Genomic DNA, 121,896 nt, shown 5'->3' with positions numbered 1-121,896 from the left:
AGGATACCTGGGTTCAAATTTGGCCTCAGACACTTCCTATCTGTGTGACCCTGTATAAGTCACTTAACTCCAATTGCCTAACCCTTACCACTGTTCTGGCTGGGAACTAATACTTAGTATTGATTCTAAGACAGAAAGTAAGTGTTTAAAAAAATTTTTTTAAAGGGTAAGTGTTCTTGCTCCTTATTAGATATGGAATTTCCTATCAATCTAGTAGTTCTGCAGCAATGCACAATATCTGATAATAATGTCAGATGTAGAAAGAAGTACTTCACCCATATTAATGAAGAAGAAAGCCCCTCTGCCCACCTCACTGCCTTTTGGAATAGGTTCAGAGCTCATATTCCATAGACTTTTCAACCTGGACTAATAGCAAAGCACCATTGTCCTGACTGTGAATGTCTCACATGGCCCTCAAAATGGTAATAGGTTCCATCATGCTTCACTTCACTCCCCAGGCATCTTTTTACTTGTCACCTAGTGGAAACATCACGCCCTGGACAACTCAATCCTTTCTAAAGTTGTTTCTGTTTATACTATTCCTTTGCCTTGTAAGAATTTAAATTTTAGGTTTTATACTAAATATGAAAGTTCTAAATTTATGGTCTAAATTATGGTCTCTGATTTAAAAATATTAGAGCTTAAGTCAAAATGACTTTTAGCAGCTTTATTTACAAAGAGATGGAAAGAATGAAAGTGGAAAAATGTAGCTAAAGAGACAGATTTTACCAAGCCTGCCAGTCCTTCTCCAGTGAAGTGAGACTCAGCCCTGTAGGGGATTTCCTACATTCATTGTTCCCACATGAATTTCTCTCCTGATCCTTAGCCAAAGACCAGTGGTGTCTTCAGCATGGGTTCCACCAACTCAGCCTCCTCCAAAGCCAAGGCAGGAATCTCTGGAACCAACCTCTCCAAAAGCCAGGAAAGGAAGGCCAGCTACTCACCCAGCAAGCCTACACAGGATCCAGGGAAAGATTCTTCTCCTTCCGTCCAGTTCACTGTTGCAGAATCTCCAAAGACGAACTCCAAAGAAGTCCAAAGGAGAAGTTCAAAGAAGTCCCTTGGACAGGAAGTTCAGGACTTTTTATCATCATTTTCCCATTTCACTTCCTGTCCCTTCCCCACTTTATGGGAACCAACTGCCATCTTTCAATTTGCCTAGTACTGTCCAGGGGTGAGGCAGTGGCCTCTGGAGTTGTCACCCACTTTATTTTTTCTCATCTATTTATTTATTTATTTATTTGTTTGTTTATTTATTTATTTATTTATTCTTTTAAACCCTTACCTTCTGTCTTGGAATCAATATTTATTTATTCTTTTAAACCCTTACCTTCTGTCTTGGAATCAATATCCAAGGCAGAAGAGTGGTAAGGGCTAGGCAATGGGGGTTAATGATCTCTCTTACTTAGTGTCCAGTATGGGTACTTTGAGTTGATTGTTTAGCTAAAAATAGGCAAGGGGAGAATGAATCCTATCTTTACAGCCTTGAATTAAATATATGCTTTGGTTGACTAGAATGGTAAACACTTCAGTGGGGGTACAGGAAGTAGAGTTTAGGGGTATGAATCCACAAGGTATCTTAAACCTGGAATAATCATATACATAAGAAAGGTTCTTTCCCTACTTTTTTTTTAATCATCAGGTTTTTAGCACAAATCTTATTTGATCAGTAGTACCATTTAAAATCTATGGTGGCATTTGCCAATATTTTGTTGTTTTATGTGAATGTTCATTAGTAATCTTGGCTTGTAGGTCTCATTTTCTGTCTTTTCATTTCTTTTTTGTTTTTTTTTGATGTCTTTTCATTTCTAGGAATGGATCAAACCATATTTGCTTCATATAAAGAATTAGGTAAAATACATGTTTTTTTCTATTTTTGAGAGTAATTTATGGACTATTTGTTCTTTGAATATGTGATAGAATTCATTTACCAATCCATCTGGTCTCTGTGTCTTTTTCTGCAGCAGCCTCGAAATGGTCTGTTTAATTTCTCTTTCTGGGGATACTTTATTTAGATTAGCTATTTTGTGTTTTGTCCATTTGAACATTTTATATGCTGAAAAACTTTTCCTTTTTTATCATAAATTTAATAAACATCAACAAACAGGAACATATCAATATATAAATAAAAAGAATTCTATTTGAAACCTGTTACAAATAATTTTTTTACTATGCCCAGCCTTTTTCTAAATAATTCAAATTAACATAATAGTTCTGACCTTGCACTTTCTTCTGATCTCTTCTATGTACTTTTAAATAATTCATTGATGTTCTTTCCTTTTCTTCCTTAATTTTTGAATATCTCTTATTATCCAGATGATGAGCAACCTGCTTAACCATGCCCAATAGTAGGTGAGTTACAGATTCATCCATTGACTATGCTATGATTTGAAGTTAATTTGGTGGGACTGATGCTACATAGAAAATGATTTAAGTATAGATTCTAAATGATCACCCCAGTGAAAATATTAATGGCATAGAAATAGGTGTTGATCAATGACACACATAAAACCCAGAGGAATTGCCAGTGGGCTACAGGAGGGGGTTGGGAGAAGGCAGGGAAAGAATACGAATCTTGTAACCATGAAAAAATATTCTGAATTAATTAAATAACATTTTCAAAAAGAAGAAGAAGAAAATGATTTAAGTTTGAGTGAATTCTCCCTGAGATCTGAGGTGGCACAGGGAAGGGCATGTCTCCAGATGTTTGGAGGAGGGGAGCTATTTATTCCTATTTTTGCTATAGATCTTTCAGGAAAAATCTATTTGTAAAATAGTCACTTGACATTAATTGGTTAAGTGGATGTCAAATGCTAGTCACTGGTGGTTAAGAGTTGAGGTAACATATAAGAAAAGGGATTCAAACTGATTGCATATGAGAATGCTGAACGACAACAAATAAATATTTATTGAGTGACAATTTACCAAAATCAGAAAAAAGAGAGTGAACATCACAATGAATGTAAAAGATACCAAAAAAAAAAATGGTCACAGACTCTGCCATATAGCTATGTCCCAACCAAACGCAATAGAAATAGATGAATATTTAACAAAAAATATAAAATTCCCACCAGATTTCAAATTCTAGTTGTTGCTGTTCAGTGGTGTCTGACTCTGTGACTCCATTTGAGGTTTTCTTGGCAGAGATATTAGAGTCATTTACCATTTCTTTCTCCAGCTCATTTTACAGATGAAGAATTGAGGCAAATGGATTAAATGACTTGTCCAGGGTCACACAGCTAATAAATGTCTAAGGTTATATATGACTCCAGGTCTGGTACTCTACTACTACCTAGCTGCTATAAACATTTAAGTATCTACTCTGAGCCAGGCATAGTGTGAAGGAGTGAGGGCACAGAGAAAGGCAAAAGATGGTCTCTATCCTCAAGAAGTTTACTTTCAAATATGGAAAATTATATGCAAAATAAAGATGTAAAAACAATTGTGTGCAAGGTAAATTGGAGAAAATTAACATATGGAAAAGGCTAGCAATAGAAGCAATTGAGGAAGGCTTCTTGTAGAAAGTAAGGTTATGGGGGGCAGCTGGGTAGCTCAGTGGATTGAGAGCCAGGTCTAGAGGTCCTGTGTTCAAATCTGGCCTCAGACACTTCCCAGCTGTGTGACCCTGGGCAAGTCACTTAACCCCCACAGTCTAGCCCTTACCACTCTTCTGTCTTGGAACCAATACACAGTATTGATTCCAAGATGGAAGGTGAGGGTTTAAAAAAAAAAGTAAGGTTTTGGTTGGGACTTGAAGCCAGAAGCCAGGAGGTAGAAATGAGGAGGGAAAGCAGTATAGGCAGGCATGGGGGACAGAGAAAATGTCTGGGATTGGAAATGGTGTGTTTTTTATGAGGAACAGAAAAGAGGTTGGAGTCCTTGTTGGGTCAGGTACAGGGATCCAGCTGAGTCCTCATTTCTCCCAGGGAAAAAGAGGTTTTCTCCAAGTTTCACTCTGTCCCCCAGAGTGGATGGACATGTCCTCTCACCCTCCTTTGGCGGAATTCAAAGATCTACACCTTCCAGGCTTCGCCTTGAGCTTCAGTGTGTCAGTTGGCTAAACTGTTCCTTGGAAGTCTGATTCCACCAGCTCAGGCAAGATTCTGTCTCAAGACCTGTCAATCACTCTCTCCCTTGCTACACTGTCCAGGTGTGGGTCTTCTTGGGAAAGGGTCTCTGATACAATGGGCCCATTATTCAGTCTGAAACTGCTAGCCTGAGATTCCCTTCAGGGTGGATTAACAAGGAACAAGGACAAACTTTGGGGTCTCCAACCTACAAGTTAGTCCTAAAACTCGGGGTTCATCAGATCTTACTAGGCTACACGTTTGGGGTTTCCAGATTCCATGTTGACAGTAACAAAGGATGGTTTTCTGAGTAACAGAAAAGAGTATGAAATGAAGGTAAAATTTAATGTTATATCAACCAAACTATCAAAGGGATACTTAACAGAACATGTAAAAATAACAACAAAATTCATTTGGAATAATAAAACCTAAAATATCAACTAAATTATGAAAGAGGTAGAGATGAAAGGGAAATAGCACTTTCAGACCCGAAATTATTTTATAAAGTAGCCACCAAAACCATCTGTTATTCATTAAAAACATAGAAGTAACAATGGGACAAACAAGGGAGAACCAGAAACAATGGAATTCAATATTTGATAATAGGGAAAATAAAAGTTACTTAGGAAAGATTTTCCATGATAAAAAGCTATTGGGAAAACTGGGAAGCAGTTTGGCAGAAATTAAAAACAGACCAACATCTTTATGCCATATTCTGCAATAAATAAAAATGTATACATGACATTAATATTAAAAGAAATTAGAAAAGATGAAGATCACATATCTTTCTCATGAAAATGGCTCAAAGCATTTCTCCATCTTGTCTTCCACATAATAGACAAAATAATCTTCCTAAGGTGTAGGTCCCATGTTATAGTAGTAGTCTCTCGGTAACCGAGGATGATGATTGTCTTTGTGCGTTTTCATCTATGGTGTATCCTCTTGAAGAGGGTGGACGGGGTTAGGATAGATGAGTGTGCACAAAGACACTTGTGCGTGAAGGAGATTTAAGTGGAAAAGTTGATGCACAGAGACAGTCCCACTCTCTCTGGGTCCATTGGCATGAAAAATCGTTACACCTGGAGACTTCCTCATCTGCATTGGATGGCCGTGTTATATTTACCCTTCTGCTTAAAAGAACTCATGATTCCCGATTGCTTCTTTTTTTATTTTTACTTTTAGACCCTTACCTTTCTTCTTAGAATCAATATTGCTTATTGGTTCCAAGGAAAAAGATCAATAAGGGCTAGACAATGGGAGTTATGTGACTTGCCCAGGGTCACACAGATAATAAGTGTCTGAATTCAGATTTGAACCCAGGACCTCCTATCCCCAGACCTGGCTCTCTATTCACTGAGCCATTTAGTTTCCCCTACTTCTCCCACCTACCCACCCAATGCTTCGACAAAGTAATATAAATCCCTTCTGTCTGGCAACAATGCCCTCCCAAACAGGCTCTCTCTTTATTTCACATCATTTGTTTTAATACATTTTCTATTCTAGCCCTAATTGCTGTTTGTTTTCCATACTCAATATTCCTTCTCAATAAAAACATTAAAAAAATAAAACCCTTTCCCACTGGGCCCTAACAATGATAATAAAGAGGAGTTGATGAGTGTGGAGAGAGAGGTATGCCTGCAATACAGGCAATACACAATAGATGCTGGGACAAGATTGAGGGAGAGCTTGGGTAATTAGTAAATATAGAGATGCCCTTAACAGAAACAAGGAAACTTGGAGGAAGGAAAGGTTTAGAGAAAAAGGTTCTATTTCAGACACAATGAAATAGGAAAAGTGTCATGGGAAGGATCTCAATACCGAAAAGTAAAAGGATATGGATTGCTTATTCCATCCACTGCAATGAGTCAATTGCCCTGTTCTTCTGGGTTTCTTTGGTTCATATATATCATTCTACAAGTACTCCATCTAGCATCCATCAAATGGATTCTAGAGGCCTTCCTCTGGTTCTTTTAATGTGGTTAAATCAGTAATCCCTTGTAGCACTGACATTTAAGAAAGCACCTCTAGACGCACATTGGCCATAGAGACGAGTTGGGAAACCGACTGAAGTCTGGAGCCGGAGCAATGGCGGAAACAGACCCCAAAACTGTACAGGACCTGACCGCTGTGGTTCATACACTTCTCCAGCAGATGCAGGACAAATTTCAGACCATGTCAGACCAGATAATTGGCCGAATTGATGATATGAGCAGTCGCATTGATGATATGGAGAAAAACATCGCTGACCTTATGACCCAAGCAGGAGTGGAAGAAATAGAAGGGGAAAACAAAATACCAACTACACGTAATAGTTAAAGATTTTGTTAATCCTTTCGAGTGAACTCTTGAAAATGTTTTTCACAAGCCAAGAGGTGAAGGAACAGATTTTCTCAACTAACTACTGTGTGCAACATTTTTTTTTAATTATAGAGCTTGTATTCCTAGAATATGCAGTTTAGTTAGGTTTCAAGGTGATTTATTTTTTGATTTCTTGTATGTGATAGCTTCAACTATATGACATAAAATGTGTAAATATTAGTAAACTGAAATTCTGACTACTCTTGGCTAAAATTTTCAAAATTTTTAGTGCATTTTTTGTCAGGTCATTTGTCATTCCTTTTGTAGTCATTTCAGTTTAATAAGAAATTGGTGCAAGTTTTTTTTTAAAGAAATGTATTAATTTTTTCAACTGTTATCAGATTCTCTTTGTGAACTGAAGTACCTAGAGTAAACGGTTCGTAATTCTTAGCACAAAATTACTGTTGTACTATAACAAATAAATGGTATGTTGACCATATTTTTAAAGCAGACAAAAAAATTGAGCATTTTGTATTTGTGTCATTGCTATGTTTCCAAGATTGAGAACTATACTTAAGAATCTACTGTAAAAAGCCCTAGAAAGGAGCTGAAATTGAATGATTGTAACTACTGCCACTTTTTAATACACTAGAGGATTTGGATGGTGACAATAGTATCTCAGTTCCTCTCAAATAACAAGGACAGAAAATAACCTATAAAGATGCATTACATTCACTGATTGGAATTTCATGTGGTGTAACAATTCAGTCTTCAGTTATATCAAAGATGCTTATTGTAAGAACATGAGGGGGTTTCAAAACCCACTTGCTATTTACTTGTGCTACTGACTTTAAAAAGCATTTGTCAATTAGAAGAAAAAGCAAGTGGCCATTGTGAATCCTTGCATACTGACTGATAAATGCCCTTATTGTAAGCTTGGATTTTTTTAAGAAAAATTGTGTTTTATTGTTTACCTTTTTTCTTAACTAAATGCTTGCAGAATAACACTTTTATAATAGATTATAGGTGGAATGGAAAATACCAAACATTTTCATCATGACATCCCTTTCTTTTTATCAAGAGGTAAGGGACAGAGATTGGACACCCAGATGACTGATTCATCAGATTGATCTTGAGTTAAAAAAGCAAAACAAAAACAAAGTCAAGATAAGCTGAAGGATGATCTAGAAGTAGAGGGAATCATTTTTCCTGGAAATGAACTTTTAAGTGAATATTTTGTGATTGTAGGAGAAATTTTCTGTACCACCAGATAGTTTATTGTATTGTTATATATATATGGAATAAAGCTACGAAATAATTGTTGTAGTCAAAAAAAAAAAAAAAAAAAAAAAAAAAAAAAAAAAAGAAAGCACCTCTAATATTTCCTTTTATTAGTTCTTTTTCTGTTCCCTACCTTGGGCAAAGGAAGAAAAGATATCTAGCTATCTTGTGATTTAAAAAAAAAATAGAGGGGGTTCAGCTAGGTGGCTTAATGACTTAGGAACCAGTCTTAAGAGACAGGAGGTCCAGGGTTCAAATTTGACCTCAACCACTTCCTAGCTGTGTGATCCTGGGCAAGTCACTTACCCCTAGTTGTCTAGACTTTACCACTCTTTTGCCTTGGAAACGATCTTTAGTATTGATTCCAAGATGGAAAGCAAGGGTTTAAAAAAAAGAAGAAGAAATGAAGGCAGCTAGGTTGTATAATGGATAGAGCACCAGGCTTGGAGTTGGAAAGACCTGAGGTCAAATCTGGCCTCAGATACTTCCCAACTGTGGGACCCTGGGCAGGTTCACTTAACCCCAATTGCTTCGCCCTTGCTGCTCTTCTGTCTTAGAACTGATACTAAGATAGAAAGTGTTAACTTGGAAATAACACAGACTGACCAAAGTAGACAGAAAAACCACTCTTTAAGGAATTGGGATAGGTTCATACTCTGGCAGCCACACAGAGCCCAGAGCCAACTTCCACACAGGGCCCGCACCCTGGGGTCTCTGGGAACTGTATCCCTTTCGGGGGAAGGCACCCCACAAAATGCCAGCCTACTCTGCCCAGGGAGAAAACATCATGCTAAGTGCCAACTCCAAAGAGAAACAGAACTTGGGGGATTCTCTTATGCCCTCTGCAGAGACAAACCACAAACAGGTTGTAAACCTCTTTGCAGCCAGCCTCAGGGGTATCACCTAGGGGTCAGCTGTATCACAGTAAAGGCAAGGGTCAAACTCAGGAGCTGGGCTCCTGAAAGGAGACTTAACACAATAAGGGAAGCCTCTAAAACAAATAAAAGGCACTTAATATTAGCCATGTCCACAAATCCCACCTATGCTAGGGGTTCCCAAACAGCTCTAAAGTCCATAGTTCAACCCCAAAACAGGGGTGCTTGGCACTGAGGTTTCCTCAAAGGGCAGAGGGAAACTGAGTCATCCAAATTTCTAGTCAACAAAAGGTTAAAAAAAAAAAAAGAAGTGGAGCTGGGACTCACCAAAACACCAGCAAATATGATGTATCCATGTGATACATTGAGCTTTTTGCCTGCCTTAGTCTATCATCTTTCCTACTCTTTTAAGATTTTTCCCTTTTTTGAGACACCCTAAAAAAATCAGGCCCTGATGTCTTTATAATTGAGTCCCTTCCAGAGGAGCTTTCTCTTGATTGTGTTTAGTCAGGTCCAGCTGTTCTTCCTGGCTTCATCTTATAATTACCATTTCCCCTTCCTTCTGCAATATGCTAGATTTTGGGGGTGGCAGTGTTCAAATATGGTGGTTCTACTGCCATGGATGATGAAGAAGGATCACTTTGGAAATGCTGGCAAACCCATTATATTTTAAGCTTATTTGTTGTCCTTCTAGTTCTATCTATAAAAACTCTTGGATGATCTGAGTTAGGTGTATCTTCTGCCAAGCTTTCTGTAGATTCAGTTTATCCTCATCTGCTTTTTTTCCTACTTTGTGAAGCATCTCTGTTCTTAACTTTCTGACATCTTTCTCCATGAGGATGTTGCCCTTGGCTGCCATGTTTCTTGTCTTGGTAAGGAGATCCAGTGATTGTTGGCTGAAGAGATTTCTGGACTCTACTTTGCTGTGGTGGTTGATTAACATCAGCTGAACTTCTCTAATAAATGATAATCAAAGGATTGCCAGTTCTTTTTAAAAAATCAGTTTCTCACTTTTTCACAGTCAGCAGCTTTTTAAATGACGGAGGATGAAGTGGCTGTGATTGCATGTAGCATCTTCATCTCATCTATATCCTTTCTTCTGACTTGGAATGAGTAACCAAGCATTAAATGAAAGGAATTTTCTTATTGCCTTTGGACACAAGATAGAACCAATTCTGCGAACTCCTTTATTTACATTTATGGAGAGAAGATGTGATCAATTCTGCCATTTAAGCTATGATTTCTTTATAGGTCTTATAATTAACTTATAACAAGGAAGTTAATTTAGATGTGTTCCTATTTCCCCCTCTTTCTTTTCTCCTTTGTCTCTGAGAAAATCAAATACTGATTTTATATTTTATAGTCAATTCCATTCTGAAATTGATTCTATCCTGTAACAGCCTGAATGTTTTTTCTTTGTCTCTAAGTTCAGCAGTTCATGAGTCCAGAAGTTCAGTTTTCCTCTCTGAGCTAGGTTTTAAAGTTGTTTCCCTATAAATCACTTTAATTGAAAGAAAACTGTTATCTCTATGCTACCAGCTGCCCTTGTAAAATTAGAAAAAATCTGTTATCCTTGAAGAATGCAAGTGGATACCAGGAAATGTGGTCTATTATCTTTGTACCACTGCCTCCTTTAAGAAAATCTGGTCTGGGGGGCAGTTGGGTAGCTCCATGGATTGAGAGCCAGGCCCAAAGACAGGAGGTCCTGGGTTCAAATGTGACCTCAGACACTTCCCAGCTGTGTGATCCTGGGCAAGTCACTTAACCTGCATTGCCTAGACCTTACCACTCTTCTGTCCTGGGACCAATACATAGTATAGATTCTAAGATGGTAGGTAAGGGTTAAAAAAAAAAAGAAAGAAAGTCTGCTCTGTTATTGCTGTGACACTAACTAGCCATGCAGATGGCTACCACCAATGAGCTTTCCATATCAATAAGAAGCATGGAGACAGAGGCTGTTAGCCTTGCATTCCAGACTTCCAACCAATCATTGTTTTCCATCTGTGGTGTTTTCTGTTCTTTGTTCTCTTATACTTCCCAAAATTATGACTGCTTGTAAGCACTGCCTCATGGCCTTTTGACTTACTAAGGAGCTGAAAGACCCATTTTATTGACAATTGGTTAGTCTTACAATAAATTAAAAATACTCAAAATTTTGTGTCTCAGTTTACCTTAATTTCAATCTCAATCACATACACACTCTCGCCCATGAATATGTTCATTGGTCATTGGAGAAATACCACATATTGAGCGCCAAAAGTTAAATGAATGTAAATAGTCTAAAAGTTGTTGGAGCCCCTTTTACTTCCCTCCATGCCATTCTGCACCTTCTATTTGGAAGTGGGTCTAAAAGGGTAGAGAGTCATTTTGTACTTGTATCTGGTTCAAGAGTCACAATGACCATCTTCTTAGGAGATAACTTTGTGACAGTCAGCCTTTCCAGACTTAGGCTGATCCTCAAAGAGCCGATATTGTCTTTTGTTGGGTTCAAACTTGAAGGTGGTGGCCAGGTGGTTTCATAGTGCATAGAGCACTGAACTTTAGCAAGATCTGAATTCAAATCCTAGCTCAGACCCTTATCAGCTATTTGACACTGTGCTAGTTACTTAATCTCTGTCTGCTTTACTTTCCTTTTCTGAAAAATGAAAATAATAAGAGCTAGTATTTATATAATGCTTACTATTTGCCAGGAACTATTCTAAGCATTTTACAATTATTACCTCATTTCATCTTTTCAACAACTTTGAGGGCTGGATGCTATTAGTATTTCCATTTTACAGTTGAGGAAACTGAGGCAAATAAAGTTTAAAGAACTTGCCCAGAGTCTGAGAATAATAATAGCACTTTCCTTGGGAAAAAGCAAGAAGTATAGAGGTGGAGAGAAAGTATTCCATGCATAAGAAACAGGTAGTGGGAATGCGCAGAAGAAGAGCAAGGAGTCCAGTGTCACTAGATCATAAGGTATAAGAAGACTGGAAAGATAGGAGAGGGCGAGCAAAAGAAATTTAAAGTTTTCAAGCATGAATAACCACAAAAATAATAGTTCCTCAAGACAGAAATAGATGAATAGGAAGGGAAACTAGGGTATGGATGTGAAAGATGAAGTTCAGTAAGATGGTGGACTCCCCTAGGCTGTACATTTATAATGAGGGCCTGGGCAATGAATTCTGGGAGCAGGACCATGTGATGAACAGGTTTCAGGAAGTGTCTGATGACTTGGCATAAATGGGCCCAACTCTCCACTTTAGAGTGGGGGGAAAGACACTTGAGTGTCCTATTCTCAGGGTGAGCATTTAGTTTATAAAAGCTAGTTTGTTATCTGTCCACATGGAATCTAGAAACCCCAAACTGGTAGCCTAGTAAGATCTGATGAACCCCAAGTTTTAGGACTAGATTGTAAATTGGAGACCCCAAAGCTTGTCCTTGTTCCTTGTTAATCCACCCTGAAGGGAATCTCAGGCTAGCAGTTTCAGACTGAATAATGGACCCTGAGGTAAATGACAATCCCAGTTAGGTGGGGCCAAGCCCAAGTCAAGTGATTCTTTAAGGCAGTAGGCAGCTGGGCAGTCTTGTAAACTGGAGGTCTTGAGTTCTATCCTTGAAAGGAGGGTGTGATACCGTGGGAGAGGCTTCTGGAGACCAGAAGAGTGAAGTAGTGCACTCCCTAAAGGGAGTCTGGGACACCCAGAAGCTCAGTCAATGGAACCAATATTTGTTGGATTAATCAATAGATTAATCAATACTACCTAACTGGCCAGGGCAGCCTTCCTAGTGAAAGCAGAGCCAAGGCAGTTACAGAAGTTTTTAAAGCTTGTCAATATGGAAATCTAGAGATTCCCAGTTTATTTAGTTTGAGGGCATTAGAGGTTTTCCCCTGAGGGACCATGGACATCCAGGTAGTTTGGGTGGGAGCAGCTAATCCCTTTTGTCCCAATGGTTTCTCCCCCTAGGCTAAGGTCCATTACCAAGGAGGCCCAGCCCTGGGCTGAGTCTTTCCCCTTTGTATCCATTGTGGGCATCAGCCCCTCACTGTCATTCTTGTCTGAAACTCCTCATTTTCCTTTCTTACCATTGTAAAGTCAGTCAACTGTCCCTCTTACTCCAAGCCCCGGGGGCCTCTAGAGTGGTATATAGGTTCCCCAAATTCTTTTGTTCCTCAAAGTGGGTGGCACTCCCAGTGGTCCGTGACCAGGGCGTCTTGGGAAGCAGCTCTGTTTGGCACTTAGTAGTATTAACCCCTTTTCCTTAATTAAAGAATGATTTTGACTATTTAATAGTTTTTTTCTAGTTGACAAGGTTTACCTAGTGAGAGAGGAGAAAAGATAAAATGAGCTCATCGAACACTAATGAAGGATATTTGGCTTTAAGTTTAAAAAAGTGAAATGTGGCCTGGGGCAGACTGACCAGGGAAATCAAATCTTGGACTCAGGCCAGATGTAGCCTAATTGGGAGGAGGGACCTTCCTTTGTCCATCTTATCCTGTCCTGGAGGGGGCATCCCCTAGTTCCCCTGACCATGGGTGGTTATAGCCTGGGAAAGCACATGCCTTAAGTCTGCTTTCTATAAGGGGAAGTATACTTTATTGATGACTACCTTGACCAATTGATCAGGGATTTTGTTTTACTGATGGGGATTGTCTTTTACTTTAGGGTCTCTTATTCAGTTTGATCCTGCTAGCCTGAGATTCCCTTCAGAGTGGATTCTTAGGGGAACAGGGAACAGATAAAAACTTTGGGGTCTCCAACTTGCACGCTAGTCTTAAAACTCGGGGTTTATCAGATCTTACTAGGCTACAAGTTTGGGGTTTCTAGATTCCATGTTGATATATCTTTTTGTTGGCCGAGGACTCCAGGCTTGAGAGGGAGACTGATTTTTTTTTAACCCTTACCTTCCACCTTAGAATCAATACTGTGCATTGGTTCCAGGACAGAAGAGTGGTAAGGGCTAGACAATGCTGGTTAAGTGACTTGCCCAGGGTCACACTGCTGGGAGTGTCTGAGGTCAAATTTGAATCCAGGACCTCCTGTCTCTAGTCCTGACTCTCCATCCACTGAGCTACCCAGTTACCCCCTAGAGAGAGAGACTGATGAAGGACAGAAGGGGCAAAGAATTGCTCTGTTGTTTCCCTTGTCTCACCTGAGTTGGGTTGGGAGCATCGATGCTTTGATTTGTAGGTCAAAGCCTGGTGTGTGTGTGTGTGTGTGTGTGGACTTGCCAGGGGAAGGGGAAAGGTGTATATATTGACTGCTTGCTGCCTAGTCCATCAGCACTTCTTAGCCTGTCATTAATGTGCTCTTTTTTATGTAGGCTAATAAACAACTGCCTCTTTTTATTCCTACCTTCCACTCTGATATTATTTGAGTGGGTGGGGCATTGGTGCTCATTTCTGAGTAGGGTACTTGTAATCAATTTTTATCCCACACAAGAGCACATGCATGAGATTGTATGATGATTTTCAGTCCATTTACTAGGTCTTTAAATTAGCTACTGAGTCAGAACTGGGCATGCATACCAAAGATTTCCAACTCCTCTTCTTGGGCTTTGATTGAAGTAAGACATGCTTTAAGGCTCTGGGGAGGAGGTCTTGAGGTTTCTCTACAGCAGACAATATGTGGCCTCCAAATGCATAGCATTTCTGTGTTTTATTTCTTTGTGTTTTCTTCCACCTTTAAGTGGAGTATTGGAGATGTTTGAAAAGTAGAAAGAACAAAAATAGTTGCCTTAAGGAATGACTGGGACTTAGCTCAGTGGCAGTTTGAACTGTTATCTTGGAAATAACACAGAACTATTAAATAGTTAGAAAAACCAAGTCTTTAATCAGGACAGGGATAAGTCCAGTATTTAATTCTTTACTCAGAGTCAGAGGCCACAATTTTTTCAGGGTGTAAAGCCTGGACTCTGGGGATGTTATCCCTGGGAGTGGCACCATGATAGATGACTCCAAGGTATAAAGGAATTTGGGGAACCTCTATACCATTTAGGGAATCGGGGGCTGGGAAAGATGCTTGACATCAGGGTAGCTACAAAAAAAAAATGGGAGTGTTCAAACTACATGGATGGGATGCAATCCAGCTTGGGAAAGGACTCACAGCTGGAGGCTAGTGTGTAAGAGAAAGGGCTGCTTACAATGGATACTAAAGGATGGTTCCTGCCCAGGTGTGGATCTTCTTGGGAAAGGGTCTCTGATACCCTAGGGGAGACTACCCTAAGGCAGACAAAGAGGGTCCTTAGCATATGCTTAGTCCCCACTCAACTAGGATTGCCATTCCCCTGAGGGTCCCCCACTCAGTCTGAAGCTGCTAACCTGGGTATTCCCTTCAGGGTAGATTCCCATGGGAAAAGGGAACAAGTACAAGCTTTGGGGTCTCCAACCTATAATCTAGTCCTGAAACTTGGGGTTCATCATATCTCACTAGGCCACAAGTTTGGGATTCCTAGATTCCATGCTGACAGATCCCATAGCCATGATTCCAGATCCTGTGAGAAGGAATGACTCTCCCATTGGCTAGGCTACCACATTTATGTGTGGCGTGAGAAATTAGTGTAATTTTCAAGTTATTAATTGTTACTGATATCTCCAAAAAGTAGAGACTGGTTCCCCGCACAACCCCCATCCATTTCTCCTCAAGTTCCCAGGAAGATTAGATTACTCCACTACTCCACCCTTCCCTGGTCAGACCAGGTTTTTAATTGAGTCTTTTGAGTTTGTTTGGGAACTTGCCTGAGGCAGGAGTCCCAGGCTGGTAGTTTTAGACCCTGAAGTACCCATCACCAAGTCTTAAGTGCCAATCTAGAGTACCTTTTTGTCTTGGAAGTCTCTCCTATTATATCTCTTCTTTCAGGAGCTTAAGCTGGACTGTTACTCACACCAGTCTCTCTTAAATAATCCGGTCTGAACTACTCCCTTCTTAGTATCTCCAACTTCCAGATCATTTCTTTAAAATATTGATTCGCTTGGAAGTATCCACTGTGAAGCTATTCTCCAATTTCTTGAAGATGAGGGGAAAAACTTGTAAATGCTTTTGGTTTGAGTCCTCTGCCCTTGGAATTGAGGTGGTATGGGGTGAGAGAGTGCCCAGGTTTGGGAGAGTAGCTGGTACTTTTATTCTTGCTCTATTTTAACAATATATATCCCCTTATAAAAGTTAATTGATACAGATTGGCTAAATGAATAGTGGCAGTCTCTCCATGACGGAGAATGACAATTGTCTTTGTGCATTATCATCTATTGATGTACCCTTATGTGGCTTTGAAGTCCAAAGACTGAGGCTAAATGAATGCTAATTGGGTTACTAATCATTAGTGATTAATGGGCAGATAGATGTAGCAGGGGATAGAGTTCCAGGCCTAGAGTTAGGAAGACTCATTCCTGAGTTCAAATCCGCCCTCAGATACTTTCTTGGGCAAGTCTTTGAACCCTATTTACCCCAGTTCCTTATCTGTCAAATGAGCTGGAGAAGGGAACAGACCCCAAATGGGTCATAAAGTATTGGACATGACTGATAATAATATTCACATTATTTAATTAAAATTAATTTAATAATAATTTATATTATATAAATCATATTTATATACTAATACTTAATAAAAGTCACTAGTGAGTGATATGACTGATACTGGGCATAACATACTGAAATGAAGGCTTGGGTCAATAGCATTACAGAAGAATCCATAACTACCTCAGAGGTACCCCTGTAATCTTGAAGGGAAGATATAGCCTTGCTCCAGAAGAATCCTATTCTTTAGTGCAAATTGGAGTTGGAAATAAGAACTCCCAGAGTTTAAATGAATTACATGTATACTCTTCGGGGGCACAGGCTTGGGAATGGGAATGGAATTATTACCATACAAGTTAATTATAAAGGACTGGAAAGTGGTTCCGTTTCCTGGAGAAGTGAACATTGAGAAGGGGAAACCCACCCAGACCACAGAAGGAACAGAAAAGGGGAAGGGAGAGGGCAGTTGGGAGAATGAATCGGGACATAGAGAAAAGGTGTGCAGCAGCAGAGAAAACCAGGAAAAGGTTCTTCCTGCTCGGTGATTGGATGAGCAGAAGGACGAAGGGCGGGGTGCTTGACAACAGGCTCCTTAAGCCCGTGGTCAGGTGACAGACTCAAGATGGCTTTCCCCAAGCTGTCCCATCTGCTACTGAGCGCGGCGCTCTTGCTATGGCCTTCTGCTTCAGCATCTTCCGCAGACGAGCCGCCGCCAGAGCCGCTGCCACTGGTCATCTGGCACGGAATGGGTGAGCGGGGCCGGGCCAAGCGAGGGGCGGACAGCAGCGGCCGGGTTATGCCATGCGCCGGGAGGCTAAAAACATGCTGCCAGATCTCTCTCTCTGTGGAGGAAAGGGGAACCCCGACAAAGACCTCCAAACCATAGGTCAGGGAGGCCAGGCTCTTAGAACTGCCTCTGCTCTGATCAGAATATTCCATCTGCTCCTATATTTTCTTCATGAGTTGTTTTTTTATTGTATGTGTGTTATCACAATGTGTTTTCTGTCACAACTTTACCAATATGGAAATATGTATTGCATGAAAGTTTGGGTATAATTTACAACATATTATTTACTGCTGTGGGATGGGGGGGAGGGAAGGAGAAAAACCTGAATTCCAAAATGTTGGAAAGCAGTTGTCAAAAATTGTTTCTACATGTAACTGAAAAATATGTTTAGAATTAAAAATAAACAGATAAATGCTATTTGACTGAAAAAAAAATAACAACAACTGGGTGAGTCGCTGCCATGCTGGGGGACTGTACTTAATGAACGTCTCCCATTTCTGTAAGTGTGTAAGATTTTTCCAGGGGCTTTCCTTTGTGCAAACTTGTGAGGAATATACAAAGGAAATGACAGCTAGAGGCAGCAGGTGAAGCTGAGTCCTAGGTTCAAATCTTACCTCAGCCACTTATGGGCCCTGGGTGTTTGGTCACTTAATCCCTGTGCCCCAAGCATTGATTTCGGATTTATTTATAAATTGTGGAAGGGGTTCTGCTCTCCACTTTTTCCATAGACTGTAGCAGAACCAGGACTTAACATCTCAGAGGCTGAAAGGGATCTTAATAACTATCCAGGCCAACCCCTTTATTTTAAAAATGAGGAAAGTCAGAAAGGTTAAGAAACTGGTCCTTGGTCCCACAGAATTCAAGCTGTCTTCCTGATTGCAAATCTAGTACTCTCTCCTATCTAGCCTGCATGTAACTTTTAAGAGAATTCCCTCTAAAATTGATTCTAAAACAAGAATTTCTATCATAATTCCTTGTTACCCATGAGTCCTTTTTAAGCTGACATTCTAGGATCACAGAGTCAGATCAAGAACTAGAAGAGTCATCTACAACAGCCCCTTCATTTTATAGATGAAGAAACTGAGTCCCAGATAAGTTCAAGAGACTCAATTAATAGAATATTAGCTCTTCGAGATCAGGAGTCATTTCTTTTTCTTTTTTCCTCAATTTCATTACATAGCACAGTGCTTGGCACATAATTGGTACTTAACAAGTGTCTATTGATGGGTCAATTAATTTGCTACCCAGACAGTAAGTTATTGAGCTAAGATTTGAAACCCAGGTTTGGTGACTTCAAATCCAACATTTGGTCTCCATACTTCTCCTTTATGGTTTAACAGTCATTTTCTTGGGATGAAAAAAGGAAGTGAGAGCCACTAATAGACTTTGGAATCTATCAGAATTGTGGCTGTGAAAGAATGTTACAGTTTCTAAATTGCTATGCAAACATGAACTGATTCTTCATTGTGTCCAAGAGTTACCATTTTAACGCTATAAGACCTTTATAGTTTGGGGGCCACCTCTCTGGGGTTGTCTAGGACATAACTTCCACTTAAAGTCTTTGCAGTTTGCCAGTTAGCGGAGAAGTCAGGGCCATTTCTGTACCATAAGGAAAACATCAGTGGAGGGAGAGTTGATAATCATTATTACTGCTCCAAAGACAAGTACAGCTATAGTACACTTCTTCCATGAAGTCTTCCCTGATGTCTGTTCAAGTTGAATTTTCCCTTCCTCATCTCTCTTCCTTTTCTGACCTTTGCACTCATTACATTCTAACTTGGTAAATGCCATATTTCCTTGCTTGTTTTAAGTTCTAGAATTTAGAGCTGGAAGAAGCCTTAAAGCTTATATCATTTAACCCAACATTTGTTTTTTATAAAGGAGGAAACTGAGGCTCAGAGAGGTTGTAATGTAATAATAGCTAACATTCATGTATCATGTTAAGATTTGCAAAGTGCTTAGCATACATCATCTCATTTCCTCCCTATAATACAATAGCTAGCAGCTTATTAAGATCTTCATTTTGCAGGTCAGAGAACAGAGAGCTTCACTGATTTGCCTAAGTCAACCCAGGTGGTAGTAAGCAAAGGACATGAGCCAAGATACTCTACCCTGAAATGTTACTCTTATTCCTCCTTACCTCACTGAGGACAAAGACTAATGACATTTCCCCATTCCTACTGCCTTACACATAATGATAATGATAAAGTAATGTGTATATAGAGCTTTGAAACATAGAAAACTTTTCCCCAGTATACCTTGTAAAATAGGTAGTATAGTACCCACTGCGTAATGAGGAATAGTGACTAGAGTAGTTGGTATGGAGACAGGAAGACATGGGTTCAAATCCTGCTGTAAATACTTTCTAGCTGTGTGACCTTGGGTGTCAGGGGCTTTCTGGCAACAGTCTGGGGTCCCGAAGGGAGCAAGAGCAGATGATATAAGGTAAGAAGGGAGAGATATTCCCACAATGTGGGGTCAGGAGGACCAGAGGTGCTAATAGCAACCAAAGTTACTTTTTATTAAAAGTAGTCATGATTTTTATGGGAGCACCAAGATAGGCTGGTGTTTCTACCCAATGTTTACCCAATGACCTTAAGGATCACAATACAGGCTGCCATATATCAATGATTTATTGGATACATCTCATTCGGGGGTTGGAAGATTGGGAGGTGTCCATAGGTTACATGATACATACATAAGAGTTTGCTTGAGTTACCTATTCCTTTAAGGGATATAGGATACAAACATGCCCTGATGGAGAGGGAGAGAAGGGGGTGGGGGTGGGGGTGGGGATGTGGGTGGGGACTTTCTGCTTTATGGGTCTAAGCCTTGCTGAGGGTCTTTGGACCTGCTGCACTTGGGTAAGTCACTTAACTTCTCTGTGCCTCAGTTTGCTCATCTGTAAAATGAGAGAGTAGGATTTGATGGCTTCCAAGGTCTATTCTATGATCTTATGACAGTACTTGTGAAGCAAGTCATATTATACCAATTTTTCAGATGAGGCAACAGGCCCAGAAAAGAAAAAGTGACTTGCCCAAAGTTATAGCTAGAAAATGGCAGGGATAGGACCTGAACCCAACTCTCCCAATTCCAAGGCCATTTTTCTCCCTATTACACCAAGCTTAATACAGGATCATGTAAATCAAATTCTAGCTACGTAAATTGTGCCCATTAAATTGTTGGGGCTTCTGAAGCATATAAATGAGTATTATGTATTACATCTAAAACTCAATGTGTTTTCTTTCTTGTTCTGTGTAGGAGACAGCTGCTGTAACCCCTTGAGCATGGGAGCCATTAAAAAAATGGTTGAAAAGAAAATACCAGGAATTTATGTCTTATCACTGAAGATTGGGAAGACTCTGATTGAAGTAAGGCAGCTGCAAAGCTAAGTCACTGAGGGACTTTTGCTAGACTGAGGGAGTCCTTCATAAATGTTTGGATGAAAAGAGATTCGTGTGGTTTTACTTTCTCTTTTAGTGATCTTCTCCAGAAAGTCATTTTATTGGTGCTTCCAAAAAGACTTTTACTCTTTGAGGTCTTTGGAAGTATTTATGTTCCCTTTGTGTAGAAGGAAACTGGGATCCATCTAGAATAAGAGAATTTTGAGAATTCTAGTATAGGCTCTGCTGTCCCACCTAACTTTATTATTTTTGTTTTATTATTATTTTTCTAACCAATTACATAACAGCTTTCCATAGGTTTTCCAAAGTTATATGATCCAGATTGTCTCCCTTCCTTCTTCCCACCCCTTTCCTGGAGCTGGCAAGCAATTCATTCTGGGTTATACATGTATTATCCCACCTATCTTTAAAGATAAACTCATCTTAAAGGGACAAAGAAACTTGGCCAGAGTCATAGGACCTGTTAATAGCAATTTAGCAATTCAAAACTGTTCTGTTGGCCTGGGAGAGAGGAAGTGGGGACTTTAAGGAGGGGGGAGCCTTAGAAAAGGTTTGAACACTCCTAGGTCTGTGAAAACTTGGTTTTTATAAGCTCTGTGTTCTTCCTCTTCCCTTTTCTCTTTCCCTTCTCCTTCCTCTTTCCCCTTCTCTTTTTCCTCTTCTCCTTTCTTTGTCCTCCATTTCCTCCTTGCCATCTCCACTTCCTCCTGCCTCTACCTCTTATTCCTTCTTTCTCTCCCTTCCTTCTCCTCTCCCCTTCTCCTTCTCTTCCCTTCCTCTTCTCTCTTTTTTCTTCTCTCCTCTGCTTCTCCCTCTCCTCTCAATTTTTCCCTTTTCCCCCTTCCTTACTTTTTCCTTCTCCTCCTCCCTCCCTTCTCTCCCTTTTCTTTCTCTCCCCTTCTTCCCCCTCCTTGCTTCTTTCTCCCTTACTCTCTTCTCCTTCTCTGTCTAGTTCCTTCTCCTTGCCTTCCTTCCTTTCTCCCTTCTTCCCTCCCTCCTTTCTCTTCTCTTTCTCCCTCTGCGCTCTCTTCCTCTATTCCCCTCCTTCTTTTGACTCCATTATTCTTTCCCTTCACTTCTCACCTCCTCTCCCCTCTCCCCTTCAGGATGTGGAGAACAGCTTCTTCTTAAATGTGAATCACCAGGTGGCTCTCGTGTGCGAGATGCTGGCCAAGGACCCCAAGCTGCAGCAAGGCTACAATGCCATGGGATTCTCCCAAGGTGGCCAGTTCCTGTAAGTCACTCACTGGTTAAGGAGTTTGGTATTTTCCCAACAGCAATAGTTTGTGTTCAGTGCTACCAGGAATTACAGGGTTCCTTATCTATTTGTTTTCATTTGATCCTCACTGCTATCCAGTGGGCCAGACACTACAGGCATCATTAGGCCCATTTTACAGATGAGGAAACTGAGGCTTCATGAAGTCAAATGACTTGCCCAGGGTCTCAGAGCTGGTAAATGACTGAGGCAGAATTCAAACTCAGGTCTGATTTTGAGCCCAGAACTCTTTGCAGTGATACACTGCCTCTCAAGTCAGTCAGTCAAAAAGCACCTTTTTGTTAATCACTTCTTATAGGCCAAGTGCTTTGCTAATTGCAGGAGATACAGAGAAAAGCAAAAGACAGTCTCAACCCGAAAGAAGCTCCCTGGCTAGTGGGGATGACAGCATGCAAAGAAACAAATATATACAAATAAGATAAGTAGAAGATAAGTTAGAGATTGTCATCAGAGAGAAAGAAAAAGGTTTCAAATAAGTGAGATTTAGTTGGGAGACAGAAGGGTGGAGGGAGAGTGATAATGCCTGGGGGGAGGAGTAGAGTGACCTGTTTGAAGAACTCAAAGACTTTGGGCAAGTCACTAAACCTTGGAGAGCCTCAGTTTCCTCATCTATAAAATATGCATAGTAGCTTGGGTTGTAGAATATGTGAGGAAGAGGAAGATATAAGAAAAGGGAGTGGAGGGCTGTGAATGCCAGACCCAGGGATTTGTATCTGATCCTGAAGGTGATTAAATATAAAGTCCCCAGAGGTTTTGAATGGGAGTGGGGAGGGGGACAGGGTGCAGATGACATGACATTGGGAAAACCATTTCAGCTTCTGGATGGGGGGTGGACTGAAATGGTGAGACTGGAGGCAGGCATACCCTCCAGGTATGAGGTGATACAGGCCTGCACCCGCGGTGGCAGAGGAGAGAAGGGAGCACACACCAGGGATGTTATGAAAGGTAAAATCGAGTCTTGGCAGTTGGTTGGCTAAGGGAGATGAGCGAGGATGATGAATTGACACCTAGGCTTTAAGCCCAAGATCTGAGAGAATGGTGGTGCCCTTGACAGGCATTGGGGCAGGGATAATGAGTTCAGTTCTTTGTCTATACGCCATGTAGTTCATGTCTGAAAGGCAGTTGCAGATGTGAGTCTGGATGTCTGGAGAGAGTTTAGGGCTGGATAAGTAGATCTGAGAAGCTTAAACTTAAAGATAATTGATACTCTGGGAATGGATGAGATCACTGAGAACCGCAGTATCTGGAGAAAAGAGGGCCCAGAGCAAAGCCCTCTGGGGATGTGCATAGCTTGTGACCTGGAGGGAGATACAGCCAAGGAGACTGTGACAGGACAGACAGGACTGAGAGGTAGGAAGAGAACCGGGAGACATGGTATCCCAGAGACCTAGAAAGAAGAGGGTACTAAGGTGGCATCCGCCTTTCTGACTGCAGAGAGATCAAGGAGAATGAGGATTGAGAAAAGCACCCTGGATTTGGTGACTAAGAGAGTGTTGCCAGGCTGCAGACTTTGCAGCAGAAGGTGAGATCTGTTGGGGGAGATGGGGTGAAGTGGGGTCATTTGGGCCTGCAGAGGGGTTTGCATTAAAGAAGAAGGGCCATCTCTTCATGTGAGATGGGATGAAGGAGATCATGACAGAAGACATGAGCCTTCGGAGAAGGGGAGAAGGAACTCATGTGAACAGCCTTAATATTTTATCAGTAAAATATGAGGCAAAGTTCTTTTTTTTTTAACCCCCTCACCTTTCATCTTAGAATCAATACTAAGTATTGGTGCCAAGGTAAAAGAGTGGTAAGGGCTAAGTGACTTGCCCAGAGTCACACAGCTAGGAAGTGTCTGAGGCTAGATTTGAACCCAAGTCCTCCCCTGTCTGGGTCTGGCTCTCAATCCAGTGAGGTAAAGTTCTCAGCTAAGATAAGTTTTCTTTGTTGTGGCCTCAGTAGTTCCTGTTGGTTGCTCTGGGCCACTATCTTGGGGTGAAGTTTCTGTCCCTGGTCTTCAACCTGAAGCCTCCCCAGCTAAATGGAACCTGCCAGAGTCTGTGTCTAATCCTGGCTCTTATAGCCTCCCCCTGGACTTCACACAGTACTTGGGTTTGCTACTTTCTGCATTTATAAAATATTGTATGTTGTCGCTGTGGTCTGGTGGTTTCTTACCGTATCTTCTCACTCCCTTCCCACTTCCCTTAGGCAAGAATACAGTCCCCAGTTGTTGTTCATTTGTTTTCAGTCTTGCCTGACTCCTCACAACCCCATTTGGGATTTTTCAGTAAAGCTACTGGAGTGGCTTGCCATATCCTTCTCCAGCCCATTTGACAGATGAGGAACGGAGGCAAACAAGGTGAAGTGACTTACCCAGGGTCACATAACTAGTAAGTATCTGAGGCCACATTGGAACTCGGGTCCCTATGACTGCAAGCCTGACACTCCGTCTGCGTCTGCTGAGTCGCCTGGTAGTCACTAGACTGTGGGCTATATGAAGGCAGGGTTTTTTCTCCTTCTAAACCTTGTATCATTTACCTTAATTTCTCCCTCTTCCCAGCACCCCCCATTTCCTCCAGCATGGGTCCTGTGGACAGCAGGTACTTAATTTTTTTAAAATACTGATTGTATGATTGCCTTCTAGATCCCAGGGTGGCTTATGCCTTCAAGAACAGTTGGAGAAGGACATTAATGGAGGGATATGACAATTTGTAAATAAAATGGATTTTCTTCCCTTGATTTATATTCCTTCCTTCTTGGCCAGGGAGAAGACACAACCTCAGACACCAAGTAGACCAGCTGTGGTGTCTCGCTTCCCAGACTCAGGATTTTTTTTTTCCCCTGGGCTTTCCCCTAATAAGTCTTTATGCTTTCAGGGCTGCTGGGATCAGGACTCCTTTTTTCTTAGGGGGGCTTAATGAGAGGTAGACCTAGACCAGGAGACTTAGGAGGGAAGCATCAGAGATCCTACTTCAAGGAAGAGTGACAGTAGTGGAAATCCAGACAAGGCCTACATCACAGCATCTCTTGGGGCACCCTGAAGCAGAAGAAAACAAGGTTTTTTTGGACCCTGGAGACTTGGGTTCAAATTCTGGCCCTTCTACTTCACATCTGCCTAAAGTTGGGCAATTTCCTAAACCTCTCTGGTCCCATGATCATCGTAAAATGGCTGGACTCGGGGATCTCCAATGTCCCTTGTGGTTCTTAGAGATGGTTCCTGTCTGTCTGGAGTCTTTCCCCAAAAGCCTTGATAGAAGAGGCAAGTAGGTAGCACAATGTGCCAGGACTGGATTTGGTAGGACCTGGATTCAAATCTGGCCTCAGACACTTTATAGCTGTGTGGTCCTCAGCAAGCCAGTTAACCCCAATTGCCTGGCCCTTACTGCTCTTCTGTCTTAGAATTAATACCAAGATAGAAGGTAGGGTTTAAAAAAAAAAGTCTTGCTGAGAAAGCTTTGAGGAACCTTGTTTCATATCCTTGGAGGCTGAAGGCTCAGCCTTGAGCCTCCTGTTGATACTCATTTTTGACTCTGTGACTTTAGGGAATTTTAGGATTTCATGTATGCCCAGAGAATTCTCATTGCCTTTTTACCCCATTACCCTACTCTTGGCTTTAACCAATGACCGATCAAAGGAGTAGAACTAATATGGGTTTGACTGTACCACTTCAGTAACCTTTAATTTGGTTACTTAAGTCTTGAGTCTCAATTTCCTCAACTGTAGAACAGGGAGAGAGAGGCAGCTGCAGAGTATAAGGGTAGAAGTGTTAGACTTGGAGTCAGGAAGGCCTGGGTTCAAATTCTGCCTTTAACCTTGACTAGCTGTGTGACTCCAGGCGTGTCACTTTATCTTATTTGCTTGGGCTTACCAGTAGAATGACCTCTGAGATCCCTTTCAGCTACAAGGATCTAGTGACCCCTATAATTCCTAGGGCTGCTGTAGAGTTCAGATGAGATAAAGGGTAGGAGGCAGTTGGTTAACCAGAAGGAGCCAAATGAAATCATCAGCTTTTGCCAGCTGTTGCTGATACTAATGATTCTTTAGGATCAGGAGTTTCAAAACCTGTATCACCAAGTGAAAATCTGCCAGTTTTAACAAACATTCTTAATCACTGAGGATTAAGAGGGATGTGGGCAACTAGGTGGCTCTATGGATAGAGAGCCAGGTCTGGAGGCAGGAGGGTCTGGGTTCAAATTAGATTTCAGATACTTCTTGGGTAAGTCACTTAACCCCAATTGCTTGGCCTTTATTGCTCTTCTGCTTTGTAACTGAACCTTAGTACTGATTCTAAGATGGAAGATAAGAGTTTAAAAGATAAAAAAAAGAAAGTAGGGGAGGACGGACACACACACACACACACACCCAGATCTCCCTCCAACCCCCCACCCTGCTGTGTCCAGGAATTTCTGTGTGTTTCTCTCCTTATTTCCTCCTTTTTATCCTTCACTCTCCCTGTTTTCAACCTTTCACTATTCTCAGACATTTTACTTTTGACCACTGTCTCCCCATTCTTTTATTCCCCACTCTCTCCTTGTGCTTGTTGGATAAGATAGATTTCAATAGCTGAATGAGTGTGGATATTATTCCCACTTTGAACTAATTCTGATAAGAGTAAGGTTCATGCATTGCTTATCAACCTCCTATCTCCACTATTTATTGATTCTTGTCTCTGCGTATCTCTTCAAGTAAGATCATTTCCCCTTTTCTATCTCTCCTTTTTTCTTTTGTTCATCTTTCTTATCCCTTATTTTTTTGGATATCATCTTTTCCTATTCAGCTTTCTCTCTTTCTTCTGTCTATCTATATGTCTCTCTGCCCTACTAGAGATAAAATTATCAAGTAGCTTAAGCATCTTACCTTGGATTATTTAAGTATAATAAGTATCTCTAATATCATAGGTATATTATCTTAATTATCATTTCTCTCTCTCTTTTTTTTAAACCGTTACCTTCTGTCTTAGAATCACTACTGTGTATTGGTTCCAAGGCAGAAGAGTGGTAATAGGGGTTAAGTGACTTGCCCAAGGTCACACAGCTGAGAAGTGTCTGAGGTCAAATTTGAACCTAGGACCTCTAGGCTCTAGGCCTGACTCAATCCATTGAGCTACCCAGCTGGCCCCAGTTATCACTTTCCTATGCAAGAATGTAATCAGTTTAATCTTGATGAAATCCTTTAAGTTTTTACTTTTCAGTTTACCTTTTTACAATTCTCTTGAGTATTGGAGTTGACCCTGGAATTTTCTTTTCAACTCTGGTCTTTTTTGTCAGGAATATCTGGAAGTCTTTTTATTTCATTAAATACCAATTCCTTCTTCTGGAAGATTATGCTCATCTTTGAAGGGTAGTTGATTTGTTTGTATCCCTAGACCTTTTGCCTTTAGTAGAAACTGCTAAGTTATATATAATCTGTATTTTGACTCCACAATATTTGAATTGTTTCCTTCTGGTTGCTTGTAGTACTTTTTCCTTGGCTTGGGAGTTGTGGAATTTGGCTATATAAGTCCTAAAATGTTTTATTTGGGGATCTTTTTTTTAGGTGGGTTTTTTTAATTTAAATTTTTCCCTGTTCAAAAATATCAGGACAGTTTTCCTGATGATTTCTTGTAATATGGTATTTGTGCTCTTTTATTGATCATGGCTTTTGAGTAATCAGATTTCTTAGATTATCTCTCCTAACTATTTTCCAGATCAATTGTTTTTCCAGTGAGATCAGATTTCCTTACATTTTTTCATTCTTTTGATTTTGTTTTATTTCCCAATTTCTTATAAAGTGATTAACATCCTTTTGTCCAATTCTAATTTTTAGGGGTTATTTTCTTCCTTAAAAGCTTGTGTTTCCTTTTCTGTTTGACCAAGTATAGACTATAAGGAGTTATTTTCTTCAGTGTATTTTTGAGCTTCCTTTTCCATTTGGCTGGTTCTGCTCTTTATGAGTTTTCTTTCTTTTTTCCCCCTCCATTTCCATTTGACTGATTCTAGTTTTTTGGGAGGTGCTTTCTTTGATTCCCTGCCTCCCCCAAGATATTTAATCTCTGCCATTTCTCTCATTTGATTTAAGTTCTTCAAGGGATTATTTTGGGACCTTTTGCCCCTGCCTTTGAGGAAGGTCAGATTTTCCCTTTGTCTTTTGCTAATCTTACCAGTTTCTTTTATTTTTACTTCATCTATATGTTGATGTTCTGCTTTGCAGGAGCTTCTGTTCTAGAGCACAGGTTCTATACTTCAGGTCCATTCGCTTATTTTGATAATTTTTCTGGTTACTATATTTCAGTACGGTTGGTTTCCTGTGTATCCCATGGATTTTGAGGTAGCTAGGTGGTGTAGTGCATAGAGCACTGGGCCTGGTATCATGAAGACCTGACTTCTAATCCTGCCTCAAGACACTCAGCAGTGTGACCCTGGTTAAGCCACTTAACCAATTTGTCTCAGTTCCTCATCTGTCAAATGAGCTGGAAAAGGAAATGGCAAACCACTCTATCTTTGCCAATAAAACCCCAAATGGGAGAGAGTTATACATGAAAATGATTGAGCAACAACCCTTGCATGTTATTTTATTAATTTAAAAGTACATTTTTGAGAAGGGGTCTGCAGACTTTACCAGACTCTCCAGGGGCTCAGAATACACAAAAAAGATGAAGCTATGATCCTCAAGGGCCAGGGAATCCCAGGCACAATTAACTATGGTAGAAGAAAGAATAAGACAAGTGTGGGATTGGGTGGGGCATGTCCAGGTAAAGTAGGAGAAAGGTGGGGAGGAAAGTATTCCTTTGTCGTTGAGGGGTTAGAGAGGCCTTGGAGGAAGAGGTAGCAGCAGTGCTGTCTACACAGAAGAGGTGAGGATAAGAGGGGGTGGTGGTATCTATTTCAGACATGGGAGAGTTGCAGACAGAAGAAGGATGGCAGCTGGACATGGAGAGAAATCCAGAATTCAGCTTCTCTGTAGAATTGTAGAAGGGGCTTATGAGATAAACCTAAACTGGTAAATTGGATTGTTCTTTTAATCTACTCAGTGGTAAAAATAGTAGAGAGGCATTCTTCTTAGAGGATTAAGCAGAGATTAGACTTGTTCTGGTTGGTTCCAGAGAATCAGACTGTGAGCAGAATAGAGAAGGGAAGAGAAACAGATTTTTAGACTCATGGAAGGGGAAAACTTCCATTTAACCTTGAGTCTAAAAAAATTCTTTTCCACTTTATTCTGAATCTTTACAAGCACCAAATAAAACAGGCATTTCTGTATCCATTGTAGATGAAACTGCAAATCTGTACTGAATCACTTTTCTGTTAAGGACTATGGTAAATTTAGCTCACAGTTTTGAAAGCTGAAGGAAAAGCTCCCTAATGTCCAGGGTGATCCCAAACTAGAAGGATCTATTTTAGGATTTAATGGGACCCCTTTTGCTGGTGATTCTCAAGCTGTGCTTAGATGGCTGCTTATCAGAGATGCTGTAAAAGGGATTCCTAGGTTAGTTGGTCAGTTAGCAAACCTTTTTTGTTGCCTGTTCTATTGTTTTTAGTCATGACTCCATTTTGGGATCTTCTTGGCAGAGATATAGGAGTGGTTTGCTACTTCCTTCCCCAACTTATTTTTGCAGATGATTAAAATTTTAGGGGATTAAAATTTAGGGGAGACTGAGGCAGGTAGAAATTAGTTTCTCTCTGCAAGGAGTATTATATTTTTTAGAGGTTTATTAAGGATTAAGGATTAAAGAATATACAAGTAAGAAACATGTGCCTAGGCCAGAGGCCTAGACAAAATAACCTCACATCATGGAAGAGATGCCTCTGCTCCAAAACAGAAGTCCAAAAAAAAGAGAAAAGAGACTCAAAAACCTTTTCCACCAGCTTAAATCCTTCCTTGATCTCTGCCCACCTCAGAATTCCCGTGAGATTACAAAGCATTTTGGGGAAGTAGAGTAAAGGCTTGTGGGGATTGTAGTCCTGTATTCGAGACTATTTTTTACATTGAGGAAGCTGAGGCAGACAGGGTGAAGTGACTTGCTTAGGGGCATCACACAGTAAGTGTCTGAGGGTGTATTTAAACCCAGGAAGATGAGTCTTCCTTACTTCAGGCCTGTCATTCTATCTGGCGTGTCATCTAGCTGCCTAAACCTTTAGTAAGTATGTGCCAGCCAATATGCAAAGCACTGGATATAGAAAAGCAAAAAAAAAAACGGCTTCAAGGAGCTCATTTTTTATTTTTTCAAATCTTTACCTTCCATCTTGGAATCAATACTGTGTATTGATTCCAAGGCAGAAGAATGGTAAGGGCTAGGCAATGGTGGCTAAGTGACTTACCCAGGGTCACTCAGCTAGGAAGTATCTGAGGCCAGATTTGAACTGAGAACCTCCTGTCTCCAGGCCTCGATCTCAATCCACTGAGCTACCCAGCTGCCCTTCTCATTTTCTAATAGGAAAGATTATGTGCAAGCCACTAAGGGCATACAAGATCCATACTGGCCAAATGGGAACCAGTTTCAGAGAGAATGCCCAAGCTGAGGGGCAGCCTGGAAAGGAGTCTTCCACAGAAGGTGGGCTTTCGGCTGAGGTCAGCCTCTGGGGTCCCTTCCAGCTTCGAGATTCTGTGGCCTAGGAGGACTTGTTTGAGGACTGCCACCCATATTTGTTATTGACAGGGTAAGACATTTTCTCAGGTCTTTCTTTAGCCATGCTAATTCTTATTCTCTTCTTTCCATAGGAGGGCAGTGGCTCAGAGATGTCCATCACCTCCCATGATCAATCTGATTTCAGTGGGTGGACAGCAACAAGGTAATTCTTGCTTTCTTGCCTGGCTTCTTCAGGACTCTGAGCCTCCAGAGGGCTTCCAATCCTCAGGCCAGAATAGAAATTTAATGGGGTTAACAGCTTGCTTACAACATTCTGCTTCCCTAGGCTGTGATGGAATTAGGGGAAACTGAGTTAACTCAACTCTTGATTCCCCCTGGATAGATGAGTCTGGCATGCTGGCTAATGACCTTCTACTTTTGATCCAGTGAAGGAGTGGGGAGGGAGAGAACAGGAAGTTTTCCAGGTCACCTTGCAGTTTATTGTTGACTTAGAGCAAAGTTCTCTCAAAGTTCTTTTTCTCCTGGTTCCTATAAATTGCTCCTGCTGTTTTTTGACATTGGTTGAATTTGGTATGAGGTGAGAACTGGCACTCAGTTTGTACTGCCTTAAGAGTATTTGGGAGCTAGGGTCAGCTTTGTGGCCCAGTGGCCCAGAGACAGAAGGATCTGGATTCAAATCTGGCCTCAGACACTTCCTAGCTGTATGACTCTGGGCAAGCCACTTAACCCTTTTGCCTAGCCCTTATGCACGCATATGTCTTAGAATTGTTACTAAGACAGAAACTAAAGGTTTTTAAAAAGACTTATAATGAGATCATTGACTATAGAAGTCAAAGAATCTTTTCTGGGGAGAAGTGTGGTCACAAGACTTGGCTACTTACTAAAGGTGGATTTTATACTGTGTTTGCATGAATATTGACATAGTGATTAGAGTGCTGGCCTTGGAGCCAGGAAGGCCTGGGTTTAAATCCTACACATGGCATATTCTGGCTGTGTGCCTGGGTAAGTCACTTAACCTCAGGGTGCTCTGGGTCAGTGGTGGTAGGCTCAGGTAGAAATTGGGACCACTAATCCTTACGCAGGGAGGTAGCTAAATAGTGCAGTGGATAGAGCCATGAAACTGCAGTTAAGTTCAAATCCAGCTTCAAACGCTTACTAGCAGTGTGATCCTGGGCAAGTCACCTCGCTTCTATTTCCTGCAATCCAGTGGAGAAGAAAATGGCAGACCACTCCAATATCTTTGTTAAGAAAAGGCCATGAACAATATACAGTATTGGTGGGCATGAAGAATTAGACAGGACTGAAACAATCCCTGTGTAATGATCCCTGGGGTCCCTTATATTGACTGAGAAAATCACAAATTAACATTATATTCTATTGAATTCTTATTTATTTTGGCAAGTAGTTTCCATTTATATTTTAATCTGGTACAGCTTTGACACCTCTTCTGTAGGCAGTCCCCTAGACACATGGCAGAGAAGATGCCAGCCTGTCTTGGTAGAAGAAACTTCTTCACTTGGGAGTTCCCAGGCCCAGTGAAATCCGAAATCCTCCTGGTGAATGTTGTCATAATGCAAGGTGATATGGGCCAGCCAGAGGAGCCCCTACTCCTGAGGAGGTCTTGAGAGACCGACCTTGGAGCTCATTGAGGTATCGGTCCTGGTGCCACCATGGACTGTTTCTGGCACTTTGGGCGTGGTGCCTGCTTGCTCTGGGTTTGATTCCCCATCTGCCTAGCAGGCCCAAAGACCTGCCCCGTCTCCCTCTGGGGACCAATTGGAGGGCAAGATGAAAGGAGAAGGTGCGGTGCCAGGCGCTAAGTTGGGGCAGTGGTGATGTGGTTCACAATGTTGAGAACACATGAATCATAGGAAAGTTATCCGTATTGGAAGGAATTGCTGACAGTGGTTATTGAGAGGCAGTATGGGGTCAAGGACCAGCTGTGGATTCTTGGTCTTGTGTCAAGGAAATCACTTTAAAAGACTGATATATATTAATTTAAGGTCGCCAAGGAATTCAGCTATGTAATTCCTAAATGAAAACTCAAGTCAGCCATTAACCTTTTATAAAGTTTAATTACAAACAGGATGAAGAAAGGTATTAGAGATAGAGAGAGAGAGAGGGAGAGAAGGGAATAGGGCTTAAATACCCCTTCTGTTTAGGCTGGGCCAAAAGGCCCAAGCCCTTAGATAGCTGGGCAAAGAAAGGAGATCAGTCCCTATTACTCATGTGACCAAAATGAAGAAACAGTCTCAGGGCCTCCACCTCCAGCTTCCTTCAGAGCAAGCTTCTCAGAGCACCTCTCCAACCACTCAGAGCCAAAACTCTCCAACCAACCACCCACCACCTCAGTCCTCAGACCCCTCTATCTTTAAGGAAACCATCCAAGTTCCCTCCCCTCAGTTCTCACATCTACCAATCACTGTCCATGTCTTCCCTGTGCCAATGGAGGCTCTAGCTTAACCCAGGACCGCCCAGAGGTCTGTGGCTTTGCACATGTCTGTTGAAGGTCATATTCTCAAATAATTAAATCTTTGGTCCTTTGCTACAGCCCCTCCTCCTAAATCCTGTTACCCTGAGTAGGGTAGAGATTGGAATAATTAAATTTTGATCTATGCTGCAGCCATTCCTAAATCCTGTTAGGACTGAGTGGGGTGGAAATTGTATTTTCCAAGACCTGGTTCTGTCATTCCAAGTATCTCTATTGTATCAATTCTAAAATCAATCATGACTCAAAGAACTTCCTGTTCTATGCTTAAGCATAGGTCAAAGCCCTTTCCATTGTTCAGCAAAAGGTTTCTGTCCTAAAGTAATCTTAAGAAGGGAGGAGGAGGAACCTCCCATGCCAATGGGGTTCACATTCCAATAGAGTTCCCACTCTCAATAGGAAATTTTCTAAGTATGAAATTTCCCAATGGTGAAATTTCCAACATTTATAAGTCTAAGAAATTTTAAGGTTTACAGTCTCTCATCCTTGACTCTTGGAATCCTCACAGGGGGGTGGAGTGGCTGGTGCCCTGCAGGTCTTGGTATACTATAGAAATGTGAGATGTTGCCTCATGTCCGTGGGGTGCTTTGCAGGCCTTACAGGGCCACTTCCTTGTCCACTGTTACTGATGTTACTATCATTGGAGAGGAAGTGTGTAATGGAGTGGATGCCTTGAGGGCTGGCCTGCAGGCAGGAAGAACAGAACCAGAAGAAGACCTTTGACTTCTTTTTTTTTTTAAACATTATTTTATTTGGTCATTTTCAAACATTATTCATTGGAAACAAAAATCATTTTCTTTTCCTCCCCCCCTCCCACCACCTCTCCCATAGCTGACGCGCGATTCCACTGGTTATCACATGTTCTTGATTCAAACCCATTTCCATGTTGTTGGTATTTGCATTAGAGTGTTCATTTAGAGTCTCCTCAGACATGTCCCCTCAACCCCTGTAGTCAAGCAGTTGCTTTTCATCGGTGTTTTTACTCCCACAGTTCGTTCTCTGTTTGTGGATAGTGTTTTTTCTCCTAGATCCCTGCAGATTGTTCAGGGACATTGCATTGACACTAATGGAGAAGTCCATTACGTTCGATTATACCACAATGCATCAGTCTCTGTGTACAATGTTCTCCTGGTTCTGCTCCTCTCGCTCTGCATCACTTCCTGGAGGTTGTTCCAGTCTCCATGGAACTCCTCCACTTTATTATTCCTTTTTTTTTTAATTTTTTTATTTATTTATTTTGTTTTTTTTTTAATATATTTTATTTGATCATTTCCAAGCATTATTCGTTAAAGACATAGATCATTTTCTTTTCCTCCTCCCCACCCCCCATAGCCGACGCGTAAATCCACTGGGCATTAGATGTTTTCTTGATTTGAACCCATTGCTTTGTTGATAATATTTGCATTAGAGTGTTCATTTAGAGTCTCTCCTCTGTCATGTCCCCTCAACCGCTGTATTCAGGCAGTTGCTTTTCCTCGGTGTTTCCACTCCCATAGTTTATCCTTTGCTTATGAATGGTGTTTTTTTCTCCTGGGTCCCTGCAGATTGTTCAGGGACATTACACCGCCATTAATGGAGACGTCCATTACGTTCGATTATACCACAGTGTATTAGTCTCTGTGTACAATGTTTTCCTGGTTCTGCCCCTCTCGCTCTGCATCACTTCCTGGAGGTTGTTCCAGTCTCCATGGAATTCCTCCACTTTATTATTCCTTTGAGCACAATAGTATTCCATCACCAACATATACCACAGTTTGTTCAGCCATTCCCCAATTGATGGGCATCCCCTCGTTTTCCAGTTTTTGGCCACCACAAAGAGCACAGCTATGAATATTCTTATACAAGTCTTTTTCCTTATTATCTCTTTGGAGAAGACCTTTGACTTCTGTACCCCAGGAGCTATCTAGATCTGTAGAGTAGAGAAGAGCTGGCAGTCTTTGAGAGAAGGGAGTTTTCACACTGGGGATTTCCTACACTGACACAGTTCTGGACTATTTCCTGCATCTCTCCCCAAACCCTACCTTTATATTCACTTCCCTGGTATTCCAGGAGGAATCTGGTCATTTTTGCAGATGAGCCAACGAGAGGGTGAGTGAGTGAGTGAGTGTCTTTTCTTCCTACAGGTGTATATGGCCTTCCTCGGTGTCCAGGGGTGAGCTCTCATATTTGTGACTGGATCAGGAAGACACTGAACATGGGTGCCTATGCCAAAGGCGTTCAGGAACGGTAGGTGCTGTCAGAACCAAGCTAGTGAGGCGGTGGTCTAGAGGCTGCTGGGATTCCAGTGAGGTGATTGGTGTGAAATAAATGCCTTTGTGCTCCATAGATGTTAGGCATTATCACTGTTAGTGCCCAGAGGAAGGGGCAGCTGGGCCCAGGTGCTCTTGCTATTTCCATCTATATAACTTGAGAATGAGCATTAGCTTCCAATGTTGAGGCAAGGCAGATGCCTTGCTTAGGCAAAGTCTAGACCCGTCTTTGGCTAGTCAGGAAGACTCATATTTTCTGAGTTCAAATCCAGTCTCAGACACTTTCTTGCTATGTAACCCTGGGCAAGTCATTCTGCTTAACTGCAGTTTCCTCATCTGTAAAATAATCTAGAGAAAGAAATGATAAACCCCTCCAATATCTTTGCCAAGAAAACCCTAAATTAGGGTTGGATACAACTGAAAATGACTGAACAACAGATTCCTAGTTGTGTCACACACTGGGGCCTTCCCTGGTGAATTCTATCGAGCTCCATTTTGTTTATAGAATCCCAGAGCTGGAATATACCCTAAAAGTCACTTAGTCTTAACCCTCTCTTATTTATTAAAGATAGAGAAACTGAGACACAGGAGCCCATGTGACTTGCCCAAGGTCATATAGGGAGTAAGGGACAGATGTGGAATTTGAATTGGGATTTTCTGAACCCACAGCCAGTGTTTTTCCTCTATATCATCTTATACAATATACAAGAAGCTTCAGTGGATATACAACCTGAACAGAAAAGATCTCAATTTGATTTTTCCTTTACTTTATTCTAGTAACAAATTTATACTTAAGTTTTTTTTTTAAAACCCTTAACTTCTGTCTTGGAATCAATACTATGTATTGATAGGAAGTTGCTGAGGCCAAATTTGAACCCAGGACCTCCTGTCTCTAGGCCTGGCTCTCAATCCGCTAAGCCACCCAGCTGCCCTCTCTATACATAAGTTTTCCAAGGTTTCGTGATTCACATTGTTGCCCTCCCCTTTTTCTCCCCCTCTCCTGGAGATGACAAGGAATTCCACTGGCTTATACATGTATTTAAAGATCTCATTTTGTAAACATATTAAGAAAAGAATGAAAGTAGATACCTTTTCTAATTATGGTGAAAAGGGGGAAATAATAATAATTATTATTACTATTTTTTAAACCCTTATCTTCTGTCTTAGAATCAATACTAAGTACTAAGTCTTGATTTTAAGGAGGAAGAGCAGTAAGTGCTTGGCGATGGGTATTAAGTGAGTTGCTCAGAATCACACAGCTAAGAAGTGTCTGAGGCCAGACCTGAACCCAGGACCTCCCATCTCTAGGCTTGGCTCTCCATGGAGCCACTTGGCTGTTTCCAAAAGGGTAAATATTAAACAAACCAAGGAAAGAGTTATGAGACTTAGCAGTTTATCCCCACAGATTTGTTCACTTGTAAAATTTCTTAAGTTTTCTTTTGTGAGTCTTCATCTCAGCTGTTGTGATAATGATTGGGCAGGAATAGAATAAAGGTAGAGTCCTAGGTGCCCCAGGATTCCATTACTCCATTAACCAAAATGCTTTGATACCGATCATTCAGAAAGTTCCAAATCCATCAAACTGGACTGCCATTTAGCACACATTTCTTTTTTTTTTTAAGTTCATTTTTATTTTAAAATATTTTCCCATGTTTACATGATTCATTTTTTCTCCCTTTCCTCTTCCTTTCCTTCTCCTGGTTAGCTCATTTTTCTACAGTTTGTTTACAGTGATATCAGAAGAGATTTCATCAGCCATAACCTAGATAGTCTACTTCCATACTAGTCTGGTAGCCCTCTTGGCAAGCATCAAGCCCATTGGTGAGTTAGGAGAGTGGCTACTCCAGGCATGCAAAGAAATGGGGAATTGAGAATAATTTGTTCCAGTGGCCATGAAGTTGGTTGAAGCAGGTGCTATGGAGTGCTTAGAGCTTGTTAAACATTAGCGATACTAAGGCCATCCATCTCCTGCATCCCAGGCCATCACCAGTTGTCCTGATTTTTGTCTTGCTATTGGAGTTTGGAAGAGAGAGCGAGGCTGAGGACTTTGTGTAACTGTGCCTCACTCAAATCCAATTTGTGCCCAAGTTAAAAGACATCAACAGTGATGTCCTTTTGGTCCTCTTCAAGTACATGGGACAACAACCAACCAGTCTGGTAACCTTTTCAAAAAAGGAATTAAAAGTAGCCTGGCTAGACTTCTCCATGACAGCTCATGATCACTGCCCACAAAGTATCCGTTCGATCATCGTTGTAGGGATTTTGTGAAGTGAGCATCAAGGTTAGGCTGTCATTTCAGAACTGATCTTTCCCCTCTTTGACCACAGAGGTCTCTCTCTCTGGTGGGGTGCCCAGGAATCTTCAGGAGGCTTTGTGTTATTTTTTTTTTTTTAAAACCTTACCTTCCGTCTTGGAGTCAATACTGTGTATTGGCTCCAAGGCAGAAGAGTGGTAAGGGCTAGGCAATGGGGGTCAAGTGACTTGCCCAGGGTCACACAGTTAGGAAGTGGCTGAGGCCAGATTTGAACCTAGGACCTCCCGTCTCTAGGCCTGGTTCTCAATCCACTGAGCTACCCAGCTGCCCCCGCTTTGTGTTATTTTTATCAGAGATTTGGATAAAGGCCTACATGACATATTCATCAAATCTACAGATGACATGGTGCAGAGGGATACCTGACACACTGGATGACAGAACTGGGATCTAAAAAGACCTTGATTTTCCAGGACATCAGGCTAGACTGAAAAACATGACATGTAGGCCAGCCTTGGGATTAGGAAGACTTATCTTTGTGAATTCAGATCCAACTTCAGGCATGTACTACCTTTGTGACCCTAGGCAAGTCACTTACCCATGCTTGCCTCAGTTTCCTCATCTGTCAAATGAGCTAGAAAAGGAAATGACAAACCACCCCAGTTTCTTTGCCAGGAAAACCCCAAATGAATTCAGGAAGAGCCGGACTTGACCAAAATTGCTCAACAACAAAAAGAAAAACACAATTTAATTTAATTTAGGGTTCAATGTGAAGTCTTACCTTGGAGTCCAAAAATCTACTTCACAAGTGCTAGATGAGAAAGGTGTGACTAGATAAGTGTTTTCTGTGAAAAAGGTTTAGGGATTTTAGTGGATAGCAAGCTCGATTTGAATGGAGTAGACAAAAATTGGGGTGAGGAAGACCTGAGAACAAATCTCACCTGACACAAATGAACCTTAGTTTGTTCATCTGTAAAATGAAGGGATCTGGATTGGATGACTTCCAAGGGCTTTCCCAGCTCTAAATCTGTGATCCTTTGGACAACATTCCATATCTACCAAAAAAACTGGGCTCCATTCAGAGAGACATTAGGGTACGGATCCAGGGTTCCACTCTCCTCTGCCCTGTCCAGACTCCATCTGGAGTCTTATCTTCAGTTGGTTGGACACCAAAAATAGGAGATGTTGACAAGATAGTGTCTCAGAAGGAAAATCAGGGTTATGGAGGGATTTGGGATCATGCCTTATGAGGGTTAGTTGAAGAAAGTAGATGTGTTTAGCCTAACAGATTTAGGGCCTGGAATCAGACTCCTCTCGAGTTCAAATACAGCCTCAGACAGTAACAATTTGTGTGACCCTGGGCAAGTCATTTCCCCCGTTAGCCTTAGTTTACTCATCTGTAAAATGACCTGGAGAAGGAAATGGCAAACCATTTCATATTTTTGCTAAGAAAATCCCCAGTGGAATCACAAAGAAGCAGAAATGTTTGAAAGGACTGAAGAACAGGCCAAATAACTGTCAAGTGTTTGAAGGAGTGTCCTGTGGAAGAGGTATTATATTTACGTTGCTTAGCCTTAGAGGGCAGAACTAAGAAAGTGGGCAGAAATTTGGAGATGTAAGGAAACTCTTAGTTCCTTGAGTTATGCAGAATGATTGGAGGGTCTTGGGAAGTGATGGGTTTCCTTATTTGACTGAGGACTTCCAGTGAAAGCTAGTTGTCATTGTTTTTTGTTTGTTTTAAAATCCTTACTGTGTGTTGGTTCCAAAGCAGAAGAGCTACAGTAAGGGCTAGGTTGTGGGGGTTAAGTGACTTGCCAGGGTCACCCAGCTAGATAGTATCTGAGGTCACATTTGGACCCTGGACCTCCCATCTCTGGGCTTGGCTCTCAATCTACTGAGCCACCTAGTTACTCTCTTCTGCTTGTCTTCTTCCATGGGGAATGTTGCAGCGGGAATCCTCCAGGAATAGGTGGTCTGTAACATCCCTTCACTTGAGATTCTGTGATAAAAGAAGCTGGAATTTTTTCTCACTAGATGGAAAAGGCTTCCAATAATTAGAGCTGCCCCAAAGTGGAGGGAGTTGCTTTGGGAGCAGCAGTAATGAGCTCTGCTCTCCTTCACTCCCTCCCTTTCTCTGGGCTGCCTTAGGAGGAAGTCACTTTCCTTTTACTAGAGGTCTACAAACGGATAAGACTGTGGGAAGGATCTTGGGACAGGGTATTCATTCTTGCTCACATAGACATTAGACTAGCCTGCCCTCTGGCATCCCTCTTAGCACTGACATTCTGTGATTCTCTCTTTAAAAGGCAGAGTTAAGTGACTTGCCTAGGGTCACACAGCTAGTAAGTGTCTTAAGGCCAGATTTGAACATGGGTCTTCCTGACTCCAGATACACTTACAGTTCTCTTAAAGAAAAGTCCTATATTCACAAGCACCCTCTTCTTGTGGCAGGCAGTCTCACAAACATGTTCCTATAGGGACTTGTTCAAGGTCAGCTGGTTTAGAATTTGTACTTTCTCCTATAATTGTTGGTTTGTTTGTTTTTTTTCCTTATGCCCTTCTGTGGAAGATGGGTAGAATAAAGGGAATGGGTTACTAGAGGTTTAGAAGAGCCAGGCAATTGGGGATGGGGTCAGTGAAAAGTGACTTTTATAATTTATATTATTATTCACAGTAGCCCCAAAATTAGCAAAGCCATGGTGCTAGTTCTATTGTAAAAATTAAAATTTAGGGGAGACGGGGAGACTGAGGCAGGTAGAAATTAGTTTCTCTCTGCAAGGAGTATTATATTTTTTAGAGGTTTATTAAAGGTTAAAGATTAAAGAATATACAAGTAAGAAACATGTGCCTAGGCCAGAGGCCTAGACAAAATAACCTCACATCATGCAAGAGACCGCCTGCTCCAAAACGGAAGTCCAAAAAGAGCCAAGAGAGCCCTCAAAAGCCTTTGAATCAGCTTAAATACCTTCTCAATCTCGGCCCAGGTGAGATTACAAGGCATTCTGGGGAAGTGGAGCAAAGGCTCATGGGGATTGTAGTCCTGTATTCGAGTCTATTTTTTACACTATTTAAACATAATTCTAGTTTAACAAAGTAGGGATGGGAGGCTGCCACCATCCACAGACTTACCCAGAATACCCTCATTCCATTTCTCAAGCTCTCTTGAGTGCTTTTCTCACCCTGGGCCTGTGAGTAGTTGATAGGTTTTTAGGGCAGCTCAGTGCATAGAGTGGAGTCAGGAGGGCTTAAGTTCAAATATGGTCTCAGATACTTACTGGCTGTGTGACCCTGGGCAAGTCACTTAACCCTGTTTGCCTCAGTTTCCTCATTCCTAAAATGAGCCAGAGAAGGAAATGGCTAACTATTTCAGTATTTTTGCCAAGAAATCCCCCAAAAGTCACTAAGAGTCAGACAAAACTTGAATGACTCCAGAACAACAAAATTGTTATTGTTGTTAGTTTGTGGTAACATGGAAAGAACCCAGAAGACCTGAGTGTACATCCCAGCTATGATGCTTCCTAGTTTTATGTTGGCAAGTCATAGCTCCATAGCTTTCATTTTCCATCAGCTGTCAAGTGGGGATATTTGCCCTCCAGGCTTCTGAAAGTTGTTATGAAAAGTGATTCTTGTGTGTGGGTATAGATATGTGGAAATGTACTTATTTAAAGTTTTTAATATTTCATTCCAGGTTACATGTTAAGATTTTCTTTTTTTTTGTCTTAAAAATTTTTTTTTTCATTTCGACACTTAGTGGATGCAAAGCATTCCTTTATAACAAAGTATAGACAGTTGGCTTCGTGCAGAATATAGTTTTAATGCACGTTATAAAAAAAGGATTCATCTTACAAATTGTTTTGCAATCTAAATATACGATAACTTGGAAAACATAGTTTAGAAAATGAGCCTGTAAAAAAGACTGCTTAAAGCAACCAAAAGGGTCCAGGTTTCATATGACTCTGAGTTTGCCGTTTTCTTACTGCTTCATCCGTATCAGAAATCTGTTCCTTCATCTGGCTCCATTGTTCTGTTCTTTTCAACCAGGTTGCATTTCACTTTCCTGATCCATCCAGTATTCTCTAATATCAATGAGGACTTTTCCTTCCTGGTGTACAGATCTCGTTTTTCCAATCCGGAGCGTATGATCATCTGGGCTGCGGCTTTGCTTGGATGGAGCTGCTGGTTCAGAACTTTCTCATCGTTTTTGCTTCTTTATGGGTTTTTCTGGAAGAGCTTGCTTTGGCCTCCTTGCCTTTTTGTCTGTTTCATTGTCAGAATCACTCCCAGAAGAGCCTGAAGAAAGAAGTTCCTTTGATTTGGGCATCTCTCCGTCTGTTCCTGCAATCATACGCTCCACTGCTCGCAGAATTCAGAATTTCTCCCTTCTTACCCTCTCCCCCAAGGCGGTGAATAGACTGATACCAGTGATCCCCTTACTTTCATGTAATCCATAGTTCCCTATTGCTCATTTCATGATAGAAGTCACATATCGCAGCTACACAGAGTAGAAATGTCATGAAGGAAATAGAGTGGACGATGGCAGGCTTTGATTTGCACTCAGATTCATGTGAAACTGTTTAGTAAGAATAACTGGCCAAGGAAGGTGGAACCCTGTCAATCTGATTTCCTCAGGGAAGGTTTCTTAGAAGAGGCTGCATTGGGTGGTGGGAGTGGTAAAAGAAAAGGGAAATGAGTGTTATTATAAACCCAATTAATAAAGGTGACAGCACATCGAACAGGTGCCAACATGGTGCAGTGGATAGAGATCTGGGCCTGGAGTCAGGAAGACCTGGGTTCAAATTTCAATTAAGATACTTACTAGCTGTGTGACCTTGGTGAGGTGCAGCCTCTGTCTCAGGTTCTTCTGTAAAATGGGGATAACAGCACCTACCTCCTGGAAAGTTGTGAGGATCAGATGAATTATTCGTAAAGCGCTTCAAAGACTCAAAGTGCTATTCAAATGTTACCTATGATTGTGATGATGGTATGAATGATATTTGATATGACATGAAAAGAGCACTAGATTTTTGCAAAGAGCTTAGGTTAGAATCGTAGCCCCACCACTCACTACTCTATGCCCCTGGACAAGTTACTAAACCTATTTCTCTGGGCCTCTTTTTGTCACCTATAAAGTAAAGAGATTTATAGTCTATCCTTCTCTCCACCCCCACCCCTCTCTTGTTTTATACCCTTACTATCCATCTTAGAACCATATTGGCTCCAAGGCAGAAGAGCGGTAAGGGCTAGGCAATGGGGGTCAAGTGACTTGCCCAGGGTCACACAGCTGGGAAGTGTCTGAGGTCAGATTTGAACCCAGGACCTCCTGTCTGCAGACCTGGCTCTCTATGCAGAGGTACCCAGCTGCCCCCTTTTTCAATGATTCTTGAGGTCCCTTGCAGAATACTTACATAATATATTATATGGTTCCTTTGAGCCGTCTTTGTGGCCCATTGTTTCCAGCAAAGTCGGTGCTTATTACTTACTAAATACGTCCCCTGTGTGTCTGTTCTAGCAAACAGCCTTCTCTGCCCCCAGCCTTCAATCCGAAGTTATCCCCAGGTTCTTAAAGTCCCTTCATGCACTCCCAGCCCCTGCACCTCCTCTGAAAGGCCACAGGGGGCCAGCCTGCAGTTACCACTGACTGCTTTGCCATCTGCGTTCTTGTCTCTTCTAGCTTGGTACAGGCAGAGTACTGGCATGACCCCATAAAGGAGGATCTCTACCGGAACCATAGCATCTTCTTGGCCGACATCAACCAGGAAAGGGTAAGTGGTGGGGCTGCTTCTAGAAGCCTCATTGCCATAGATTTGTCAAACACGCCTGCTTATCCCAACCTCTGACACCTGGGAAATATTGGGGGGGGCGGCAAGGAAGACCTTTATAAGGCTAGAAAAGAGGCGATGTGAGTGCGGCTCAGCTGAGAGGGCTTCAAACAGTGCTGCCTACCAGCTGCCTGACCCCAGCTAAGGTGGTTAACCTCTCGGGGTCTCTGGTTTCTCTGCAAATGAGGGACTTGGGGTTAGATGACCTCTGGAACCTCTCTTAATTCTTTTTTTTAAACTCTTACTTTCCAATTTAGAATCACTACTGTGTATAGGTTCCAAGGCAGAAGAGTGGTAAGGGTTAGGCATTGGGAATTAAGTGACTTGCCCAGGGTCACACAGCTGGGGAGGTGTGTGAGGTTAGATTTGAACCCAGGACCTCCTGTCTCTAGGCCTGACTCTCAATCTACTGAGTCACCCAGCTGCCTCTCTAGTGCTGCTCTTACAATTTTATGACTTTGGTTTTGCTCGTGCATTAGTTTCTCTCCTTTTTTTCTAGGGATGAAGAAGGGACATTGTTTTGCAGGTCAGGGTAACTCCTGCTTCTTCAGTGAATCTTCCTGGAGGAAGCAGGATTTTAAATGGGGTTGAAGAGATGAGAGCATGTTGATGCCCTGACTGGATGAGAACAGCTAGCAGTTGGGTGCAAGGGGAGGTAGAAACGGGCCAACAAGAGTGGAAGGAACAGAGATCTTACACAGATGAGGAAGGGACTCTTCTGTTGTCTTCATGCTGGGCAGTGACTCAGGTTGGGGACAAGAGCTTCGGCCTCTCCCACAAAGGCCAGGGCCCAGATCCGTAACCCAAGGGGTGGCCAGCTAGTCACGTGACCCAATTCTCTCTCCCAGGGTATTAATGAAACCTACAGGAAGAGTCTGATGGCCCTGAAGAAGTTTGTGATGGTGAAATTCCTCAATGACTCCGTTGTTGACCCTGTGGATTCAGAGGTGAGCTGCCTAGTGTCCTAGGAAGCGATAGGGTGCTAAAAGGAAGTGGCCACCATTGGAAGAATTCTGGACTTATTCATGCACTGACACACATTGAGAAGTGGTCTCCAGGGACCTTCTGTTTCCTGGTAGTGAAGGGCAAAGAACCCGGCATTTGGAGTCAGGAAACCTGGGCTTGCATTGTGACTTTGCTACTCCTAGGCTGTGTGGCCATGGCTAGTCATTTCCCTCTCAGAGCCTCCTTTCTCTCTGCTGTAGAATAGGGATGATACGAGGACTTACATCAGTGTTGGTGGTGTTCCGGTCTCCCACCGTGTGAGGATTAAGGCAGGAAACATAGTGCTTTGCAAACTGTAAAGATCTATCTAAATGCTACCTGTTATCATTATTGTCGCAGTTTATAGAGTGTCTGTTGAGGTGTCAGGAGGGTTGGGATCTGCGTTAGAACCACACTTGGGAAACCAGGAATCTTTTGAAATACAGTATTAGAAATAGAATAGTGCTGAGCTTGGGAGCCAGGAAGATGGAATTGAAGTCTTGCCTCAGTCAATGACTAGCAGTATGTCCCTGGATGAGTCACTTCACTCTTTCTCAGCTTTAAGTTTATCCACCCACATAATGGGGTAACAGCCCCCACTTTTCAGGGCTGTTACGAGACTCACAGAGTGCTCTGTAAGCCATAAGACAGCCTGTAAATTCTAGCTATTAGGAATAGGAATAGTGACAGTATTAGACCATTTGAGGGGATGTGCTATAATGACCTCAGTTACCTGGGGAGGTCTTATAGAGTAGATGGAGGAAGGCAGTCTTTGGAGTCAGAAGACCAGACTTTACTGTTTGCTATCCAAGAGCCTTTGGGCAAGTCACTTTCCCCATTTGTAAAACGAAAGGGTTGGACTTGCAAGAACTCTTGGGTGGTTCTTTGGTCCTCAAGCAGGCTGGCACAGGAGCCAGGCTTTTGATCTGTTTTCTCTGTTACCCCATCTGCTCCCCATCATCCTCTCCCACAGTGGTTTGGATTTTACCGAAGTGGTCAAGCCAAGGAGACCATCCCCTTACAGGACACCGACCTGTACACACAGGTAACTTCTTGGGTGGTGGGTGGTGGGAGGGGGGAGGTAGTGAAAGCTGCTCCCTGGGTGAGGAGAGGCCTGCCTTGGGCCAGAGAGACACTTTCTTCTCTGGAGGTACCAGTTCTGTGCCAAGTGTAAGGTGCCAGATGCTATCTAGGCACCAGGAGTCAGCTACAACCTGCTTTAATCCGCAGGCTGTCAGACAGGCACCTTTGTGGCAGGTGCTGCCTAAGGCCCAGAGATCCAAATACAAGAAAGTACAGGCCTATCCTCAGGGAGCTTACACTCAAATAGGGGAAGGCAAGGGCAATGAGGGATGGCCTCCCTGGGCTACTTCTTGAAATGTAGGCCCAGGAAGAACAGACTCTGAGCCTGACAGAATGAAAAAGCCTACCCCACAGCATTTTGGGGGAAGTGCTTTGCCAACCTTACTGCACTATTTAAGTGTCCTCCAAGTCTTGCACTGTATAAATACAAACTGCCCCTCTCACTCTACCGACTATTCTTTACAGAAAGATTTTGGGCTGCAATGTGTCTGCTGTGTGTTGGCTCCTTCTGGCAGGGGTTCAGCACCAGGGTCAGGCCATCTGGGAGATGGATAAACTAATCTCCTAAACCATACATGCATAATTGATGGCCAGGGAAGAAAGTTTTCCTTCAAATACAGGTTAGAATTTTGAGCAAGAGTATATAGATTTTGGTGAGGGAAGCAGGGGAGAGGCCAGGGGTTGTTGGAGGAGGCCGAGCAGCGGTGCCAGCTTGGTTCCTCTGGCACAGCCTACAGAATTTGGCTGTCTGGCTGTTTTACTGGAGTTTTCACTGTGGAATTCAGTTCATTAGTATTTGGGCCCTAGAGCAATTGTGCCTGCACTGGGGAATGTCACAAAGTCACAGTTCAAGTTGGCCAAGGAACATGCAAGCCAAATGACCCCAGCCTTTGACTCATTTCAGCCATGGGCTGGGCTGATTGCTCAGGCCTCTCTCTCTGGCTTTGGAAGGCCATAAAACCCCAAGGGAACTAACTGGGGTGACTTTGCTGCTTTGTATTTCCAACTGAACTTGGAGCAGCTGGGCCCCTTTGGGCACTGCTCCTTCCCAGAATGATTGTTCCTAGGGCCTGCTACAGCAGGTTTTAATCTGTAACTGATTTTCCCAGCAAGAGGTTTAAATTTGATCCTATTTCCTGTTGCGGCCTGGTTTCTCCATGCTTGTCTCAGGCTATACTGTCTGCTGTTTTGGGCTGAAGTTATAAAAATCCAGCCTCCTAGTTTGGTCATTCTAACTTCACCTTGGATGGGGGTTGGGGCAGTTACCTCACCTAGCCCCAAACTTGAGTCCTAGGCTTGGGCTCCAGTAGTTGGTGGCCAGGTTTACAAGGCTTCAGGGTGGGGTGCGGTAGGAAGAACATTGGATTCTGAGCCCCCTCGTGGGGTTATGAATCCCAGCCTGGCCTCTTAGGGCAATCTGGGGGAGCCTATGGATCAGTTTTCAGAATGATGCTTTTAAAATGCATAAAATAGATTTTAAAGGAAACCAATTAAATTGAAATAAAGCTGTAACTTCTCTTCCACCCCCCCCCCCCCAAATTCACAGTCCTCCCTGAAATTTCTCTAGACTGTGTCTGTGAATCCCAGGATAAGAACCTGCACTCTGAGAACCTCAGAGCCAGACTTAAGAGATGGGAGTTCAAATCTAGTCTTGGGCACTTCCTAGCTGGGTAATCCTACAAGTCACTAAATAAATGTCCATTGCCCAGCATTTAGGGCTCTTCAATAGATAGCATTGAATCCAAGAGGGAAGGTAAGGGTTTAAAAACAAAACCTCTGCCCTACACTTACATAGAAAATTCCACTTAAAAAAAATGGGTTTTTATGTATGCAAAGGGTGTTAGGGGGAAGGATTTTGGAGAATCCTTTAAAGATAGCCTAGGGGATTAAACACATGTGGCTAGAGTGCTATTGGGCCATTTATAGGGTCGGTGGCCATCCTTCCTCTCCCCCCTACAGATCTCCAAGAAGTAATGCCCTAAATTTGAGTAAGTATGATATTAGAAGTCCACAGAGCCCCCAGTGCTGCTGAACAACTCCTTTTACAAAGTCACTAGGGTAAAATTTAAACAAATAGGAGCAAGAATGTGAAACCCTACTGTAGTTGCACAATAAAATTCTGCCAAGACCAGCAGGCACTACAGTGGGCTAGCCATTCCATGCTTATCGCACAGCCTCTGCTACATCCCTCTGCTACATCCCTCTGCCCAAAGCAGTGCCTGGCATTCTTGAAGTTAAAGAATTCTTTCTAGGAAGCTTCAGTGTCTTCCCATTAGCTTGATTTCCAGGTATAGGATTAATGCTGCTTTTTCTCTTTCTAGGACCGCCTGGGGCTTAAGGAAATGGACAAAGGTGGCAAACTAGTCTTCCTGGCTACAGAGGGGGACCACCTTCAATTTTCTGAGCAATGGTTTTACACAAATCTCCTTCCATTCTTAACTGCCGTACAATAAGAACTTTAGGCACCTTAGCATTTCCATAGCAACTGGAGGGGAAGGGGAGGGGGTGGGGGGTTGGGGGCTTCAATCCAGACTGTAGCCTGTCCTTAGATGCGACTAACACTTCACTCCTTTCCTTATCTGACACTGTCTGGAGATAGATCCTCATCTTATCTGCTCACTACTCAGGCCTAATCCCACTGCCATATGGTCAGGAGTCCAAGTTTCATTAGCTAATGAGTATGAGGATTGTTTTACATGTCCTTGACAGTGGTCAGACCCAGTTCTAGGTTAGACTCTTTTGTGACAAAACCTGAAGCAAAAAGTTGCTGCAACTCCAATATGTACCCCCTCCCCCATGACATTCACAAGGCAGTCTGAACAGGGTTCTAGTGTAATCCACTTGGAAATAATTGGTTTCTCTGGCAAAATTTGATTAAATGATCTGAATTGTCTGGGTCTCGATTTTGCCAGTGGAGCCATGACCACAAGGGAGTGAGTTTCACTGGTGTATTATGGACTTCTTGGAGCCCTCAGAGACATCCTACGAATGGCCACCAATGAAGTAAAACACCTTGTGTTGGGGATGGGGTCCACAGGGAACACTTCCTGTTGTTATGGTTCACAGTGGGAGGATGCTAATGGCTTTTGGCACCAAAGGTTAGGGTAAGAGACAATAATCCCTGGAGGATTAGACCAAATTAGTTTCCAAAATCTGTCATGTTTTCACAGCATACCCAGAGTGATTGCTAAACTGTTCTTCTCAGGGGGCATCCAAGTATTATCTTTTTAGAAATTCTGCTGTGTATCACACCCTGGAGGTGGTGAAGCAGGCCTAGCAGTCAATGGCTTATCCCCATGTTCCTGTTCCTTTTCTTGTAAAAGTTTTTGGTTTTACCAGATTTTCTGAAAAATAAAAATACTTATTTCTTACTTAGTGTCAAGTCTTTGAACAATTTCATGTTTCAATTTCAACAGAGACCATAGCCAACAAGGAGCAAGTTGGCATTAACTTTATTCTAGTTTCTTTATAATTTTAAGTACATAAAGGTTTATTCCCACAAGCCTCAGGAATGGGTAGAAGTCACAGGACGGTCCCCCCGCCAAAAAATTTAAAAAAAATTGCATATTTTAGTAAATATTCTAAAGGGAAAATAAAAACCATTTTATACATAGGAAAAGCTATTCAAGGCCTGAAACTACGAAGTTCAAGCCCATGCAACAGCCTGCATGGGGGTTTTAAGCTTCTGTTCAGGACATGAACAAAAACGGTAAGCCTCCCAGCCAAGAAAAAAAACCGTTTAGGGACAAGAAGGCGGGTGCCAAGACAATTCTGAAAAAGAATAGATGACAGGCACCTGTCAAGATTCATAATAGTTAATGGAAGGGAAAAAGGAATGCCAGATTCCTTGGAATGATTTTTAAAAAACTTTTCTGAAGAGAGGTGCTTGGCTGACACCGCAAAGGCTCACATGGAAGAGGGCCCCCCACTTTCGCCCAGGTGCCGTAGAGTGGACTTCCTATGGCAGCTGGTACAGGGCAACTTCCTGGCATGGCACAGACAGAACTGGAGCAGAACATGGAATAAAAGGAATGCTAAAGGGGAAACAATTCGGCTTGGAATGCTGGGTGCCCAGGTGTCAGCCTCGGGTTCAGGGCAGCCACCGTCGCCAGGGCCCAGGAATGTCCCTTGGTGCCAGTGAATTAGTTTGGTTAGAATGTCTAGCTGGGGTTACACATCAGCTTCCGCTACCTTCCTGAAAAGCGTTATGCAGAAGACTAACAGGTACAACCTGGTCCATTCATCCAAGGGAACCCTCCCCAAAGCTGAAACCCATCCAGATTGGTCTGAAGTTCACCAAGGAGGGACTGGTGGTATGGTTCAAGCTGACATGGAGAAGATGCACTTTCCCGCAGATCACATGCAGATGACCAACGGACCTGCTGCCCCACCCCCATCTCAGCCTGAGGTATATTCAGTGAAGGCAGGTAGCTGTACTTCTCCAAGGAAAGAGAAGCCTTTAAGAGCAGAAAGGTAGAGGAAATCTAGAAGAGAATCATCTGAATGGGGGGAGGGCACGGGACCCAGTGGCACTCTCCTTAGCCAGCAATTTCGGTCACTGTGGTAACCAACTTCTGCCCATTCCACAGTGTCTTGAACTGCTCAGGGACAGGGAATTCATTCTGTGAATAAGAAGAAAGGCACCATCAGGAATATGGCTCAAACAAGTAGTGTGGCCTAGCAGGACCAGATGGAAAGCCAAGAGATTTCAGTGAGACCGTTTCCCCACCTGCCATTCTTGTGAAGGAAAGTTTATAAAGTGCTAAAGAAATATGGCCATGTCCTGGACCTGTGCTACTTCTGTTCCTAAAGAAAGGAGCCCAGGGGCTTGGGGTGGGATTTAATGGTAAAAGGAACAAGAAAAACCCTTCCCTAAAAAAGGCTGCAATGCCACAGCATGCTCACTGTCCTAGCCAAACTGCAGGGAATGACCCAGTACTATTTATTGTGCCCCAGAGGCTGGCCTCCCCCAAGTTCTGACTAATACAAAGAAGAAAGATCAGCCTGCTCCCTGTAATGCATGCATGCTTGCTTGCTTGCTCGCTCGCTCCCTCAGTGAGTCCAGAAAGAAGGAAAAAAATGGGTTCTTAGAAGTTCAACTGCATGACTCTCAGTGAGATCCCTCCCTCTACTCAAGTCTGAACTACAGATGGATACAGCTTATTATTGTTACCTTTGTGCCAGGCACTGCTGAATTACTTGGTTTTATCTGCTTAGTGAAAACTAGTCAGTTAGCTTTCTACTCCAACTAGAGATGACTGGGTATTCCCTAAAGAAGTCCTCTCTCCTTCCCCTCTTGCTTCTTCCATTCCCAAGCACTCTAGGAGGGAGGGCACTTACGAAGTCACCACTTTCTGTGGGAATGAGGACATTCATCTCAGAAGACTTGGCACTGACGATCTCACAGTCCAGAGAATTCTTGCTCAGGTATATGTGGCAGCCATCTGTCTTATTGATGGAAATAGTTGGCACTTTACCCATTACCTGATGAGAAACGAATGTTAGATGATTAAGATCATGTCAGAGCCATGATTTACACCCAGGTTCTGCCTATGACTGCTGTGTGACCTTGGACATCACATGCTTCTCTGGGCCTCAGTTTCCCTCATTCTAAAATAAAGCTGAACTATGGGAGCCTCTGAGGTCCCTTCCAAGTCTGCCATTCTGAGGCCTAAAGTCAAACCTTGCTTAGTAGGTAAAGTCACACAGCAGTGGAGACTTGCAGAGGTTATCTAAGGGGGCTCCTATTCCTCTACCCTTACCACCAAAGTGATCAGCTTTCAGCCCCTTGCTGAATCTGACTTGCCATCAAGGAAAAGAATGCAAAGGAACACCTGTTGGAGCTCTTATGTCTGTCTCCAGAGTTCCTCTGGGACCAAGAGAAGGAGCCAAGTGATTGGGTTACCTGAACTTTGATGTCTCTGCTGTTTATGATCTCCACAATCCCCACGACATCATCAAACACCAGGCCAAGCTTCTTACAGTTATCTAGAAAGAGAAGGGGACATGGTTACTAGCACACTCCACAGTCTCCTACTTGAGACTCCTTGGATTCTGACCCACCTTGGTACCCAGAAACCCCACCTGGGAGGGCCCCAGGCACTCACCTAGTGTGATGGAATTGATTTTGCCCCTGATATGGAGTGTAGAATTCACACACTTGTATATATAAGCCACTTGCTTCAGCTCTGTGTCATTTATCACTAGGTTGGAAACATTCTCCTGGTTTTCCTGTTAAAAGAGGGACACCTCATTATTCTTCCTTTCTAGAGAATACTAACTAAAAACATTTCTACTGCAATAGACATTGAGAGGTCTTAGTGAGCTAGGTCTAATTAAGAATCATGGGCTAGCTTGTCTGCAATGGCTCCCAAATAAGGCCCAAAGTTCTCACCTATGCATTTGAAGTACAGTGGCGTTAAGCTCCCTTTCCATATTATCCTGACTTTGTTCCCCTTCATGTTTAGCTAAACTAAACTAAACTAAACTATTTGCTGTTCTCTGACCTCATCCTGCCTCTCCAGGCCTTTTTGTTCAACACTTTACCTCCTCACTGAAATCCCTTTTTTCCTTCAAGGTCTGGCCTGTGTGCCAGCTCTTTTATGCAACTACCCCTGGTCCTCTCTGACAGAAGCTCCTCAAATGGTTCATGGCTCTTTAAATTCTTCCATGTTCTTGTTCCACCATCACTTATGTTACGGTGATTTGTGTCTTTGGTCTTAATTCCTATTTGATTATATTCTTTAGGGCAAGAATCACATTTAATTTTCCTATTCCCCATGTCAAACAAAGAGAGCCTTTGCCAAATCATAAAATGTATTTATTAAAGGAAAGGCTGATTCATTAAATACTTAAGTTCCATTACTTCAACTCACATCCTGGCACCCAAGCCCCCAGACTCACCACTCTCCATTTCTTGCCCTCTAGCTCCAACACCGGGGGCTCCTTCTTGGTGACTGGTTTGGGAGTGGCACCACCAGCAGGCTTGGGGGCTGTAAAAGGCTTGGGGCCGCTGCGCACTGGTCCGCTCTGGTTCTTTAAGGCCGGGTTCTTATGAGTTTTCATGTCATCAGATACATGTTTCAGAGCTGCCGAGAGCCAAGAAATTCTTTAGTTTGTTAGCCATGATGTAGGTCAGGATGACCATGACCAATGCCAAGAGCTCATGCTCTGGTCAGGACACAAAACTGACAGCCCAAGGTGGGGAACATTCAAGGTTTCTCTCTGGAGATGCCTTCGTGGCTGCTGGGGAAAAGTCACCAGCCAAACTTGTGGTTTGGTAACAGGCCAGGCAGTCTCCCTTAAGGTAAGAGCCTATTTTGACACCCTGTTTAAGCACTAGTCATTGCCATCCCTCTGTAAAGGACACCCAAAGAAGTCTCCTTCACTCTGCTCCAAAGCTAGATTTCAGTTTCAGACCATAAAGATGTCATGCATTTGCTGGTTAAATCTTGACCCACTTTCCCTGCCATGCCAACCAGAAATGGCAACACATCAACAACACTTACTACATAGGGACTGCATCCTAGGCACTAGGGACACAAAGAAACCACAGAGTCCCTACTCTCTAGCTTATATCCTTCCAGAGGAGACAATGCGTATATACATAAGTACACACAAAAATAAATACAAAGTCATTCTGGAGGTAAGGAAACTGGTTGTTGGGGTGATCAGGAAAGGATTCACTTAGAAGAGCACTAAAGTTGAGCCTTGAAGGGAACTGGGAATGCTCAGAGGCAGAAAATGAGGAAGGGGATGCCAAGTACAATGACAAAGAGATGAAGATGATGATGTAGGAGAACAGTCTGACTTGATACTTACCATGTGTGATGCCCTCTCCCTGATTAATTTGAGCAAAAAGTGCCGACCGAGAGGCAGACTCATCGCAGCTGGAGCTAGTAGGGACAGGTGGAGGAGGTGGTCCAGGTGGTGGGGGAGGAGGTGCTGAAGGGCCTGACGATGTAGCACTCAGTTCTTTTGCTGTGGGTCCCTAAGACAGCAAAGCAGAGGTTGGTTGGCAAAGGTCAAGATAATTGACTCTCTTCATCAAGGTACCATGTCCTAAGGGAGGCTACCACAACCTCACCACAGGCACTATTCTGTTCTCTCTATTAGCCCACGGCTGTTCCTCCTCTCTCCTCTGCTTAAATTATTTAGATCTTGGATCAAGCAGTGGGGTCTCTCTGGATAATATCCTGGCCTGCTGATGTGTCATTTTTGTTGTTGTAAAGATGGTTATAAATGTATTATATCATGCATAACATTTTTTTCATATTGTTCATCTCTGCAATAGAATATTCATATAAAACCAAAACCCAAAAATAAAAACACAAATAAACTCATGTGAAATATAGTCTGATTTGATCTGCATCTGACTCCAACAGTTCTTTCTCTGGAGGTAGATAGTACTCTTTGTCTCTCGGAACTGTTCTGGATCCTTGTATCACTAAGAAAAGCTATCACAGCTAATCATTCCACAATCATACAGTTATTGTGTACAATGTTTTCCTGGTTCCGCTGATTTCACTCTGAATGAGTTCATGTAGGTCTTTCCAGTTCTTTTTGGAATCATTTCTTACAGCACAATAGTATTCCATCACTCACCATCATATACCACATTTTGTTCAGCCATTTCCCAACTGATGGGCATCCCCTCCATTTCTAATTCTTTGCCACCACAAAAAGAGAAGCTATAAATAATTTGTATGAGCAGATCCTTTCCCCATTTTTTGGATCTCTTTGTGGCCCTTTTTTCAATGAAGGGATAAAGGGGAACCACTGACCGTTTTGTTCCAGGCTAGCCCAGTGGTGTGATACTCCTTAATGTATGCCTGCAACTCAGTCCAGATAGCTAGGTAAGCTTTTACCCAGTCCACATGCTTCTTATTCCTAAAAAGAAAAAAAAGGAAGGACAGTCACGGCTAGGAAGGTGGCATAACTGTAGCGACCCCAGACACAGTAACTATAAACCATTACATTCAGTTCATGTACTCCTGTATCTCTCTCCGATAGTGGGATAGTGGTAAGAATATTAAAAGACTTAATTGAGTGCCAGAAGAATGCAGGCTTTGTCAGGGTTTACCACATTATAATTGCTTTGATTGAGAGCATGAGCCCAGTGACTTACTGTGTGCATCAATCATCTGTGACCCACTCCAAGTTTGCTTAGTAAGTTCCTTCACTTCAAAACCCACTAAGGGATACATTTTCCAGCCATTGTGACTTGTACGGTGTGGCAGAACTTAGAAATCCATTCAAGTGTTTCCTGTGTAGAGTACTGTGCTCTGAATTAGCTTGGGAATATCTATACTGCACATCTTTGAAAGAATACTGCTATTGCATAGCTAATATAGAAAAATGTTTTGCATGATTTCACAATTATAACAAATATAATAAGCCTCCACATTAGGTAGGAAAGGCTGGAGGGGAGAGAATTTGGAATTAAAAAATTGTAAAACAAATGTTACCCCCCCCCCCCATACAGAACTGCTATTATACCTGCAATATTCTGCCTATATAAAAAGTATATAAGCTCCTTCAAAGCAGGGATCCTGTCCCATGCAGCTTTATAATCTCCCAGAGCTCTGCAGATGCTTAATAAGTAAAGGAGCAGGGGCAGTTAGGTGGCACAGTGGATAGATCACCAGGTTTGGAGTTGACAGGACTTGGGTTTGAATGTGGACTCAGGTACTTCCTAGTTATGTGACGCTGGGCACGTCACTTACTAACTCTGTTTGCCTAACCCTTGCCCTTTTTTCTTAAGAGCTGTTACTAGGGCAAGAAGGGAAGCTTTAAAAATAATAAAGGAGCCCAGAGAGATGGGCTTGAAGAAGCTATGCCAGGAAGCAGTCTGCCTAACGGGCCTACCACCTTCATTTCTAAACCAGTAACAGAAAGGGAAGTATGTGGTCAGGGCTGAGAGGGCAGCAACAAGCAGCACCAGCTTATCATCTAGCCTCCAGAAAATATCAACTATGGGGCCATGACCAGCAGTAGGCACTCAGCTGAAAAACTGAATTGAAACAATATCTGCCCCAAATAAGTTTAGATATTGTCTCCATTTACCAAGCTAGCTGGCTCAGCCAGATCTAGGTTAAAGAAAAAAAAAGAAAGAAAAAAGCCAAACCTGAAGCAATCATGCCAGCTAAAAAAATCCTTAAAGAAGCCAATGCCTACGAGGGCATTGAAATAATGAACACTTCATCAGTCCTACCTGCTGCAAAGTTCCTAACTACTTGAGCCTGAAAAAGGAGCATCGAGAAGGAAAGAAGAACTGGAGACACTGTAGGAACACATAGAAGGTAGGAAAAAGGGGGAGGGGGAACCAGAAATATTGTCTTTAACTTATATGCAGTTAAAAGAAGGCATCTGGGATAATGAATTAGAAAATCATTGAATCTGGAGTTGGAACTCAGTACATTCAAACTCTTGTCACTCCTAGATGTGGGGCTTTGAGCAAGTCACTGCACTCTTCTGTGCTTCTCAGTTTCTTTATCTGTGAAACGGGGCAATAATCTCTATAGTAGCTGCCTTACATGACTTTTGTAGGGCAAACACTTTACTAACACCTAAAGCTTTACAGAAGTGGGGGAATGGCTCATGCAGAAGGTACTTTTAGCAGGATGCCTGAAGGCATAACAAATTTTTCAGCTACATCAATTTCCCCTTTCCACCTTTTAAAATCCTTACCTTCTGTCTTAGAATTGATATTAAGTAACAATTCCAAGGCAGAAGAGCAGTATGGGACAGGAAACTGGGGGTGTGTTAAGTGACTTGCCCAGTGTCTCACGATTAGGAAGAGTCTGAGGCCACATTTGAACCCAAGACCTACTGTCTCTAGGCCTGGCACTCTATCTACTGAGCCACCTGGCTGCTCTTACATCAATTCCTGAAGACCATCTGCTGATCTGCAGAAGGATTGCAATCTGGGTCAATGAAGGAGCTGTCCTCACCAAAGAAATAGGTCTGTTGAAGTAATTAAAATATTGAATGTATATCTATAGGGCCCACCCACTTTTACCATGCACTAAAAACCATCCCAATTAATTTTACATGTTAGCCATCCTGTAAAATACTCATGAGATAGGGGCCCACTTATGTGAATGAAAGACACATTCGCAGAAAGTACAAGATACAATTTCTTGGTGCCAGTGCTTCCATAGGGGCAGCAAGCCAAAAGGACAGTACTCACACATCTTTGAACTCCTTGAGTACTCGGTTTGTGTAAAACATGGCAGCATCGTGCATTTCCTTCACATATGGGCCAGGCTTTGGAGCCTAAAAACAGAAAGGCAATTAGACACCAAGCCCTCTGACCATCCTCCCATGGGCTCCCAAATGCACCCAGCTCACCACGGCTACCCAACCCAAGGCTGGGATACTCTCGCTGACAGCTGACAGATGATTGAATAACTTGCTGCCTCGGTTTTTCTCCCGAAACGCCTGAACCTCCTGGATCTGCTCAGAGATGGGTGCCAACAAAGAAGAAAGCTTGTTCTGGTGGGAAAAACAGATTTGGGAGAGTTAGACTCCAATTTCTTTCTTTCTTTTTTCATTAAAGATCCCTATATCTTTTTAATTTTAATTAGCAGAAAGTTGTTTTCTCTCCTTCTTAGTGTCCTCAACTGTATAAAAAGCAAAAACATAAACATTATCTTAAATATGCCTATTCAAACAAAACAATTTCCATAATGTCCATGTCCAAAAGACAGGATTCGTTTTTATCTTGTCAGACCCCAATTTCTGTAAAAACTGCAGATCCTAAAGAATCGTTCTCTTAGGATGGTTATAGAATTCTAGAGATGAAAGGCTGATCCCAGCTGGTTCCCTTGCACTTTGTCTCTTCCTCACTCCCATTATGCTGGAAAAACATTCAGAGCTTATATATTATACTCCCATGTTCCTCATGTCTCTCTCCCTCTAACTTACTGATTCAAAGACTTCCTGGTACCCACCCTCAGTATTTCAAGTTCAAATTTGTGCCTATCACTCAAGTTCTACAACCAGGCACAATCCTCTCTTTTCTAGTCTTATCTCCCATTACTAACCACTCTACATATGCTACACACAAGTCAAAATAGAATAAGCTTCCTTCCCTCAGAATTCCTATCCAGACTTTAAAGACTCAAAGCAAAAGCCATTTCTTCTAGGAAGCCTTCTCTGATTCTCCTTTTGGGAGCCACCTTTTCCCTGGGATCTCACTTCATTTGGTAACTCTCAAAAGCCTTCATGTAAAATTATATATTACAATTCTATATTTTTATCTTATCACCCTACTTGATTGTAAAGTGGATGAAGGCAAAGACTGTGTCTTTACTTTATCTCTCCCTGAACCTACCACAATGCTTAATAAATATTTAGTGAATAAAATGCCCTAGGAATGGTTTTGTAAGGTTTCTACACTCTTACTACCTCCTTTCTTAGGTAACCCTAGACTCCTCTGATCACTCCTTCCCCAAATTCCTGCAAGCATTTATCATTTACACAGCACAGCTAGGAGCAATGACCAGTCACTTTATTCTTACCCAGAATCAGACTATATCACTTTCAGACTCTGTTACTGTACATCACATGTCCCTCTCCCAACTCTAGTTCCATTTTTACGTTGGGTTCCCCCATTACAATGTAACCTCCCCAAAGGCAAGATGGCTTGTTGCTTCTGGAACCCCAGAGTTTGGCACCAAGCCTGCCACAAGTGAATGCCCACTAAATGTTTATTTTCTTCTGGCTTCCCTTCCTTCAGTTACAAAACTTCTCTGCCTTTGTGTGTTCCCCTTCTCTCTTCCCCTCCCCCCAGCTCCAACAACACTGGAAGCTCTAGGATAAGTAGGCAGCTTTGAGATGGGCAAAGAGAAGAAAATTCTCTCCCCAAGTGGTGATGATAGGATAGTTTCCTTGGAAAGTACTGAGAATCAAAAAAGACCAGGAAGCACAGAGGAAAAAATGAGTCACGTTCCAAATAATTACAAAATACATAAAATATCTGTGGAATTGATCTACCAAAGCACACACAAAAAACCCAAACTGTATAAATTCAATTACTCCTTAAAGAAATAAAGCACTTAAATAGATGAAAATCTAGGTGGCTTAGTGATTGCCAGAAGGACTAGAGATGGGAGGTCCTTGGTTCAAATCTGCCCTCAGACACTTCTTCTTAGCGGTGTGTCCCTGGACAAGTCACTTAATCCCCAGAGTCTGGCTTCTCTTCTGCCTTGGAATCAATACATAGTATTGGTAGAGACAGAATGGATTTAACAAAAAAAAAAAAAGGAAATCCCCCCAAATAAAACAGGTAACTTTTGATTACATGAAACTGTAAAGCTTCTGTACAAACAAAATCAATGTACCTAGGTTAAATAAAGCAAGCAGATAAATGGAGGGGAGAGGGAGGAGAGAGAAATCTTTTTATCATACTTCTCTGATAAGAGAGTGTGTTATTTCCTGAAAGTTAAGGATAGGAACAAACAATTCTTTAAAAATTGTAATGTATTGACATGAAAGTATCCACATGAAAAAATGTTCCAAATCATTAATTATAAGAGAAATGCAAATGAAAACAACTCTGAGGTTTCAACCTGCAAATTGGGAACATGACAAAAAATGGCATTGAAGCTGAAGAGGTTGTAAGAAGATAGGCACACTGGTGCAAAGTTGGTGGAGTTGTGAACTGATATAACCATTTTGGAACACAATTTGGACCTATTACAAATCAAGTGACCAAAATGTCCATACCCTTTAACCCAGAGATTCTACCCCCATACACCAAAATATTTCATAATAGCACTTTCTATGATAGCAAAGAAACAAAGTAGACACCTTTCAAATAGGGAATGGCTAAACAAATTGTGGTACACAAATATAATGGAATATTACTGTGTTTTAGGAAATTATGAATTAGCTAAATAAAGAAAAAAAGCATGGAAAGATCTAAATGAACTGATGCAGAATAAAGTAAAAGCAGAGTCAAGAAAATAATATATACGTCTACAATGTAAACAAAGAGAACCACACAAAAGTCCCCTCAAAAGTGAATGTAGCAAATTATAAAGAACAAACCTAGCTTGAAAAAATACTTCCACCAAAGCCCTTTGCAGAGCAATAGGTTAAGTGTTGTACATTGCACATATTTTCATATTTTTCAATGGACTGGTAAGTTATGTTGTCTTTTTTTTTTCAGTTTTTCCCCCCTGTCTTTATATGAGATGGCTCCCTAGGAAGGAAAAGGAAAACTATGGCAATATAAAAAAACAAGATAGCAATAAAAACGTATATATTTTTTTAAAGTAGGTAGGAATTATTGGATCCCAGTTTGGTCCATTCAAAGCCCAAAACAGCAGGCACTCAAATCTGGCTATAGTCCTTGGCAATCAGGCAGAAACATTGGCTAAGCTCATCTGAAGGGTAGGTCATGTTTCTGTGCTCTAAGGAAATATATTTCCATCCATATACTGCTGAAAGCTTCCTCTAGAAGCCAATTCTCAACTCTAAGCAAGAGAGCAAGCTAAAGTCGTGGAGCTGTGCCAGTCTCAGCAGCCTGACTTCTACAGAAAATACAGACTCTAAGGCAGTGTTTAGACAAGGTACTTCAAATAAGCAAGTCCAGAAGAGAAATTAGCGTCAAATGTATTTAACATTTGTTTTGGTTTTTAGTGCTGTGAATGAGCAAAATTCCTTCTTTCTGTTAAGGACTATCTGAATACTGTCCACAGGAAAAAGGGTGAAAAGCATTCTGACTTTAAGGAAATACAATTTTTCTAAGTCGGAATCTTTGTGTTTTAGTTGCATTATGTGACTGAATAAGACCATAACCCAAATAGGAAGAGCCAGTGCTCCTACAGACTGACAAAAAGTGGCCTGACATTTGGCATCAGTAGGACCAACTTATGGACACCAAGAATCCACACAATCTTTCCCTGTTCCATCTAGCTTAGGAACCACCATGGTTTAATAAGGAGGCCCAGCCAAAAGAAGTAGAGTCAAATCAACAGCGAGGCCAAACTTGGGGACAAACCAAGCCTCAAGAACTACCAGAGAACCCAAAGCAGACTTTGCAGCATGTTCCCATCATTTTAACAAATCTGGGTTTACTTATGGTAGCCATGAGATTATATCTATTTTAGGATGCTGTCTGGGTTCAGTACACTCCCTAGCTCATCTTTTTGAATTCTCTTCAAGACCCAAAGGAAATCAGGCAAAACCAGTAGGTTCCAATCAAACTCACCCCATCTGGCTGCTGGCATTGAGAGGCTGTCACCAAAAGAGAGCGTTCCATCTTCAGACCTGTGTGGACCATCTCAGCCTGAGGAAAGAAGACAGTTAGATGTTTTTCTGTAACCCACCAAAGGACAGGGTTAAAGGAGAGATACTGTGGTCTACCTCCAGACACTTCTATGACTCCACTCAGAGGCAGCTGGTGGTATTATAAAGATAGTGCTGGGGTCTGGAATCGAGAAGAGTTCAAATCTAGCCTCAGGCATTTACTGTGATGAGCATCATCTGAGTAAGCCTTTTGAATTGTCTCAGTTTGGAAATAACAACCACACCTACCTTACAGGATTGTTCTAGAGTATCAAATAAGGAGCCTGTTAAGAGCTTAGCAGACACTTAATAAATGCCAATTCTTTCCCTTTTCCCTGATTAGTTTATTAGCAGGGACCTGAAAATTTGGTACACAGATGAAGCTGGTCACCTAGTGAGATGAATCAGGGGATGGCTCCTGTGGAGTGATAAGAGACATGAAGAAAAGGACACCTCAAAGATGAAGAGAGAGATGCCTGGTCTCTGCCTACTTTATAATGCTGCCAGGGAAAAATCTGAAAATAATTCAGGAACATAATTATTGATGTGAAAGCATAGCTCTGCAAATTCCAAATCATGGTAATGATTCTTCTGTTACATAACATATTGAGATCAGGCTTGCAACAGTTCTCTAAGCACAGAAATGAACAAAGTGGAATTTTATGGATTGGTGGAGCCTGGTCTGTGGAAAAACCCACACAGTGGGTTGAGACACATGTGATACATCCTCGAAGTAGCAAGGCTACTTATAGCACAGTAGAATGTCAGAGCAGGAAGAAACCTTTTAGAGAAGCAAGTATAATGCCCTCATTTTATAGGAGAAAACGGAGAGCCAAGCATACAATGAGTCAGTGGAGAAAGACAAAACTCTAACGCAGGTTTCTATTATGACTACCAGCCACAGGAAAAGCTCAAATGATTCCTATATTAGAGAAAATGAGGCATGGGGGAAAAATGTCAATCTGTTCTTAGAAGGAAAGAACAAACCATCCTTACATGTTTCTGAACATCTCCCCCGATTTCTTTGCTGATCTTTAGATAGTCTGCTGCTGGGCCAGCAAGTAGGGAGTCAAAAACTTCCACATATGGAGCTAGTCCTCCTAGAGAAAGGCAGAAGAGCACAGTTAGAAGGCAAGCCAGAGAGAGAGAGAGAATCACTTCTCCAGAGTTTGATTTCCCCTTTAAATGTGAAATTGACCTTTCAAGCAATCAATGTGTACAGGGATGCCCTGAACTGATAAACTGCCAGCAAACTGGGGGAAGGGAAGAGGGAAAGTTCTAGTATAAATACTCATCTGACAAAATGGAGCCATTTTACTAAAGAACAGGAAATATTACACCAGCAGGAAGCTCTTATGTTAAAATAGCTTAACCACTGGTCTTCCTATACAAGTCATTTCCTCTCTCCTTAGTTAGGTAGTCACAGGCAACATCCATTTCTGGAGGCAGATCAAGTAGTTTCAGTATTTTAGGAGTTTGTGATTGTCAGAGCAGATTCAGCTTAGTAATACAACATCAATATCATATCAGGACATGGTTTTTTTGGGAAACATGAAAAGCCCCTGTTGGAACCCAAGATTACTTACCTTTCGGAGAACTGTCTCCACATCCTCCATGCATGCCGGAGGAGTGAGATACAGCCTCCAGCCTGCCCACTGCTTTCTCCAACCGCTCCACCAGATTTTGCATATCAGCCATAGCTTGCCACCTGTTAAGACAGATCAGATGTCAACTATTGTTGGAAAATAGGGCGCCTCCTATTAAAACCTTTCTTCTTATCTGGTGGGGTGATGAAGAAATATCCATTCGGAGAGGGCTTTGATAATAAAATTAGCCGTCAAGTTATTCTAGCTGGATTTGCAAGAGTGCTCACTGCACAAAGAACTCCCATTGGTTGCTAAGTAGAACCACCCAGTATCTCTTGCATCTAACAAGGAGACAACTGAACTTGTCCCAGCCAATTATCAAACACTTTCCTAAAGCTCAGCAGTATGCAACTAAGAAAGGAAAAATAGTTTCACAAACTAGACAGGCCTCACGACACTATCTTACTCTACACTTTGTTTTAGAGGTGGAAACTTAGGCTCACATTTTTTAAATATTTGTTCAAGATGACACAGAAAATTAGTGGCAGAGGTGAGACCATAGTCCAGTTTTCCCCACAGCCAATCTCAAGCACAGCACACTTTTCAACAGGCTTCACTCATCTCCATTTCATTCATGATTTAACTCCGTTGAGAGACAAAGTCGAGTGATCTCAACTCACTTAAAACTGCTTGAGACTCCCACATCAAATGAAACTCATCCAAAGAATGACAACATCTAGAATACCAGGACACTTGGGCTTGGCACATTTGTATTGCCAAAATGGAAGATAAGGAGCAGGTAAAAAAAAAAAGGAACAAAGACCACAAAACATCTCCTGTCTAGTTCTCCAGTTGTCTCAAAACAAAAGGGAGGCGAGTCTTGCAAAATTGTTTAGGATGGACAAACTACATAATCTTTTTGACTCCTGACTTGAGAATTAACAACAGCCTCCAAACCCATACTCTGAAGAGAAATACAAGAAAAGAAAATTAGATACACTTTCACCCACATTAATTACTTCAGCAAATGTGATACCAACATCTGAATGTAAGAATTATCTTGACAGTCCTTTTAGTCCAACCTCCTCATTTTAGAGATTTGAGATGACTGGTTAAAAGCTGAGCAAGTAGCGGAACCAGGTTTTTAACCCAGATTCTCTGACAAAGTACAGTATTCTTTTACTCTAATTGTGTATCCTTGCATGGGTCACTTAAAGTTTCCCAGGCCTGTTTCCCATTTAGGCAATATAGCCTCTGGGGTCCTGTGGATCTTAGGATCCTCTTTGGTTTCTGGAACCTGCCTTGGAGACACCCAGGTGCTTAAAATATGCTGTATTTTAGAGACCTCGGTTCTTGCATATATTCAGCTAAGATATGGCCTTTGCTAGTTTCTTCAAAAGTCCTTTATTTCATTTATAAAAACCAATTCAACAATCATTTATTAAATGATTAGGGAATTGGTAATGGTCTCTAGAGTTCCTTCCAACCCTAAACATCTATAATTTTTCAAAGACTATATAGCCCTGTGGATTCCTGGGAAAAGATTACTAATAGAAAGCATCAAATCAATGCAATAACCTTTCTTTCCAGAAACTAACCCTGAGGTTCTGCTATAGAAATGTGTGGCTTCAGCAGATGAAAGAATCAAGCCAAGGCCAGCATTAGTCAGCTCAAAGATAACTGCTGAAGTCATAGAAAAAGGCAGGCCATTTCCCTGTCTCTAGAGACATAGAAGTGCCAATGTTCTAAATGGTATACAGGCCTGTCTGCTGGAGAGTACTTACCCAATTTAGATGAGGAAGACAAGTTTCTCCCCAGAACAGTTTGGCTTTATTTTGGTTCCCTTTCTCCAGAAGTCATTTTGTAGCAATGAGCTTAGAGAGCCAAACAAGTTATAGTTCTTCTATTAAGTCAAAATTAAAAAAAAAAAAGAAGAAACCCAAAGGAGCACTTACAGTTAACCTCCATCTATAGCTAATGGCATAGAACTGTGGGTATCTGATGTTTGAAAGTCAGGAATGAAACTGAGGGTGTACTGTCTGAATCAAAATTTGATGAAAGCAACAACTGGCTTCAGGAGGACTTCTCCATGGGCCTTCTCCCCACCCAACACAAGCCACATTTCCCTCCCCAGTACTATAATGCCTTAACACCGAACACTAACCCTAACTAAACCCTAACACTTTTCCAGGGCCTCAAGCTAAAAAACACACTACAGAGGGAGAAAAAAACCTGAATAAAATCAGACAGGCATTTTTTGAAGCCTGCAAAACTCAGGCATCTTAGAGAGTTCATTAAGTATGGTACAGTGAAAAGAGCTCTCCAGGGTTTCAGGTCCATCTCAAAATGAACTAGCTGCATAACCTGGTCCCTCTTTTAACTGTTGTTTCCTCAGGGAGGTACTATATAAATCCCAGGGTGGTGGTGATAAATGTTAGGTAAACAATAGAGCTATTAAGAAACAAAAGCAGGTATTTATCATATAAGCATGGTCCACATCAGAATAATGAAGTTAAAAAGCAGCATTCTAACTTGAGTTTTCAACTATCAGATCTACTGAATTCCACAAGATGGTTCCAGACAAAAAAAGCAACTAGTCGCAAAGTGTGACTAAATAGACCAAAAAGAATCAATGACAAGCCTTCAAAATTATATGCTGAATTTATTATGTATTTAAAAAGAAAGGATGGTTATACGTAACAAAACACTTGCATTTTCATATATAATCTTCCTTTTTCTGTTCTATGTATATGGAAGGGTAGCTAATGGGTTGTAGTGGATAGTGTGCTGAGCTTAGAGTCAAGGAACATTCATCTTCCTGAATTAAAATCTGGCCTTAGATACTTACTAACATATAACCTGGGCAACTCACTTAACTGTTTGCCTTAAGTTTTCTCATCTATAAAATAAGCTGAAGAAGGAAATGACAAACTACTCCAGTATCTTTGCCAAGAAAAACCAAAGTGGGGCCACAAAGAGTCAGATACGACTGAACAACAAGAACATGATGTATTCAAAATTGGCCATTTTAATGTTTGTCAAGTTCAGAATTTTAAAAAAGAACAGCCAGAGAGGTCAGAACAAAGAAACTAAAACAGAATCCAAGAAGAAAGTGCCTAGTAACCTTTTAGTCAAACTGCTCTACTGGTTGTTCCTTAATATTATCTTGCATTCCCTTAATTCAAATCAATTATCATCTTGCACTTGGGGAAGCCCTTGGCTCCAACTGACACAAGTGCCATATCCTCTATGATACTTTTCTTTATTCTCCAATAAGAAGTAACCAATACTTCTTCAAAATTTTCCTGGATCTTTCTTCCTTCTCTGCATCCTACCTTGTATTCAAGTTGTGTTTACATAGCAGCAGACATCTTAAGGGCACAATCGATGTTGTCTCTCATTTTTTTTTTTAAACTCTTACCTTCCTTCTTGGAGTCAATACTGTGTATTGGCTCCAAGGCAGAAGAGTGGTAAGGGCTAGGCAATGGGGGTCAAGTGACTTGCCCAGGGTCACACAGCTGGGAAGTGTCTGAGGCCAGATTTGAACCTAGGACCTCCCATCTCTAGGCCTGGCTCTCAATCCACTGAGCTACCCAGCTGCCCCCGGCTCTCATTTTTAATAGGCTCAACACTAGGCATGGCATCCTGCACACAGTTGGATCTTAAAATAAATGGTTAAATTGAATTGGAAGACAACTAACTATCTTCCCAAAATGAGCAAAATGATGAAGGCAGAAAGCTCTTAACTATGCCACTGATTCACCCTATTTGAATCTCCTAACTTTGGATCTTAGGCTGCAATTTCCAGTAGCCCTTATAGAGGCCTAGTCAGCCTCCCAAGATGTGTGTTGCTCTCAAGTTGGAACAAGGATGTTTTAAAAAGGCTAGTGGCTCCATGGAATTGTAATAACCAAACAACAAATATTCATTGCTAATAAATTATGGACTTTTTTTTACATAGTACCTTGTCCAAAGAATTGTCTGGTGGCCCAACATGGTGGTGAGACAAACCAAACTGGTCTTCAACCAAAGCTGTAGCCTGGACTGCACTGAGTCCATTCTGTCCATCCAATGAACGATGAACTCAAGATGAGCAAGGGCACAAATATTTTCAGACCTGGTCAATGTGAGAATTTGCTTTGCTTTTACTACATATATTTGTTGAGGACTTTTAATTTTCATTTACCTTGTTTTCAATTGGAGGGGAGTTGAAAGGAAGAGAAAATAAAAGGTTAAGTTAAAATGTCAGATATGACATACATGTCCATAATTTAACAAATGAGTAGTCCATAGGCTGCAAACGGTTCTCATAAAATATTAAAAGATTTGAGGAAAGTTTTCAGCACAAAGGGCAAGATCCTCTATTTGATATTTATAGGAGGCAGTGCGGGTCTGAATTTCACCTGAGGCTTACTACATGTTTCACACAACTCCCTCCCTAGATCTGTTTCCTCATCTGTAAAATAAGGACATTGGAGCAGATGATTTCTGAAGTTCTGTCCTGCTTACTACCTACAATCCCATGGGAAGACATGGACAAGAACTGCACAGGATGAGGACTGTGATTGGCACTATTGTGAGGGGAGGCTAACAGCAATGAAATCATATATCCACTGAAAGATGTTCTTAGTCCTACCAGGGGCAAGGTTGGAAAGGATAGACTTGTATCTGCCTCTTTTTTCTGAACTATATACAGAGACTCACTGGTTTGGGAAGGAAAGTAGTAAGGTTAACCACAGACATGTTGAGTTTCAGGATATATTCTGACATGTTGACAACAGGATATCAAAATAAGAGTTTGGGGGAAAAGCTAGAGTTGGATATAGAGCTTAGAAGGAAGTCTCAGAATCTTAGCAAAAATTATGTTAAGACAAGGCTAAGATCAACTTCCTTGTGGACTCATTATCTCCCTCCTCTGAAGTTTTGTCTCAGTCTCACTGGGTGATTAAGCAAGAGTCACTACTAGAACAGGAAACTTTTGTGCTTACCATATTTTCAAACCTTCCTCTGTATTTTTCAAAGGTACAACCATATTGCATAGTTGACTGGATGGAGAACCAATAGGACAAATGATTCCACAGGAACTAGATAGCTGTTTCAAATGTTCCCATTGGAGGCTCTGAATCTAGGACAAAATACCACTACTCAGCCACCACCAGGCTATCTAGCACCAATTTTTCTACTCCAAAATGCACATAAATTTTCATAGCCAAGCTCTTGCAAACCATGAAACAAAAAACAGACATTTTAACAGGAGAAGTGAACTGAAGCTGGGCCAGAGAGCAGAAAGGCAGACAAACTACCCTTTAAGGTCTGAGGTTTAACCAACAAACCAAAGAACAGAGACAGCTACATCAGTTAAGCTACCATCTAAATCCAGCACAACACAGGGGCTTATTTACTGTCTTTCCCACAGGGTTTGATTTCAATGATTAAACCAGTGACATTTCATTGCTTGTGCCATTACCACCTGAGTTTAAGAAGTTTGTTTTTTTTTAAAGAAAATATTATCTTTCAAGAGTAGCTAGGATCCAAACTGATAAAAATGTCCAACTCCTGTTCCTTCCTTATAGATAGGCCTCCGAAAGACAACTAGGACAAATGAAAAATATTTCAAAAGTATCTATGATTTCATCAACATGGTCGATTCCTTCCATGAGTATCACAACCCCGCCAATCTTAGTAGATAGCCTCCTCAGTTTTCTGTGTTAAAAAACAAAAAAGTAATCATATGGTGAAAACCTCTTTGTATTTAGCTAGCCCAGTTCTCAGACAACTGGCACTTGGAAAACCTGACAGAGCTTGCCCCTTGGCATAGGCTTCAAGAGTTATGGGATACTTCAATGTCAGTGAGGCACTAGAGTACAAATTTTGTGAAGTGAAGAATCAATACATACAAGCCCAATACTTGTGTGCTGCTGAATGATACTGTGAGCCTTCAAGTTCTTTTATGCTTCTGTTGCCTCTTACATAAAAATAAAAGTTAAAACTAAGAGCAAAGGACACAAAAATATGTCAATGAAGTAATTTAAACTCAATAGGCACTCTGTAAACTTGAGATACACTTTATAAGCAGTCTGCACCAGCTGCCTCCAGCCTGGGATATACTGCTCCAACCAAACAACAACTAGTTGTTAGAGAGAATTCCATTCTCCAGCCCAATCACACAAATCAAGCCACATTCCCTGAAGAAAATGCATTTACATCTAGCCAAAGTCAACCGACCAGGAGCTCTGGAAGGCTCTGTCCAAGCAGTGATTACTTTAACTGGCTCTGAAGGCCACAAATGCTTGCACCCCATCTTCCGCTCATTAGATATTTCAGCTATATCTATTATAAAGAATAGTGAAGCCTCATTTATATAATGGTTTATGGTTGCAAGATATTTTGCCTACATTAGTTAGAAAGGGAAGCCATTCTTATTCCCATTTTGAAGATAAAAAACCAAAGCTTAGAAGAGTGCAATGATTCAGGGCAACGATAAGGTCAATGATAAAAGACATGATGACTTGAACCCAATCTTTCTAGTTCTAAGTCCAGCACTCCTTTTCCTCTCCCCAGGAGACACTGAGTCTTTTTATGTAAGGCAAACAAAGCTGTACTGTACTGTGATGAAAACTGTTTCTGGAGCGCTCATTAATTATGTTGACATGGTGTAAATCAAAAAGGAATAGCTTCTTGATGAATACTGGTTGTGTTAATTCTAGGGACAATGGAATTCTCTATCAATTGGGTCAGTTACCAGATATTTGAAATTTAAAACAAAAATGGTCATCATTCATAACCTAAAGTCAGACAACAAAGCATAATCATATACCTTTTCTCTCAGGTTTGGGTTTGTCTTAAAGGAAGGAGGAAGGGAAGAGAATCAGCAGAATTATAGTCTACACCACTGCCTACCACTGCAACAGTGTGAGACAGTAGAAAGTAGCACCAGCCTGGAAACCAGAAGTCCTGGGTTCTAATACTAACTCTGACGTTAACTCCCTGTTCACCTTTGGGTTACTTATTTCCCCAGGCTGGTGCAAAATAAAGAGGGTTGAACTAGATGATCCCTAAGGTTTTTCCAAATCCTCAAGTCCATACATAATTTCCTGAAGCCTGGAATATTCATTTCTTATTAGGTAAAAAAAAAAATCTCTGACTATATGCAATATTAAGTTGTTGATCTCAAATAGCAAAAGAATTTGGCCCTATCCCTCCAAGGAGTGTGATCAAGTCCAAAATGAGAACCAGGCAAAGGCAGATTTGCATCTCGGCAGGAGATATTAGTTTCTTTTTGATCCTTAAAGAAACAGTAGTATTAATTTAGGAGTGGTTATTATGACTCAAAAAAGTTTAAATAAGAAACATAGTTTGGAACTTTGTCCAAACACTCATGAAAATGTGAGCCAGACTGCTGAGTCACCTTTCTGACTTTTGGGGACCATAAAGTTGCATCAGAAACTTTTCAAACAGGCAGGAATCTATTCCAGACAATAGACATACCAGGTTCAGCAGAGTGCACAGAAGGTTTTCATATCCCAATTTCCAGGATTCTGGCAAAATTCTCTAAATCACTTACCTTTCAGTTCAACCTCTTGAAATAAAGTGAATCATTATCTAGCTAAGAAAGAAAATTCTTTTCTAGACCACACACCTTACTCTAGCTATTTGACCCTTTTGTCCCTCAAACCTCATAACTAGAAGATGAAATCAGATATAATGCTCCTCCCATCCATTCTATAGACCAAATGAGTAATCCAAGCAAAGGCAGTCCAATTCATTTACACTTTCGACTCATAACTTTTATTTCAAGTCAGCAAGTCTTAATCAAGCATTTACCACAAGTACTAAAGTGTGAAGGACATACAAAAAGAAGCCTCTTCCCTCAATGAGGGAACAAAATCTAGTTGAGGATATTAGATTTTATAGATATATAAAAGCATCAGAGTGCAAGCAATACTGTATTTGGCAGAATTTGTAGCAAAAATTAAAGAGTTTTTTTGGAGGAAGATCAGGAAATAGAGAAGCCCCGATATGGGGTAAGCTCTGTTGCAGAAGGCTTCTTGGAAAAAGTGAGAAATGTATTAAGCCTTCACAAGGAGGATCTGTGTTTAGAGGAACAAAATGAAAACATAGGGCATTCTAGTGAGGTAAAATAACATAAGCAAAGACATTAAAATAGGAATGGAATAACCATAATCTAGTCAGGGAGTAAGGAGTCTAGTAAGGAGACCAACCTGATTGGGATAGGATATGTAGACGCCGTGATAGAACTTAAAAAAAAAAAAAAGCTAGGCTAAATAGTTTAGATTAGTTAGAACTATTATATTGTTTGGAAGAGAGTAATAAATAGATTAAAGATTAGTATGGAGACAACAACAAGAAAGAAACTGAAGTTAAGCAGGCAAGTAATCTAGGTATAATGCCAAGAGGGTCCCAGACTAAAAAGTAGTGGTAGTAGGAAAAAAAAAAAAGGGTATTTTTTTTAAAACCCTTACCTTCTGGTTGTTTAGGATCACTACTGTGTATTGGTTCCAAGGCAGGAGAATGTAAAGGCTAGGCAATTGAGGTTAAGTGACTTGTATAGGGTCACACAGCTAGGAAGTTTCTGAGGCCACATTTGGACCCAAGATTGCTCCTCTTGGAGCTTGGCTCTCAAACCACTAAGCCTCCTAGTGGCCCCCCAAACAAGTAACTTTTGAAAAACACACCTTCTGGTTACATGAATAGAATATGCAAATATGATTTAAAGGCAGATCCCTACACAAGCAAGGTGGAAAACAAAGAGTTTTATTCCTCAATTTGTAAATTGTACCTTTTATTTCATAACCAGACTTTCCAAAGTGCGCTCAGATATTTTTATCTCAGATATTAACAGTAATGGTGCTACTTCATTTTTGCATAGAATTTTCCACCTATGGTAACATTTGATCCTTATAAACATCACTCAGTGGTAGGAGGTCCACTTCTCTATTCACTTGCCAGCTAAAGAATTCCTGGAGAGAAATGGGGCATCTAGAGAATAATTTTCTGGCAGCTCATGTTAATCGTTTGTTTATCCTAATGAAACTAAAACAAGTTTAGGAAACCTTGATTTGTTTTGGATTTGTTAACTAAATAGCACTGGCTATCTTGGGAGCAACATAGGCAGTGAACAGGACACTGGTCTCAAGTGTTAGAAGTCAGAATCAGAAAGCATGGTTTTGAAGTGCCCATTCTGAGATCAGTTGTGTGTGTGATCCTGGTTTGCTCACAACTGGAGCATCAATTTTCCCATCTGAAAAACCAAGATAAAAAAACAACAACTATACTAACAACTTCATAGAGTCGTCCTTGGGGAAACCTTTGTTATCCTGACAGCAAGATACAAATATGAGTCATTGTAGCAATGGGGAGATGAGGACAGGAGGACAGGATGTTTTTTGAAAGAACTAATCATTTGTTTATTGCTCATCTTAACCAAGCCTCCTTTACCTTGACCTATTCTTTAAGTCTAAGCTCCAGGAGTAGTTTTCCATTTCAGCCCTTGGCACACAATTGGTACTTAAATGCTTGAAAAGATGAAGTTCTGATTTTAAAGGGGGAAAAAAAAAGGTGGGCAGCTTGGGGCCAGTAAAGGACTTATTCCATTTCCCTGACTACTCTCCAGTTCAACTCTGGGCCCAACACACCCAAATGTCCAAACTAACAGGAGAGCTTTCTTTACACAGCATTCCTACCCAAGCATGATGAAAATGGGGGCTCCCACTTTTCTATCTGATTTCATATTACTTTCCACTCCAGTGAGATTTACCTACCAGTCTGTGGACAAGTAGTTAGGACTAGGCCTTGCCTTTAAGGGGCTTGTATTTTAATAGGGAGACAATATGTAACTAAGTTCATACAAGATATATACAAAGTAGTTGGAGGAAGGGGGAAGGGAAACACCAGAAGAGCCTCTTGCAAGAAGTAGGATTAAATTTGGAAAAAACTAGACCAGAGGAACTAAGAGGCTGACTATGAAGCTAGAGAATATTACAAGCATAAAGGATAGTCCATACTAAGACAAGTGACAGTACAGTAAACAAGGAGTTGGACCATAGGGTGAGTGCAAAGAAGAGAGCTAAATATAAGATTGAAAGGGCAGGAAGGGGCCAGCGTACAAATAGCTTTAAATGGGCCAAGACAACTGTACATTTGATCCTGGAGGTAACAGGGAGCCCCTGGAATCTACAGAGTGGGGAAGTAATAAAGTCAGATCTGCCTTTAAGAGAATCACGTTGGCAGTTGAATGGAGGATAGACTGGAGTGGGAAGAGACTTGAATTGAGGAGACTGATTGCTATAGACCAGGTGAAAAAAGAGAGCCTGGATTCATCTGAGATGTTGTAATAGTGGCAAGGAGACGTGGCAAGAGATTAGATATGTGGGGTGAGTGAGAGTTAAGAGTTAAGGATGCTACAGAGATAGGAGTCTGGAGTATAGTAATGTACTTGATGGTACCAGTCTCTGAAACATCATTCCATCTCCAACCACCCCAACTTTGCACAGGTGGTCCTCCAAGCCTGGAAGTCAGTTCTTTCTCACAGTCTTATTTCTTTCAGAAACTTTTCTCAGATACAACTTCCTTTAGGCTCTTCCTGATTTCCCCTCCCCATGAGAGTTCTCTCTCATGAAATTACTTTGAACATACTTATAACTTATCAAGGAACATGTTATATTGCTGCTTGTAGATTGCACTGCTCACTGTGAGCAATAACTATATTTTTCTCACTTTATATCCAATTCTTTACACATAGTAAGAACTTAACTGCAGAACAGACATGCCCCCATCAATAGTCACTTTGAAAATCCTAAATATACTACAAGAGACTTTCTAGTCTAACTTTTTTGAAGCCCGAGTCAATCATATCCCTAGCCACTTGGCACAATGACCTGTACAGAGTAGACAAGGAGGCATACTGAATGTTGGTTTTATTAATATTTGTTTAATAAAACTTCCCCCTCCTCTTTTTATAGGGCCAAACTCTCTTCCTCCACCACATTCAAAGAACGGGTGGTTCGCAGTATTCAAAAAGTTGGCCAAAATACCTTTTAACAAAGGAAAAAGGTAAGACTATTTGCAGACAAAATGCAGGCCTTTCCCCACAACACCTTTTAAACCCACACAATCAAAAGCAGAAGCACCTAGTCCTCTACAAGGGAAGGGAAAATGCTGCTCCCGGCAGGGAGTCCGGCAGCATTTAACCAGAAGGTAGTTTCCTGTGGCTTCCACATCAACTGCCTCAAGGTAGGGATTGTACTCAGCCCAGCTCCAGAGCTCCCGGCTGGAGTAACAGGAACCTAGTCAATTCAGCACACCGGGAAATCAGGGAAGTGGAGAGGGATCAGATCAGCTCAGCCCAGGGTGTACCGCTCTCTGCCCCCCATACAGAAAGGTGGGGGGCGGGTAACTCAGAGAGGCCTGCCCGGGGGACCCCAGCTCCTATTTCCTCTGGCTCCTCGGAGACCCCGCCCCATGACCGCAGCCCAACCCCCAACTTTTCAGTTTCCGAAGACCCCTGAGGGGAAAAGAGGCGCTCGATTCCCCCAACCTGAAAGAGAGTAGCCCTCTCTCCAAAGTGTTCCTTCAGAGACCTCGGTCAGGACCCCCCCTTTCACTGAGCCTAGAGGACCTGCCGAATCGCAGCCCGGGTTCCGGACGGGGAGTCTAGATCCCTATCCCTTCAGATCCCCTCTCCCCAGGCCGAGCCCGGGAAGGAGAGCCAAGAGCTCCGGCGCTCCTCAGAGCCCTGGTCGCCCTGACAGACGCTAGTCCAGGGAGAAGGTCCTATGGGCATAGCTCCAGCCTCTGCAAGTAGCTGCACTAACTCACCGATCTCAGTCCACACCCACGACCGGCCCAGCCCTACCCTGCCCGGCCTCGCGGCCCCCTCACCTCCGTCCTCCGTCCGCCTCGGCAGCTGCCTGCTCTCAGCCGCCCTTCACTTCCGGCAGGAACCGCCCAGCAAGCTCCGCGCGACCCACTTCCGGACCCTCTCCAGGGCGGTGCCGACGGTCTCTGTAGTGATAGGAAGTACGTAACCTGGGGGCGGGGCTTATCAGCTTCCTCCACGGGCCTGGGTCCTCTGCGCCGGTTAAACCGCGACTAAACCCTAGTATGGAGTCCCGCCCCTAGAAGATTATGCAACACGGTTGGGCGGGCCAACTTCTTGACACGCCCCCCGCCTGCCCCGGTCCTAGAACTGGGGAGGACCCCTCCCCAGGTCTACTTAGGGAAAGCTTCGAAGAGTGAATGAGGATCTGATTAGGGCCCGCCTCCGGAGGAGAGAATGAGCCCTGAATGGCTGAAGTACTATTCATCGGTGCTCAGTTAAAAAAAATTAAAATTATTATTGCCTATATTTACATATAGTTTTCAAGTTTGCAGAGCTTTTTACATACATTATCTCATTTAGATCTTACAACTACTCTGGAAAGTAGATCTTGCTTATCTGCACTTTATAGGTTAGGAAACTGAGGCTCAGAGAAAGTAAATTGGTTTACCCAGGGTCACAAGTCTACTAAGTGTCACAGATGTCTCCCTGATTGCAAATCTAGCATTCTTTCCCCTGATTCCTCAAAGCCGCTTGTTTACATCATTTCTTTAGTAGTGTTATCCTGGGCAAGTCACTTCACCTCTGTCTGCCTCAGTTTACTTCTCTGCAAAATGAGGATAATAACAGTACCTTGCTCCCAAAACTGTTGTGAGGTTCAAATGAGATAATGTGTGGAGTGGAAATTGAGGGAACTTTGAAAATATCAAAGTACAACCTCTTTAACCACTATTAAAAATATGACTGGGAATAACCATTACATAATGTATTGTTTTATTGAGAGAATGAGAGAGGGAGAAATGTTGGGGGCACTGCCTCAAGTCATTGACTCAAAGGAAAGGCCCCCCAAAGAATTACAGAGATCTAATCATGTCTGATTCCTAAGTAGCAGGGACAGACTGACTAGAGCAGGGGTTCCCAAACTTTTTACTCAGACCATTGGAGGGCCGGACTATAAAAAAACTGAACAAATCTGTATACTGTGGTCTTGGATAGCAGAGGCTGCAGCACTGGCTGTGATGGGCTTGTCACACCTTGCACAGGCCCATCACCACCACCACTATACCTGGCAGCAGTATACACAGTGTGGAATCCCCTACTCCAGATCGCTGCTCACCATGCTGATGTCTTCCGTTGTGCAGCCACATAATCCTTTGCCCAGCGCCTCATTCTTGTTCAGTTACTCTCAGAACAAGGGGCCACACAAAGGATTATGTCACTGGTAGTACTGTACGTGAGTGATGCCACACTTTGCAGGGCCACCACATACAGTACTCCAGGAGCACAGGATGAAGATGTATTTGCATCCTTTGCTCCTCTCACTGACCACCAATGAAAGAGGTGCCCCTTCTTAAAGTGTGGTGGGGGCTGGATAAATGGCCTCAGGGGGCTGCATGTGGCCCACGGGCCATAATTTGGGGACCCCTGGACTAGAGCTTGATACAGTCTGTCTGATATAAAATGTCCTCTGATTTCTAAAGAACACTCCCAATTTATAGGAATTAACATTTCAAGAGTTTGGCAATAGAACACTGAATAGCTTTACAGTGGGTACATTCAAGCAAATTCAATTAAAGAAATGGTCTGGGGTTGGAAAGGTCTTAATCCAGGAATAAAGGACAGGAATATTATACAAAGAAAGAGTGAGGTCAGGACTGGATTACCTGGGTGAGGCTGCTGTCAAACCATTGGACTTGACTATCTGGAACAAACCTCCAATATAATGGAAGAGACTTCTATGATAAAAAGTTTCCCAGACAAACTCCCTTAAGACTGTAAGACTTTTGTCCTGCTCAAAGGAGGGGGTGGGGTAATTTCATATGGGGGTGCAGCTTTACTTAATTTATTATTACCTTGAGATTTTGATAATTAATAACTTGAAAATAACACTAATTTCTCACTCCACACAATAGTGTGGTATAAAAATACTATTATCATTATTATTTAAAGTAGAAATTCTAAACTTAATCTAGAACTTTGATTTTGTTTGTGTAGGGAATGACCAGTAAGAAGGCTTTTCAGGGGATCACACTGAGAGACAGGATTTGAACTCAGCAGAATCAGTCCACTCTCAGCACCTCTTTGCTATTGCAGGGAATATAGGCTTTGAGATAGAGTGATTAATATGCTCAGGGTCACACAGTGTTAGAGATAGAATTTGAACAGAAGCATATCAGGACTCGAAAACTAGAGCTCTCTTCCCCCCCTCCCTTCATAGGATGGGACCTTTCCTTCTTAGAGTCCAGTTCTTTCCATGGGGTATTTCCCTGCAAGGATCTGTGAATGAGACTTCAGGATACTGATTAAGGAGGCCAGCTGGCATTTGGTCACTTTTTGTGAGGGATGATCATTTCTCAAACCCACCCATTACCAAGCTCAATTTATTTCACAAACATTAGTGGTTTCCTTAACTTAGATACAAAAGTTAGCTAAAATGGGGACCCTGACCTTTTGGAGCTCACATCCAGTAGAATGATTAGACACAAATAAAGGTAAATGTAATGCACAGTATTGCATGATAAGTGCATTTCAGAGATGCAGATCACTGTGTGAGGTCCAAGCAAAGTTGCTATTAAACTGGGAGCAGAGAAAGCTTCCTGGGGTAGCTAGCATTTGAGTTAAGCTGAGTAGGAGTTCCATAGCAAAGCGGGGGAGGCAGAACATTCCGGTCACAGGGAACAGAATTAGCTAAATCGTGAGTGAAAAGAGAGAGTATGTGGGAGTGGGGAGAAGAATATGGGAAAGATGGGGGAACTGAAGGAAGAGAGAGAAAACAAGTAAGAAGAGAAAAGAAAGTGTAGACAGATGAGGGAGGGAGAGAGAGAACAGAAAAAAAGAAGAAAAAGTAAGACAGGAAGGAAGGAGGAGAGAGAGGAGGGGAGAGGGAGAGAGAGTAGAGGAAACAGAAAGAGACTGAGAGTAAGGACAAAGGCAGAATAATACCTCTTTCAGGAAACAGAGAGTTTAGCTGAAGTGCTGAGTGAGGAGAGAGCAAAATTATGCTGGAAAGATAAGGTGACAAAATTGTGGCGGGTCTTGAATGCTGGGCATAAGATGAGCAGAAAGAAGTGACATGACAAGACTTATTCATAAGGATGTGAAGGATGAATTGGCAGGGTGAGAGTAGAGTTGGTAAACCTCTAAGAAGGCCAGGTAGCTAGTAATTAAGGCATGCCCTAGTATCTTGATCAAAGGGAACAGAGAAGAAAGGCTGACTCCAAAAAATGTTCCTTGCAGAGGTGAAATCAACAGGATGTGGTAGCTGACCATTTACCAGAGATAAGGGGCAGAGAAGAGCAAAGATCACCAATGGCTGGAATGGAGAGGAAATAGGAAATCAGGCAAAACTCCTTCCAGGTTGCCCCACCCTAGAGAGCAAAGATGTGGCACTAAAACCTCCTAGGAAAAGGGTTACTGTCCCTAAGAAAAGAGTGGCGATGGCCATCGAGGAATTGGTACGAAATGCTAACTATGTCTTTGCTAACTATGTCTTCCTTGCCTCTGTGTTGCGTGGCCCCAGCTGGGTTGGGACACGATGGGCTCAGTTGCCTCACCTTACTTAGTTAAAAGAGTGAGGAACTCCCCTCTTCTTTGGTTAGCTCTCTCTGTCCTCTCTCAGGGGTGTTTGGCCACACCCCTTCCCTTCATCACCCTTTTCTCCTCTCCCACTCACAACAGAGTGAAATCTTCTATGATACTGGCTCAGAAAGTCTACAAAGTTGCCAACCATTATCTAAGAAGCTCTGATGTCTTCATCATGAGATCCTGGATAATTTGGCTATTTATGTCTGTCCTGTGATCCTCCAAGAGTGCCCAGACCCACGGTTTATCTAAGCTTTGTTAGGGTACAAGCTTTTTGAATGAATGAATAAATATAGTCCACTTCAGAAGACCTTGGAAAGAGGCAGTGGGTTTCTTCATAACAGAAATCTTCCAATAGAGGTTTGATAACCCCTATTTAGGCATGTTGGAGAGGGGATTCCTGTTAAAGTCTGCTACAGATGACCTCGGAAAGTCCCTTACAATTCTGAGATTCTGAGGTTCAAATCCTATCTGTGCTGTTTACTCATTCTGAACTTAAAGCAGTCACTGCTCCCGGATGGCTGCAGTTTCCTCGTCGATAAAATGAGGAGATTGTATTAGACTCAATGATCTTTGCCAGCTCGAAATCTTTTATCCTCTATCCTCCATCCTCCTACCTGGGGAGGAATGTCCCTAACCTGTCAGGCTCAGCTAGCCAGTCCATCTGCACAGGAGTATAGACCTAGAGGCTGAGCAGCCCCAGGATGTACTGAGGGCAAGGGGAAGAGAACCCAAGTAGAAAAAACACTTCCTGTTTTTTCTTCATGCTTTCTTACCATAGATGGTAATGTTTCTGGGGCTGTGGGAGAAACACCAGTCAAATTTGGTGTGGAGCAGCCGGGTATGACAGGATCTCTGGAGGCTGTTGCAGGAGCTTCAGAGTTGGGTGGGGCCAAGCCCTTCTCCGGTTACACAGATGGAGAAAATGAATGGAATTAAGGCACATTCCTCCCCTCTTTCTAAAATTACACTGACGTCCTGAGATGCCTCTCTCTCAGCCAGACCTTGCAAACCAAAACTTCCATCCTGCCTTCCAATTCAGGAAGCCCCCAGCCTGAGGCAGAGCTCAGCTGTGATGGGACTTCCCTTCACCGAAGAGTTCCCCTTTTCTCACCTCCCCCACTAAAAAGATTAATTAGGGCTTGGCTCCCTCAAAACTCACACTTTCCCACTTCTCTGTCTGAAAAAATGACCTTAAAAAGCTGGTGACTTGGGGCAGCTGGGTGGCTCAGTGGATTGAGAGCCAGGCCTAGAGGTGGGAGATCCTGGTTCAAATCTGGCCTCAGACACTTCCTAGCTGTGTGACCCTGGGCAAGTCACTTAACCTCCATTGCCTAATCCCTTATTGCTCTTCTGCCTTGGAACCAATACACAGTATTGATTCTGAGACTGAAGGTAAGGGGTTAAAAAAACCCCAAAAATTGGTTAGTGGAGCAATGCCAAAATGATGGAGCTAAGCAACAGCATAGGCCTTATATTTAGGGGGAAAATGTGGTTTTTCAACTTAGAGTCATAGTATCATAGAATCAGAGTTGGAAGGGAACTTGGTGACTTTCTAGTCCAGCCCATACAGAAAGGAATGTCAACAAGAACGTCCCTGACAAGAGTTCATCAGTTTTTGCTTAAAGCTCTCTAAGGAGAGAAGGAGAACCCACCATCTCTTGAAGTGGTCCATTCCACTTTTGCCCAGGTTTTCCCCAATCTTAAATGGACCTGTTTCTAGGGTTAAGCAGAACAAGTCTAATCCCTTCTCCACATGAAAGCCCCTCAAATAATTTTTAATTATCCAATTGCTGAGTTCTCTCTCCTGAATCTCTTCACAGATCCTTATGTGACATGAACTTAAGAATGGACTTTACTATATTAATTGCCCTTCTCTAGACACTCTTGAGCTAATAAATGTCCTTTTTAAACTGCAGAGCCCAGAATGAAACACAGTAGTTCAGATGAGGTCTGACCAGGACAGAGGACAACGGGACTATTACCACCCCATTCTTGGAAGCTATGCCTCTCTTAATTCCACCCAAGATCATGTTAACTTTTTTTTTTTTGTGCTACATCATACTACTGCTGGGCAACTAGGTGGTGCAATGGGTAGAGATCCAGTCAGGAAGGTTCATCTTCTTGAGTTCAAATCTGACCTCAGTTACTTCTTATCTTTGTCGTCCTGGTCAAGTCACTTAACCCTGTTTGCCTCAGTTCCCTCATCTATAAAATGAATTGGAGGAGGAAATAGCAAACCACTCCAATATCTTTACCCAAAAAAATCCAAATAGGCCTTAAGAATCAGACACAAATGAAAAATAACTGAACATACTATTGATCTCTGCAGAGCTTATAGTCCACTAAAACTTTCAGATCTTTTTCATAATGTCCACCTAACTCTGCCTCCCCCATTTTATATTTGCAAAATTCATTTCTTATACCTAAGTGTAAGACCTTCCATTTATCCCTATTGGATTTTATCTCCTTAAATATAGCTCAATGCTAATTCTTTCTGGATCCTGACTCTATCATTCAGTGTGTTAGCTCTCTCTTACAGCTTTCTATCAGTTATAAATTTGATAAACATTCCCTCTGTATTCAAGTCACTGATAAAAAGTGTCAGTAGTTCAGGATCAAGTACAGATCCCTGAGACACATCCCAGCATCTGACATATTGACATTAATCCATCAACTACTTTTTGAGTCTAACCATCTGAGCAGTCCTGAATACATCTAATTACATTATTTAATTCATATTGCTACATCTTCTCTGTAAGAATTTGAGATATTTCTCATAGCATTTTAAGTTTTGTAAAGTGCTTTGCCAATATGACCTCATTTGATTCTCACAACAAACTGGAAGGTGAGGCCTGGTATCATCTCCATTTTACATTTGAGGGAATGGAAGCAGACAGAAGTGACTTGCCTGAAATCGAAAACTAATAAGTTTCTGAACCCAGATTTGAACTTAGGTCTTTCTGATTCTGGGCCCACTACTCTATCTACTGTGCCTGCCTAACTGCTTCAAAACACGTTAGCAAAAACTTTGCTAAAATCCTGTCAGTAATTACCTTCAGTAACCCTGTCAAAAAAGAAATAAAGTTAATTTGGCATGACCTGATCATTGTAATCATTGCTTCCCTTTGTAGATATTTGACAATCATTTCTATAATGATCCATTCTAGGATTTTCCGTTATCAAAGTCAAAATCATTGGCCTTTGATTTGCAGATTCTGTTCTTTTTCATTTTTTTGAAAATCAGAACATTTACCCATTTCCAATCTTATAGTACTTCTCCTATTTCCTATGGTCTTTCTTTTTTCTTTAAATAATTTTCATTGATATCTTTTGTTTTGCATTACTCATGTTTCCCAGCATATCTCTTTTCCCACCTCACTCCAGAAGAGGCACGTATAATCTCTGGATTTACTATCTCAACCCTTCCTTGCACTGGTGGGTTAGGTCACCAGAAAATAACTGCAACTTCTGACCCCCCAGGTTCTAGGGGTAACCCTAAAGGATTGTGGGGTTTTTTCTCTAATACAATCTCTCATATGCATCTATTGATGTATTTCCCCAGTTTCAATGACCAGTTATGATCTTTGCAATATCAATTAATCTACCCATATCTTCTTAAAATGAACTAACCAATTAATCCTAAATAACATTTACAGAAGGATACTAAGGAAATATATCAAGGACAACACTATGAAACTATCTTATCACTTTGATCTCTAGGGAGAGTGTATTCAAATTTTCAGTAATTGCTACTCAACATTCCTTCTACCAAGTTAGTTTCTAGGCATGGCTCAGTCAGTGGATGAGATGCTCTCTTGCTTTCAGGACATGATGTACAAGCTGCCAGTTCAGTTCTTTTCTGGGCTTAGTCAAACAGGTTGTGTTTTTCAGTATTGGTTCAGCTTCTGTGACTAGCTGCAAACTCTAAGTGCTGATTGTGGGTCCTCTACCCTTTCAAAATGACTAAGTTTTTTATCTGGCCTTTTCCATCTCAGATACCAGACAATGGAGCCCATTCCTTGGAACATTCATCATGTTCTCAGCCTATTGTAGATCCATCAATTCATCACTAAACATTTCTTAAGTGCCTGGAGGGATCCTATCTCCAGTTTACTTAAGAGGAGGAAAGAAGAAACGACAAAGATAGAGGAAACAAGAGGCTTATTTGTTCATGGCTAAACGTTGGGTTGGGCAAGGGGATGCAGCAGCCAATAGCAGTACCTCTCTTCCTTCCTCCCTCCTTTCTCTTCCATCTTCCTTTCCCTCTCCCTCTCCCTCTCCCTCTCTCTCTTCTTTTCTTTCTCTCTTTCTCCCTCCCTCCCTCTCTCTCTCTCTCTCTCTCTTTCTCCCTCTCTCTTTCCCTCCATCTCTCTCTGTCTCTCCCTCCCCTCTCCCCCTCCTTTCTTTCTCTCTGAGGATTCCAACAGTCCTCATTCTTTTCAAAGCCACCAAGGAGAGAGAGAGAGCACTCATCTCTTTCCTGTCTCCATTGTAGTTCAACACCCAGTTAAAACATTTCTGTGACAAGGCAGTAAAACCACAAAAACAGTCTACTTATAGATGCAAGTAAACTGGAGATAGGATCCCTCCATTACATTTCAGCATGCATTTTTAGAAGCAGGTTCCTCATACCTGCCTGTAGATACAGGCACTTAAGAAATGTTTATTGATGAATTGATGGATCTACAATAGGCTGAAAACATGATAAATGTTCCAAGGAATGGGCTCCATTGCCTGGACCCCTTGTTATTCTTATAATAAAGATTTTTTAAAACCCTTACCTTCCATCTTAGAATTAATATGGTGTATCAGTTCCAAGGCAGAAGAATGGTAAGAGCTAGGTAATAAGGGTTAAGCGACTTGCCCAGGGTCACACAGCTAGGACATGTCTGAGGTCATATTTGAGCTCAGGACTTCCTATCTCTAGACCTGGCTTTCAAGCCACTGAACCACTTAGGTGCCCTCTAAAGAATTTTTTAAAAGAGAGGGGAAAAAATCATAGTATGACAAAACTAACCTATAGGGGAAAAAAAATTCTGATACTAAATGCAGTGTTCTATATCCATGGTCCCCTTCCCCTGAAAAATGGTAAGGGAAAGTGCTTTCTCATATCTGTTCTGGAGGCCAAACTTGGCTATTATTATTTTCCAGAATTGAGTGTCCATTGTATTATAAGGATGATGTTAGAAAATAAGTATTGTTTTATTAGTTTAGAGATAAGAAATAGAGTGCCTGGTTTGAGAAAGAATTGTAGTTTGAAGTAGAGCAGAGAGAGTATGTTAATTTCAAATGTTGACAGTTATAATTGTTTTTCTGTGTCAGTTACTCTCTTTGGCAGTTGGCAGAGACACACACTCAGAAACTCTCTCTCAGGGCAGGAGGAGGTAACATCTTTGCCTCTCTGTCTGAGGGAAAGACCTGAAGGAGCTTAGTGTTTTCTTTTTCTAACTTGGGAAACACTATTGACTATCTATTTCTGTCTTCATAAATTGGTTTATATCGGAGAAGACCAAAGAAATATCTGGTCCTTGGTTTGGATTCTGAGTCTTAACAATCTTAACAGACTCATAGTCCTAATGTGATTCTTGTTAAGACTCAAACAGTTAGCCTTTGTTAATTTATCATTTGAAGGCGAAGTTAAGAATTATAAGGATAATAGTGGTAGTTTTATTTAGAATAGTATAAATTTGGGTTAGTCAGATTAGGGAGGATTAGTGTAGCCTGTGAAACACAGGAGAAGCAGTTCCTTGTGGAACCAGGGAGTTTATTTGGGTGAATTTAGAATCCCTTAGAATTAGAAATCCTTGTTATCCTTATATATTTCAATAAATATTTTATTTTTTATAATAAAAGTCTCTTTAGCATCCTTGTGCCTGGCCCTGAAGAGAAGTTCACATTTGAGCTTCATTTCATCATTGAAGATACTTAGTTTTGAATCGGTATTGGCACAATTTCCCCATCCATTTTTATGTAACTTGCCATCATTATTTTTTACGATGTCCATGGTCCCTGTCCCCTGCAAAATGGTAAGGGAAAGTGCTTTCTCATATCTATTCTGGAAGCCAAACTTGGCTATTATTATTTTCTAGAATTGGATGTCCATTGTGTTATTATTCTGATTAGCTATTTACATTGTCATTCACTGCATATATTGCTTTCCTGATTTCCACTATCACTGATAGTGGCTTAGCAGTAACCTAGGTGACCAAAATACCTGCTGGTTCTTTCAGGTTCAGAGGATTTAGTTCTTCTGGGAAAGGTTGACTTGAATTCAACAAGGAGCTTTCCTACTTATCTCTCTTCTTATCTTGGGTATCAATATTAATCATTTTGGTGGTCATTTCCAATTCAAAGGTCATTCTCCTTGGCAGGGAAAATAGAAGCAAAATAAATATTGAACAGCTTTACCCTCTCCTTCTTTTGTCAGTTATTCCCATCTCATCCACTCCCAAGCAAAGTCCTTCCCCTTCTTTGATCTTTTTTTCCCCCTCCCAATATAGCAAAAACAAATTTAAAAAACCTTGTTGTTGGTTGTCTTTTAGTTTTTCTCTGCAGCATGGGCTCCTTCTGGGCTTTGGTATTTCTGATGTTTTCGGTTTTTTTAAACCCTTACCTTCAGTCCTAGTATCAATTCTAAGACAGAAGAATGATAAGGGTTAGGCAATGGGGATTAAGTGACTTGCAGAGAGAGAGAGAGAGAGAGAGAGAGAGAGAGAGAGAGAGAGAGAGAGAGAGAGAGAGAAAGCGCACTAGGAAGTGTGGAATGAGGTCAAATTTGAACCCAGGACCTCTGGAACCTTGCTCTATCCACTGTGCTACTATGAATCTTAAAAACTGCTCAGACTGTACCTTAGAAGATTTGGTTAAGCTATTCCCCTATTGTAACAAATGGAGGTACTTGATCAGGAATGTATTGGGAATTTTAAAATTACTCCATCCTGCTCAGACAGTGCCTTAGGGGAAGATAAAGTTGTAAACTCCTGATTGAACAATGAAAAGTCCCTAACTCATACTTATAGTAAAGCTAGAACCTTAAGCTAGGTCTATTTTTAGATCTAATACAAAAGGGTGCCAAGTACCTATAAAAGTTAAATTAATCATTAAAAGGTCAAGCAACTTTCAGAAGGCAAGCTTAACAAAAAAGGTGTGAAGTTTTAGTCTAACCAGAGAAGGTGAGAACCAAAGAAGATAGGAACTGAGAATGGACAGTCCTGGGGAAAAGCGTCTACTGTGATTGGTAGACGTGAAAGTTTGGGGGAGGTGATGTAAGAGAAAAATCTCTTTAAAAGGAAGTGAAGGAACAAGTTCAGGGCAATTGAATTCAGTTACAATTTGAATTCAGTTTGGAGGCTAATTTCTGTTCGGAGTGGAAGAGCCCAGCTTGAAGACGATCTTGTGGTGAGTGATAAAGACTGACTCACTCTCCCTTAAGGCTCAAGCCTAGGCCTTTCTACTATTTCTCTCTTCTCTCTCTCTGTCTCTCTGTCTCTGTCTCTGTTTCTCTCTTCCCTTAATTCCTTCATTTGTATTAATTAAAATCTCCATAAAACCCAGCTGACTTGGGTATTTTCATATTTGGGAATTTTCCCTTGGTGACCATTTATTTTTTATTTAAATCAAGACACTAAAAATTATCTTTACAATTTGGCCAAAACCTTTACAGTTTTGGCAATTCACAGTCTTGGAAACCAACATTTTTGAGGTTACACTACCTAGCTGCCTCTTGATCCTATCTTTATAGAATATCACTCTTTTAATATTTATTTATTTTCTGACTTAATATCTTTCTCAGGCACATTTCCAATGCATTCATTCCATCATTCTCTTCACACAGATTCCATTTTTCTTCTCCACTGGAATTACTTTCCTTTGGGTCTTCAGAATTTTATTCTTGATCCCATATCTCCATCCTGGACTGGCTTCTTCTTTAGCAGATTAATCCATGGGATCCTATCTATTTTCCCACTGAATGCTTTGTTCCATTATTTCTACCCCACAATTAGTTTCTTTCTTTTAAAAAGCAGCTAAGTGAAATAGTAGATGGAGAACTGGACCAGAGAGATATAAATTGAAGGAGTCTAGTCTCAGACATTTACTAGCTGTGTGACCCTGGGCAAGTCACTTGTGTCTGCTTCTTCAACTGTAAAATGGAGATAGTAGTAGTCCCTCCTTTCAGGATTCTTGTGAAATCAAATGAAATAATATTTGTAAATTACTTAGCATAGCATCAGACATATAGTAGGACTTAATAAATGCTTTCTCCCTTCCTTTTTAGGGAAAATAAAAGCCAAAATAGAATTTCCATTTAATGATTCCTCTACCTTTGAAAGAGAGAAATTATTACTAAGAGAAGTAAGAATTTATTAGCCACTGTACTTTTGGAAGGGGGAGGAGAGAGGGAGAGAGGAAGAAAAGGAGAGAGAGGGAGGGGGAAGAAGTAGAAGAGGGAGAAAGAGGGATTGGGATAGGGAAGTAGACAGTTATAATACATGCCTAGATAACTGAAGTTCCCCATCACAAGCCATGCTTGTGATCAATTTCCCAAACTCTTCATCTCTTTCTTCTTTCTTTCTGTTCAAGTGGTCTGTAGTAAAATCCAATGACAAAATCATTTCTGTTAATTTCTCCTTTGAATTTCATCCAAACACTATTATATTTCTGCCATTCATTCTGGTTCCTGGATTTCCTCACAAGTATTCTTTCTTAATGTACAATGCTGCCTTCTTCCTTTTACCTATCTTCCTTCTTTTGAATAAGGTACACCCATCTGGAACCATAGTTCACTCAGAGATTCATGCCACCAAATCCCAGGTATATACCCATAGGTATTATGAGGTCAAATTTGCCTCCTTGCAAAGGATCTTTAGTTCCTCTTTTTTGTTACCTATATTTTGTTACCTATATTTATATAGAGACTTTTGAAGTCATGAGTTTTCTTACCATCTCCTTTCTTGGATTTTGTCTCCTCTGAAATTATAGATGTCTCAGCTGTTATATTTCTTTTTTCTATGTAGTTACTCTGTATGGAATCTAACACAAGGGTTAGATATAGAATCTTTTCCTCCCTCATATCAAACTCTTTTGACAAGATTTTCAAGACACCCAGAAATTTATTTTAAAAAAATAAATTTTTGTGGGAAAATGGGGACAAGAATGAATTGTTAGTGGAACTGTGAACTGATCCATCCATTTTGGAGAGCAATCTGAAATTTTGTCCAGAGAATTACAAAACCGTGTATACCCTTAGACCCAGCAAAACCACTGTTGGGTCTATTTCACAGGGAGATTAGGGAAAAAGGAAAGGAACCTATATGTCCTAAAACATTTTTTGCAGTTCTCTTTGTAGTGACATAGGACTGGAAATTAAGGGAATGTCTATCAGTTGGGGAAAGGTTGAACATTGTGGCTTATGATTTTTTTAATTGAATTTTTTCCAAATTGCATGTTGATACAATTTTTAATATTAGTTTTCCAGCATTTTGCAATCCATGTTCTCTTTTTCCCTCCCAATTCTCAACCCTCCTCAAGAAGACAGGTACTATTACATAGGTTGTAGATATATTATCAAATAATATATATTTCTGCATTCATCATATTGTGAAACAAGACATATATTGCTTATACTAGAGAAGAATTCATGGAAGAAATAAAGTGAAGAATGGTATGCTTCAATCTCCGTTCAGACTCCATCTGTTCCTTCCATAATGGTGGATATCGTTTTTCAGCATGAGTCCCTTGGAGTTGTCTGAAATCCTTGTCTTGTTGATAATAGTTAAGTCATTCATAGTTAATCATCACACATTGTTTTTACTGTGAATAACTTTCTCCTCGTTCTGCTCACTTCACTTTGCATCACTTCATATAAGTCCTTCCAGGTTTTGGGTGATTTTCTTTTTGTCATTTCTTATGGCATTATAGTATTCCATTATAGGCATATACCATAATTTGTCAGCCATTCCATTGTACGAAATACTACTGTGTTATAAGAAGTAATGAGCAGGCTAATTAAAAAACATGGAAAGACTTACATGAAATTATGAAAAGTGAAATGAGTTGGACCAAGAGAACATTATATACAACTACAGAATTAGAGTTTGAAGAATAACTTGTGAATGTCTGCCTGCAGAAAAAGAACTGATAAATAGAAATACAAAAGACATAGTTTATGTATCATTTTTTGGGTCAAAGATATCAGAGAATTTTAATGTAACCAATGAACAAACAAAAATAAAAAATAATAAAATTAAATTTAATTGATATCTTTTACACGTATTTCACCTTCATTTCCCATTATATTTCTCCTTTCTGCCTCTTGAAAAGGAAAAAAATCCCACAAAACAAAGACATTTCAGAAAATACATTTTAATTTGCCTTTGTTAGGATCTCTGGCCAGGAATCTGCCATCTTTATATTTTAAGTCATGGTCTGGAAATCCAAATTCTGTTCTTGGATACCACCTTCGTAGTCACCTGTTCATTTCTCAGATTAATTTTTATCTTTCACCTGTTCTGCCTCTAATGGGTAATAATAGGTGAAGGAAATTCAGTCTGTGCCCCTTCTTCCTCAGTTTCTTACTCAATTATTGATAATACTTTTTAGTTTCTTTAGCAGTATCAGTATTGTATCAGAAGGCCTAGAATTGAGTCCTGGATCTTCTATTTTCTATCCAAATGAACTTGATCAAATAATTTCATTTCTTTTGGGTCTCCATTTACTTTCTTTTTTTTTTTTAATTTTTATTTATTTATTTATTTAAAACCCTTACCTTCCATCTTGGAGTCAATACTGTGTATTGGCTCCAAGGCAGAAGAGTGGTAAGGGCTAGGCAATGGGGGTCAAGTGACTTGCCCAGGGTCACACAGCTGGGAAGTGTCTGAGGCCAGATTTGAACCTAGGACCTCCCATCTCTAGGCTTGGCTTTCAATCCACTGAGCTACCCAGCTGCCCCCCTCCATTTACTTTCTAAGGATCCCAGCAACTTTAAAATCCCATGATCCGGCTTGCCAAAGATTCACCCATTCAATACAAGTTACAGAATCACACAATGATATTTTCACTTATTTATTTATTCATTAAATTATACAATTTTGGAGTTGGAAGAAGCCATAGCTGTCAACAAGCCTAACAAATACCCCTCTTTGCAATCATATTATCAACAAGGGGTCCAGTCTCTACTTGAAAACCTTCAGTGAGTGAGGGAAGATCCATCATGTCTTGACCTACTTTGTATAATTTAAATTGTTAGGAAGTTTTTGTTTTTTCCTTGAGATCAAGCCTAACTTTTCTACTTTGCAAATTCTACGCCGCGCTTGTGGTACAGTAAAGTTCCCAGATCTTTTTCAGGCAAACCATTGCCTATCTATGCCTGCTTGTGGTGCATGCCATATGCAAGACATTATAATAAAATCACACTAGTGACCCTATTTTGCCCTGATTCTCCATTTTGTGAAGTTAGGTTTCAATTTCTTCGAAGTCACCTGGTTTGGGAAAAGTCACTGTCACCCCAACTTAAGGAATATCACAAAAAGAAGCCTCTTCCTCTCACCTCAGTGACTCCTGATCTTCTCTACCAGCAAGAAACCAAGTCCCACAATCCCTGTAATCCTCTTTTCCCTATTTTTCACTGCCTCCAAATAGTATATTAACTGAGTAAAAACCAGTGGTCAAATGTCCTTGTCTCCCAAGAGTGTGGGCCTCAGTTTGTTTCTGCAACTGCAGGCATTGCTAAATAAATCATTTAAAGTAAAAAATGAATTGAAATGATTAACAACTTTAGTAAAGCTGAAGGATATAAAAGAAGTAAATTGTTTTTTTTTCCCTAACCCTTACCTTCTGTCTTGGAATCAAATACAGTGTATTGGTTCCAAGGAAGAAGAGTGGTAAGGGCTAGGCAATGGGAGTTAAGTGACTTGCCCAGGGTCACACAGCTGGGAAGTGTCTGAGGCCAGATTTGAATGCAGGACCTCCCATCTCTAGGCCTGGCTCTCAATCCACTGAGCCACCCAGCTGCCCCCTGTAAATTGTTTTCTGGGTGTAACTACTCAGTTTCTTTATTCTACCATAATAAAAGAAGTACATATGACTGATGGGACTAGCTTTCTCTAGGAGTTCAGAGAAGTCATAGAATGACAGACAGGAAAGGACACTAAGATCAATTCATTCAACCCTATGTTATAATAGAAGAAGAAATTTTGATATGTGGAAATACACAAGCTGTCATGGAGAAAATGGAATTTTTAGTGTCCTAGTCCACATTTACTCTGATCTAGTCTAAAGGTAAGAGATAACTAGATGGCTCAGTGGATTGAGTGCTAGACCTGGAGTCAGGAAGACCAGAGTTCATATCCGATCTCAGATACTTACTAGCTATGTGACCCTGGGCAAGTCACTTAACCTCCTCTGTTTGTTTTTATGCCACTGGAGAAGGAAATGGCAAATCAATACATATCTTTGCCAAGAAAACCCCAAATGACTTCTCTAGTAGCAGCAATGCAATGACCAAGGACAATTCTGAGGGACTTATGAGAAAGAATGCTATTGGTATCCAGAGAAAGAACTGTGGGAGCAGAAACACAGAAGAAAAACAATTGCTTGATCACATGGGTCAATGTTGATGGGGCTATGACTGTGAAAGTAGACTCTAAAAGATCACCTTAGTGCAAATATTAATAATATGGAAATAGATCTTGATCAATGACATGTAAAACCCAATGGAATTGTGTGTCAACTACAGGAGGGGGTTAGGGGAGGGGAGGGAAAAAACATGAAACATGTAACCATGGAAAATATTCTAAATTAATTAATGAAATAAAATTTTCAATTAAAAAAAAGAAAGAAAACCCCAAATGGAGCCATAAAAAGTAAGATATAACTGAAAATTGACTAAACAACAACATAAAAATATAGATTCCTGACAATAATCCATAAGGTTCATTATTGTTCCTATGTTCTTCTTTTTTTAAACCCTTACCTTCCATCTTAGAGTTAATACTATGTATTGGTTCCAAGGCAGAAGAGTAGTAAGGGTTAGGCAATGGGGGTTAAGTGACTTGCCCAGGGTCACATAGGTAGGGTTAGGGTTAAGGTCTGATTTGAACCTAGGACTTCCCATCTCTAGGTCTGGCTCTCAAACCACTATGCCATCTAGCTGCCCCCTGTTCTTATGTTCTAATCTCCTTCCTATATTTATGTAACCCAAAAGGATTATTTGAAAGGCTTTAGATGTGACTCAAGTGAATTTTTTTTTTTAACAGAGAAAATGAAACTAATACAAGTTTTAAAAATTCTAAAGCAGCTCGTAAAACTCACCTCTCCTAACATGATCAGAAACCTTCACTCTTCCCATTCATTCTTTGGTGTCTAGGGAGGCCTGCTTAAAGACCATATTATAGGCTGTCACCAGGGATTGTGCTGGTAAATGTTTAATGACTGACTCAATGGGGGGAAATGTATACCCTGCACACTTTTCAGTTTAATCTGCATTATTAACACTTTCTCCACTTCTTTCTTAATCAACAAAACTATAAATTAAGCCTTGATTGTAGTATTTGTGATTTTGGAGATAGAAATGCTCACCCTGAAAATCTAACAATTGGCCATTGGGAGATAGTATGAGCCAGCTGACTGGCACACTACTGGCATCACTTCTCAAGCACTAAAAACCCCCAACCCCCCAAACCCCGACTATTACCTTCCATCTTATTATCAATACTGTGTATTGGTTCCAAAGCAGAAGAGCGGTAAGGGCTAGGAAATGGGGGTCAAGTGACTTGCCCAGGGTCACACAGCTGGGAAGTATCTGAGGTTATATTTGAACCCAGGACCTTGTCTCTAGGCCTAGCTGCCCCCTCAGTTTTTATCTCAAAGGTAAAGGTTCAGAGTGATCTCTTTCTCAGCTTGCCACATTTGCTTCTACCTTCAAGTTGGGCTTGTTGTAACCATTACTCAAACTCTTTCATGGGCTCTTTAGTATTCTTTTAGCAAGTAATTAGACAAATCTGGGAGGTATATCCTCACAGACTGGTCACGGGACAGTTCTTGGGTCAGGGACAGGTCTCTGGCCTCTTTCTCTGTCAACCCTATCAGACTGGCTTTGAAAAGCCACACAAGTTGTCACAATGCTGGATGCCCAAGAATCTGCGCATCCCCGTGAGCAGAACAAAAGAGAGGAACAAATCCTGATTCTCCCATTTAAATTTCTGACAGAGTTTATGATCTTTTCTAAACCTCTAGTTTATTTCTTATTGCTGTCCAAGCACTTTCCCCACCCTATATTTAATATATTACATCTCATGAGAATCTAGTAGAAGTAAAGGGGGGGCACCCCAGGGACCTATGATTTTGTGAAGAATTGTTGAAATTGAACCTTTCAGTCTTCTGCCACCTCACTCTTCTGTATTACATCAAATGCTTCATCTCCTAACTGCAGACATTTTCACCAACTATCCTGTACACACACTAGGAATGCTCTCTCTCCTTATCTCTGCCCCCTGATTTCCTTGAGGTCCCAGCTAAAATCTCATTGTCTATAAGAAGCCCTTCTACATCCCTCTTAATACTAGTGACTTCTCTCTGTCAATTATCTCTAATTTGTCCTCACTATATACATAATATATACTATATATGTAGTAGAGATGTATAGATACATCTTTTTTATACATAATTCTCATATTGTCTTCTCCATTAAACTGTGAGCTCCTTAAAGTTGGGAACCAGCATTTACTTTTTGTTTAGTATAGAGCCTGACATATAATAAGAGTTTAATAAATATATTTTTTATTTTTTTAACATTATTTTATTTGGTCGTTTCCAAACATTATTCATTGGAGACAATGATCATTTTCTTTTCCTCCCCTCCCCCACCTCTCCCATAGTTGATGCACGATTCCACTGGGTTTCACATGTGTTCTTGATTTAAACCCATTTCCATGTTGTGGGTATTTGCATTAGAGTGTTCATTTAGAGTCTCTCCTCAGACATGTCCCCTCAACTCCTGTAGTCAAGCAGTTGCTTTTCATTGGTGTTTTTACTCCCACAGTTTGTCCTCTGTTTGTGGATAGTGTTTTTTCTCCTCCATCCCTGCAGATTGTTCAGGGACATTGCATTGACACTAATGGAGAAGTCCATTACATTCAATTGTACCACAGTGTATCAGTCTCTGTGTACAATGTTCTCCTGGTTCTGCTCCTTTCACTCTGCATCACTTCCTGGAGGTTGTTCCAGTCTCCATGGAATTCCTCCACTTTATTATTCCTTTGAGCACAATAGTTTTCCATCACCAACATATACCACAATTTGTTCAGCCATTCCCCAATTGAAGGGCATCCCCTCATTTTCCAGTTTTTGGCCACCACAAAGAGTGCAGCTATGAATATTCTTGTACAAGTCTTTTTCCTTATTATCTCTTTGGGGTACAAGACCAGTAGTGCTATGGCTGGATCAAAGGGCAGACAGTCTTTTATCGCCCTTTGGGCATAGTTCCAAATTGCCCTCCAGAATGTTTGGATCAGTTCACAACTCCACCAGCAATGAATTAGTGTCCCTACTTTGCCACATCCCCTCCAGCATTCATTACTTTCCATAGCTCTCATGTTAGCCAATCTGCTAGGTGTGAGGTGATACCTCAGAGTTGTTTTGATTTGCATCTCTCTGATTATAAGAGATTTAGAACACTTTTTCATGTGCTTATTAATAGTTTTGATTTCTTTGGCTGAGAACTGCCTGTTCATGTCCCTTGTCCATTTATCAATTGGAGAATGGCTTGATTTTTTGTACAATTGATGTAGCTCTTTGTAAAATTGAGTAATTAAACTTTTGTCAGAGGTTTTTATGAAGATTGTTTCCCAATTTGTTGCTTCCCTTCTGATTTTAGTTACATTGGTTTTGTTTTTTTAATTTGATGTATTCCAGATTATTTTGCATTTTATGACTCTTTCTAAGTCTTGCTTGGTTTTAAAGCCTCTCCCTTCCCAAGGGCCTGACATGTATGCTCTTCTGTGTTCGCCTAATTTACTTATAGTTTCCTTCTTGATGTTCAAGTCATTCACCCATTTTGAATTTATCTTGGTGTAGGGTGTGAGGTGTTGATCCAAACCTAATCTCTCCCACACTGTCTTCCAATTTTCCCAGCAGTTTTTATCAAATAGTGGATTTTTGTCCCCAAAGCTGGGATCTTTGGGTTTATCATATACTGTCTTGCTGAGGTCACTTTCCCCAAGTCTATTCCACTATCCTCCTTTCTGTCTCTTAGCCAGTACCAAATTGTTTTGATGACTGCTGCTTTATAATATAGTTTGAGTTCTGGGACTGTAAGGGCCCCTGCCTTTGTATTTTTTTTTTCATTATTTCCCTGGATATCCTTGATCCTTTGTTCTTCCAAATGAACTTTGTTATGTTTTTTTTCTAAATCAGTAAAGAAATTTTTTGGAAGTTCAATGGGTATGGCACTAAATAGATAAATAAGTTTGGGTAGGATGGTCATTTTTATTATAATGGCTCGTCCTACCCATGAGCAGTTAATGTTTTTCCAATTGCTCAAGTCTAGTTTTAGTTGTGTGGAGAGTGTTTTGTAGTTGTGTTCATATAGTTCCTGTGTTTGTCTCAGTAGATAGATTCCTAAGTATTTTATTTTGTCTAAGGTGATTATAAATGGGATTTCTCTTTCTAGTTATTGCTGCTGAGCTGTGTTGGAAATATATAGAAATGCTGATGACTTATGTGGGTTTATTTTGTATCCTGCTACTTTGCTAAAGCTGTTGATTATTTCGACTAGTTTTTTGATTGAATCTCTAGGATTCTTTAAGTAGACCATCATGTCATCCACAAAGAGCGATAACTTGGTCTCCTCCCTGCTTATTTTAATGCCTTCAATTTCTTTTTCTTCTCTAATTGCTACTGCTAGTGTTTCTAGTACAATGTCAAATAATAGAGGTGATAATGGGCATCCTTGTTTCACTCCTGATCTTATTGGGAATGCATCTAGTTTATCCCCATTGCAGATGATGTTAGCTGATGGTTTTAGATATATACTGTTTATTATTTTTAGGAACAACCCTTCTATTCATATGCTTTCTAGTGTTTTTAATAGGAATGGGTGTTATATTTTATCAAAGGCTTTTTCTGTGTCTATTGAAATAATCATGTCATTTTTGTTGGTTTGCTTGTTGATATGGTCAATTATATGGATGGTTTTCCTAATATTGAACCAGCCCTGCATCCCTGGTATAAATCCTACTTGATCATGGTGAATGACCCTTCTGATTACTTGCTGGAATCTTTTTGCTAGTATCCTTTTTAAGATTTTTGCATCTATATTCATTAGGGAGATTGGTCTATAATTTTCTTTATCTGTTTTTGACCTGCCTGGCTTTGGAATCAGTACCATGTTTGTGTCATGAAAGCAATTTGGTAGAACTCCCTCTTTGCTTATTATGTCAAAGAGTTTGTATAGTATTGGGATTAGCTGTTCTTTGAATGTTTGATAGAATTCACTTATGAATCCATCAGGCCCTGGGGATTTTTTCTTAGGGAGTTCTTTGATGGCCTGTTTGATTTCATTTTCTAATATGGGATTATTTAAGAATTCTATTTCTTCTTCTGTTAATCTAGGCAGTTTATATTTTTGTAAATATTCATCCATATTGCCTAGATTGGTATATTTATTGCCATATAACTGGGCAAAGTAGCTTTTAATGATTGCCTTAATTTCCTCTTCATTGGAGATGATGTCCCCCTTTTCATCTTTGATGCTGTTAATTTGCTTTTCTTCTTTCCTTTTTTAAATTAGATTGACTAGTACTTTGTCTATTTTGTTTGTTTTTTTCAAAGTACCAGCTTCTAGTCTTATTTATTAGTTCAATAATTCCATCACTTTTGATTTTATTAATTTCTCCTTGGTGTTTAGAATCTCTAGTTTGGTTTTCTTCTGGGGGGTTTTAATTTGTTTGCTTTTAAGTTTTTTTATTTGCATTTCCAATTCATTGATCTCTGCCCTCCCTAGTTTGTTAACATATGCACTCAGGGATATGAATTTTCCTCTGAGTACTGCTTTGGCTGCATCCCATAAGGTTTGAAAGGATGTCTCACATTGTCATTTTCCTTGATGAAATTATTAATTGTTTCTATTATTTGTTCTCTAACTAACCAATTTTGGAGTATCATATTATTTAATTTCCAATTAATTTTTTATTTGGTTTTCCATGTACCCTTACTGATCATTATTTTTATTGCCTTATGATCTAAAAAGGCTGCATTTATTATTTCTGCTTTTCTGCATTTGTATGCCATGTTTCTGTGACCTAGTGTATGGTCGATCTTTGTGAATGTGCCATGTGGTGCTGAGAAGAAGGTGTATTCCTTTTTGTCCCTATTTATTTTTCTCTATATGTCTATTTTCCAAGATTTCATTCACTTATTTTACCCCTTTCTTATTTATTTTTTTATTTGATTTATCTAAATTTGATAGTGGTTGGTTCAAATCTCCCACTAATATGGTTTTACTGTCTATTTCCTCCTTCAATTCTCCTAGTTTCTCCATTAGAAATTTGGGTGTTATACCATTTGGTGCATACATGTTGATTAGTGATATTTCCTCATTATCTATAGTCCCTTTTAACAAAATATATTTACCTTCCCTATCCCTTTTAATCAGGCCTATTTTTGCTTTGGCTTTGTCAGATATCATGATTGCAACTCCTGCCTTCTTTCTATCAGTTGAGGCCCAGAAGGTCTTACTCCATCATTTAATTCTGACCTTGTGAGTGTCTACCCGCCTCATGTGTGTTTCTTGAAGACAACATATGGTAGGGTTTTGGATTCTAATCCATTCTACTATTGGTCTATGTTTTATGGGTGAGTTCATCCCATTCACATTCAAATTTAATATTGTCACTTGTGGACTCCCTGGCATTTTGATATCCTCCCCTAATTCTGATCTTTCTTCTTTAGCTATAACCTTTTAAGCCAGTGATTTGCTTTAAATCAGTCCCCCTAATCCCCTCCCTTGATATGTTTCCCTTTCTAGCCCCTACCTTTTTGTTCCCTCCCCTCCCCCCTCTCCTTCCCTCCCTTTTTGTGTTCCCTCCCCTCCTACCCCCCTGGTTTTCCCTTCTCCCTTACCCTGTTGGATAAAATAAAATTCAAGATCCCATTGGATCTGGATGCTCTTCTGACTCAGAGTTGATATCACTGAGAGTAAGGTTTAAGTAAAAACTCTCTTCCTCTCCTTCTTATAGGAGATTTCTTCCCCTCCCCTTCCCATGTGTATCTTTGTGTGAGAAAGATTATTCTATTTGTTTTTTTCTATTTCTTGGAGTATATCTTAGTACCATCAATGATTCCTCCCTCCCTTTTTCTTTCTATCCCCCCCTTTCTCCATATCGTCTTGATGCCCCAAATTTTCCCTATGCATGACTCTTCTTACTACTCTAATGATGCATACAATTTTTGAGAGTTACACATTACATTTTCCCCACATATTAATATATATAATTTGATATAAATGTAGCCCTTATAGAAGAGAGTTTGAATAAAAGAAAAAGATAACATTTTTCTCCTTTTCCCTTTCCTTCATATTTCCCTTTTCATGTTTCTCTTGTTCTTTGTGTTTGGATGTCAAACTTTCCACAGAGCTCTGGTCTTTTCTTTACAAACACTTGGAAATCTCGTATTTTGTTGAATGCCCATACTTTCCCCTGGAAGTATATAGTCAGTTTTGATGGATAGCTGATTCTTGGTAAGACCCAGCTCTCTTGCTTTTCTGAATATCATGTTCCATGCCTTACGGTCATTCAGAGTGGAAATTTCTAGGTCCTGTGTGACCCTGATTGGTGTTCCTTTATATCTAAATTGTCTTTTTCTGGCTTCTTGTAAGATTTTTTCTTTTGCTTGGAAGCTTTGGAATTTGGCAATTACATTCCTGGGAGTTGTCTTTTGGGGATTTAGTGTAGAGGTTGTTCTGTGAACTCTTTCAATGCATATTTTTTCCCCTTGTTCTAGAATCTCTGGGCAGTTTTCTTTGATGATATCATGTATTATCATATCAAGATTACGGTTTATTTCTGGCTTTTCTGGTAGACCAATGATTCTCAGATTGTCTCTCCTTCCTCTGTTTTCCAGGTCTGTCACCTTGTCAGTGAGGTATTTTATATTATCTTCTAATTCTTTGGTCTTTTGACTTTGCTTTACTAATTTTTGCTCTTTTGCAAGATCATTGTCTTCCAGTTGCCTGATTCTGGCCTTTAAAGACTGGTTTTCCTTTTCAGTTTGTTCTGACCTATTTTTTGAGGCTTTGAGCTGTTTCTGCACTTGCATATTTTGGTCTCTCAGATTGCTGAATTCCTTTTGCATTGTTTCCCATTTTTCCTACAGTAGGCTTCCATCTTTTTGATAATTTCCAATTTAAATTCTTCAAAAGTTTGTGGAGAATTTCCATTTCCTTTGGAAGGTTTTAGAGCATTTGTTTGTGTTTCCTCTTCTATCTCCTCTGTATTTTGTATTTTTGCTCCATAAAATGTGTCAAAATTCACCCCCTTCTTCTTGCTTTTCTTGGTGTTTGGAGGCTGTTGCACTTCTGTACTGTTTGCCATCTCTATGGTTTTTCTTCCCCTTTCCAGTCAGAAATCTGAGTTAGAAGGACTGGCTTTTAGTGTATTTGTCTGATGATCCGAGGCTTTAGCCCCAGGCAAATTGTCCATTCTCCGCAGCTGCACTGTCTTCCCTGGGAAGCCCAGGGTCTGCCCTTCCCTGCCTGCCGGCGTTTTGGGTGTTACTGCTCTCGGTTCCCTCCAGTTGCTTCTCCGCTGCCTTACTTCCATGCTCTGAGCCTGGCACAGCACTGTCCACAAGGTACCCCAGTGCCTTTGTCCACCCCGAGGTTTCTGTCCTTATGGGAGGCCCTGCACTCTGGGGGGGAGGGGTCCTGGCCTCCCTGAGCTCTGAGGGCTCCTGATGGGATTAGGTTCAACTGGGTTGGTCTGGATGTGCCCTGGGGCAAAAAACTCAGGTGAGACTCCAATGGGAGGACCCAGCCACAGGGCTACAGGCTCCCCCCATCTCTTTCAGTCTGCTTCCCTGTCGTCTGTCTTGGATGCCCTGAGACTTGCCCAGATTGCTTTCAAGGTAAACCCTTCAGAACAGCCCCTTTGCCTGCCCTGAGGTTCCTGTCCTTTCAGAAGACCCTGCAAACAGTACAGAAGACCCTCTAAGGGGGGAGGGGTCCTGGCCTCCCTGAGCTCTGAGGACTCCTGATGGGATTAGGTTCAGCTGGGTTGGTCTGGATGTGCCCCAAGGCAAAAACCTCAGGTGAGACTCCAATGGGAGGACCCAGCCACGGGGCTACAGGCCCCCCCCTCAGGCTGCTTCCCTGTAGTCTGTTTTGGACATCTTGACACTGGCCCAGGTTGCTTTCAGGGTATGCCCTTCCGAACAGCACTTTTGCCGGCCCTGAGGCTCTCGCTGCTGCTGCTGTGGGCTCAGTGCTCTGGGTTGGGGGGGAGGGGTCCTGAGACTTTCCTTCTGCCTTCCCCTTAGACCCGAGCGTTCTAGAATTCTGGCTTTTGGGGGGTGTAACTTTTGATTTGAGTCCAGAAGGAGGGTTCCCTGGCTCTGTCCTGTTGTTAAGTTTGAATTTCAGTCCCCTAGGAGCATTCAGTTTGTGATCGGTAAGGAAGGTTTTTCAGAGGTCTGAACTTTTGCTGCTTCTAAGCTGCCATCTTGACTAGAAGTATTAAAAAACACCTTATTTCTGAATTGAATCCCATCAATTGGAGAATGGCTTAACAAATTATGGTATATGATGGTGATGGAATACTATTGTGCTAGAAGGAGTGATGAGCAGGATAATTTCAGAAGGAGCTGGAAAGAGTTACATGAACTGATGCAGAGTAAAATCAGCAGAACCAGGAAAACATATACAGAAACAGCAATATTGTGGAATGATTAAATGTGAAAAAATAGGGCTGAGATTATGAAGTGAAATCATATAGAGGGAGAAGAGAAGGAGACCCCAGAAAGAGTCTATGAAACACCTATGGTTAGGGTGTATGACCTGAATGAATATCCAACAAAGGACACTGTGGAACAGTCTAATAGAAGAACCAGGAGAGAATAGTGACATGGAAACCTAGAAAGTAGGAAGTTATCAAGGAAAAGAGAGTGGATGACTGTGTCAAAGGCTGCAGTGAAATCAAGAAGGATAAAGACTGAGAAAATACCACTGTCTGATCATATGGGTCAATGGGAATATAATTGGGGATGTAGTAGATGTATAATTGGGGATCTAAGTGATCACTCTAATGCAAATATTAATAATATGGAAATAGGTCTTGATCAATGACACATGTCAAACCCAGTAGAATTGCTTGTTGGCTATAGGAGGGGAGTAGGGGGAAGGGAGGGAAAGAACATGAATCATGGAACCATGGGAAAATGTTCTAAATCAATTAAATAAAAATTTTCAAATAAAAAATAAAAGAGAAACCAAGAAGGATAAAGACTGAGAAAAGACCACTGGATTTGGTGACTAAGATCATTGGTTGGGACAGCTACATGACTCAGTGAATAGAGAGGCAGACCTACAGAGGTCCTGGGTTCAAATTTTACTTCATCTTAGCTGTGTGACCCTGGGTAAATCACTTAACCCCAACTGTCTAGCTGTTAATGCCCTTCTGCCTAGGAACTCTAAGATTCTAAGACAAAAGGTAAGGATTTTAAAAGGAGAGAAAGAGAGATGATTGGTAACTTTGGAGAGGGTGGTTTCAGTTGAATGATGAGGTCAGAAGCTGGATTTTAAAGAGTTTAGGAGAGAGTTAGACAAAGGGAAATGGAGGCATCTCTTGTAGACAGCCTTCTCAAGGAGATTAGCCACAAAAAAAGAGGAGAGATATTAGGGATAGATGGATCAAGTGGGTTTTTTTTTTAATTGGGGTAGGCATGAACATATTTGTAGGCAGTAGAGAAGCAGCCAGCAGGCAGGGGGACACTGAAGATAGGTGAGAGTATGGGGATGAAAGAGGGTGAAATTTGCTAGAGAAGATGGGATGAAATGGGGTTACTTGTGCAAGTAGAGGGGTTCACCTTGGCAAGGAGAAAGGCCATCTCTCATCATACAAAGGAAGAGATGGTGCCAGAAGGTATCTGGGTTACATGATTTGAAGAGGAGGAAGGAGAAGGAGCTCATGACAAATGGCCTCAATTTTTTCAATAAAATACGAGGTGTAATTCTCATCTGAGAGGGTGGGAGCAGGGAGAGCCAAGAACTAACATGGTTGTTCTTTTACATATCCTCACATGTAAGCTGCCTAATGTATAGGAGGCCTTCTTCTGGGTCTTTCAACAGTATGTGGAATGGAGCTTCACCAGCAAAATCCTTCATTGATTTTAGGGATCTATGACTTCATTGGTGTGTGCACTTCCTCCAATCACATAGATTCTAACCTCTTCATGATTTATCATACAATCTGTTAGGACTGCTACATTTAAAAAGCTGATTGCCTTTAGGAGAACTAAAACATATATATGTTGTCCTACCTAGTGCTGAGACTCCTCAGTCTTTGCCAGGTCTTTCCTCTGACAACAGAGAGACAGTCCATCACTGGGCTCAAGCACTGACTTGGTGGGACCTGCCGACATTTGTACTCTGGCACCAGGAGAATATTGACATCATTCAACTCCCTTCCAAAGGAAGGAAGGAAGGAAGGAAGGAAGGAAGGAAGGAAGGAAGGAAGGAAGGAAGAAAGAAAGAGAGAGAGAGAAGGATGGAGGAAATGAAGGAAGGAAGGAAGGAAGGAAGGAAGGAAGGGAGAAAGGGAGAAAGGGAGGGAGAGAGGGACGAGGAAGGAAGGGAGGAAAGAACTGTTTAGTAAATACCTCCTTTGTGCTAGGCACTGTGCTGAGCACTTTATAAATATTGTCTCATTTAAACCTGAGAGGTAGGTTCTATTTTCACTGTTTTATAGCTTAGGATCCTGAGGCAAATAGGGGGTAAGTGATTTGCCCAGAATCACTAATAAGTGTCTGAATTCAGACCTTCCTCACTCCATTCCTAGCTAGAGCTCTAACCACTGCATTGTATAGCTATATGGAAAATGGAAAAGTATTTGAATTTAAAAGATAAGTTTTCATGCCCTGGAACAGGTTGATAACATTGGATACACTGTACAGTCTCTTAAATTCAATCTAGCTGGGGGCATCGAAGTGGCTCAGTAGATTAAGAGCCAGACCTGGAGATGGGAGATTCTGGATTCAAACTGGCCACAGATTCTTCCTAGCTCTGTGACCCTGGGCAAGCTACCTAACCTCTATTGCCCTAGCCCTACTGATCTGCCTTGGAAGTTGTTTTTGGTGCCTATCCAAAATAGTGTACTTTGGGTGAACTCAATGGATTGCTCATCCAAAGACATGTCATAGTTTACGCACTAGGTATTCATTATCCTTCTTGAGTGGTCTTGGCTCCTATGAAGGGTGCTCTATCATTTTCAAGGGGTTTGATGCAATCAGAATAGTATCAGCTGTTCTCAGAAGCATCTGGATTTTCCTGCTGTCTTTTGGGAATCCACTCTTTTTTTGGGATTTTGCCCAAGACCATCCTCTGTGACAGTGGTAAACTAGGTTTTATAAGGCTGCTTTCCCATTTCAAGCCTTGTCTGATTCTAATCATCAGAAGTTCACTGGACAAAGTTATCTCAGTGATTTCATTTACCCAAGAATCTTACAGGACTTTGATACGTATGATAGCTGCTTTATTGAAGGAGAGCTTTTAAAGCTAAGATTTGTTCTATCAAGAAAAATACTTTTTTCCCTGTATTAATAAGCAGAATGAGATTGTGTATTTTCTGCACCTTTTCACTAATTATGTGACTATTAAGATATGGTTGAATGCAAAAGGCTGTCTGCAAAAGCCCCCTAGTGCCTTCTCATTTTTTCATCAAAGATATGCTCAGTACATTGTTTCTAAGTATTTGGTATCTTCTGTTCTTAGATTTATTTTTAAAAAATATAATGTCCTCTTGGTTTTACTCATTTTACTCTTCATTATTTCATGTAGATCTTTCTTAGTTGTTGTTTTTTTTAAACCCTTACCTTTCACCTTAGAATCAATACTGTGTATTGGTTCCAAGGCAGAAGAGTGGTAAGGGCTAGGCAATGGGGGTTAAGTGACTTGCCCAGGGACATACAGCTGGGAAGTGTCTGAGTCCAGATTTGAACCCAGGACCTCCTGGTTCTAGGCCTGGCTCTCAATCCACTGAGCTACCCAGCTGCCCCCCTTTCTAAGTTTTAAAAAAATTAACCTGCTGGGGGTTAATTCACTCAGTGAATTGACAGCCAAGTCTAGGGATATATCGTATGTAGTGGGTCCAAATCTGGCCTCAGACATTTCCTAGCTGTGTTCCCTGGACAAGTTGCTTGACCCCAGTTGTCTAGCCCTTCCCGTTCTTTTGCCCAAGAACCAATCTGTAGTATTAATTAAAATACAGAAGATAAGGATTAAAAAAAAAATTTCAGTGTCAGTGCTTCCTGAATTGTTGCCTCCAGTCCATATTCCTTGTGTATACTTAGTCTAATTCAGCAACTCTTTACATATTCTTCTTTAGTGTCCATTTCCAAAACTTCATAAAGCATATCTGGTACCTGAGTCCAGATGGGGTGGGTTTGTTGCATTCATGATGAAAATGGATTGAGAGGGAAATCCTAGCAAATGTGTTCCATTTTTCATATGCGACTAATTTAAACTTAAAATGCTCTTCAGATGATCTCCTCCAGTTGGCTCTCACAACACTCTTTTTCTTAATTTAATTTTTTTAATGAGCAAAAATCCTCATTACCTTTTCTGGTCTTCCCCTTTCTTCTCCCTTCACCAAAGTGCGGCAGGGTGAGAACAAGAAAATCTTTGTAATAAATCTGCATATTTAAACAAAACTAATGTCAGCATTAGCTAGGTCTACAAAATATGTATCAATATGCACCCCGTGTCCGTCAGATTGCCCTCAGGAGGGGAGGCAGTATGTTTCATTAGAAGTCCTCTGGCATTGTTGGACATTGTGTATATAAGAGTTCTGAGTGGATCTAGTTCAAGCTAGATGGCTTATGGACATCTGAAATTGAACATGTCCTGAACTGAACTCATTATCTTCCCCTTCCCCAAACATTCCCCTCTTCTGAACTGCCCCGTTACTGAAGAGGACAATTGTTTTTCCAATTTTTTTTTTCTAAAGAGATTCTAGTTTCTGAGTAGCTAACAATCCGTTGGCCTTTTAAATTTCTCAACACTAAATTACGCTTTCCGTATTTTTTTACACCCTTACCTTCTGACTTAGTATCCATTTTAAGACAAAAGAGTGACAAGGGCTGGGCAATCAGGGTCAAGTGACTTGCCTGGAGTCACATAACTAGGATGTATCAGAGGCCAGATATGAACCCAGACCTCCCTGACTCCAGACCTGGTAATCTATCCACTGGGCTAACTCACTGCCTCCAATTTCCATTAATTTTTTTTTCTTTGCTGTGTTCACATTTGCACTGAAGTCCCAGAATCTCAGGAGAGAGAGACCTGAGTAGAAACTTTCTCAATAGCTTCTTCCACTTGAAGACCATGAGGGATGGCTAGTGCACTTATCGCTAGGTGGTACAGCAGATAGAACTCTGAATTGGATGTCAAGAAAACCTGGGTTCAAACCTAACCTCAGACACATCCTAACCATAAAAAACCTGGAATAAGTCACTTCACCTTTGCCTGCCTCAGTTTCATCAACTCTAAAATGGGTATAATGATAATAATAGCACTTGTTTCTCAGGAATGCTATGAAGATCAAATGAGATATTTGTAAAGTGCTTAGCACAGTGCCTGGCACATAGCAGGCACTAAATTAGTGTTCATTCCTTTCTCTCCTTGTTCCCTATAATAACTTCTGAAGCAGTTCATTCTACTTTTTAACTGTCTATTTGTAAATTTGTTTCTTTTTATGTCAAGTCTATATCTGCCAGTTTCAAAGTACATCCATTACTTCTAGTTGTGCCCAATTTCTGCTTGGGAACACTTTTCTACATAACAGACTTTCAAACACTTGATGAGTGTGAAGTGATAGCTCTAGAGTTATTTTAATTTGCATTTTCCTTATTATCAGTGATTTGGATAATTTTTCTTTTCATGCGGTTGATGATACTGCAATATATATATATATATAAAGACCGAGATGGGGGGATGAGGGAAGATCTTATCACAATTTCCTCAGCATGGCAACTTGGGCCCCCAGAGTTCTGTTCATTCCATCTCCTCTTCAGAATCCTACAACTTACAAATAATTCTAGCTCCTGAGCCTCTATCAGTATAGTTCCTAGTTTATAAATCAGCCAAGGTGACACCATCAAATCAGAAACAATGACTAAACAGAAGGCAAAGAAGGAATATTTAAAATATAACATTCCACCCATAAACCTAGGACATACTCTTCTGACCATGGGGGATAATGGGAGATAACTTATAAAAACCATAGCAGAGTGAAACATGAGTAGAGAGTATATGTGAACAAGATAACTCACAACTCTGAAATATTAGCTTTGATGTCCAATGTCCCTCTCTGGGAACAGCCTACACAACTGTTCATTGATGGGTAAAAAGACTCCTTTTCTTTGTCTCTCTGCATTATTATTTTTTTAAAATAAATTTTATCTAATTAATTAATTTAGAATATTTTTCCAGGGTTCCATGGTTCATATTCTTTCCCTCCCTTCCTTCCATTCCCCCTCCCAGAGCCAACGAGCAATTCCACTGGGTTTTACATGTGTCATTGATCAAGACCTATTTCCATATTATTAGTATTTTCACTAGGGTGATCATTAGAGTCTACATCCCCAATCATGTCTCCATCAACTCATGTGATCAAGCAGTTGTTTTTCTTCTGCATTTCCACTCCCACAGTTCTTTCTCTGGATGTGGATAGTGTTCTTTCTCATAAGTCCCTCAGAATTCTCCTGGGTCATTGCATTGCTGCTAGTAGAGAAGTCCATTACATTTGATTGTGCCACAGTGTATCAGTCTCTGTATACAGTGTTCTCCTGGTTCTGCTCCTTTCACTCTGTATCAATTCCTGGAGGTCTTTCCAGTTCACATGGAATCCCTCCAGTTCATTATTCCTTTGAGCACAATAGTATTCCATCATCAACATATACCACAATTTGTTCAGTTATTCCCCAATTGATGGGCATCCCCTCATTTTCCAATTTTTTGCCACCACAAAGAGCATAGCTATGAATAGTCTTGTACAAGTCTTTTTCCTTATTATCTCTTTGGGGTACAAACCCAGCAGTGCTATGGCTGGATCAAAGGGCAGACAGTCTTTTAAAGCCCTTTGGGCATTCTCTGCATTATTGTTGAAAAGAAAATCACTTCTTTGCTGTTGCTACCCTTCTTCCTCTTGTCTTCCAAGGCAATACTATGCTCTTTAATTAAAAGAGAAACTCTTAAGCATGAGTTCTACAGAACCATCCCAGGGTTGCTTCCTTGGTTGAGCTCTGAGGCAGCATCATGCCTTTTTAGCCAAAAGCATTTCTCCCAAGCTTCATTCCTGCTTTTCCAGCTCTTCTCTCTTGGTTGAACTTTTAGAGGTTTCCAAGTCTCAGACAGTTCAGGGGAGCTAAAGGTAGAACCCTCAGAACTACTCAGCTGTGAATTCAAAATGGGCGGTCCTTTAGAAACATCTACAGTGATTGGTAGATGTAAGGACTTAGGGGAGGTGACAGAGGAGATTTTGCCCTTAAAAATAAGAACTCAGAGAAGAGCAGGAAAGAAGAAGGATCTTGATTTCTGATTCTCATTCTGAAGGAGAGCTCCTTGAGGAGCTCCTCTGAGGGGCTCTGTCCCTCTGGGGTAGGAGCTCTGGAGGCTCTTGAGAGAGGCCTTTTGAAACAATCTCTGGCTGGAAGACTCTTTGAGGAAGGACACTGGCCTGGTGTCACTAGTATCCTTGTTTAGTCAGACCTTGTGGTGAGTGCTAAAAAAACTGACTGATTTCTCTTTTAAGACTCAGGTCTAGGCCATATTGGCTTGAGGCCCTTCATACTTATTCCTTTCTTACTCTCTCTCTTTCTTTGATTATTCATTGTATTGTTAATTAAAATCTCTATAAAACCCAATTGACTTGGGTATTTGAATAATTGGGAATATTTCCCTGGCGACCACCTTATATTTGATTTTAAACCCAAGACACTGTAGTGAAACATATTTCTGCGGTAAAATTTACTCACCCTCTCTTATATCTATCATAATTTATATCTTCCACTATTTTAATCACTACAGTTTAAGACCTCAACCATTTTAAATCTCACAAAAGACAAATCCACATTTCTGTCTGCCAAGCTGCAACTAGACAATATATAATTGCCTGATAGTTTCTAAATAGTTCTAAGTATTCAACTTTCCCAACTATGAACCTTAAAATCTTTCTATTAGTCACATGGAAACCAGACACTATGGCCATCTTTAATCTAAATATCTTTTTTTTTTGATGTGTTGCTTTTTTTTCAGTGTTTCATAATTCTCCTTGATTTGGGGCACCTAGGGAGCAGGTAAAGGTGTAAAAAACTACAAAAAACAATTCTCTTTGATTTTTCCCTTGTCCTCAGTAAAACCATTCACATCTAAAAGCTGAATCACATTACAATAACATGGAGCAGGAGTTGGTAGGAACCTCAGAGGTCATGTGGACTCCCTTGTTTTATTTAATTATCTTTAAAACCTTTATCTTCTGTCTTGGAATCAATATTAAATATCAATTCTAAGGCAAAAGAGTGGTAAGGGCTAGACAATTGTGGTTAAGTGACTTTCCCAGGATCACACAGTTAAGAAGATTCTGAGGCCACATTTGAACCCAAGACCTCTCATCTGTAGGCCTGGATCTCTATCCACTGAGCCACCCCACTGCCCTTTAGACCCTCTTATTTTATTTTTTTGAAAATTTTATTTAATTAGTAAATTTAGACTATTTTCCCATGGTTCCATGATTCATGTTCTTTCCCTCCCCACCTCCCTCCACTCCCCTCCCTTAGCTGGCTCACTATTCCACTGGGTTTTACATGTCGTTTATCAATACCTATTTCCAGATTATTGATATTTGCACTGGGGTGATCATTTAAGATAGACCCTCTCATTTTAGAGAAGTAACAGCTAAAGCTCAGGAAAGAAAAGTGTCCTTGCCCAGAGTCACACACAAAAGTGAGCAGAACCAGAAGAACATTAGACACAATAACAGCAATATTGCACGATACTCAACTGTGAAAGACTTAGCTATTATGATCAATACAATGATCCACCATTTCCAAAGGACTCATGACAGGCAGAAGCACATTTTTTCACTTTATTTTTCTTGACTTTTTTTTTGCAACATACTAATATAGAAAGATATTTTGCATGATTTGGCATATATAATGGATTATCATGTTGTTTGTCTTTTCAATGGGTAGGGAGGATTTGAAGAGAGGGAGAGAATTTGGAACTCAAAATTTTAAAAGATAATGTTTTTTAAAAGACATGGGGGTGTGTGCAGCTGGGTAGCTCAGTGGATTGAGAGCCAGGCCTAGAGATGAGAAGTCCTAGGTTCAAGTCTGGCCTCAGCCACTTCCCAGCTGTGTGACCCTGGGCAAGTCACTTGACCCCCATTGCCTAACCCTTACCACTCTTCTGCCTTGGAACCAATACATAGTATTGATTCCAAGACAGAAGGTCAGGGTTTAAAAAAAATGGAGGGGGCATCTGGGTAGCTCAGTGGATTGAGAGCCAGGCCTAGAGATGGGAGGTCCTAGGTTCAAATCTGGACTCAGACACTTCCCAGCTGTGTGACCCTGGGCAAGTCACTTGACCCCCATTGCCTAGCCCTTACCACTCTTCTGCCTTGGAACCAATACACAGTATTGACTCCAAGACAGAAGGTAAGGGTTTAAAAAAAAATGGAGGCCAGCTTTAAAATGAATGTGAAATTATTATATACTTATCCTTTTGGAAAAATCCAATGGTATCACTCAGAGATTCATAGATATAAAGCCTCTTTTGTTATGCTGTGTTTATGGAAATGTCCTTTTTTGGTGTCAAAGTTCAAGATTTAAGAAAAATTAAGTTAAAAAATTAAAAATTAAATTAAAATTTTTAGGTTGTTTTTTCAGTTGTGTCTGATTCTTTGCAACTCTTTGGGGGGTTTTCTTTAGCAAAGACACTGAAGTGATTTACCATTCCTTCTCTAGCTTATTTGACACACAAGAAGACTGAGGCAAACAGAGTTACACAGCTATTAAGTGTCTGAGTTCTCATTTGAACTCAGGAAGATGAGTCTTCCTGACTTTAAGTCCTGGCACTCTGTCCATTGTACTATGGTAGCTGCCAAAATTTAATAAAAAAAGAATAAATCCAAGGTCACACACAGGTATTATGTCGGATTTGAACCCACACCCTCTGACTCTTGAGTCAATGCTCTTTCGATCATGGCACATTGCTTCCCAGATACAGTCTGTCATCAGGATCATACTTGAAGTCTTTCCAACATAGAAGAAATTGCTGTTATGGTCGCCTTTTCCATATCACTAGGAAGTAAGAACGAAGGTTTCTAGGCAAGGCATTTAGACAAAGTATTTGAAGTCGTCTCCAATGACTGCAGTAGTGTGGCTGGCCCATGCCGCCATGAGTCTTCATGGGGATAGCTTTCCTTTTCACTCCTCTAGTTTCTGCCTGAACCTTTGCACTCCAGAGAAAATAAACAGGAATGAGACGGAGTGCTCAGAACCGAAAGGGACAGCCATGTCATAAATGATCGCACTAAACCAGACTTAGAAACGCGTCCGATTGCTTGGGGACATCCACCACAGAGCGACGGCGGTCTACTAGATGGGGCCAAACCTGCCCTGAGAGAGAAGCCATAGGAGAAGGAGAAGGGTCCCCTTGCCTGGCAGGGAGCTGCCTATCTTTTTCTTGGCCATCTGGAAGGCTAGAGATGTGAGAGAGACCGGCTGGAGGCCAGCCAGAAGGGAAGCAGAGATGGTAGAGATGCTGTGGCTGGTGGCTGAGTAGAAATTCGAGGGAGATGATCCATCTGGCTCCTGACCCTGACTCAGCTCGTGCATTTGCTTAACAAGCCAGATGGGGTACCATGAGATGGTTTATTCCACTGCTCTGTAACGGTGACGATGGCAGGAAATGAATGCTGGCTCTCCTCTGTCCAGGGCTTTAGCAAGTCATTTAAAGGATAAATGGGGGAATGCAGTCATTTCTTGGGGAGCTGCTGGGTTCGTAGAGACGAGATGCTAGAACTGATCAGGACGTGACACTCCTTGGAACTTTACCACTCTCTGTCTAAAGATATTTTATAAACATGATCTCCCCCAAGAGAATGGAAGGTCTGTGAGGACAGAGACTGTTTCACTTTTGGTTTCATAAGTCCAGTGCCTGGCACAAAGCAGATGTTTTAAGAAATGACTGTTGAGGGGCAGCTGGGTGACTCCCTGGATAGAGAGCCAGGCCTGGAGATGGGAGGACCTGGGTTCGAATTTGACCTCAGACACTTCCTCCCCGTGTGACCCTGGATTGTGTCTAGTCCCCTGACTACTCTTCTGACTTGGAACCGATACTTAGTATAGATTATAAGGCAGAAAGCAAGAGTTTTAAAAAATAACTTGACTAAGGGATTGATTTTATCACAGCAAAAGCATATTAAACTATAATGTGAGTGGGCTTCTTTGTTTTTTTAACCGCTCACCTTCTGTCTTAGAATCAATACTGTGTATTGGTTCCAAGGCAGAAGAGTGGTAAGGGCTAGGCAATAGAGGTTAAGTGACCTGCCCAGGGTCACACAACTAGGAAGTGGTTGAGGCCAAATTTGAACCCAGGACCTCCCGCCTCTGGACCTGGCTCTCGATTCATTGAACCACTCAGCTGCCCCCTCGTGTGCTTCTTTGTGAGTCAAACAGAATTGGGGAGGAGATGCCAGAGCCCCTGGAAATGAAACAAGCTTACCATAATTTTGCCTCCACCTGGAATTTATTCCTGGAAATAAAATTTCCTGGAAATATCTAAATGTAGGCTAGGCTACATTTAGATATTTTCCAGGGATAAATTCCAGGTGGAGGAAAAATTATGGTAAGCTTATGAAATATTATATGGCCATGATTATTTTACAGCCTTAAATTCTGGATTAAATTTGGAGGAACTCAGACCAAGATAACAGTAATAACTATACCTGAAATACATTGGGTGCTTAATAAATGGTTCATGATTGACCATACAGCCCTTGAATGTTTGTTGTTGGTTGTTGTTGGGTTGTTTTTTTTTTTTTGCGTGTATCATGGCACTGGATTCTGACAGCAGCTCTGTGAGAGGGCTGCAATCATTATTACCTTCATTATACAGATGAGGAAACTAAGATTTGTAGAGGTTATGGCTTGCCTACAGGTGATGAATACCTGATGTCGGATTTGAACCCAGATCTGCCCAATTGTCAGATGAATACTTTTACCCACTTTACCAGGTTGCTTCATCCAACCCTGGGAACCACTTGCTCCATTAGGACAGTAAGAACTTTCCTTTGCAAGCTATGGAACCACCCCACCTGCCAGGGAGGTGAGGTGTGCTCCCTATTCTCCCTCTCTTTACACAAAACCTTGCTCACTCATCGTTTTCTTTCTCCACAAGTGTCCTTATGACTCATTCACTAAATGCCTTTCTTCTTCTGTCCTCTTCTCAGAAAATCACAGAGTTGAAAGTTATTGGGGCAACTAGGTTGCACAGTGGATAGAAAGCCAGGCCCCAAGATGGGAGGTCCTGGGTTCGAATCTTGTGCCAGACACTTCCTAGCTGTGTGACCCTCTGCAAGTCACTTAACTCAATTGCCTAGTCCTTATTGCTCATCTGCCTTGGACCACTATTTAAGTATTGTCTCTAAGACAGAGAGGGGAAGGGTTTTTTTAAGAAAAGGAAAGAAAGTCATCCCAAAGCTTATCCCAGCCTAGACCAAAGCACACATTTCCCTCTCCATTATCTTTGAGAAATGGCCACTAGCTTCCTAGGTTAGGGGACTCACTATTTCTTGAAGCAGCTCCCGGAGGGTTCTAAATTTTAGGGCTTGAGCTAAAAATATGCCTCCCTGTAACTTTCCCTGCATTATTGTTCCTAGATCTGTCTTCTGAGCAGGGAGAACTCTACTTCACTCTCTCCAATGTAATAACTATGTGACCCTGGGCAAGTCACTCAGTCTCTGTTTGACTCAATTTCCCCATCTGTAAAATGGGGAAGATAATAGCATATAACTCTAAAGGTTATCGTGAGGATCAAGTGATAGATTTGTAAAGTGCTCTGTATACCTTAAAGCGCTTTATAAATGCTAGCCATCATTATCTTTGAGTTTGGCCAGGATGTCCATCCCCCAGAGACAGATCTTGAGATAAGCTGATCAGATCAGCTTCCTGAGCCTACAAAACTCAGGACCAGCCTGGGGTGATGGTGGTGAAATAATAGCTTCCAGGACTTCTTTTCTTTTTTTTTAAACCCTTACCTTCTGTCTTAGAATCAATATTGCATATTGGTTACAAGGCAGAAGAGTGGTAAGGGCTAGGCAATGGGGGTTAAGTGACTTGCCCAGGGTCACACAGCTGGGAAGTGTCTGAGGCCACATTTGAACCCAGGACCTTCCATCTCTAGGCCTGGCTCTTGATCCAGCTGCCCCTGACTGCTGGTCTTATCGTGCCATTAGCCTGTGAACTCCATGAAGGTGTCTCTGCCTCTTCCAGGTTTTCTTAGCGGACTCTCTCACACGTGATCTCCAGCGCAGTCACTCACCACTCCCTGTTTCCATTTGTGCCAAACTCTGAGATTGTCTCTTATGACTGGAAGCTCACGATTGTTCTGTCCCCATATTGATGGGCGCCCTCCCTTCATCATCACAGCTCCCCAGAGAGGGATGCTGTTCTCTGGAGATCAGCGCCAGACCTCATGGGCCTTTCAGTCTCCAGTGGCACAAAGCACCAACAAAATGTACCGCCTCTGCTTTGCCCCACCATTCCCAAACCCCCTGGCAATTCCCTCCCGAAGGCTGGAAAGCCTCCTCCAGCTTCCCAAGGGATCTGTACCTGAACACACTCCCACTGACTCATGCACTGAATCATAACCCACCGCTCAACCCAGGGTGCACCAAGCAACCCTCCCTCACCTTTCACACAGTCACATGATCTCATCTCCTTGATCACTCAAACCAAACACTAACTTTCCTTCCTCCACACGCTCAGGCTCTGTTCTGCATGCAGGGCTTCATCAAAGCCGCTGGCTAGCTTCCAGATCCTCCTACTCTACCTATTGCCAGCAGCAGGAAAATGTTCTGAAGTTCCTTTCCAGTCTAGGTATGGGGGACGGAGCAATTCACGAGACCACGGGAAGCTGGGAAATTCCTTTCTTTGGCTTGTCCCTTTGGGCTCTCGTCACTCCGTTCCTTTTCTCTGTGATGCCTTCCCTGATTTTTTTTTCCAGATAAAATTCAATTCAATTCAATAAGTAGTGACCAATTGCTTACAGGACCTGAAGTAGATAGGCACCAGTAATGCAAAGGTAAAAATAAAAGTCTCCACTCCCAAGAAGTCTATTATCACAGGTAAAGAAATATAAAATATATGTGGTGCTCCCTCTGGGCTCTCTCTTTCAACTCCCACTCTTTGGCAGGTAGAGTATTGATCAGGATTCTATGGGAAATCTAGGAGGGTTAGGGGTTCTAGTAGCGATGCTTATGAGCCCCTGTCTGGTGTACTCCTTATTGTCCATCAACCAGTTTTGTCCTTAAAATTTTTCATTTAGGGGGCAGCTGGGTAGCTTAGTGGATTGAGAGCTAGGCCTAGAGACGGGAGGTCCTAGGTTCAAATCTGGACTCAGATATTTCCCAGCTGTGTGACCCTGAGCAAGTCACTTGACCCCTATTGCCTAGCCCTTACCACTCTTCTGCCTTGGAGCCAATACACAGTATTGACTCCAAGACGGAAGGTGAGGGTTTTAAATTAAAAAAAATAAATAAATAAAGTTTTCATTTATTGATTTATTTCATTTAGAATATTTTACCATGGTTACATGTATCATGTTCCTTCCCTCCCCCCTCCCAGAGCCAATGTGTAATTCCCCTGGGTTTTACATGTATCATTGTTCAAAATCTAGTTAAGTATTATTACTATTTGCAATAAAGTGATTGATCATTTAAAGCCAAAACCCCAATCATATCCCCATCAAACCACGTGACCAATCCTATGTTTTTCTTCTGCATTTCCACTCCCACGGTTCTTTCTTTAGATGTGGATAGCATTCTTTCTCATAAATCCCTCAGATTTCTATTAGCTTTTAGGAAAGGGTATTTACTCAGAGAGTGTTTCCCTTGGATGTAGCCCTTTGCTAGGACTCAAGGATGAAGGTCTTTCTGCAGTCGAAAGCCAGCATTTCTCTCTGTCACAAGGGGTCATAATGCCTGAATCTGCCTCATCCTTGGGGGACTCTCTTTCTCTCTCCAACTGCAGAAGCTTTCTTTGTTATCATTGGTCACTACCAGGCCATTCTGTTGGACCTGTGGTCAATCTGATGAAGATCTTGGTTCTTCGGGTGCTCCCTACCATGAAAACTCATTTACCTAATATTAGGAAAGAACAAGCATAAAAGAAACAGAGACATGGCAACCAGGTGGGAGAGAAGCCCCTCTCTTCATCTAAGAGCCCTCCCATACTTATCTTCAGGAAGGAAAAGGACCAAAAGGGGGCTGACAGAGGAATAAGTCACTCCTTTGAATGAACATTCAGTTCTGGATAAATAACTCAAGGAGTCATTCCCTCCTTCTCCTCACCCAGCCAAAAGACTTTTTGTCAACACAAGACTCTGATAATATCAATCAGGGAATGACAACAAAGCTTGAGCAGGAGACAGGCAGGTCAGGTCTGTGCTTTAGGAAAGCCAATTTGGCAACTGTGTGAAAGATGGATTTGAGAGGCAGAGTTGGGAAGCTGGAAGATCAGTCTGGAAGCTACTGCAATAATGGAGGTGAATTGTGGTGTGTGCCTGAACTAGGATGGTGGCCATATAAACAGAGATATAGGAACAGAGACAAATGATGTTGACTAAGCAGATATGACATTATTTGGTCACTGATTGCATTTAAGGGGTGAGGGGAAAGAAGAGGCTAACTGGCTAAGTGGATTGAGAGTCAGGCCAAGAGATGGAAGGCCTGGGTTCAGATCTGTCCTCAGACACTTCCCAGCTTTGTGACCCTGGGCAAGTCACTTAACCCCCATTGCCTAGCCCTTACCACTCTTCTGCCTTGGAGCCAATATCCAGTAGTGATTCTAAGAGAGAAAGTAAGGGTGAAAAAAAATAAAAGAAGGAATCCAAGTATGCAAACCTGGGTAACTGGAAGACTAAAAATGCCAATGACAGAAATAGAGAAGTCTGGAGGAAAGGGGTGGAGGAAGAATGATAAAGATAGGCATGTTTTATCCCATTGATTATGCCTTGATTATGTCTATTGGCCACCCAGGTGAAGATGTCCAGTAGGTAAATGCTGTGGGCCTGGAGATCAGAAGAGAGATAAAAGCTGGATCTATAGATTTGGTATTCACTTGTTAGAGATGATAACTGAATCTATGGGAGCTGATAAGAATATCAAGAAAGAAAATGGAAAGAAAGAAGAGGCAGAAGGACTAGGCCAGGGGTACTCTGACAGGTGAGGGGCCCAAGGCATCCCCCGATTCTAGCTACATCTTTGTGGGAATCCTCTACTGTCTACCTGTCTCTGAATGAGAACCTTCATGGATGATGGAATCCCAGATTCTCAGTGTGGGCTGACTAGAGTATAATGGGACCTACTCATTCCTGGAAGCTAGGTCTGCCTAAATCCCCCAGGTGGGAATAGCTTTGTTTGATTGCGTGTTACACGGACTCACAGTGGGCTTTCGGTCCTCTAAAATCCACAGAGCTTTCCCAGATAAAGTGCCACCCAGTGGCAGGTGCCCTTTCTAGAATTAGGAAGCTGATTTAAGGATCAAAGTGTACCATTTTACATTTATTCCTTATTAGGTGTGGCCCGGTGTTCTAGGCTGTGGAAATCTTTTTGAATATTAACTTTATTGCCTGTTGCATTAGCTGGTATGGGAGGCAAAGGTCAAACACCAGAATCCTCTTAGTTGACTTAATTTCTTTTAGATTTGGGAAGAAATTGAGATACTCTCAGTTGAAAGTCATTTTCTTTTTTTAAACTTTTACTTTCTGTCCTAGTAACAACTCTGCCTGCGACAAAAGGAGAAGGCTAGGCAATCAGGGTTATGTTAACTTGCTCAGGGTTACACAGTTGAGAAATGTCCTGTGTGCTTCCTAGCTGCCCATTTCACATTTTTTAAAACCCTTTACCTTCTGTCTTATTATTTACTGTGTATTGGTTTCAAGGCAGAAGAGTGGTAAGGGCTAGGCAATGGGAGTTAAGTGACTTGTCCAGGGTCACACAGCTAGGAAGTATCTGAGGCCAAATTTGAACCCAGGACTTCCCATCTCTAGGTCTAGCTCTTGATCCACTGAGCTACCCAACTGCCCCTCATTTCACATTTATTGAAGGTTTATTTTGCCTTAACACAATAAAAGTATCCAACAGGATTTTTTTGGACAAGGCTCCATTGACTTTATCTCTAAATGTATCTGGTCAGTAAGTCACCAGGACATGGCAAATCACTTGATCTTTGGCACCCTCCAAGTCCAAAGGCACAGACTCTATGTGACTAGGAGTTTTTATGCTCCAGATAACCAAGAAGTTTCATCATAGAAGCCATGGCCAATCAGGTGTCTGAGACAGCTTTATCTTGAGCAGATTCCATGTTGACTATGTGGAGACTTAGGAGCAGAGAAGGAAGCTGTATCAGGAAAGCTGAAGCCAATTAGGTCCTGAGAGTAATTTGTCTTTTTTAATTTTTTAATTAAAGTCTTTTCATGTGGTGGGTAGGAGGAAAGAGGCTGTGGGAAGGAAATCTCTATCCCAGGTCCCATTTCAACTAGCCATCCCAGCTTTGTCATCTTCAAATCTGATAGGCATGCCATTTAGACCTTTATCCAAATCCCTGATTAAAAAAGAAAAAAAATGCATCAGGACCAAATATAAATCAGGGGTAATCCATTAGAGACTTAGTTCCCAAACTGTACTCCACAGAGCCACAGTGGGCTCACTGAGGCACTATGGGATACTTGAGTTTTTTCACCTAATTACTAAATAAATGGAATTAAGTGGTTTTTTTTTTTTGGCCTATAGGTGCCATGAAAACATTATTAAAACCCAAAGAGCACCATAAACCAAGATAGTCAGGGAGCCTTTGAAAAAGAGATACACTTCAAAGTTGACTTGAAACCATTAATGACTACTCTTTGTCAGCTAAGTGGCTCAATGGAGCACTGGCCCTGGAGTCAGGAAGACTTGAGTTCAAATATGGCCTCAGACAATTTGGAACTATGCCCAAAGGACATTAAAAGATTATCTGCCCTTTGACCCAGCCATAGCACTGCTGGGTTTGTACCCCAAAGAGATAATAAGGAAAAATATTTGTACAAGAATATTCATAGCTGCACTCTTTGTGGTGGCAAAAAATTGGAAAACGAGGGGATGCCCAACAATTGGGGAATGGCTGAACAAATTGTGGTGTATGTTGGTGATGGAATATTATTATGCCCAAAGGAATAATAAAGTGGAGGAATTCCATGGGACTGGAACAACCTCCAGGAAGTGATGCAGAGTGAGAGGAGCAGAACCAGGAGAACATTGTACACAGAGACCGATATACTGTGGCACAATCAAACTTCTCTACTAGCAGCAATGCAATGACCCAGGACAATTCTGAGGGACTTACAAAAAAGAACACTATTCACATCCAGAGAGAACTGTGGGAGTAGAAAAACACAGAAGAAAAGCAATTGCTTGATCAAATGGGTTGATGGGGATATGATGGGGGAATGTAGACTCTAAATGATCACCCTCATATAAATATTAATAATATGGAAATAGGTCTTGATCAATGACACATGTTAAAACCCAGTGGAATTGCTCATTGGTTATGAGAGGGATGTGGGAAGAGGAGAGGGAAAGAACATGATGGATGTAACTATGGAAAAATATTCTAAATCAATTAATTAAATAAGTAAACTTTAAATTAAGAGCCGCCAAATTTTTTTTTTTGGTACAGATAAGTAGTCTTTTTTTTCCTTTTCTCTGATCTCTTTGAGATACAGATTTAGTAGTGGTATTACTAGGTCAAAGAGTATACATTGTTTTGTAGCCCTATTGCTCTCCAGAATGATTGTATCAGTTCACAGTTTCACCAATAGTGCATTATTGTACCAATTTTCCAACATCCCCTCCAACATTTGTGATTTTCCTTTTTTTATCTTAGCCAATCTGGTAGGCATGAGGTGTTCTGGGAGCTGTGATTTGCATTTCTCTAATCAATAGTGATTTGAAGTATTTTTTTAATATGACTATGAATAGTTTGAGAACTTCCTGTTCATATCCTTTGACCATTTCTAGACTCAGGAATGTTTTGTATTCTTATAAATTTGACACAGTTCTTTACATATTTGAGAAATGAGGCTCTTGTCAGAGATACTTGGTAGAAATTTTTTTTTTCAAATTTGTTTTTTCCTTTCTAATATTTGTTGCATTGATTTTACTTGTGCAAAACTTTTAAAATTTAACATAACTAAAATTATCCATCTCATTTCTTAAAAACAAATAAATACATGGGGGCAGCTGAGTAGCTCAGTGGATTGAGCCAGGCCTAGAGATGGGAGGTCCTGGGTTCAAATCTGGACTCAGACCCTTCCCAGCTGTGTGACCCTGGGCAAGTCACTTGATCCCCATTGCCTAGCCCTTACCACTCTTCTGCCTTGGAACCAATACCCAGTATTAATTCCAAGATGGAAGGGAAGGGTTTTTAAAAAATATGGCCTCAGACATTTATTACTTATGTGATCCTGGACCAGTCACTTAACCTCTGTTTGCCTCAGTTTCTTCAACTGTAAAAATAGTGATCATAATGGGACCTACCTCCCAGGGTTGTTGTGAGGATCAAGTGAGATATTATTTGGTAGTTGTTTTTTTTTTTAATTTCTTACCTTCTGTCAGAAATAAATGTTGATTTTAGGGCAAATGGGGTTAAGTGACTTCCTCAGGGTCCTTTAGCTGGTATCTGAGGCCAGGTTTGACTCCAGGGCCTCCCTTCTCTAGGCCTGGCACTCTATCCACAAGAGCCCCCTAGCTGCCCCATAAGGTAGTATTTATTTATTTATTTTCAAATCCTTAAGTATTTATTACAAAAGGAAAACTAAAGTCTGGCATGTTTATTGAATAGGAAAACATAGTTGTGAATGGCAGTTCAGATTGCAGTCCTCTTTTTGCTTTCCATTTTATTGTACTACTATTTTAAAATTTACCTGAGGTTATAGCTATATACCCTATACTCTGCCGAAATGTAAACCTAAGGCCTGATACTCTTAATATTAATAAAGCAACTTGTTTCTTTGTCCCATGGAATTTTAGAATTGAAAATTGCTTCAGTCACATCCCATCATTTTACAGAGGAGGAAAACTTGAGCCATAGATGTTGCAAATCACATTTGTACTCTTTACACCCCTATATCTTTTCCATAAACATAATGCTGGTCCCCCCATAAGGTAGTATTTAGAAAGCACCAAGCACAGTGCCTGGCACATACTGGGGGCTTAATAAGTTCTGGTCTCCTTCCTTGGCTTCTTATTGCAGTGTCTAGGCACGAAGTGATCAAGGACTCACTGAGGGACAGTTTCGAGAGATTTTGTGGAGGTAGATTCCCCAACATTTGAATGACGTGTGGGATGACAGAGAAGAACCAAGGATGGCACTAAAGCTGGGAACCTGGTGGTGGTGTCCTCCATAGGAAAGGAAGGGTGGAGATTTTACTACCAAATGTGTTTTGAAAATCACACGTTAGTTCATCACGAACAACTCATAAGGACTCTTACTCAGCATGAGTTGCCTTGGATGGCAGAGCCCTCCAAGAGGTACCTGGTGAAGCCACTAGATGATCTAGGGTGGGAGTGCCTATCTGGAGGGCAGGGAAAGTTTTGCCAACCCTCCTCATTCAGATTTCTTTGAGGGCAGGTTATAATACCCCAGAGCAGAAGGGGAGATATTGAGGGCTTGCTTAGCTATGGAAGGCTGGAGGTGGTGAGTTGGGGGATTGTTAGGTAACATCTGGTGAAATCAAGGGAAGGGTCTTGTGACCCTGTGTACAAGCCCTGAGTATCCCATCCTCCCACTCCCAATTCCTCATGGGCATGCCATAGTCTACTGTGGATACAGGTCACCCCCTGCACTCCCCTTTGGAGACCTCTTCTCTCAGATGAAGTCCAACTGGTCCTAAAGACATCAGATCACCTAGAGCAGCCAGTTTACTCTCTTACTGGTTCTCTATTCATCTTGGATTTCAAGCCCCTAGGAGCCATTTTTATTCTGTCCTCTCTAATCTCCAATCTCTAGACCAGAGAAGTAGCCCCCAGGGCTTCTTGTTCTCTGCTATCATCATTCCATCTACCCTGAAAATTCCCAACCCTTCAGTGGTCCTCTTCTTTCTCCAATACAGGTCATTGCCATAAACCTGCTTGCTTTTCCTTGTCCTTCTCAGACAGCCTCAGCTCATTCCGAGTTTTCATTTTCCTGGCACTAGTCTAACAGCACCAACTAGATTTGTGTATTCTACAAGTCAGCCAATAAGCACTAAAGCAAAAAAACTCAAAAGACCTCTTTCTTTCCATCTAAAAATTAATAATGTGTACTGGTTCCAAGGCAGAAGAGCAGTATGGGGTAGGCAATGGGGGTCAAGTAACTTGCCCAGGGTCACACAGCTAGGAAGTATCTGAGGCCAGATTTGAACTAAGGTCTTCTGTCTCCAGGCCTGGCTCTCATTCCACTGAATGACATAGCTGCCCCTCAGTCAATAACCATTTGTTAAGTGCCAGGCATTGTGCTAAATGCTGGGGATACAAAAAGAGGCAAAAAACAGTTTCTTCCCTCAAAGAGCTCATAATATATATAGAGAGAAGACAATAAACAAACAGATACAATGCAAAGCAAGCCATAATTGTTGGTGTTCATTCTTTGGTTATCTGAAGAGGGCCAATGGTGTTACCAGGCTGTTGTATTGACTTGTGTGTGAATTGGATTTAAGTGAGGAGGCATTATGAAAAATCATTGGCCTCACTCACTCTCTTCCAGAATCATCATCCAGTGACAAGATGCCAGAGAAGCAGGGAATAATCAATAAAGGGAGAGCACTGGAATTAAGAGGTTCTAGGGAAGGCCTACTATAGAAGGTGGGAGTTGAGATGGGTCTTAAAGAAGCCAGAGAGGTCAATAGTTGGAACAAAGGAGGGAGGGTGTTTCAGGCATTCAGACTATCAAGGAGAATGTCCAGAGCCAAGAAATGGAATCTTTCTTTTATGAGACAATCCAGTGTCACTGGACTGAAGAGAATGAGTTGGTGATTAGATAACGAAGGACTTTTATTGCCTACTATTACCTAACCTTGCTTCCAGTTTTTCTTTCTTAATTTTCCTTCCTTCTTTCCTTCCTTCCTTCCTTCCTTCCTTCCTTCCTTCCTTCCTTCCTTCCTTCCTTCCTTCCTTCCTTCCTCCCTTACTCCCTCCCTTACTCCCTCCCTCCCTCCCTCCCTTCCTCCTTTCCTTCCTTCCTTCTTCCTTCCTTCCTTCCTCCCTCCCTCCCTCCTTTCCTTCCTTCCTTCTTCCTCTCTTTCTCTTTCTTTCTTTCTCTCTCTCTTTCTTTCTCTCTCTCTTTCTTTCTCTCTCTCTTTCTTTCTCTCTTTCTCTCTCCCTTTCTCCCTTTCTCCCTTTCTCTCTTTCTCTCTTTCTCTCTTTCTCTCTTTCTCTCTTTCTCTCTTTCTCTCTCTCTTTCTTTCTTTCTTTCTTTCTTTCTTTCTTTCTTTCTTTCTTTCTTTCTTTCTTTCTTTCTTTCTTTCTTTCTTTCTTTCTTTCTTTCTTTCTTTCTTTCTTTCTTTCTTTCTTTCTTTCTTTCTTTCTTTCTTTCTTTCTTTCTTTCTTTCTTTCTTTCTTTCTTTTCCAGGACAGGAGAGGTAAGGGCTAGGCAATTCAGATTAAGTGACTTGTTCAGAGTCACACAGCTAGGAAGTATCTTAGGCTAGATTTGAACCCAGGTCCTCTCATCTTCTGGCCTGGATCTCAATCCACTGAGTCACCTAGTTGCCCCTTCACCTTTTTAAAAATCCACACTGATCAGTAAGTTTCCTATAATTCCACAAGTTGTTTCAGTTTGGGCCAGTTCATTTTCCTTACACTGAGGCTCTTTATAATTTCCATCTGTTCCTCTCAGCTCTGTCTTCTGGTGCCAAGCTGACCAAGTCAGATTCCTCTCCCACAGGGTGGGCCTTCAGATGTTT

General features: G+C 41.3%; 3 protein-coding genes across 4 annotated transcripts; 2 read left to right on the top strand and 1 right to left on the bottom strand.

Annotated features, from left to right (window-relative positions):
• Window positions 1-6,099: 6,099 nt before the first annotated feature.
• Window positions 6,100-6,889, top strand: LOC130453858 (heat shock factor-binding protein 1-like). The gene has a single exon (XM_056795217.1). It carries the CDS (start codon window positions 6,153-6,155, stop codon window positions 6,381-6,383), a length of 231 nt encoding a protein of 76 aa, XP_056651195.1. The 5' UTR covers window positions 6,100-6,152; the 3' UTR covers window positions 6,384-6,889.
• Window positions 6,890-16,606: 9,717 nt separating this feature from the next.
• On the top strand, window positions 16,607-48,274 carry PPT1 (palmitoyl-protein thioesterase 1). The gene is made up of 9 exons (XM_001381143.5): window positions 16,607-16,766; window positions 20,066-20,175; window positions 21,315-21,442; window positions 30,161-30,231; window positions 34,641-34,743; window positions 42,689-42,779; window positions 43,685-43,783; window positions 44,794-44,865; window positions 47,225-48,274. The coding sequence occupies exons 1-9, from the start codon at window positions 16,640-16,642 to the stop codon at window positions 47,354-47,356; spliced, it is 933 nt and encodes a 310-aa protein (XP_001381180.3). The 5' UTR covers window positions 16,607-16,639; the 3' UTR covers window positions 47,357-48,274.
• A 64-nt stretch (window positions 48,275-48,338) lies between these two features.
• Window positions 48,339-74,088, bottom strand: CAP1 (cyclase associated actin cytoskeleton regulatory protein 1). 2 transcript variants are annotated; one of them, XM_001365571.5, is made up of 13 exons: window positions 73,688-74,088; window positions 61,787-61,908; window positions 61,197-61,300; window positions 60,124-60,201; window positions 56,256-56,399; window positions 56,095-56,180; window positions 53,687-53,792; window positions 52,725-52,893; window positions 51,807-51,991; window positions 51,011-51,134; window positions 50,809-50,891; window positions 50,244-50,387; window positions 48,339-49,525 (listed from the first exon to the last, which is right to left on the bottom strand). In XM_001365571.5, exons 2-13 carry the CDS (start codon window positions 61,896-61,898, stop codon window positions 49,442-49,444), a joined length of 1,419 nt encoding a protein of 472 aa, XP_001365608.1. In that variant the 5' UTR covers window positions 61,899-61,908; window positions 73,688-74,088; the 3' UTR covers window positions 48,339-49,441. The 2 variants fall into 2 exon arrangements, with proteins under 2 accessions (XP_001365608.1, XP_056651194.1); XM_056795216.1 differs by having other exon boundaries at window positions 73,625-73,739.
• Between the last annotated feature and the right edge of the window lie 47,808 nt (window positions 74,089-121,896).

This window comes from Monodelphis domestica, chromosome 4 (genome assembly GCF_027887165.1).
Source record: "Monodelphis domestica isolate mMonDom1 chromosome 4, mMonDom1.pri, whole genome shotgun sequence".
NCBI lineage: Eukaryota > Metazoa > Chordata > Mammalia > Didelphimorphia > Didelphidae > Monodelphis > Monodelphis domestica.
Note: the sequence above shows the minus strand (reverse complement) of the source record. Positions and strands in the feature narration are given on the sequence as shown.

What these genes read in the sequence shown, in the direction of transcription:
- CAP1 (XM_001365571.5), bottom strand. Translation starts at nt 61,898, where the DNA reads ATGGCTGATATGCAAAATCTGGTGGAGCGGTTGGAGAAAGCAGTGGGC. An exon ending in TGGAGACAGTTCTCCGAAAG is followed by an intron (nt 61,301 to 61,786) that starts GTAAGTAATCTT and finishes GCCTTTCTCTAG; the next exon opens with GAGGACTAGCTCCATATGTG. An exon ending in CCTTGGGTTGGGTAGCCGTG is followed by an intron (nt 56,181 to 56,255) that starts GTGAGCTGGGTG and finishes TTCTGTTTTTAG; the next exon opens with GCTCCAAAGCCTGGCCCATA.
- PPT1 (XM_001381143.5), top strand. Translation starts at nt 16,640, where the DNA reads ATGGCTTTCCCCAAGCTGTCCCATCTGCTACTGAGCGCGGCGCTCTTG. An exon ending in TCCCAAGGTGGCCAGTTCCT is followed by an intron (nt 21,443 to 30,160) that starts GTAAGTCACTCA and finishes TTCTTTCCATAG; the next exon opens with GAGGGCAGTGGCTCAGAGAT. An exon ending in TTGACCCTGTGGATTCAGAG is followed by an intron (nt 43,784 to 44,793) that starts GTGAGCTGCCTA and finishes CCTCTCCCACAG; the next exon opens with TGGTTTGGATTTTACCGAAG.
- LOC130453858 (XM_056795217.1), top strand. Translation starts at nt 6,153, where the DNA reads ATGGCGGAAACAGACCCCAAAACTGTACAGGACCTGACCGCTGTGGTT.